Source organism: Platalea leucorodia (assembly GCF_965183815.1).
Source record: "Platalea leucorodia genome assembly, chromosome: 6".
Lineage (NCBI taxonomy): Eukaryota > Metazoa > Chordata > Aves > Pelecaniformes > Threskiornithidae > Platalea > Platalea leucorodia.
Window position 1 is genome coordinate 66,500,904 of NC_138828.1, and position 144,179 is coordinate 66,645,082.

The 144,179-nt window shown below is 40.2% G+C and overlaps 3 protein-coding genes across 10 annotated transcripts in view; 2 read left to right on the top strand and 1 right to left on the bottom strand.

Annotated features, from left to right (window-relative positions):
* Positions 1–1,396: 1,396 nt before the first annotated feature.
* Positions 1,397–58,627, top strand: CCDC149 (coiled-coil domain containing 149). 8 transcript variants are annotated; one of them, XR_014228617.1, is made up of 16 exons: positions 1,397–1,502; positions 10,923–11,084; positions 11,622–11,660; positions 21,919–22,026; positions 27,642–27,758; positions 29,199–29,371; positions 30,841–30,913; positions 32,255–32,339; positions 33,632–33,776; positions 40,105–40,181; positions 45,278–45,385; positions 49,685–50,278; positions 50,892–52,067; positions 52,927–52,997; positions 54,379–54,471; positions 56,754–58,627. XR_014228617.1 is itself a non-coding variant. In XM_082316019.1 (13 exons), the coding sequence occupies exons 1-12, from the start codon at positions 1,455–1,457 to the stop codon at positions 50,275–50,277; spliced, it is 1,728 nt and encodes a 575-aa protein (XP_082172145.1). In that variant the 5' UTR covers positions 1,397–1,454; the 3' UTR covers position 50,278; positions 50,892–54,334. The 8 variants fall into 8 exon arrangements, 5 of the variants coding, with proteins under 5 accessions (XP_082172145.1, XP_082172146.1, XP_082172148.1 ...); XR_014228615.1 differs by having other exon boundaries at positions 50,892–52,997; positions 56,750–58,627; XR_014228616.1 differs by having other exon boundaries at positions 50,892–52,997.
* SOD3 (superoxide dismutase 3) lies at positions 54,697–56,184 on the bottom strand. The gene is made up of 2 exons (XM_082316402.1): positions 56,050–56,184; positions 54,697–55,597 (listed from the first exon to the last, which is right to left on the bottom strand). The coding sequence occupies exon 2, from the start codon at positions 55,579–55,581 to the stop codon at positions 54,868–54,870; it is 714 nt and encodes a 237-aa protein (XP_082172528.1). The 5' UTR covers positions 55,582–55,597; positions 56,050–56,184; the 3' UTR covers positions 54,697–54,867.
* A 42,204-nt stretch (positions 58,628–100,831) lies between the features above and the next one.
* Positions 100,832–144,179, top strand: part of DHX15 (DEAH-box helicase 15) — a 52,252-nt gene continuing 8,904 nt past the window's right edge. The window contains exons 1-12 of the mRNA XM_082316292.1: positions 100,832–100,988; positions 107,129–107,477; positions 112,481–112,674; positions 113,805–113,964; positions 114,376–114,594; positions 129,125–129,292; positions 133,386–133,472; positions 135,077–135,226; positions 135,389–135,497; positions 136,603–136,794; positions 139,896–140,018; positions 142,313–142,503. Coding sequence (XP_082172418.1) covers positions 100,921–100,988; positions 107,129–107,477; positions 112,481–112,674; positions 113,805–113,964; positions 114,376–114,594; positions 129,125–129,292; positions 133,386–133,472; positions 135,077–135,226; positions 135,389–135,497; positions 136,603–136,794; positions 139,896–140,018; positions 142,313–142,503 — 2,010 coding nt within the window. The 5' untranslated portion in view covers positions 100,832–100,920. The remainder of the gene's footprint in view (positions 100,989–107,128; positions 107,478–112,480; positions 112,675–113,804; positions 113,965–114,375; positions 114,595–129,124; positions 129,293–133,385; positions 133,473–135,076; positions 135,227–135,388; positions 135,498–136,602; positions 136,795–139,895; positions 140,019–142,312; positions 142,504–144,179) is intronic.

The window sequence follows — 144,179 nt, forward strand, 5'->3', positions numbered from 1 at the left end:
CTGGAAGGGTGTGGAGCGCTGTGTGGGGAGCATGCCTGGGTTTCACTGCTGACGGAGAGGAGTCTGCACTAGCAGGGAGAAGAGGAGCCAGATCAAGTCCTGGGTCGTTACATTCCTTACACCTCTGTGAACTGAACTGAGTGACAACACAGATCTGTACCCAAAGTGGGCAGTGTTCCAGGATCACGTTTTGAGAAGATGGTTTTCTACCTCTTCGTCCTCCTGCTGTGTCTTACTTTACACATACAGTGCGAGTGTGTACCTAATTCGCGGGGGTTTTGTTACGTACAAATAATATCTATGGTGGATGAAAAATTGGATATGAGCCAACAACGTGTGCTCGCAGCCCAGAAAGCCAGTCGTATCCTGGGCTGCATCAAAAGAAGTGTGACCGGCAGGTGATTCTGCCCCTGTACTCCGCTCCGATGAGACCCCACCTGGAGTGCTGCATTCACCTCTGAGGCCCACCGCATAAGAAAGACATGGGCCTGATCGAGTAGGTCCAGAGAAGGGCCATGAAAATTATCAGTGGGCTGGAGCACCTCTCCTATGAGGACAGGCTGAGAGAGTTGGGGTTGTTCAGAAGGTGGCTCCAGGGAAACTTTATTGCAGCCTTTCAATATATAAAGGGGGCTTACAAGAAAGATGGAGACTTTTGACTGAGGCCTGTAGTAACAGGATGAAGGGCAACTGTTTTAAACTGGAAGAGGGTAGATTTAGATTGGACTTGAAATTTTTTATGATGAGGGTGGTGAGGCACTGGAACGGGTTGCCCAGAGAAGTTGTGGACACCCCATCCCTGGAAATGTTAAAGGTCAGGTTGGACGGGGCTTTGAGCAACCTGATCTAGCAGATGTCCCAGCCCACAGCAGGGGCTTGGACGAGATGATCTTGAAAGGTCCCTTACAATCCAAACCATTCTGGGATTCTGTATTAAAGTCTCTACTGCAGGACAGTATCCTGATGCCTGTCCCCTCATCGACCGCTCTGCGGGTTGTGTCTGGCTGTTCAGTGCCTGGGATGGCAGCACAGCGCTGCTGCCATTTAGGAGGAGGACCCTTCTCTGGGCAACGCACCCCAGGCGCTTCTGCAGGGCCCTGGGCGGGTGTCTGTGGCCTGACCCACGCTCTCCCCTGCGGACCGGCCCTCCTGCCCGGGCACCGCGGCCCTGCCCGACGCTCTCGGGGTACTTCTCCGTGTGGAGGCGGCCTGGCTGCCGGCAGCGCGCCGCGGGCAGGGCCGCGCTAGGCCGCGAGCGGTGAGGCGCCGCCGCAGGCCCGGCTCCGGCAGGCCCAGGCCCAGGCCCAGGCCCAGGCCCAGGCCCGCGCCCGGGGCGCCGCTGGGCGGCCCCGGCCGGCCGGCAAGAGGCGGCCGCAGGCCCCGCCTCTCCCCGCAGGCTCCTCGGTGAAGGCTGGGGCGGGCGGAGCCGCTCGCCGCCGCGGCCCGCCGGAGCCATGAGCTCCCACCGCAGCGAGAGCGACTGGCAGGGGCTGGTGAGCGAGGTGAGGCGGCGGGGCGGAGGCAGCCGCGGGCCGGGGCGCCCTGCCTCCCGCGGCGCGGCCTGGCCGCCGGGCACCGGCCCTTCTGGGGCCGCCGGGGGAGAGGGGCGGGCGGGCCGGCCCCGCCGCCGCCGCCGCGCCCGGCTGCTGCCCCGCTCCTCGGGGCAGTTCTGCCGGGGCGAGGGACACAGCCGGGGAGAGGGGACCCCGGCCCGGCCCGAGAGGGACCGCGACCCCGGCGGCTGGGGCGGCAGCAGGTGGAGCCGACGGGGGCGGGGGGCGTTGAACCGTAGCCTGGCGAGGCTGAGCCGCAGGGCCACGCCTGCCGTGTGGCACAGCCCTGCCACGAACCGCCCTGGGGCTGCCGGCCCCCACCCCTGCGCGGCTGCTGCACAGCGGGGCGAGCGCCCGCGAAGCTCTCGCGTGTGTGAGCTGCCGGAGAGCGGGGCCTGGGCGCTGCGCCGGCCCTCGGTTTGAGACCGCCAGCGACCCGGCTGTGGCGGTGGCCCGGGGGCTGAGGCCTCTCGGGGGAGCCCCGGCAGCAGCAGCGCAGCCCTGCCGCCGCAGCCGGGGGGCGGCGGGTCTGCTCCTCTGGCACACGCTTGGTTTTCTTACTTCACTTGAAGCACAGATGAAAGGGTTCTGAGACCCACGGTGTCATTTATAAAATGGGAGAAAAATCTGTACTACCACAGTAGCCATGAGCTTCAACAGGTGGAGGATTTTCAGAATACAAGAGTAGAAAATTTTATTATCTACTATGTCCACATTAAAAGATCCACAATGTTTACAGGTACACAGTTTCATGTAGGATAGGTTACCAAACTCAAAACAACTTTAGGTCAGTGTAATTTAAAGTAATGGCATCAAAGTCAAGTCTGTTTAATAGGCCGAACCATGAAGTTTGAAGTAGGTCGGCATGCTGATTTTTGCATTGCATTTTGCATCGCATTAATTTCGCATAACTTTAAAAATAGTATTTTTATGTTTACAGCTAGCAAACAAAACTTCCGTGCAAATGTCATGGGCCTAGATCACCCTGACTGAGGCTACTGTCCTCGAGTTCGACACACACAGGTGAATTCCTCTGATTTCAGGAGGGCTTTGCCTCTCTTATATTATGTGAGCATGGCTTAAGGCCCTGACCTGTCAAAAAGATGCATGTGTTCAGGGTCCTGAACCTGTCACTTCTCCCAGTGATTTCAGTGGGAGTTTGTGTGGGCCCAGATTTGTGCTAGTACAGCACGTCCGGGATTGGAGTCTACCTATGCAGGCAGTGCTTGCAAACACGCAAAATAATCCAGAAGAAAGTGAAAAGTGTATTTCTAGTAGTATCCTGATCATGCAGTGTTGCATCTGACATCTCGTTTCCCAAATGGAGTTTTATTTGGGGGCAGGGTGGTGTCACATGGCACGGAGGGGTATGATACAGAGACGATTCACAAGGCATGTTCAAAGGAGGTGTCCCTATTCTTGGCATTAAAAAGTCATTTAGAATTACTTGGGAACTATTTCACTTTTGATATAATTTAACCTAAAAACTCAATCATGAAATTGAACACTTATTTCTGGTTTAGGGGCTTCTTGATTGTAGTGAAGTTTAATGACTGTGCTAAGCTACATTCTTGCAAATACATAAGCATACATATAATTTCTTTTTTTCAGGAACAGTTAGAGGCCTAGTGATTTATATTCTGGTTTTCCTTCCTTTCTCTCTGTTCCCACAGCAGGCTTACAGCCTGTTTTTCTGCGTGAAGTCTGTAGCACATGCTGTCAGGGTACAGGCTTCCCTCTTTTGCCTTCCTCTTCCTTTGGCTGTTGTGATTAACTTCATGTGATTTACCCATTAACTCTGACATCCTAATGGGTCTGTGAGAAAGTGGCTCCAACTTCTGAAGTAACTTGTAACAAGTTTTTCCAGTTTACGATATCCCTCAGTGGTACAGAGCTTCTCCAGGCCTCTTAGCTTCAATGCTGGGTAATTTAAGTTTTGTTCCCTATGCATTTCGTAAACATTTTGAAGTGCTTTCAAAATATAAGATAACACAGGCAGAACACGTGGTAGCTCTAAACGAACACTCTCACATTGCTGATGCTGGACAGTTAAAACATAGAATGGGGTTCAAAATATTGGTATAAAAGACCAGAAGCTGATGGATTCACATCCGTGGTCATGTTCTTTTTCATTTGCACAAGCTCAGTCCTCCAAATTTGAAAGCTAGGAGTAATTGAAATACTTGTCAAACCAACTGTAATGTTTTTTAAAGCCTGGTATTGCAGGTATTAAGAAAAGTGGTAGGATGTATTTTTAGTCCTTATATATACATACACAAACACTTGTACACACTGCTGTAGATTTTTGTAGTTTGGCTTTTCATTCTTCATTAGATAAAAAGAATGCTTGTTTTTTTGGTGCATTCCAGTCTTTTTCTGTATTTACTCTTTTTTTTCCTTTTGACTTTTGTTCCATTTCAGTGCCTTTTGCTCTGTACCCTTTCACATATCTTTCTCTGCTTTTATTATGCTCATCACTGACTTCTTGCTTGTTCTTTTGCCTCCATGTTCATGTATTTTTCCACTTATTCTACAGCCACATGCATTTCAGGCCTAGTGTGCACCTGGTACGCTGAACAATCTTTGCACCACATGTACCTTGAACATTCTTTAAACTAACTCTGAATAGGATGACGTGGAAAGGAATACTGGGACAAAGCCAACTTAGCAAATATTGAAGGAGCGGAAAGAGTCATTATTTCCGTTGATAATCTCCCAAACTGAATGCAAAAGAACAAACTTCAGGAGTGAGAATCCACATAAATTTCACCTGTTCTTTAGCTAAGTTCAAGTATTGATAGTGGATGAATATATATAAAAGGTAAAGTACTCTCTTGGGTTACCACATAATTTTTTTCTTGGAGTCTGGGGTTTTGTCTACCATTTACCTCACTGAATGACCCGTGTTTAGGGTATTTAAAAGGCTGCATAAAGTTGTAGGATTAAGATTGGTTAATAACTGCTTGTTTGACGCAAATGAAACTGAGCCATATCAAGAACTTCTTACTGGATGGACTGAGATGGTGGCCCACGTCCTCCAGAAACAAGTGATCTTCATAAATCTCAGAATACTGTCTCAAGAGTGTGTCCCATTCCTTTGAACATGCCTTTGAATGTCTCTTATTTTAAAAAAAAGAAAAAACCTTGCTGGAAACAAAATGCCTCTCCCACCTGGAAGAGAATGAAAAGAGGAAAGTGTGACAATTATTAGTTGCTTTGCTGTATGCACTGCTAGAAAGCAATCACAGAAAGGTGGTTATACTGTACTCTTCGCTGAAGAGAATAGAATTCTTGGAAAATAATTTTGGTCACCAAAATCTTGGTTAGAGAGTTTTGTTTGTTTGCTTTTAGGTGTTTTTAAGTGTCCATAGTTATTTCTCAGTCTGACAGCCACGTTTATGGATATGCTAAGCTGTTGACTTGCACAAACTCCTGTGAGTCAACTCCTTAGCGGCTCAGTTTTCCTGTCTCTGTAAGGGAGATGAAACATAACTTAATCCCATGAATATGAATGAAAAACACGATATATGAACTTTGTTTGAGGGTAGTTGGGGGCTTCTTTTTGAAGGGTTGTAGAAGCTTCCAACTCTGTATGTTCTGCTGTGGAGAAGGGTGTGATTTCACTTTTTGCCTGAATTCCATGTAATCTGTCTTAGAATCATTTGATGTAAGGATGATGACAGAATCAGTGATGGAGAAACGAGTAGGTGGTAGCATGATCTTGGGGTGGTGGGATGAGTTAAACAGTACTGGGAGATCATGTGTGGTAGGGAAAAAGCACTTTTGCATAATCTGCAAGACCACCTCTGTCCTTGCTTTAGAGAGCTGACTTCTACGAGTTCGGTCTCCTTTCTGCTGAAGTCAGTGAGTGTGCTTCCATTCACTTCATTGAGAGTTGGCACTAGTCCTAATTTAATACTGCTTGGAGAACGTGTACTTTTGGCAGTGTTTTCCACTGGAAGCAAGAAAGGTTTCCTAGGAAACCCGTAAGACTAGAGTGGTTGTCCTCCGTCCTTTCTGCTTGTTTCTCCCTCGGATTTGCCAACTTCTAGAATTAAATCCAATGTCAAAATGCTTCTCTTTCCCTTGTCACCTCCCACACATTAGAGCATTTACTGTATGCTATTTACAGCTACTCATATGTGGCTGTGCCTCCTAAAATTAGTTGGAAGAGATTTAATCTCCATTTAATTTGTCATTCTCAAGAGGCTATTTCTTGATTATTAACTGTGTATGGTCTTCGGCACCACAGAGGGAAGTGATATGCTTGTGTTCTTGAGATCCCTTGCCTAGTAATTGCCAACTTAAAACTTGGAGAAAGTTTTCGAGAATTATTTATCAAACGCATAACTATTGAGCGGTAGTTCTAGTTGAAATAGCTGAATGTTCCAGACGTGAATTCTGAGTAAGAGTGAGAAACCTAACCTGCTTGTAATTGGCACAGCATACCTTTCCCATTGGTTGCACAATTTTTTTTATGTGGACAAGAGAGAAGAGGAAGGAAAATTAGTGAGATTTTAATGTTTATAATATCTCTCTAACTTTCTGTCACATTGCCTTTCCAAACAGAGTGAAATGTAATTCACCAAACCTATATGAGGGGACCCGGCAGGCTTTGGAGACACTAATTTCAGAGCTTTTCCAAACGCAGGCAAATGCCAGTGGCTATAGGGAAGAACAAAGTGGAGCGGATGCTCTGAGGTCCCTAGCTGATTGGTTTGGCATCGTAATGGCTTTGTCATTTGGAAAAGGAAGTGGAAACGCTAAAAGAGCTGGCACCGTGACTCCGAAATTCCCCAAAGCTCTCCAAAGTTCTTGGGACCTGTGGGAGAGGTGCTACGGAGACGTGCGTGCTGGGCTTTCAGGCAACAAAACAAGTGTTTGCTTCTCATGTTTCCCTGTTCCAGGTTGTACTAAGATACCCACAGGGATGCTGAGGACCAAACATGGAGAAATTAATAATGTAATCTGAAGCACAGCATACAAAACTTTCAAGGGCTGGATCACATCACAAAATAGTGTTATTTTGACTAATCAAATCAAATGATGGTGATTCCTAAATGACCAGTGAAGATGATGTGGTGTAATATTGTCGTCAAGACAAGACGTGGTGTTCTGGGGAGCTGCTTGTATCCCTTAGATCATCAGTGAATGATACCAGCCTGCTTTATGTTTCAGCAGTCAGGAGGCAGCTAGTGAAGCAAGCGCTGGGCAGCAGGAAAAGCAGAGTTGATATTGTGGGATAAAACCAAGGACACTGCATTGTCTCAGGTTTTATCAGAGATGAGGATATGAGATGAGATGGCAGGCAAACTGCCAGTAATTGTATATTTCTCTGGGTTTGACTGCTTGACTCTTCCAGATAAGTTGAACAGTTTAATCTGAAGTCAAGGGGAGGAACATTACTGAAACACAGTCAACAAATACCCCATATAGTGAGGCTGCAATGCATTTTGGGACTCTTCAGTTTGTCGTTTCCACAACAAAACTGCATCCAAGAAAGCAGTGAAGAGAAATTTGATAAAACTTCAGGCAGTTCAATAGCAGTTGGATCTCTTGTCCAAAAGATGGTGAGTAGAGTTCATGGTTTCTCTGAGAGCATGGTGGATGATAGGTTTCCAGGCCCACATACAATGTGGCGGCCTGTTGGCATTTGGGAGGATACTAGCTCCCGGAGTGTTGAGAGGACACACAATATGATCCACAGTGATTCCAAAGCACAGTTTGGAGATAGTATCTCTACTTTCACCCTCAGGAAATTAGATATTTTCCTTCTTGGCACTAATTGTCATTAAATACCCAAGTTTAGGCCAGTAATTTGTACAAATCTAAAAGAAATTCTTTTGTGATAGAAATTCAGTGTGTTTGTTGGTTTAAAAAAAAGAAAGTCTAAAACCTTGACAGTGTCCCAGCTTCATCAGATTATTAGACCATGTCTGCTTCGTCGTTAATGAGATCTATCCAGATTTGTCACTCAAAATAGCAATGGACAAATAGTAAGTGTTCGATGTAGAGGGTCACCTTGGAGCAGTTACACTCTCCTGTAATGTCAGTCTCTTTTTACTCAATTTCACTAAAGTAGTTATCTGGCTGTAAAGCAGTTCAGGCAGTAATGTAGGATGTCATATATATTCCTTTAATTATTATGATCTTCCTTGTAGCAATTATAATTTGCTTTATTGCAGATAACAGCGAATTGGTAGATAAAAGTCACTAGACAGATATGAAAAGTTGTACGTTGTAGCTTTTAGATTGAAAGTATAGCAGCTGGTTAACTTTGTTTTTTAAACTCAAAGATTATTTTGGAACATGAATTAAAAAGAAACAAAAGACAATAAGAATATTTTGTAGTAACTGTAGTGCATAACAGAATTCACTTGTTTGTCTCACTGATAGACAGTATGTGAGATGTAGGCTTTTGTTCAGTTGCAGAGGAAAAAATCTCTGTATGAATGCCAGAAGCATCTATTGAATGCTTTTTCTCAGACTGTATCAGAAAATTTTCCTTATTGCTTGCATTGCTCCAAAAAGACTGTTAAAATCCTGTGTTCCTTTTGACAGCATACCAATTTTGCTGCACTTATTTGTCCATATATGGGAAATTGTTGGTGGGACTCAGTTGTTTCCTTGAGTAGAAGCCATTTCTGGTGTACAGTTGTTAGGTCAGTTTATGGCCATTATTAGTACTTTTGTTTTTTTAATATTCAGAAGCATATATATTGAATAACCTCTTTGAGGTCTGTCTTTGTATAATTTGTTTTTCCTTCAGAAATGGTAATTGGAATTGGAAACATAGCTCTGTCGAATAATCAAATTCCACAGAAATGCTGTGGCTTTATTGTTTCTTGTATCATAAGCCCATGGAAACAAATTACCATACAATATTACTATTTTTGCCCCATTTATTTGGGAAAGTCAATATATGCAAAAGGCAAAAAATGGCTTCAAAAAAACCTTCTAGGTGGTCATTTTAATAGTAAAATCCAAACAGTGCATTGATGAGAGATGCCAAGCCCCTTCCTTCCGTATGGCACATCAGTATATAATTCATGAAGTTAAAATATACTTTAAACAAGGAGGAGATCATTATTCCTTTTCATTTAGACCCTGAACACAACTGTCCCCACAATCTGTGTATGGTTCATTATCCTCACCCTAATAGATAATGGAGAATTCCCTTGCCCCCGCCAGCGCTGTTGTGAAAGGTGAAGCCTGCGTCCTTTGTGGAGAGCTGTGACTCATGGCAGAAGCAAGATTTGTTTAGCGCTAGGTCTGCATTTCCTGCCCGATAAGTATTATTTTTTATAGTCTTATCCACATGCTCCAGTTAGCTTCCGACTCTCTCGTACGCGGTTTCATGTACCAGCACTTGCAGCAAGGCTGGGAGGCAGCGGCCGGTGGTGTGGGTGTCCTAAGGCGAGGTGTTTAGCTTTGCTCCCCTCCCACTCTGCACATTGTATAGGCTGCTCTGCTCCACCTAGGCACTGGCTGGGTGGGCCAGCTTCATTCTTCCTGGTGGTTACAGGAACAGCACAGGCTACTTGGTTCAGGGGTTTGGGCTGTTTGGTTTTCTAAAGTGGTTGTGAGGTTTGCTTTTACTCTTTTTTATTTGCAATTACTGTATCAGATTGTTAATATTTAAAAACAATTTAGTGAAGGCATATTTTAGAATTGACTAAGACGTGAGATGAAACTGGAAAAAAGAAGAGAGATTGTCAGAGGCAAATATTTCACTGTAAGGGAAGGCATTATTTTATCAAGTTTGAAGCAGGTTTACCATGTCCCTGTAATCACTTGCTGACAATATTAAAGTTTAGCTTGTGATACCTTTCAGTGCTTTATCAGGAGACTTGACTTTTGTGTAAGGTATCAGTAAGGACGTAAGTACATAGGTACAGTTGCCTTTGTAAAGTTGATGCCAAGGCATCATAATCCAGAAAACTTATGGCAGGATTTCAACTTCAGTGTTGCCAGAAATAAAATTAATCCAAGGTGGAAGTGTCCTTTTTGTGAGTTCAAATCCTTCTTGGAATTGCTTTTCACATTCCCTTCCCACTTTTTTGCAACTAAACATTTACCATTTTTGGAAAATGTTGGCTGTACTAATATATCAAACTCATTTTTCCCTTTCTCATTGACTTGAAATTGAGGTTAACAAAGTCAATTCCAAGCAAGTAGTACATACAAGTAATGATTTTTGTCCCAAAGAACAGCACTGACTTGAACAGTATGGAAGTGCTGATGCTCTTGCTTTGTACAAGAGCCCGTAATGACAAAGTATTCTTGTCAGAGTATATAATGAAACTATAAATTGTTTTCATGACTGCTGTGATATTTGGTCTCTTGCAGAGCACATTCAGAAAGTATTTAGTGCCACGTCTTAAGTGAGTAACATCAGAAATAGAAATACATGCTTTAGCATGAGCAGTGTCAAGTGATGGGTAAGAAGAATCTGCTGATTGAACATCACGTTAAGTGAAAAAAGTTGCCTGAAACTTCTGATAGGTAACACTTAGGCACCGCAGGAAAGGAGGACGTACACGTTACTCTCTCTTCCTCTCAGTGGGGAAAGGCAATGAAGCAGATCAGACTAATGCAGAACAGCTAAGATTTGCAAGTTCTGCTTTGCTTTGTGCGTGAGCCCTACACATAAGCGGCGGTGGCTGGAGGGGAAGGCTCACCTCTGCCTTCCCTCCCCATTCAGGTGCTTGCAATATTCCTGCATTATTTCCCATTCTTTTGACTCAACAAGCAAGTGCATATAGTATCACAGCTAAATTAGTTTCTTTTACCTGTGCCGATAGGGTATCGCACTGTAATTGTTTCAGACTCAAGGTAAATTTTGGTTGCCACTCATGCTACCCTTTTTGCCGTAACACGGCCCTCTTTCTCTGTCCAGGTAGGAGGCTGAGCCCAGAGGACATTGCTGGTAGCGGGGAGGAAGGAAGGGGGAATGAGGTGGGAAATGCTGGTTGCTAACTGAGAGCTGGGTATTGTGGACAGAAGTAGAAAAGGGAGTTGGCAACGGCTTCTTCATTCCAGCAGCCCTCCCAGGGCTGCGGGTCAAATTGTGAGGTTCTTCATACTATTGCATATGAGGGAAAAGAGGAGAAACTTGAATTGCTGAATTTTCTAATTCACAGTGGCCACGTGAGCATGTGGCCTTCCAAATGCATTTCAGGCTTCTGATACAACGTATTTCTTTCCCGTGGTTGTTATTAATAAGCTAAGACAACTTGTGGCAGACTTTGATCTCGCGCAGAGAGTCTTCCTCCACCTTTTCAGAGAAAAACTTGAGCCTCTTGAATCCAGTATGGGCTGGGGTAGAAATGGCTTGTTACAATTATGGTTTTTTTTTCTCTTCTGCAGTATCTGGTGTGTAAAAGGAAGCTTGAAAGTAAAAAGGAGGCATTGCTAATCCTTTCCAAAGAGCTGGACACCTGTCAACAAGAAAGAGACCAGTACAAGCTTATGGCCAACCAGTTGCGGGAACGACACCAGTCTCTGAAAAAGAAGTATCGGGAGCTGATTGTAGGTTGTTCTTTATGAATACTGTATAATTGGGGGGCAAGAATCGACCTCAAAAAAAGTCTAAAGGAGTCCAGAACGAGTGCTGTAAAAATGTTTAGGTACTTGTTTACAGTAGTCCTGCAGTTGTACAGCCCTGATCATATTATTACTCATTTGTTCCGCATTGACGGCGTAGTGCCTGTTACATAAGACACAGAAAGACAGTGCGTGCTTTGAGGAAATTAGTTTCAGTCATAATTCCATTTAAAAACTGACTGCAGTGTTATTATTTCACAGCAACTTAATGTACCGTTATGAAAAATAATGCAACATAAATTTGTAATGACCTGCTGTTCTAGAAATGTAAAGAAATCTTCAGCCTTTGACAATTTTTGAGATTAAATTAATATTACTGATATTAATCAAGATGCAGTATTTTAGAAAGAATTTTGATAACATTGTAGTTAAAATACGTGTTTTAAAATTTGATCCACAAAGTTAATATAGTTGCTGGCTTCACAGAGAAGTTGCCAATAAAGTATGTATGTTTATTTGTAGGATGGGGATCCATCTCTTCCACCTGAAAAGAGGAAACAGGTAGAATTGATTTTTCAGTTGACATTATTTATCTGCTACAATAGTACTTTGCAAAAGTGTGAAAATAGAACCTAAGAAATCTGGTAAAGAGCAAACATTTCTGTCTGTTGAAAAGATCAGTCTTTAAACTGTGGCTTCTTGTGCTTTTGTCTAAACATGTTTCACTCTGAAATATCTGAACTATCATTAATTAGAATATATGGCTATTGCTTTTATGTTCACCTGAGACTGAAATTGGTCAGTGGACGGAGACTTGAGATTGTTCTCTTTGTTGTTTATCCTTCTTGTATTGAGTCCTAAAATGGGTTTGTGACAGGACTTCTCATACTTAAAAGCAATTTGGGAATGCATTGTCTGCACATCCCATAGTTGTTAATTTGTTGTTGTGAGTACGGTTTTCCATTAGGTACTCTCCCAGGTCGCTTGGGCTCTATGAGTTATAAATGGTAAGAACAATGGTAATTGCATTTTATGGTTCCCTTGAAAAACTTTTTGCCTGCTCATTCCCCCCCGCCCCGAGATTCATGTAGTGTGTCTCTATTATGGAGTGTTGGCTGTCACATCTTAAAATTATCTTAATTTTTAGAGAAAAATGGCACCCAAACCACAATGTGTGAGCAGGGAGAGAAGAACCCAAAATAACAAAAATTGCTACTGTAATTGCTAGTCCTGAAAGTCTTTTAACTGTGTTTAAAACATGGTTATTGCATTCTCTTAATGGGTCAGAAGTTTTACTCATCATCCTTTCCCTGGGAGTTTGCATGTAGTTCTTGCTATTATCTTAAAATTTTAGGGGCTTAGGATTTTGATTGTTTTAAACTAAACTTTCAGAGGCAATATAATTAATCCTTCAGGCACTTAACAAATAGCTGCCAAGAAGTCAGTGGCTCGGTGTAGAATCATTTAACTTCCTCATTATTTAGCATAATTTATTTGAAATTCTGTTATTTCAACAGAGTTCTAGTAAAAGTTTATGACCAGATTTAGGTTTGTGCATTCTGACTACTAAAATTTGAGCTGAAGAATATACAATTAAAAGGAGAAAAAACAATGCAGTATATGGGTCATTACAGAGATAAATAGGAAGGGAGATTTGCCATCCCATGGGTGTTGTTCTAACTCCTCTTCCATCTTTCAAAGCAAATAAATCTGACACTTGTTTCTAAAATACTAGCAAAATTTAGTCTAAATTCAGAAGATGCAATTATATTAAGTTTTGGCAAATCTTACCATGGTGAGTGCCTGGAAAGCCATTTAATAATCTAGCTAGGAGTCCTTTTTTTTTCTGAGAAAGTTATGTATTCATGCTAGGTAACAGTGAAAGAAAGAAAATCTTGTTCTCAGATGGGGTCATTTATAGGTCTCCCGCAAGGACAATATATACCTTAGGTTGTACAGTAATAGGCTGTTAGTGCACTCCTTGAGTTTTCATTCTCCCGAGAAGTACGTCTGTAGCATACAAGGTGGATAATCTGGAGTAGTTAGGGCAACCTTTCTGAAGAAGAGTATAGTTTTGCTTTGAGAAATGCTTCAAGGAATAATGAAATAAAATTATGAATATTTTTCCTTTATTACTGTACATACATTTCTTAGCATTTTCTCATCTAAGAAAGAGAGATGTTGTCTGTGCTCTTTTGGACTTCTTCCATCCCCTTTTTGCCCAGAGGCCTAGTTGCCTGCTGGGAGAAGTCTGTGACCTCAGTCCCTTTATAAAAATAGAGACCCTGATCCTATAATGAATTTTGTGTGACACAAAAGTGCATGCTGTTCTTATGGTCAGAAATGAGATGAAAACAGGATATGCTGAACAATTTGCTACCTGTTATGTTTCTTTACCGCAACTGAGAAATTATTGTTGAAATTGCAATCTAGAACCTTACATGTAATAGGTGTGTTGGAATTGCTACTTTCTTCTCATTCATCTCTTCATTTTTCACCTTTATTATCAATTACACTTCGTGACTTCTTAAAATATCGTTTTCCACATCGTGCCTTCTCTCCCTGTTTTGCAACACAGAATTTTCATGGTTTGTATGGAAATACCATGTAACCAGGCAATTTCTATCAGCAAGCAGTTAACTCAGGACGTGTTTTTGTAAAATTGGTGTTACTTAAAGGTACCTTAACTTGCAGTGCTCTGCGGTGTTTTCCCACTCAAAGGTGCGTGTGCAGTGGTACGCATCTCTGACACAGTCCCAAGATTGTTCCATGTGTATCGCCTTCTGACAACCCACAAAAGCAGGAAATGAGAAACTGTGCTCCTGAAATCTCTTTTCCTGCAGTAGGTGTTTTAACCTTAGTGTTGGTATCACAGCCTGTGAGCTGTCAGTGCCTTCCTGGCCTCTCTTATCAAACATTCACAATTAAATGCTGCGGTTGAAGGTAGTTTTATAATGTCATGTGGTGTCAGGTGTAGGGTAATTTTTGGATATTAATGGAGGGGTGAAATGTTTCAGGAGGATAGGAATAATGAAGAGTTGATTTTGATGTTAAAATTCACCAGAGATGGTAAACAATAGACACTCCCCATTTTGAAAGGCATGTTACAATGTTGCTGTGTCTGCAGAGTCTCTGTTGTGTGTCCTGTATAAAGAGAAATTCTACCATTCTGCAGTGGTATACATTTATATGCATTTGCTGTGATACAGAACATTTCTATGACATTGGCAAACAAATACTGGATATCTGTTGGACAGTGTTGCCATGCTGGGAAACTTAAAGAAACAAACATTGATGGGATCTCTAACTTGATTTATACTGACTATTATTTTCATCTACACTGCTTAAATTTTCAGTATAACTTCAGTTAGGGAGAAGCTTTGTTGTTGAAATAACAGATCATGAATCCTTTGACCTTCTATATGAAATAGAAGTTCTTTTAATACAAATGAGATCCTTTGAATAAACAAAGGTGAAGTAAAATGCATAGTTAGGAAAATGACTGTGCTGGGCCACAGTCCTAAATATGCTTTGCTTAATTTGATCTCAGTGAGACCACTCAGTTGGAGCTAATGGGTTTGCTGTGGGACTGTGTGTCAAGAATAAAGCCGCAATGCATATGTTCACTGGCGAGGGCCTATATTTGTATTTTAAATGTATGAGGAATCAAATTAAATGGTGCTAAACATCACAGGATCACAGAATGGTTGAGGTGGGAAGGCAGCTCTTGAGATCAACTAGTCCAATCCCCCTGCTCAAGCAGGGCCACCTAGACCAGGTTGCCCAGGACCGTGTCCAGTCAGATTTTGAACATCTGCAAGGATGGAGACTCCACAGCCTCTCTGGGCAACCTGTTCCAGTGTTTGACCACTCTCACAGTAAAAAAAAGTTGGGTTTTTATTTTTTGTGTTCAGTTACCTGCAGGTATTAGGGTGACTGATGTCCTTCATGAAGATCATGGCCTGTGAACATGAAGCTTCTTCCAGTGTGTGAAGAAGGCCCCATCTACTACTTCTTCGTGATCAGGAGATCCATAGCAGATACCCAATACAAGAGCATCCGTGTTGGTCTGCCCACTAATCTTGACCCAAAAGCTCTCAACTGACTCCTGACCTGTCCCAAGGCAGGGCTCCATGCATTCACGTAAAGGGAAGCACCCCTTCCTCACCTTCCCAGCTGTCCTTCCTAACGAGCCTGTATCCCTCCACTGCAGGACTCCAGTCATGTGAGTTATCCCACCATTTCTGCATGATCCCAGTGATATTGTAGCCCTGTAACTGCACACAGACTTCAAACTTTTCTCTGTGCTGCGTGCATTAGAGTAGAGGCTTCTGAGGGGCATCCAAGTGTGCCGGTTCTGCAGTACAGGCTTGAGAGCTTTCCCCACAAGGCTGTTCTGCAGGCACTTCCTTCTTTACATGCCTATGCTCAAAGGGATTACACTTCAGCTCACTTGGTTGGTGAGTTGCTATGTCCCTTCTCTTACCATTGTCCCAGGCTCTTGGCTTGCCTACTCTATCCCAAACCTCCTTGTTCCCTCCTCCGTCATTTCTAGTTTAAAGCTCTCCTTATGAAGTTGGCCAGCCTATTGGCAAAGATACTTTTGCCTCATGTAGTCAAGTGCATCCTGTGTCTTCCAAGCAGCTGTTGAGTCTTAGGGAGGATCCCATGGTCATAAAACCCTCTTTGAGGTTCCTAATAATGAGCCTCATAATGTAATGATGGCATAGTCCTGGTATAGAGCCCAGCTTGATAGTTACTCTTTTTGCTAGGCAAAAAGTCTCATCAGAGAACCTGTGTGCATCTTTCCTGAAGGTCGTGGTCTTTAACTGTTATAGTTATCTGTAGGTGTCCCAAGGTGATTCATTCAAGCGAAGACTCTGACTGCTTCAGTGATCATTGACATCACAGCAGCATGTTACACACTCACCAAGACATTGGTCAGTCAGTTGACTTCTGCTAATGAGTAAGTTCATGAGCGTAGCGTTTTGGGGCAAGCAGAGCATCAGAAGGAACGGAGGTTCCAGACAGGAGTATGTTGTGGCATACCACAAATGGAGCCATTTTGATCTCTTCCGCTTCCAGCTTCTAGCTTAATGTACTCAGCTGTCACTGAGTTCAGTTTCAAAACAAACTTCAGGGATTACCTTATGACTGTTTTTGACATCATCAGAAAGAATGACTAGTGTGACTGTACTGTGACTATTTCTTGTTAACTAATGAATTTGGGAAGTTTTGCTAGTCTTGTGCTAAGGCGCAAAAGCTGCCTTCAGAGTCCTGTGAGATAAAATCTTCAAATAAAGTACACTACAGGGTAAGCAATCATTTTGTATTTATCTCGCAAGGGTGCTGTGAAGATTAATGATTTCCTCCTCTCTTCAGAGGGTCTGAAGATGAAAAGCATTATGCATGTGCCAAACTGACCTGTGCGCTTTGCTCTGGTTTGTAGGTGCATGTATTTGACTCCTATAGTGTAAGGCAGCAGATGGAAAACAGTGCGATCGTTTGCCCTGGCAACACATCAGAGAGCAACGTTCCCACGGATTTCAAAATGTGCCTGTGTGAGAGCATAGCCAGTGGAGAGATTTTGGTTTCTGCACACTGAATTTCGCTGTTCCATTGATAGCAGCAGGTGACAGTATGCAAAAGCTAGAACTTCTTAGCCACACTAGGAGTCATGCTTTGTGAAGTGACACTGTTGTCTCTTCAACATGTAGGTTCTGCAGTAAATATGAGGCTAGGGGAGATGAAATGTCGATTCTAATAGATGTGATGGTGCCTCTTTAAAATTTGGCGCACTGTTCAGACCTGATGTGTACAACATCCTCTCCTCTGGTTGCCGTGTCTCAACCTGGTGGAATAGAGAGACACTTTTCCACACCCCTGCACCTGAATACTCTTGATAAATATTCTGTTAATTAGTCACAATGCTCAAAATGTTTAAGGGATTTTGATTCTTTTTGTGCATTATCTCGAAGTTTAAGTTGTCCTTAAGATCTCAAAGCAGCTAAAATATTTCTGATAGAACAAGCCAATGAAACAATCTTTTCTTCTATCCTAGTATAGTAGTCTTTGTATAAGTACACATTAATCATTTCTCTTTGACTACATTCCTCTGCTGTCAACAAAAACTTGATGCCTGTATGAAGTATGGGGGGACCGAAGTAGCTTATTGAACCTTCACAGTGAAGGAATTTCTGCCAAGTAACTTCTCATGATACTGGTAGTTCATACTGATACCCTCGGTTGCTGCTTATGATGTACGTTAACAAGTTGCTTTGCAAAAATTGGCCTCTTAAAGGAGTCTGTAGTTGATGCTAACCTTATTTTGTTTGTTGGCCTTTGGCAAACTCTTTAGGTGCAGCTGGGTGGTGGCTGGTCCTGTGCAACACTGTGCTAAGCTAATACGCAGAAGCCTGGTTGAAAAGGAGGGAAAAAGTATTAATTTTATATGTCTACTGCTAAAATGGCTTTTTAGTTCAACTCTATAAAAATTCCAGTTGCTGAGTGTCTTGAAGGTATGTGAGCGTGAGTGAGTCTGTCTTGTTTTGCAGAGCCTTGTCAAGTTTTGACTGGTGTGTTTCTGTGGTGGGATTCCTGCCTGGTTCTCAGGGCGGCATATACTCAGAGGAAGAGAGGATTTTCTTCTCTTGTTTTTTGTCAAGTGACTGCTTGGCAAGGCTTTGATTTTTTGCTGTTGTTTTTCTGTTGGGAAATATGACCCATATGAAGTGTATTTTGCTTAGTATGCCCACAACCTATAATTTCAGAGTCTTCTCTATATGTTTTTTCAGCTTAAAGAGAAAAATACAATAATTTTTGCTTTTTATCGTAAGGAAGCTGGTGCTAGGGGAGGTCATCAGTTCTTCTACCTGGGAGTGGACAGTGGTAGCTGGTAAGCAAAGCAGGTTTTTCTGTATTAATTCAGCCATTGCAATCATATGAATGCATTGAAGGAGAAACTGCAATTAAATTTGCTATCAATCAGTCACACCCATCAAGTGTGCTTGATGTTTCATCAAACTTTTTTTCCTGTCAGCCCTATAATTCAGTGTTCTTTTTTTTTGAAGGTGTGGCTGAAAATAAAAGACTGTAAACTGCAGTATAGAAATGCTTGTTTGTACTTCAAAATATTTTTAAACTGTAAAGGTATGTTGGAAGTTTGTCCCTCTTCCCCCTTGCCAAATTACTTTTTCAGACAGTATCTAAAGGCAGAAAGTCCTTTTTTTTAAATTCTTTTTTTTTTTAAGTGTCGGATAAGATTTATGTGCAAGAGAATTGAGAGCTATATTAAAGACTGTGTTACTATCCATCATTTTTAAAGTGGTGTGAACAAAAATAACACTGTGTGTATGTGTGGCTAGATTTGCAATATTGTTAAGGGAGCCAAAATCAAATGTAGCGCATAATGCCAGGGATGACTATTTGGAGTTGCTTCCCCCCCGCCCCGCTGCCTTCTTGGGTCATTGGTCAGTAGCTAGCAAAGATCTGTTGCTGTCTGACAGGTATTCACTGGCTTATGTTAATAAACATTTATAGGTATTTTCATCTGTAGTTTCAGATGCTCATCTGTAGCTAAAAGTAAGGCTCTCTTCTGCCTTCTATCCCAAAAATGTTCTTGCAAATTTTAATAAAGTCTAAGTGGAAAAGGGTGAGGTCTGTGGTCCCATCCCACCGAATGTTTCACTCTCTGGTCTGTTCTGATTTATGGTGCTTTTTTTCCCCTATGTAATAGAGGTAGGCACCTCCCACTCAGCACTGTCACACCAGTCTTTCACCTTTCATCCTACCTTCTGGTGGGATCATTGTCAACAGTCGTGCTTGCTTTTGGTCAGAGGAAAAAGGAACGTGAGGACAGTTTCTTATGTCTATGGGGATTTGGGCTCCACTCAAATCATACACGCATGCTTCCCCATGACAGATGGACATAAAACAAATAGCTTGTCGTTCTGCAGAGGCTCAAGAATACCTACCCGAGACTGAATGCCACCAGAGGTGGACAGAGCTCCAGAAAGATTGTCTGATACTGGGCAGTCAATTAGAGACTTGAATGAAGCACTATCTGTTGTTTAGTATTACAAATAGTTGCATTGAGAGAGGGTAGGAGAAACAAACAGTTTCCACTGTTGGGGGCTGTTGCAGAGGCAAGACAAGATGAAGCAGCAGAAAGGTATAGACCTCTGCGACTTTCCTTTCTGTTACCCATGGCTCAGAAATCTCTCTCCCCCAGTACTTTGGAGTCAGTTTTCAATAGTGTGAGCGAAGGAAGTAAAGTCTCTGGCAGTTACAGGAGCCTTTTTAAGGCTTCACCTAGAATCAAAAGAAACTGTCGAAGAAATTGAGTCTAGAGAAGTTGAATTTGGCTAATTTTCAGAGAGTTGTTCTGTGTTGCATAGGTAAATGATATGAGCTTTGTTGTCTACTGAAGTAACCTGTCTTAAACTTCTAAGTGAATTCTGTGTTTATTCTATGAATATTGAAAAGAAGTTGCCAGGTGGAAAAATTAATCGCCTTTCTTCTTGCATAGATTTCTCCCCTTTCTTCAAAAAATACATGCTTACAGGTTCACGAAGCCACTCCTCCATTGTTAGTTTTATCATCTTCCAACCATATGGTATGTTTTCTTGTATATGCCAAAGAAATGGTACCAAGTCCAGGTGTCGTTCAATGTATCCTCTTGGCTGGCTCGCTCTAAGCCCAGTAGAGCACTTCTGAAAATCAAATCTTTCTCCTTCTATCCACATTTAACCAAGAGCTTTAATGAGGTCTTGCCAAAACCTTTAAAACTGGGAACAATTTAAATTATAGTTGTATGGAACCTCTAAGCCAGGGAAATGAATAATTGCTGGAGACTACTTCTATGACATAGCTTGGTTGTTTTAGTTTAACAGAAGTATAATAGAAGCTTTGCCTTAAGGAGCAAGTCTATACTTAGCTCATTGTAATGCTCTTAGCATGCTTAAATGAGGCTGTTTTATTTTGGTATCTAAAATTCTTTGTTTAAAGTTTCTTTCAAAATCCCTGTCTCGAGTATAAAGGTTTTTGTCACATTAAGTCATTTATATGACTGACAAATAAAATTCAGCATAGAATTGCAATCCCAGAGAAATGATTTTAAAGGAAATAAATCTGAGCAGGAAGATTTAGTATAGGCATCGTAATGCCTTTCCTGCAGTTACTGGGAGCCGGGTTTTGACTACAGACTGCTAGAATCCTGGTGTTGTGGCTGTAAACACTGATTAGTGATATTGAGTTCTTCCCAGGTGTTGAAATTACATGTGCTATTGCAGTGTTAGGAGTTGTTCAAATCCGTCATGAAAAAGGACTTTATAAATAGAAGTGTTTCGGAGAGGTTTGTGCAAATCATGCTCCTTTTAACTAACTCAGTCTGGTGGTTGGATGGCCTTTATTGAAAGTCAGCTTTCTTAAAAAAAGAAAAAACTTGCATCTGAGCAGTAGCCATAGATACTTCAGTTTAAATACAGTTTCCTGCAAACATGGGTTCTTTGTTTTCTTTCTTTTAAACAGCCATTAGGAAGTACCTCTCAGAACCATTGACTGAATGTGTTCTGAAGCTCCTTGATTCATTCAGTATATGAATGACTAATACACATTTGTTTAATGTGTAGGAAAAAAAAAATCATTCTACCAAAGCGTACTCAAGGAGCCTTTTGCATTGCTTGAATGGTTGCTGTCTTCAAAATAAAATTAGAGGCAGCTTAATTTTGGCCCTACAATTGGCTACTTATGATTTTTTTGCTATTATACTCTTTTCACAAATTATGCATTTGCAGTCTTCAGGTGTATCAGTAGTTTAAAAAATGCTTTCTTTTCTTCCAAAAATGTGGGAAACTTACATTACTTTCTTCTGAACCTTTGATCTCAGAGCACCAGAAGTGCAGAAGCTGCAGCAGTGAATCAAGCTTGTTGTTCATCAAGAAGGATGTATCAGTTTCTCAAGTTACTTTTCCTGTTTAAAAGGTTGAAGCTATTGCTGTTTTAGACCAATTGGAGTTCGGAGCCAGCTTCTTCATATAGTAGCATACAAAAGATTATAGTTTAATGGGCTAATCCTGCAAATGGTCAGATGCATGCATAGCTATATTCATGTTAATAGTTCTCTTAAATATAAAACAGGACAAGTGGAAATAGCAGTTGTTAGTAAACAAGGGGAAAGATCACAGGATGGCTATCAGGTGCCTTGCTGGTTTGATAGTGTATGAGGTTTAGAGCTAAAACTCAGAAAAACATCCTATGAGTCGTCAAGTGGTAGCGAGAATGACTGGGTAAAAGAGCAGGACTGAAAAAAAGAGAGATTGATCAAAATAGAGAAATGGGGCAGGGACTCTGGCTGGCATCCTCTTTACTGGCTAGGAATCTGCTCTAAACACTATTAGGGAATGTAATTATATCATAATTATTTCTCAGCTGTGCCTTTTGTCTAATTATATGCAAGTTTAAAACTATTATTTTGGCAACTTTGTATAAATATTGTCAAAGTACTCTGCATTTTGTTCTTCCCAGCAGCCAAGATATCAGAACTAGCGTAGATGTTTTCACTTTGTTTTGTTTTGGGTTTGTGTGCTGTTCTGGGCGTGTGTATGCACACATGCTGTATGTATTTCCTACTATTAAAGATAAAGGAACCTTGGTGACTTTTGTTGTTATCTCTCTAATGAAGCATGAAGTCTGGGTACCAACAACAATAAAAGTAAATATTGCTGGGAGATAAGGAGTAAGTCCAGGGTTTCTTTTCAATCACCACTTACACTTCTTTCCATAGGCACTGACTTCTGACTGCTGTTTGCTCCTTTTCTAGGCAAATCTTGCTCAACTACTGAGTGAGGCTCAAGATCGAAATAAACATCTTGGAGAAGAGATTAGGGAGCTTCAACAGAGACTGGGAGAAGTACAAGGGGACAATAAGGTATTATAAACTTTTGTTATCAGGAAATGGCATGGAATGTTTAAACTGGGCTGGAGTTTTGCATTTACTTCTCAAGAAAACAAATAAAACAATGGGTTGCAGAACTTCTAGAATACTTGGATTACAATAAATGCTCAAAACATTCATAAAAGAATTGTAAGCTTGTATAGGATACCAGTAAGTGCAGCTTATTATATTTTTTTAATGCTACTTTTGCTCTGTTGTCATTACTATGTATTTTGTACTTAGCCTTGTTTTAATGATCTCAGACTTACTTTCTCTCTCTCTCTCCCCCTTCTCTCTCTCCCCCTTCTCTCTCCCCCCCTTCTCTCTCCCCCCCTTCTCTCTTTCTCCCTTCTCTCTCCTTTCTCCGCTCTCTCCTTCTTTGTCTCTTTGTCTCTTTCTTTGTCTCTTTCTCTCTCTCTCTGTGGTATTTCCTCTTACAAATAAGTCCAGATAAGCATTTCTTCTTCATCATGTGATAATTTTCAATTTTTGCAATGAAAATGCAAAATTTTAGTAGATGATAAAACCAGGGGAGGCATAATTTTTCCCTTCAAAAATATGGAGCAGGTGATCACAGATATATATAGTGAGTTTTGTATTAAGCCCTCATCCTATTACCCTTACATAACTAATACATTTTATTGCTAAATTTAGCAAGTTATATGGAACATTGCTCAAAATCTGCCATTTGGTATTAATCAAACTCCTGTTGTCTCTGTTAATTGAAATATTTAAACTCAAGCCAAATGTGTGTAACATTCACAGCTGGAGCTGTATGCAGAAGTACATTCAGAGATCAAACTAGAGAGAGGTTGAATTTGAGAGTCGAGGTGGTTAACGAAGTAAAAAATGAAACAAGTAATGAATGATAACTTCCCTACCTCAACTACAGTTTTAAAGTTATGGGATTTAAAAATGTGAATAAAAATGATGCGGCTTTTAATTATTCAAGTGGCTTTTTTCTTTCCATTTAAGTTCATTTCATTTTACTTATTTTAAACATAAATATATTGAGATAATGCAGTTTTATTCATTGTTTATCACAAAGGACTTCCTTGAAGGTATGCAGGGAGCTGGGAAAGGGTCAAGTGAGACCTAAATTTGTAGTATGCATAGCATTCAGTGTAACTTGCTCAAGCCTTCAAAGACCAGCTTCCCCAGTGTTTCTCTTCATTTGCATGTTGTTGTTTGAACTATATGACAGCGTGGAAGGCAGTGCCTTGCAGTTCTCCAGTACCAATATTATGCCACACAGCCTTTCCCAAGCCAATCCTGAACAGATGCCAAGGGTTTGTTAGTACAAACAGAACACAAAGGTAGTTCAACTACAACATATTTAAATATCAAGGTTATGTACCTATTCCAATGCCTTGTAACAATATGATCTCAGTAACGCAGAGCTGCCTACTTTGTGCTTGAACTGGCTTTGTTTAGATTTGCCTTTGCGGGTTAACTTGATATTAGCTGGTCATCTTTGTGACATCTGCATTCTCGGCATGAATTTGAGTTCATGACCCTCATAAGGAATGGAAAAATACAAAAAGAGTTATTCTGCCCCTCTCCAAAAGGTGCAAAATGATGCATCACTAAATGAAGAGGGGGAGGAAAGAACTGCATCAGACGGGGATTAATTTAGAGTAGGATTTTCATTTTTGGAACACATTCTTTACTTTCCTAGTAAATGAGAAATAGAGCTTATTTTAGAGTCAGGTTGCTGTTTTTTGAAGTGCCTAAAAAAGCACCACCATCTCTCTGAGGGATTTAACGCTCTCCTCCTGTGTCAGATCTTGCTCCCTTCTAGCTTTGGTGATAAAATTCTAGGCTTGTTCCCGAAGCCATTCTGTTCTGCTCATCAGTTCTCCTGTACTGGCAGCTGGGTTACTTCAGGCGCTGGAGTCCAGATAATGCATGGTATATACAAAACCAAAGAACTATAATAATTTGCTTGTTCTTACATTTTTCCCCTGCATTCTTCTTTCTGCTTTTTCCAAAGTGAGGGAGGGCATCCTGCCCAGCTGGTCTACGTCAACCTTACTTCTGGCAAGAGATGAACAAACAGCTGCTTTTGCAGCAAGTGAAGCTGCTTATGGATGAACAATTCTGCCTGTGTCTGAGCAGGGGTGACTCATGCAGGCTTTGTCACTGAGTGGCAAGAGCTTTGTAGGACTAAAAAAGAAAAAAACTCTAAATATCACACATTAGCTCTATTGATAAGGAATTGTTTTGATAGCTTGACTTGTTTTTCACCGCTTTAATGTTTGCTACTAGCAGGATACAGTCACTTGAATTAGCAAGACCTTAAACTGGTGACATTTTACTTGTTGTTGAAACCGTGTTAAGTACGTCATCAGTTAGGCAATAACAAATTACTTGCATTTGGTTTAACTGGCCTAATTTTTTCCTTTAATTTCAGCTAGAATTCTGTTGGCACGAATAATAAAACTTCTTCAGGCAGTCTCTGGAAGGATTTGTTGCTGCAGTTTCAGAAATACAGCAATAGCTAGACTGCAGTGCTCCAGCAACAGATATCTAAGGCTATTTATTTTTGTGATTGATCACAATCTCTTATCAACTCTGACACATCAAAACTATTCTATGTTTATGATAGTTATTTGTAAATTTTTTTCCTTCCTAATGTTGTGGCAACAATGCTTGGAGAGCAATTACGGAAACTTAGAGGCGGATAGTTAGGAAATATAATTCTCTCCTGTAAAAGGGTGAAAATGGAAAGCATAAGAGAAACTGGAGGTTTCTGGAAGACTTGATGACTCAGTTGCCTTCACTTGAATTCCTGCCCACACAAAGAAATCGTTTTGTAAGCTGTCGAGGGCAGTGCTAAGCGAGAGGAAGATGCATGGAAAACAATGGCTGCGGTATTACTGACAGTTTGTTATTATAAGGCAGACAATCATTCATACAGCAACAGCACGAAATGTTAAATGTGGTGCATATGTTTTGGCAGAACTGGGACTTAAGGTAGCAAATTTGCATAGTTCTGGTCCACTTTTTGAGATTTTGTAGGCAACGTGATGAAGGCAGTTGCTGTCAGTGACTGTGGCTAAACACGATGGTTTCTGCCTTCCATGAGGAATTTACTGGCTGTGCTTGTTTCCCTTTTCCTTCTGCATGTTTTATCGATAATCAGGAATGTACAGCTTTGGCACAGGCATTGTCTGCGGACTCCTAGCCTGCACAGCAGCTATTGCTGTGAAGCCTGTTTGGGGCATTGTGGGGCTGCTACCGAGTTGCTACCTTATAAATAATTATTTTAGCTGACAGTGATTAAGAAAAAGCTGTGATATGAAAATAATAAAGACTAGTGGCTTGCAGCATTGGATTGTTTTGGTTAACAGTCTATGGGTTCTTGACAAACAGGAGCTGTCTCTGGTAAGGTGCCGTTAATTTCAGCCCACTCTGCCGTGGATGCTGTTCCCAGGGTCCTGAGGGGTAGTGTTAACCTATTCTCTAGCTGCAAAATGAAGTTGAGCGGCCCTTTCCTCAGTGATTTCTGAATGACAGAAATAAAAATACACCAGCCAGAGGGCAGATGTATAAAGTTTATAACAAAGCACTAATATATGAAATAAACCCTTAACCCTCTGGCATAACACTTAGTGTCTCTCTGGGTCATAGCATTTTCAGGGGAGAATTTTATAGCAGGTGGTGCTGCCTCATGAGACGTTCGCAATGCAGAATTAAAGGACTTGGCCTGTTCTGCCCTGTCAACTCTCTGATTGGCCAGCTGTCTGGAAGAAGCACTCTGTCATTTTACGGATTGGTATTTTACTTTATGTATGTTTATAATGCTGCGTTTACTGGGTGAATTTGGATTTCCGAAGCATTCTTTTCATAAGACTTCATACCTATTTTTTTCGCCTCAAAATTAATAGTAAATAAAGAGTTCTCCTTTTATTGGCAGACTGTTTTGACCTTGCAAGTAATAATTGCTTGCAGTTATAATTGCATCTTATGCCTCACCCCCTCCCGGGCTGGAGGAGAGTTGGTCATAGCGCATGAGTCACAGCTCTGATCCAGTTCCCAGCCTGGTACGCAGGAGTTCTGCTCTGCTGCAGGCATTGGAGGCATTGGTAAAGTGTGATTCCCCTTCCCGTTTCCAGTTTTTCTGAGCACAATTAAGTTCTCAAAATGTTATTACATTTTTTTCTTACTGCCTTTCTCACTAGCAAGAGATTCTAGAAATTAAATTAATCTAACTGAATTAAATCATGTTACCATACCTTTTGTTCATCAGCCTTTTAGCATTTAAAAAAAATAGTCCCATAGCTGTGAAGCTATTCCAGGATTTGCTAGTTGCCTTTTTGACTTATTTGTTTTGATAAAGAAATTAATAGGAATTATATCTCCTAGGATCCATTCAGCCTTACTAACTGTTCAGTGGTTTGTACTTTCCCTGTGGGAATAGGGAAATTTAGTCTGCCAAAACCAGTTACTTTTGGGGGCACAGCTTCCCCTGAACAGGTGAACTACTTATCAGAAGAAGTTGTACTAGCTTCAGTAACCTGCACTGAACTGGAGCTGAAATAAGTGGGGAGGATGATTTTGATAGTCTGTCTTGCATCAGCAGGATTTTAATTGGCACATTGCAGCTATGGTGACTGGCATCCCATAAATACCAAAGATAGATTTTAATGTACAATCTTCTACTTCAGAAGATTGATTTTTTCCTAACTCTGCAATATAATGATGTACATTAATTCCTTGGTGCAGTCAAAGATACGGGGAAAGTCAGGCTGCTTATTGTGGTGGATTTCTGTAGTCTCTGTGGAGCTCCTACAAATGAGACCACGGGGAGGCAACACTTTTGCCTAGTGGTGCTCAGTATAAACAACTGTAAATGCTGAATGCCTTATAGACTATTATTTTAGTACTCTATGATTCTTGAAATGTAGTTGCTTTTTGCTTTCGATATTGAACATAACTGTATTAAGTCAGACTGTTTTCAGCAGTCACAATGCTCATGAGTTCATTAGCTGTCTGAGCATTTTGGCCAAGTCTTTTTTGTTGTTGGCCCGTTTTTTTGTTTTTAACATGAATTAACTTTTGTGAGTAGATGAAAAAAATAATGCACAAGCAAATGTATTAGCAGCTGTTAATGCGAATTCTGCATTGATGTAGCGCAGTGGGATTTTAAGTCGTATCAGTAAAATGAAGCTGGGCAAGCCACTTCATGCCTTTTTATTCTTAACTAGGAAGAGTTCTCTGCTGCAGCAGATTTTAAGATTTATATGTGAAAGTGGCTTTCTGAGAATTCTCTAGTTTTAATCTGGCCGGCATTAGTTCCTGTCACTCCTAAAAAACATTGACCACGTGTCTGTGTTTACTTGGTCTTTCATCATTTGTATACTCTGGTGACTATTGTTAGAGGGTCTAATTCAGCTCCTGTTGATGCTTTGAGTGTTTGACTGGAATTTTTCGCTGAGAACAGGATTGAGCCTTCAACTCAGAAAATTCCCTCTGGTTTAAATAATACCAGCTGTTTGGCCTGGAAGAGATGAAATCTATGACAGCTTTACTCTTTCTAATGCAGATGTACTCTAATGCTACAGCCTCTGTTCTCTTGCTTACCGAATCTGTTTTTGTAAGCGCAGCTCCTTCGAATGACAATAGCAAAGCAAAGACTTGGAGATGATGAAGTTGGGGCTCGCCACTTTGCAGCACATGAACGGGAGGACCTTGTTCAACAACTGGAGAAGGCTCGAGAACAAGTAATAACTAAATGGGCTTATACTGTAATGTTTTACAGAGGTGGTGCAGTACCAAGCAAATAACTGCTTCTCTTGTGTTTGGAGGGCTGGTAGCTGATTAACGTTGCAAATAGTGGTGAAGGTGTTCATATTGAGCACTAACTTAAACATGCATATGTGGTTAGAGTGAGTTTCCTAATCTCAGGAATTCCTTCTCTAGATTCTCCTCTTTTTATAACGTGCAGCAACAACTTGTGACAGTTGAATATTGTCAATGAATGTCAATGAAAGAGTCTCCTTAGTGAAAGCTGTTATAAGTATTCAACACAATATGTGGTGGCTGATGCATCTCGTAAAGATATTCTCTGAATAAAATTTTCTGTAGAAGTGTTGTTAGTCTCCTCTTCCTCCTGCCTCCTAGCTATTTCTTCCCCTCTTTTGAAAAATTCTTGCATCAGGCATCTTTTTTGCACCTCAAGTCTGTATTAGTACTATGTACCATGCAGCATCCAATTCATCAGACTCTTTCCCTAATACCAATACATAGCTTTCTGGACAATTTTGGGGGTTTGTGTTCTCTGTTGTTCCCACACTCCTTCCTACCAATGACAGTTCCACGCTGAATGAGCCATTCTGTGATCCAAGAAGAGGTGCGTATTTCTTGTTTTTCAGTCCTCACTCAAGCGCAGCGCGGCTTTAGCTTACCAGAAGGACTGTTGGCTGCACTTGGTCTTCTTGCAGTGTGATTCTCTCTGGTATCTCTGTTCCCAAGCTTTCGCTCTCTCTGTCCATCACCTGGCCTCTTTTCACATGGTGTTCTGTTGTCCTTCCTGGCTTTTCAGTGTTTTCTGAGGTGCCAGTGGAGACTTCTCAACTCATTGCTGACTTTACTCACAGTCTTCCTCTCCTTGGAAGTTTGAAGCTCTTTGTCCTTGAGTATGTTTCATGCTGGACGCTTTCACCCTTTTGCTTAATAGCAAAGCTCACCCTGTCAACTCCATGCTGGCTTATTTTGTACTTTCCTCAGTTGTTCTTCCTATTCTTTGGAACTTCATTGCTCGAAGTCCCATAATTAGTATAAATTCCCCCTTACAGACTTTTTCTTCATCCTCCAAATTTGCCAAATTCTTATTCAGTTAAGTTCATTCCTGGAGTCCTAGAAATTGCATACTAAAACCAGCTTCATATGTTTGTAGCAGAATTATAGTATGGATTAAGGTTTCTTTTCTTGTTACATTTTAGTTTTTTTCTAGAACTTTTGTAAAACAAGTCTAACTGCTAAAGTTACTTAACTTCAAATTAATGAAATAATGCCAAAATAGAGTAAAAGTACCAGGGGTTATGAGCTTCAGAAAGACTTTTGACTGTCCAAAATCAATCCTGTTCAAACATGCAGTGCTTATTGCTGTTTTCAGTTTGTTTAAACTTCAAAATAGTCATACAGCTCTCCTTTCTTCTCAGATTGAGACTCTGAGATACGATCTTCAGGCTGCACTGGATGAGTTACAGGATGTGAAAGAGGAACGCTCTTTTTACCAAGATAAGTCTGACAGACTAAACCAAGAGCTTAACCATGTCTTAGGAGGGCATGCAAACCGTATCATCGACGTAGATGCTCTGTGTATGGAGAACAGGTGAGTGCATTGCAAACCTTAGTGTTTCCGTAGAACAAGCAGTATATTGCTTTAACAGGAGCATCAGGAAGTCAGTCACAACAAAACTTTAAAGAAAATATATCCAAGAATAAAAGTTAAGAGATTTTTGTAATCTGTCTTGTCTGTTTTGTTTGTATTGTAGCTAACCATCAAATAATATTGAGAAAGTCAGCTACAGGAAATTACCAATGTTTTATTTGGCTACAGAGATGTCAGTGATATTCCCAAATAGAGCTAAACACAGAAAAGGAAGAGAAGCACAGACCTTTTTATTCCCATCACTGGCACCAAAAGCAAGAATATTAAAAATCGGTGTCTTCAGAAACTCATAGTTAGCTGTAATGGGCTAATCCTGGATTGGGAACAGGGACTTTTTGTACCCTGAGCTTCAGACATAATTGTCACCACAGGGAGAGGTTGTCAACATGGAGTGATTTGCCAACAAAAGTTGCTAGTGAAATCACCCATGTAGATATTCTTGCCACTTCCTTGGGAAAAGAATGTGTTCTGTGGTCTCTGCTAAGGATGAGAGAGAGGAGTCACTGACAGAGCCATAGCAAGTACCTTCCTTAATGTCAACAATTACCTTAAAGCGAAAGAGATCTTGTAAGACACTATCTGTTTACAGAGACTTATGCTTCGGGCAAGAAAGCGTAATACCAAAGGCGTTACTTCTTCCCAGCAACTCCAGGGTTTTTTTCTGTTTTGCGTGGCCTACAGAGTTCTGTATCAACTTAAGACCCCTGCTGCCCTGACAGCGCTATGATTTTTTTCTCTAAAATAGTTAAATTGTCACAAACCCTAATACAGCTGCAGTTGCGCTACATGAAAGAGGATATTTTATAAACCCTTTATAAATGAAAAATATATTTTCCTATGTGGAAACAGCTGTCTAATCCAAGTGCATAAACTCTATTAGGAAGAACTGTACTGTTTCAGTTAACTGTATACCATTTTTCAACTATACTGTTAAATTTTCTACTTTGTGATTGCTAATGAGAAGTGCCATGTAAGTGATGGATATTGCAATGCAAAAATTCTGCATAGTTGAGTCTTGTGTTGACATATATACAAATCTTCATGCGTCCATCTCACAAACCTTCAACTACAGAGGACACGAATAAATGCTTCCTGACTATTTCCTCTAGACATAAAGATATCCTTTTAGCTTCCCTCCCCAAAAACCTGAGGACCTATATAAAATGGTTGTGCAGCATGCTTGACAAATCTAACACAAGGGCAGCCTCCTTTTCTGATGCAATTTGTTTCCCTACTTAAAGTTTTATGGGGTCAAGAGCAGTAAGATTTTGTTATTTTATCCCTCAAAAAACTGCAGAGGGAAAAGAACTCTCAGTAGTTCAAAGAGAGGACATGCAAAATAGTAAAGAGGAGCGCTTGAGGCATTACTTGAAGGTAACATGAAGTAAAGGATTACATTTCTTTTTCAGGTATCTTCAAGAGAGATTAAAACAACTTCAAGAGGAAGTCAACCTTCTTAAGTCTAATATTACTAAATATAAGGTAAGATCCTTGCAGATACATGCAGTGTATCATCTGAACTGTGCTTTGTTGTTTGTGGAGGTTATTGTTCATTCTTATGTTCATATGCATTTAAAGAACAAAACTGTGCCTTCAAAGAAAAATCCGCCATTAACATTCTGACAATATTAGTATGTATACATATTACATGCTCAGTCTTCCTTGTAGGCTTCTTAGCTGATGTAGTACAAAGGGATACCCATTAAGAGTATTTTGACAAATGAATTAAATACCTTTTTTTAAGTTCTGTGGGGGGACCTCCTCCTGCTGGGGAGGGTGATCAGCCTCCCAGCCTGCTGGTAGGTGAAACGTAGCAGGTCACGCAGTGTGTGGTGAATGGCTGCGACTCTGTTGCCATCACAAGCAGCTCTTGTCTCCCTCTACCCTAATGGCTGCCCTGTTTCTTCATGTGTCTTAATGATTGCTAAGTCTTCATTGTTCTTCCGTTCCTGGGTTAAGATATATGCTGTTTTGCATGAAACCTTGACGACTGAATCCTGAGGGCAAAATATTCTTGCTCTTCCCTGAAGTCAAGCACTCTGTTTTCTTCTGCAAGTGATTCTGGGGTGTGGAAGGGGAGGGCTGCTTGTCAGGGCATGAGAAGGGTGGTCTTAGGACTGTCAATAGGACTTCTTAACCATTTAGGTCACTGTGAAGCAGTCACAGCACTAATTGCTTTTTTGTGCATGGGCAAAGCTCTTCAAAGTACCAAGTTCATTTCTGCGTCCGTTCACACTTATGACTCGAGTCTCTCAGAGTGTCAGTTAGCTTATTGGTGAGAACTGAGCATCTTGGTGGTCTGGTGGGTTTCACAGAACTGTAATTGTTTTGGAAGAGCTGGACTTCTGTAGCAGGGTCATTCTGCTGATAATTCCTCAAAGTCAGTATTTGCTACTAAAAGGGCTTGTAGAAACTCTGATAGAGGAATTTGAGCTTTCCCTTTGAAGCCTATCCAAAGAAATGGTGGGGAAAGTCCAATTTTGTTCCCAACTGATATTCTCTACAGGATACTGCAGTATCTTCACTGGCACTCAGCAGATTATTAAAAAATAGGCAAGTCTTAAAAATGCATTGGGGGAGTGGGTGGGAGAGACTACAATAAAGTGATTGCAATGAGACAGAATGAGTCTTCATAACGTTGCAAAGACTGTTTTGGCTGGAGAATAATACTCTAGGAGAGTCACACTCCCATAGGTTACTATGGGTGTAAGCTCCAGGCCCTGCAGAGTTGTTCTGAGACCAAAATCCAAAAGATTCTTTACTCCTAATGAAAGGATTTGTTGGCTACTGTTTTTCTAAATAAGATATTTGTTGTTTCCTTAGAATGCACTAGAGAGACGAAAAAATTCAAAGACTCATAGTAGATCCAGTAGCAGTGCTCTGACTGGAGTCCTGTCTGCAAAGCAAGGTATTACGTAAATGCAGCATGGTGTTGCGTATCTCCTTTAATTCCTTCCATTTTACCTCTTAATTTCAGTAATCCTTTCCTCACCAACCAAACCAAAACCTTTCTTCTCTTTCCTGTTTATTATCATGTGCTAATTTTCATCCTTTTCTCAGTTGACTTGACAATATAAAATTTGCCTCTTGAGTACTGCTTCTCCTTTTGTTACTCTTTTGCCATTAATCTTCTCCCCCGTCAGTTTTAGCAATTTTTTTTTTAATCTCTAAACCCCTCTGCAACCTTGACCCTGACAAATCACTTCTTTATTCATCTCTCTGCTCTGCTAACAATGGCAATCACAATTCATATTCCAATGAAAAACAGACTGGGTGGTAGAGGAGGGGCCCCAAGTCAGGTTTTCTGCTCATAGTCTTGGAAGCTTTTACATTCAGATGTTTTGCAGGAAATCCTTTTGTCCCATATTTCTTCATGGGATTGCAAAATGCAGTAATTTCTTTTTCCCCCTTCAAACAAAATATCAAAATTAGGAAAGAAAGAAAATTCTTTCAGCCAAAGAGGATACCTGGCACCCTACTGTTTAGGTGTTGGTGTATTCATACGCACGCACAAGATCAGTAGCATTTGTCATGGTAGGTTGAAACTCGCTTCTCTGTTTTTGACTTCTCTTCTGTCCTCTTCTCCATGTACTTGTGTACATATATATATATAAAAATGTACTTGTGTACATATATATATATATATATAAAGAAGAGGCAGAGCCACATTTTAGTTACAGAAGTTAATGATACTAGTGAACTTCTTGATGTGGTTGAGAGGTACAGGCTCTAAGCTGCAGAGGAAGAGTTCATGGGTGACTGTATTTTCACATCAGTGTTAAATAACCTGAAGGATATCATAATTCTAGAAAGTAATATAAAAGCTTCCTTGTGGGTTTATATTTTAATGTAAGTGGGAGAGAAATGACTGATTTTTACCAATCTGTAGGCCTGTAGAAGAATGAGTTTGTTTCCTTCTGAACAAAAATAATTTTCCAAAAGCAGAATTAAGTTAACATAAGATGTGTCTGCCTATACTTGTTCTGGCATTTGCTGTGGAAGAACGATCGGTTTAGAAAGCCACCATCTTTATGCCAGCTAAAGATTGTATTTCTGGTCTTTTGGCTTTGTTTGTTAATTGAAGGAAAAAAATATGTATTCATTTAAGTAACGAGCGTAGTTCTTTAATGCTAAGTAAATGTTTGTGTCTCATCTCTGTGCCTGAGAAGCCAAAACTCATTTGTGTTTTTAACATTATAGTCCAAGAGTTGTTGTCGGAGGATCATGGATGTAGCCTACCAGCCACACCACAGTCCATTTCAGATCTCAAATCACTGGCCACTGCATTGCTGGAAACTATCCATGAAAAAAACATGGTCATACAACACCAAAGGCAAACCAACAAGTAGGTAGCATGACTTCTAAGTAAAATAGAACTTAACAAGCTATGGAAAAGTCACAGTTTTGGGGGAGTTTCAGGGAAATGGGAAGGAAGGTCCATTTTCACAGAAAAATCATTGTCGTTGTTAACTGGTGGGTTCTTTAGTTTTTAAGATCAGGTATGTGTTTAGAGAAAAATCACGTTTTTGCGGTAAAGTCTGGGGTTGACAGAGGCCTGTCTGCCTCTGCTAGGCAAGGATTGGTTTGCTGCTCAGGTTTAAGACAAACCATAACACAGGGGGGACTTCTGGCAGGTAGTCTGTAGGGAGGGCTAAAGAAAAGCTGCTGGGACGAAGGACATCCTTGAACTGGAGGAGAAGATATGTGATAATTGGTTGTTAATTTAGGAATTTGCTAATGAACACTGGTGGGAGTAGTAAAGGTTGCACCTAGGAAAGGGTCTGAAAAGATCTAGTGTAACATTTGTCACAGGCTAGTGGCCTATGTGTCATACAAATGATAGCTGTTGCTCCTATAGTTACTTTGCCAAAAGTTGTAGGAGGTAAACATAGTTGGATTGCTACTATATGATTTTTTTGAAAAATCTGAACTGAACTTTCAAGGAGAATTTGTTTACTCTTAGCTGTGCTACTCATCAGTAGAACTCTTTGTGTCTCGCACAGCTCCTATCATGGCAGAATATAATAATTTTTGACACATTTTCTGACATTCTGATATTATTGTCCGTATACAGTGTATGAAAATCAGAGCTAGGAAGTGTTCCTTGATTCTGTGCTCAGTTTCCCCCCCCCCCCCCCTTTTTTTTTTTTGTTAACACTGAGTCACTACTGGTAATCAGAGGTTTATTCAGGCTTCTCAAAAGCACATCAGGACCAGATGCCAGAAACAGGCAGACATCTTTCACGAAAGGAAGGAGTAGTACTGAAGTAAACTGTATTGCACTAGAATAGATGATTCATTTTGAAAATTGATAACTCTGGTACTAGGCAGGCTCCATTGCATAATTCTTAGTGATGTGGCAACAGAAGTGGAAGAGCAGTTTATAGCCACTCTTAATACTCTTGAGAAAGCATATGCCCAATCAGCTAAAGGAGACTAAAGCAGTGAAAATGTAGCCCAGATCTAGCTGAGGCAGCTCAGTCAATTCATGTCTGTAATGCAATGTCATGTAATGCAAGAGCAGTTCCTGCACTGAGCAGTGCTAGTGAAGGGTTAACACCTGCTTACTGCCCTCTTACTGCTAATGTAACGTCAGAAGGAAAACATCCAGAGAATAACTTTTGTTATTCCACGTATAACCAATCTTTGCCTTTTACATCCTGGTACTGTATCATTACCCGATGTTGGAGTTTGCATACCTTTGCCTATAACCATAGCAAACGTCTGTCTTAATTTTTTAACTCTCTTTGATCACATACAGTCTCTTGCATCTCTCAAATGTATCATTGCAATGATGGCTTTACTTTCTGATACCACTGTCTCTGCTTTCAGGTATTGAGTATGGGTTTTCTTGAGATAAACCTTCACAAGGAGATACGATTCTTTTATCTGCATGCCCAACTGGTCATATATGGCCACAGGAGTAGAGACTGGATGCGTGCACAAACTAGTAGTCTGTGCCCAATAGAAGATCAGATCTTAGAGGGAGGTGGCAGTCCACATCTCTCCCAGGTCAGGAGTGTGCTCAGAGCTGTAGTGTTGTGTTCAGTTCAGGATGCTTCAGGGAAAAAAAAAGGAAAGACAAATCCTAGGCAAGTTGAGTGAAGAGCCTCAGCAACACTCCTGTGTGGTATGCTCATTCTTCTTGTCACCTTTGGCTTTAGGTGGATTAAAGAAGCTTTTAAGGAGCTAGGAGGAATGGGAACAACTTCGAGTAGAAACACCTAAGAAACAAAAGGCTCAAAGTGTAAAAGGGAAATGCTCGTAGGACATCAGGGAAAAACATCCTTTATTTGAAGTGCATTAGCTAGTTGTTGGGGGCACTTATTTACCATGTAAAAAGTTACAAGTAAAGACTGCTGGCTTCTGAAAATGAGAAAGCAACTGCCCACCTGTCGGAGAAGGTTAGAGGTGAGAGTGAGGCCAGTGCTCAAGTCAAATGGACAGGTCCATAAACTGGTACTAGTAGAAGGTGCATTCTTTTGTTGAAAACATCTCTCCATTCAAAGTAGGAAGTTGAGAAGGATGTGGGCCTAGAGAGAATTGTAACAACAAAAGGTTTCACATAAATCAGAAGGTAGAAGTCTTCTCCTTCACCCCTCTGTCCTGTTTGCCTAGCTTTCCCCATGCAAAGAGCATGTTTGGAGGACACAGTTACTCTTTCAGATTGTTGTGTGAAGCAGGTGAGATTCTATTGTGTAAAGAACTTGAGATTTTGAGGTGGTTGTTTCATTCAGGGAAGAAGTTCTGCTTTTGATATTTTATAGATGATTGACCTATTAGTGATTCTATTATCCATAAATTAGACTTTTCAAACAGTATGAACTTATCTTCCTCCCAACAGTTAACCTGCTCTAAAGTCAAAGCCTCTTTTGTTGCTTGCGGATTGAGATATGGCTGTATAAGTTCACAATAGCAGAATGGTAGATTTGCTTTCTGATTAACTGAAGCAAAAACAAGACAGTGGATTTTTTTACATAGATTAGAATTTGGATGTGCTGTTGAAGTTGACTTTCTGCTGTTACACTGTTGTTAAAAACATCCGTTGCCACTTGCTCTTGGAACAGACACACTATTATTATTGCCGCTTTTCTAAATATGTGGCATGGGAAAAGGAGCTGTGGGAGTATGTGCCTAGGAACAAGTGGGCTAAATCCAGCCTTTAATTTTTTTAGCCCCACTTTTAAGAAAAAAAGAAGTTGTTTGGGAACAAAACAGGTAATTTTCCCCAGGTGACTGGTAGCTACTACTGCTAAGTTTAAGTAACGTCTTATGTTTTTCCTAACAAGCACATTAGCTTCATTTGAAAAAGCAATTGTAAATGAATTCTGTATGCAGTAATGTGTTGCAAGATTAAATAGTTACATAAATGCAAAAATAATCAGTCCTAACCCTGCCTAGCAAGTGGATAAAAATCTTTTTTTCTTCTACCAGCAATAAACCGTTTATTAGATATTCTTTTTAGTGCAATTTGTTCCTGAGATTGCCAGCACCCATGCAAGCCAGATCAGCATAGAAGCTGCTCTGCTGCTTAGAGACGTTGCACTAATTTTAACATTTCTAACTTGGGCAAGCTCGGTCATGACCAAAATTACAAAAAGGATTGTGTCAGTCTGTAACTGAGTAAATGTTTCCATGTGATGTATAGAACTAGATATGCAACTGTGACAGAGCCTATTTACAGACATTTGGGTGATTGCATCTGTATGAGGGTATATGCCTTCTGTGGCAAGATCTAAATTGAAGGTGAGGTGAACAGAGCTCCAGTGCTGTAAATCAGCACAGCTCCCTTCAGATTACGGCCATGTATGTTGGGAAGCATGGGAGAGCTAGAAGGGAGCTTCTAAATTTAGGTGGGAGCATTGCTGTTGCGTGAACAACAGATTTCTGTAAAACCTTATCCTGGAGGGAGGTTTAGACTAACTCCCTTGTTGCATTAGACACATGACCAGCGGACAACAGGAATGTTATCAGCACCTTTGTCCATGACATGATCCTTCTGTTTTAGTCAAAGGATCTGGTCCACTATGACTAGAGATAAAAAAATAGATTAGAGAATTTGATGTTACCAACCCATGCAGCCCCTTTAAAAATACCTGCTGTTCCAGGCCACGACAGCTCAGTCTTCCCACAGCACAGATGGAGTGGCAAATTACCTGGAGGTCACAGGGGAAAGGAAGGAATGGGATAAACCACACTGTGTTCAGGATTGCTTACACATTTATTTTTCAAAAAATGTTTCTGTAAGAACTGGCAGCTTTATGTAGGGTTCATTTCTCCCATACCTGTCTTCAGATAATGTGGTTTGGAGCAAACTAGAATCATACTCGTCACTGAATGTATTTCGCTCTCTTCCTGAATGAAAGGAGCAGGGTTAAGCATTGTCCTCTCTTTTTGCCAGCCATTGTTCAGAGCCGCAGAATGATCCCTCTGTGTGAGAACCCGCAACAAAGGTTAGAAAATAGCTCAGCGCCTCTGCTAAGAATACAGTAGGAATTATCAGGATATATTTGCTCCAAAACCTTTAGAAATAGTGTGGTACAGCTGATAAATGAATTATAAAATTTAAGAGAAGCAAGAGAAAAGTGACTTTGCTATTGTTTTCTGAATAAAAAGAGCACTAGCCATAACTGCACGTGATGCAGAGGGTTGAGTTTCCTTCTGGGATACAGCTAGCCAACAGGGAGGGCAATATCTTTCCCTGCTTTTCTGCCCTGGAACTACTGGTGAACTACTTAGGAAAATAATAAGGATTTTTTCTTTTCCTGGCAGAAGTGCTAAACTTGTGGCCCATTTGTGGTGACAGTCATTAGCCACATCAACTTTGTGTTGTCAGCTCCCTGGCTGAGCTAACATGATGTGGAATAAGTCTTGCATCATCTCTGTCTCTTCCCTGCCCCTCTAAGCCAGGGGAACCCCACGTCCTTCGGCTGACCTTTGGTGGGGCCTTGGGCAGGGAGATGGGAGCGGGCTCCCTGTGCCCAAGGCAGAGCTTCTTGGAAGTTGCTCTGGGCCTTTCTCCATCACCTTTGTACTGCAGAGCGCAGTTGCTGGATGTCGGGCCATGCACTGGGATATGAAAGTAGAGTTATTAAGGCTGAGTCTCTCATACCAGATGGAAGCATTCTGAAAACAAAATCTAGACTTGAACAGTTTTGATTGTAATTGGAGAAGACAGTAATAGATCCATCATAACCTTGGTAACCTATTTGATTACTGAGTTTCAGTGGGGAAATAAACATAACTGCTCCCAAATGTCTTCTCTCCTCTGCTTGTAAAGGTAATGGACTGTTTGCTTTTTAGTTGATATACACCCCTGTACCTTTCAGTGCTTTCTTTGATATTTATTATAATCTTTCTCTTTCACATTCTTTCTCTCATCTTGATATTTTTGTAATCTTTAAAATACTTGCAGGCTTTCATTGTGTCATGGCAGAGCCCTCACAGTAGAGATTTCAAAAATATTTAGTCCTTGTTAATCAATTTTTCTAGCCCCTTTGACATTTGCTGGGTTTGCTATTCTTCACGTCCTTCCCAGATATTGCCATCTTGTCAGTAATGACATTCCCAGTGTGCTCAGATGTCTGCAGCATAAAACCCTTGGTGGAGAGCACACAGTGCAGTATTACACAGCTCTGGTGAGCATGGGAAGATACTGTTGCCTTAGTGTGTTGTGATATGCTGCTTCTCAGCATTCAGTTCAAATTTAACTGGCTTATCCTGTTGCTGTAATTTGATGAGTAAAACTTGCTGTCCATTATCTCTGCTGTCATGTTTAGAATTGCTGCCTCGTCTAGGTTTCTCACTCTGTTGAGTATTGTTTGGGATTTATTTAAAGACTTTTAACTCTAGGAGACTTGCTGTGCCTGTGAGAGAAACACTTTCAAAAATTCATTGGAAAAAAGAGCTCTCTTTGCAAGATAGAAATCTCTCATTTGATCTTGGGAGAGAATTAAGACTAAAAGTTAAATCCTGCAGGAGAGCTAACTGCAAATAGTATTTGTGTAGGAGTCGGATACAAAAGAAGAGATGACCCAAGAAATGCAGTGAAAACTAAGAGTGGGTGATAAAAGCTTGAAGCTTTTCAGTGAAGTAGGAAACAGTAAAGTAGAAAACAGAGTTCAGCTCTAAAAGAAAAGACGTAGTGGAAAAGATATTCCTTGCTATTTTAAGCAATCTTAGTGCTAGAGATACCTCTGTGAATAAAGGTCTAGGCCAAAATTGTGTCTTAGAACTTCAAAATTAATCTAGATGTTGCCTCGAGTTTTCCATATTTTGTCTGCATAGCTTTTACCTTCTGGTTTTAGCTGTAGAGAAAGTAAAAGTAACTGGGAAGAGAGATTTGCAGGCAAGGAAACAGAAATATCGTGAGTTGCTATTCTTTGTCTTTACGGAAGGGCAAAGGTTGAATGTCCAGTACATCCTAGACTTTTTTTTTTTTTAAACCATGGGATAGATTAGACAACTATACTTAATTTTCTTTTAACTCTTGGGGTGGTTGTCCATTGCCATTAGTGAAAAGAGATGACTGCATACAGGTTTACTGCACTAGTTAAGTAACAAGTTAAAAATTCAACTGTAGTCATGTAAGCAATTGGGCTTTCTTAGTATAACAAGGAGTCTCATCTCAGCTGACTATCCCTGGCTTTTGTTTTTGTTTTCTTTTTCCTAAGAATTCTAGGTAATCGAGTGGCAGAACTGGAAAAGAAATTAAGAACTTTGGAAATTGCTGGCTTGTGGAGTCTTCCAGGTTAGTAAAAACTCAAGAGAACATCTTGCATTCTTTAGTTTCTGAGGGTATATTTGCATTTAAGAAAAGCTTGGCTGTAATTTTTTAAATGACAGTTATTTTGCGAATGTGCTGTTCAGCACATTTGCAAAATTAGAAACCTCTAATAAATGTTAAGTTGAAACCAAAAATCACTAGACTCTTTAAGTCAAATATGTATACTGAAAAAAAAAAAAAAGTTTTAAATACTGGAAATAACCAAATTGTCTCCACAGTCTGCAGGCAAAAAAAAAGAAACTATTTTATTTAAACAGTTGTATAAAATGATACACAGGATATTGGCCATTATGTTTTTCAACAAATTTTATTTATTAATTTTGTACTTCTTGTAACTTCCATGGATTTTATTGCTGTATTTTTAATGTTTTTCTGTAGAATCATAAACTCTGAGAAATTGGAAATGTAAATGATCTTAAATTTTCTAGTCCATCTCTCCAGAACGGGCTTATTCCCTGTAGCATCTTAAGTATTGTATTTGGTTTTGAATTACTCAAGTAATGGGAGATTAATCTGCTTCCTAATATGCCTTGCTGTTAGGAAAATGTGCAATATTTAATTTACATTTACTTTTTGCTTCTTTTCTTCCCATTACACCTAATTGTGTCTTCTTTAACCACTGTAAATTATGCTACTCTATTGTTGGTGTTTGCATCATTAGGCTTTGTTGTTTACAGCCTCCTATCAGTGCTACTGGGGGTGGGAGATAGCATGGTTTAGGTTTCTAGTTTTTTGACTCTGTGTTTTTTCCACCTCACCTTTCCATCTAGAAGAAAACATTTGACAAAGCTGAAGAGACCTTCTGAGAAACCTATGCTGTTCAACCATTTGGCCTGATGGGGTGTATTTCCACTTTAGCTTGCCCGTTCTAGGCATTCTCAATCACCTTTCTGGAACTGGCTCTCTTATTGACGCTTTCCAGAACTGAAGGTCCCAAATGTGTTTCCGTGGATTACTCTTCATTTAGTCACCTTAGTGCATTTATCCCTCCCCACATTCTCGAAAGGATGCAGGTGAAATATTTGTCCAAGACCCTCCTAATGAGGTTTTGTACATCAGTACAAACGTGTATCATAAACTCACCAGTTTAAGGTACCGTAGTTTTTTTTCAAAAACAGTGTTCCATGAAATTCATACACTAATAAATGCGGTGTTTCTAATCCTTGCAAAATGTATTAAAAGAATTGGACAGTGGGAACTTCTTGCACCATTGTTGGTCTATGTAGGTAAGACATCAAATTAATGTTTATACAATAACAACTGTCTCTTTCCTTCCTTTCTTTTGCTGCCTGAAGGCCTGAGCTACAATGTCTCAGTGGGATTTGGGAGTAGGTTCTGCTTGACCTATATTTTTAGTAACTGATTTCAGCAGTACATTAAATATTGTCACTGCATGTAAATAAATGGAAATGTTATCTGAACATTTTTATATCCGACAGATTAAGATGTTCAGTCAAGTGAGTTAGATGACCACAAGAGAAATAGAGACTGTTCTATAAGACAATTCCTTTAAATTGAGGAAAATAGTAAGAAAGGATGATCTTAAAGAGTTGTAAAGGAATATTACACTGGATTGTGAGTTCTGTTGAGCCCCAAGGTTTGTTGATTTGCTGCTTGCCTTCTAAATCAAGAGTGCACTTTTGTTTCCAAGTGCAGTCTAGTCCCAAGGTGGTCAGAAAGAGCCTTGCAACACCTGGTGGGTCACCAGTTTTCTCTTCAGAGCGTGGAAAGCTTCCGCTCCATAGAACAGCAGCGTGTAACAAATAGTGTGGGAACTACCACAGCGGACTCTGCAGCTGAATGTTATCTCGGGTGAGGGGCAGAGCATGGAGAGTATCTCATCCAGTCAGTCTTAAATCCAGAGAGAAAAAACTATTATTTGATTGTGAGTTGAACTTCTTGTCATTGGAAAAAATACGCAGATGAAAGCTGATGTTCATTCTAGCACTGAAAGAAACGCACATTATAAATTGCAGGTTTTTAATCTGAAGTTAATGTTCCTACTTAGGCATCATTGTCCATATAACATTTATAACATCCGCTGTCACTATGATATTAATATCTTCCAAATGGTGTTAATAAATGATGTTAGTAAGCTTTATTCTATTGAAGAAAGAGCTTGACCGCTTCTAATTTTTTGTTAGAAGGCATATTTGTCATTTGCTTTTTGAGCAATGCACGAATTAACTATGGGGAAGCTAAATCAAGAGGAAGTGCATATTTAGTTTTTGAAATGGTGAAACTGGTAGCATAGTTAATTCTCTGCAGAAGTTCTGCCTACCACAAACTTTAGCTTCCGCTGTCTGGAAAATGGGCTTTAATTAAATGAATCTCTTGCGAGGTTCATTGCTGAAAAGAAAGCAAGCTTGGGCATAGATTCGGCTCTGATTTTCTTTTTATGAGCCTACTTGGCTTGAGAAGGAAGCAGAGGACGTGATGTTCGCAGCGGCATTTAATTCTTTGCTTTGTCTTGGGTACATTGTGGTTCAAACATGCGTGCATAGTATGTTAAGTGCATTCAGTAATAGTACACAGCGAACACCACCTTGTTCCTCTCACAGTTTGATGTCACTAGACAGTCAGATAAGTAATTCTGTATTTTTTAAAAATCTATCATTTCCTGAAAATTCCCAATTTCCACTGGAAAAAAGCCCAAGAAAAGAGCCGACCATGACTCAGCCTTTTTCTGTCTGTGATGATAAGAAAGTTTCGGCGCTGCCTCTTGCTCTGCAGTAATCAGCGTGGAGCAGAGGCAAGGTGGAATTAATGGGCTCAGCAGCTGCTGGGTGGATGGCCAGTTACCGAGGGGCGGGGTGCAGCAGAGGTTGTAAGAGGATACCCAACCCTGGAGAAGAAAATGAAGAATTTACTACTACTGAAAACTTATTTGTCTGCTTATTTTGAGATCTGTATACTTTTCACTAAAGTCCTTGGAAAATTCATTAAGTAGAGGAACACAAAGCTATACAAGTTATGAAATTGAGCTTACACGGCAGCTAATTGAAATTCCCTGTGTGTAATCCAACTTCAGATCATGATTCACAGCATATAGTGCAGCAGTACCCCCATGTTCCTCCTCCGTGAATGGCTGTGAGTCACTGTTAATAAATAAATATGCATTTGACTCTTTGGGCCACATCCATCGCTTAGATGTGTGGATACCGAGCTTAGCTTTATTTTCTCTAACCAAGTTGGTTTTCAGAGAAAAATGTGAAAGTAAATGTGTTGACTGTGTAAATGCTGGCTGGAAGTCAAGAAGTTTCTTTTCTGAAGCTTGTCTTGCAATCTGCAGGGACTTTAGCTCAGGCTTTACTTTTTTTTATTCCAAAAAAAAAAAAAAAGAAAAAGACTTCGCTTTCTGCTTTTGTCTTAAATCTCCCCCCAGTTTTTTTTTTCATCATCTTTTTGAATTTTGCTTCCTCTTGGATTCTTTTGTATCTTTTTGGATATGTGGCTACTTTTGACTGTGTATGAATATCTATTGGATGTTTTCATACCACTAGTTCCCTGTATGATTTAGTTCTTCTTCCAACACAAAATTCCTTCACTGTTACAGGAAAGTGCATTCGTCTAGGGGCTTTTGCATTTTGAAATACCCATCGGATTTGTTTTGCCTTTTTTTTTTTTTTTTTTCCTTTTCTTTTTCATTTTAATTAATTTTGCCTTACACTGGGGGGGTTCTCCAGTTTGCTGTTAGTTAATATTATTTTTTATTAGTTGCTATGGTGAAGGCAGAATTCTGATGCATGCTTGACAGGGGGATCAAAGCTTGACAAGATCCATATTTCAAAAGCATTAATTGCATTCGTACTGCTGCAGTCAGTATATACCCCAACATGTTAAGGATATAAAAACATCATTAATACCTTCAAGGTATTTACAGCCAGGGCTTTCAAAAGTAGTTAGGGACTGGGGCAGTCCAGTTAGACTCCATGGGAACAGCTTGACTTTCATTATTTCTTAGTAGGCACCAGAACTTTCTCAGGGCTGGATTTATTCCGGGTATCTCCTGACCTGGTGCTCTTTTGAAAGTCTTTGTCTTGGATGGGTGATTAGATTTAGGATGTTGCCTTAAGGTGAAACGTACAAACAGATTTAGAGGGGAGAAGCGGTTGTTACATAAATGTCCGTTCTTATGGAGATAAATAGAGCAGTAGCTTGCTGCCTCCCCGGCCATTACTTTTTGGTGGCGGTTGTTCTGGAGGCCACACAAACACCACGCTTAGCTGATCTTGCACATTTCCTGCCATTTCCCCTCTCTGTTTAAGGTAGTGTCAGTCACTAAAAACATGAGCATGCTGAATAGTGGAGGGCTTCCTAAAGGATCTGCAGGTGTTGCTTTCTGTATTGCTAAAATATGTAAAGACTAGGCATCTACAGCAGAGTCCTCAGCTGAAGAGTTTCTTGCACTATTTTGTCTGCAAAAGAGCTGGAAAATTGCCCTTTTCCATTTGGCTTAAAACGAAAATGCTCAGAAATGTTTCTGGAATTTTCAGATTAAAATCCCTCCTAGTCCCCAGCAACGTATGCTTGTTTGCTCCCTCGGTTCTTAGTTATGCTAAGCTTTTAATATTTTTTAAGAGAGCATTGTAGGATGATATATGTGTGTCTGTAGTGTAAAACTACATACGTGATATGAGCAGGGTCATCACTGAGGCAGAGTAATAGAGAGTAAAGAGTCAGTGCTGAATGCTTGCTGGTAATAGCATGCAAATGATCCATTACTCTTTGTAAAACTTTTGGTATGATCTGATTATTAATATTCTGAATTGAATGCTAATTGGTAATACAGTTGGCTGCATACAGCACCTGGTCTTCTTTCAAAATCTGTGCTTTACTCAGTACCGCGGGTAAAAACATATGCTCTTTCTGTATTTGACTTGCATATTCCAGAGTACAGAGTATTTTTTTCCATGCTGTAGAAGGATCATTTGAGATGCTTTTCCTGTTCTGTATTTTTCAGTAACATTGCAAAAAAATTGTCGGATGTGTTTGAATATCATTAGTGCACAATGGATGTAATTGCTGAATTAATAGTTGTAACACTTTGATTGTTTCAGGTGGAAAGGATACCATAACATTCAGTGACCCAACCTTGCCCATTATACAGCGGTCCAGGTCACCGTTGTTAGCGTTTGCTGATAAGCCACAGAAAACTGAAGTACAAGGTGAGCACCTGGAACGTAAGGAACATGATGAGAGCCGAGCACTCATTTCTTTCCAAATAAAAAGTAATAAATTTTCATGCTGGGATAGCAGAAAGCAAAGTTTCAGTGGTCACAGAGATTGAATAAATCATCCACAAGTAAAATGGATAGATGGTCCCAGTACAAATAGCAAAGAAACGACTGAAAAATGGCTGTTGAATAGATTGCACAGGGCTAGGGATCAGGTCTTACACCTCAAAGAATTTTCCTGCCAGATAACTTGATACTGTGAGAAGTTATTCATGCCATCTATGTTACAGTTAACTGCCTCCTGCTCTTTTTCCCTCAGTTAAAATGCACAGTAGGAAAGCAGTCTGTGGAACTCGCTTAGCACTTTCCTGCATTATAGCTGATATCTAGATGAAAGGCTTCCTGATTGCGCCCGGTAAATTGAAATACCCGACTCGTTTTCCCAGAGAAATTGACTGCTTTTTTTTATAGTCTTGCATGTGTTTTGTTAAAAATCCTTCCCCAATAGCAAGCTTTAACATCTCTCCAAAGTCAAGCTTAACTTTATTTGACAGTAGCAGAAGATAGTGTTTTGCTGATAACCTTGATTTTTTTTTTTTCCCCCTAGCTTTTCATAATGGATGGGAGATGGATTATTATGCTTGCCTGTCGGCATTTGGATAAGCTCTTTAATGGGCATAACATTTTGGTATGCCCAGATATTACTCAGCTAACCATGAAGCATCATAAACAATTTATTTGTTAGTCCTGAAACTAAATAGATTGTGGCTTAATTTTGACTTTATTATCCATGTCATCATCTGATAAAACTTGACAGTCAGACTGATCATTTTTTATGATCTTGATCAGCTGATATTTTTGCTAAAAATAAGAGGTGAAACTGTAGTGAATAGTTTACTGGTGATCATAAATATTCATTTTTTGCCTGCTTAATCATTGATTTTTAATTAAATACTGAAAGTATTTACTTGGTGGCATTATGCACTTTCCTTTACGTATTTGTCCTAGGTGAGGTTGGTATTACGGTTTTGATTAAAGCTGCCCGTCAAATCTCATCAGACCCTGTTTCTGTTGCTTTGTAACACTGCCAAACTTTAGCTCTGGGCTGAAGCTTTCCATGCTGTGTTTTCTACTTCAGCTGATTTTTTTAATGTGAGCCAAATCACTTTTTTGTGTTAAATTCTGATGACCACGTGTTTTTTGTTTTTGTTTTCTTTGTCTGTTGTTTTTTTTTTTTTTTTAAACATGCAAGCATTTAGTATATCTATAATTGAAAGGAATTTGAAATCTGGGGAAAAGGTTTCCACCATGAGAAAACAGGCTGGAGTTGCCATCCCGTTCTAAACCATTCGCTTTCAAATCTCATTTGCTAAAAACAACGAAAAACAAGCCAATGATGCTGTTGAGCTTGCTTCGTGCAACCAACGCTGGTAAAACCCTGCATGCATCATTCCTTCAAGATAATGTACGGGTAGAGGGGAAAAAACGCTGGAGCAGGGAGGAAAGGAAGGCTGAGATCAGGACTCTCAAGTGATGGGAAGACTAGAGTAGATGGGGATTGACAGAGTCGAAGGAAGCCTGAGCAAGGGGGGACTTGCATCTGGCTGAGCAGAGGTCAGAGCACAGGAGCAAGGAATCAAAATGCTGACAGTGAAAGCAAGGTATGATAAAAAAGATTGAAAGGTGGATGAGAAATGGGCAGAGTGAGTGTGGGGACTGGATAAAGGGATATAGGGCAGGGGAAGAGAAGAGTAGAATAAAACATCCCTGGGGAGGAGAAGGCAGACGAGGATTAGGCCTGTGGCAGTCATGGGAAGAATCTGCTCCCAGCAGGTCGTCACCCTCTTTTCCCCTCCCCATCCTATAACTGTAAGAGAGCCAAGATCAATCACAGAAATCCTGTCATTGAACTGGAGTAGGTTAAGAAATTACTGTTCTGCCTGCACAGGCAGCTTGGTTTTTTCCTTTAAATGTGGCTCAGTATACCTGATAACCTGCAGTGAGAACTCAGACAAAACTCACCGCTCTGATAGTTTAAATAAACTGGACCAACTTTTCAATGACACAGATGAGCACGTATGTACTATCTTTTGTGCCACTCTGCATAGAGAATGACTGTCTATTGTTGAGTTTTAGGAGCTTGGTGCATATTGCAATTTTTCATCTGTACAGTATATCTCCAAAATCTGGGGGAGCTTGGCTGCTGGGAAGAATATAGGAATGTGTTCATCTGCCTTTGTTTACCAAGCAAGTATGCCCTTGGTTTAAAAGTATTCCACAAATAAAAACAAACCCACTTTTATTTTCCTATTAGTTGAATGATCAGTTGAGTGAAAACAGTTGATAAGCAGAATAGCAATGAAATTCTTACATATCTTTAAATACTAGGCCTGATGTCATGTCGGTCAGCTACGGTCCTTTAAATAGTACCATTGACATTTGGTGCCTGTTTGGCCCAGGAAACATTTTTAGCTTCTGCACTAACAAGCGTTCTTTATCAGAACTTTCTATAATACATCAAATGTTGCTCTAGCTAGGTCTACAGTTAACCAGAGGGCTTTTTCAGGCTTTTTTTATCTAATCTATCTGCTTACCCTGACTTCATCAAGGCCTGTTTTAGGTCTGCACTTGTTATCATAGTTTCAGTTAAGCTGGATGGTAGAAGTCTGTAGGATATACTGTGCGGTTCCTGTGTGAAAATGTATAATGCCATAGTACAATCATACGAATTAAAGACTGTCGTGTGCCACCAGATCTCAGTTTATCCAATGCACAGGATGGATAGTGTCGTGGGATAGATTGTACTTGAGCATCACAGCTGCTAAGGAACAGCTATTCAGGTTTTTTTCCTCTTCATTACTGAGTGCATTGTTCCTGCTGTATCGCCTGTGCGCTATTTCAAGCATTCCCTGAAGACAAAAGTACTGTTTTTCTATGAACTTTTCTCTGATGTTCTAGTGCTTTGAAACAATTTATCTTCAGAAAATTGCAGCGAGGTGATGGGATGGTGTTATTCCACTGTAGAGGGAGGAAAATGAGGCACGCAAAGAATAAGGTAGAGCCCCTGCTAATTTCGAGTGCCAATTTGAGGTAAATAAGTTTTGGCTCTTTTTGGAGCGCTTCGAGTATGCGTGTTCAGATATACAACATGAGCAGAGCAGTACTGCAAATCAAGCTCCTAGGTTTCCAGCTGAGCACACTGATAATGAGGATTAGATCCAGTGGGTGATCACCTTTTGAAAGTTAATTTATCCCTGCCTTTTCCACAGAGTTAAATTCCAGCTCTTCAGAGTAGCATTCCTAGCTTCCTTAATGGTAGTAAGAGTGTCTGTTCCCTTCATGCCAGCCCTTGTCTCACTCACTCAGCAGCTCCCAAATTATAAATGAGGCAGGTCTGGTGGAGACGGTAGGCACGTGTATTGTGCAGCTCTGGTCCCTCCCTGCAGCCAGGCTGTCCTGTGCCGTGCGTGAGGCAGGATTCCTGCGGGAGACATAGCGTAAATGCTCATAGACTAAAAGGTAATGCATATGCATGACAAGAGTCATTTTAAGCTGTCAATGCAGCCGTACTTCTGGCGTTTCCTAATTTTTCTTACTTGACTTCACAAGCTTATTTTCAATGAGGCTTTTTGTCCTCAACTGAGATGAGGACAAATTCTCTCTCTTTCACAAAGCTGTTTGTTTACGTATTGCCGTTTTCTTTATTCTGACACTTTGTTCAGTGTTCGCCTTTTGGTATAATGGTATATTTAAAATTCTTCCACTGCTGCTTTGTTTTATACTGTTACCCGAATTAGAATAATCTTTTATGTTAGGAGAAATGTTGCAGGACCAATAACGAAACTTCATTATTGGATGAAAGCCTGTGAAAAGCTCCAAATAAATGGAGCTTGTGTTAGCCCCCTGAAAGTGGTAGTGATGTGGGGATTAATGTTAAGCTGTGCTAAAAATTTCTGTAGTTGAGTGCCTTGCTTAGAGTTGATATTCCTTTGAAAAAGTGTGCCTGACCCTGCTGTTCTACAGTGTGGTATCGACTATGACTCTTTTGGAGTTGCCGGTGTTAGGGAAAGACAGGCTCCAAACCAGGGCCAGATCCAGCCAGAAACTTAGTGTTGATTGCTTATCATCTAAGAAACGGGCCTGGGATGGGATAGCGAATCACTCCGAGAAATTCCTTACTGAGGTAAACACCTCTGTGGCCTGGCACTGGTGGTTGCAGTCTTCAGGTCAGATATATAATAAATAACCTGTGACTGACTAGAGCATCCCCCTGTTCCATTTCTCTTTCAGCAGAACAGAAGGCAGAACGTGATGAAACTTGTGCTGTTGCGACTGAGTCCCTGGCTCCAGAGGGAACAAACTTAAATAACAGAAACCAAAATAAACATTTTTATCCTTCATTACCCCAGCTACCTTCCGAGGAAGAAGAAATAAACAAGCTCGGAAGTCAGATAATTAAACTGACAGAGCAGGCAGTTGCAGAACTGGAAGGGAAAAGAGCAGGCGCTTCCGCAGGGAAGCAGAACACGGTGGTTGGAGCAGAGCTTAATGGTTCGTCTGAGGGAGAGTTCCCACTTTCCAGCCCTGACCCATCTGACCCCACAGATCCCTCCAACTCAGAGAACGAACAAACAGCTGAAACTGAGGCCCTGAAAGACAATGATGAAACCTCAGAGAGCGATTGTGAAATTCCACATGAAAGAGGGGATCAAAATAGCAGCACCGTGGATGTGGTGCATACTGAGGACCCTGGAAGGCATAGAGGGCTCAGTGTTACAACTGCACACACAAATAACGGCTTTAAGGAGCTCCCTGAATCTGAAAACAAGAAAACATCTGATCCTGCTGAAAACTGTGAATATTTGGATAACAGTTTGGCATGAGGTATGAAATCCAGGCCCTTGAGCATCTCACTGTAATCCTTTTGCAGTGTCTGTGCTGCTGCAAATATAATTGGTGAAACAGTGCCGTAGGGTTGATTTTTACATTGAACTGTTAATATTTGTCTAATAAAGGTGTTGTTCTGTTAGTTTTGGGTACAGTGTACCAAAAATGTAAATTACCTAAGGGAAAGAATTAGCGATGAGGTTTAATCATGCTGTTTTTTTGTAATGATTTGAAGTTTCTACATAGACTGATGTAATTTACATTAGTGTAGCAAAGAGACCAATGATAATGATTTATCAGGTTATCACTAGGCTTCTGTAACGTGTATGGCCCTGGTGCTGGACTGTATTTTAATGGTTAGAAGTGTCTTCCAAGGATGAAAAATTTGGAGTGATAAATTGAGAAGCATCTTAAGGCTGCAAGCATTTGCTTGTTTCTCAGACTATGTTCTGTTTCTCTTTACGTACAGTGACTGTAAGTACATCCTTAGAACAAAATCACTATTCCCATATAGGAAGTTTCTGAAAACCATCCCTGCATGTATATGGTTCTCTCATTACAAATCTTTATATCTTCTCAGCTGTACAAAATTTTTCCTTCCCTCTCCCAGCTCATCTCATGAAAATGCAGGGAGTTATTTCACCAGATACTGAGAACCCAATTTAATGAAGCTCTGAAGGAAGCGTCATCGGAGAAGCCAGAAGTCTTTCTGTGAGAAACAGCAATGCTGTTCCAAAGCGAGGAGAACAGCAAGAGGAGAACCAGTGATGCCCTGTCCACCTACTTGGCACTCTCAGTTACTGGAATTGCATTCCTCACCTTACAGGAGCTGGAACAGCCCTCGGGCTGAGTAACGGGTGGTAGATTTCAGCCTACTCCATCTGTGCTGTCCTTTTTAAAGGAATCTGTGTCTATTTTATTTTCTTATGGTCTGGAATTAAGGATTACTCTTCCTTTCCTCCTCATTTCACCAGCCTGTGGTGTGGTAGAAGGTTTATTTGCATTGTTGCCACTTTCTTAAACTTCTTCGCTCGTTGATATTTAGTCATAGGAAAATATTCCTATAATAACTGGGGAAAAGGGAGGCTGCTGTGTCATTCCCTAGCTCGCTCCTGATGCTGGAGCTGTGCCACTCTGCTCCTAGGAAGGCAGCAACAAGGGAATATTTAACGTTGAAGTTAGCAGCTGTTGGAGAAGGGGAGTCACGTCCTTCCTCTCCTGTTTGTAGCATAAGGAATAGGCTCTGCAGCTGTGGAGCTTCTATGGGCCAGCAGCCGTCAAGGCAATTTTTCTGCTGGCTTGGGACCTAATTGTCTGTAAATGTTCATTTCTCACTCCTAGAACTTGAAACCAATCAGAGAGAATTAAACCAAATTTAATAAAATACTACTAATAAAAGGGAAAATCCCTCCCAGATTGAGTCCTTCTTTGACAAATAACTGCCAGCTGCAAATTTTTACAGCCCACTTGTCAGCTACTGAATAAACAGAGTTTATATTAGCAATACTGACAAACTCTTCTGTATATGGAAGATGAGCTAGCAGGTGCTGCCATAATCAAGGTGTCAGAGTCCATGAACAGTTTGTATTCAGCAGAAGAAAGGCTGTATGTAAATTATTACATATAAATATAAGGAATGATAGTGGGAAGGTGAAAAATGTGGCTTGTCTCTGTTCTCATGTGTTTTCCCTAGCAGGTGCATTTGTGTAACCCTTTCAGTGTCTGTCTGCAGGCAATAAAGCCCTACTCACAGTGCTCCTCAAATATGTTTCCTTTCTCTTTAAAGGTAATTTGACATGGCAGCATTTCACTGATAGTTAAGCAGCAGCCCTTAGGAACAAAAACCATCTGTATATTTAAGCATATTAGAGACGTGAAACAGTAAAAAGTTTTTCTGTCATTATCCTGATCAGCATTTAAGTTCCTCATCACCTGAAAAACCAAGAAGAGTTTAAGTATTTGAAGGATTGTTATGCTATTCCCATTACTTGTAACTGACTGCATTATTGACTCATTTATATGACAGTACTGACAAGTTGGAAGAGAAATAGCTGCAGAAACTGAAATCTCCAGGAGAATGTGGCAGGATTTTTTCCTTTAATGCTTGAATGTCACATGAAGTAGCATTTTATTCAAGATATTTCCATCCTTCACAGACTAATCCTGCACAGAGCTAAATATCAATGCAGTCAGAACTGAGGCAAGCGAATAAGAAGGTCAAGATTTCACGTAGCTGAGCTCAGAAATGTTGAGGGTGTTATATTGTTTCCCTGTCCTGTGTCTTCCCTGACCCACAGTTGTGTGAGTTAGCATTTTGCTCCTGGTCCCTTAACAGCCAATTAATGCTGTTAATCAATGAAGAACTTGATGCAAAAATTCAAGCAGGTAGCAGCAGTGCTGGACCAACAGCTTTGTAGTGCCTCATTCATTGATTCTTTTTAGTATGTTTTTGCTGTGAGAACATGGTGGTGTACAACCCAACAATTAGGACATCTTGGTAATTGTCCTCACACCATTCTCCCCCTTAGATACCATTTTTATATCTTTGCAATCATTACATTCCAGTGAGATATCTAGATCTCTGGAAACCTCATTTTTAGTGCTGTATCACTGCTGTAATACTGTCCCTCTCCTTTCTGCCCTAGTGAATGTGTATTCTAGCTACGTTTTTAGCCTCCCAGGAACACAAGACTTCAAAGCCAGGAGACTTGTAAAAGTAAGACATCTTTGCTGCACTATGTGATAACTAATTGAATATTCTTGTCAGTATCTTCCTTGGATATTGCTTTAATCGATACTGTTGTGCGATTAGAGCAATGATTTTTTTTTCACAGTAAATTAATTAGTGGGTTTTTTTGTGGAATCAACACTACTTTAGGTTTTTTCGTGGTGGTGGTGTTGTTTGGTTGTTTTTTTGTTTGTTTTACACTTGTGTTCGCTTCTCCTAGGACTTTAGAAATGCAGACATTGCATCCAGAGATATAAGCCTTTTTGGTGTTGGGCTCTGGGGAAGCAAACTGGGAAGGGAATGCTGTGGCAGGGGTATGGAGAAGATGCATTTTGCAAACTGATTTTAAGGAGGTTGTCTCATCTAAAAGTGAATTCATGCATTATCTGTGAGAAGGATTTCATTTGAAAGTACGATGTGGTTATTTGAAAAACAATGTTCACTGAATTTGTAAAATAAATATGTGAAAATGACAGATTAAGAGGTATCTTTTAGAATGCTGCTTCTTTTCTAAGTGAGGCTATTTTTAAGCATATGGGAATTTGTATAATAAAGACAGTGGAATTTCTTTAATCCATATGAGCTCAGGAATGTATTTCAAAATCTTAACTGAGATTAAGTTGAAAGTCTGCTGCAGTTCTAAAAGATAGGATTTTGTTTACCAGCTTGTTTTGTAGTTTTACTTTCTAAATTATGCAGTTTAATTTATTTGCAAACCTCTCTTTTGTTGCTGCCTGGATTAACTGCACAACATGGTTCAACTATATTAATACATTTTGTCATCTTTAATAAAAACATTTCCTGATATGCTTGTTCTACCTGCTTGTTTCCTTTTCTCAGCATCAGAGAAATGATAGCCATGAGGTAGTGTTTTGGTATTTTCGGTGAGTTGTGTTAAATTAAAAAAGTAAAGCTTTATTGAGTGAGAGTTTTAAGTCTGAAAATTATCTGACTTAAATCTTTTCGCTGTCACTTCTCCCGGTCTAAATTGATGGATTTACTTCCTACGTTTTTCTATGAATAATCACACTCGGTATTTTTTGGCTTCGAAAATAATATTTATCTCTGATCTGTTAACTTTATCATCATTGCCTTAGCAGCATTAAAACTCCTGTATACAACGTGGTTACTATCACACACAAACTAGAGGCTTTACGGAATTTTTGCTGGGGACTGATGGTAAACTGGAATATTTCTTTTAAGTCTGCTTTCAGATGTAAACAGTGTGATTTAGCTATAGCCATGTGGACAATTTAAAATAGTTAAGAAGCTTATACATATTTGAGAATAAAACCTAAAAATACAAATAGAATAACATAATGGATTGAAAGTTTAAAACAGAAATGTCTGTACTTTTCCGTATTTTTAGGGGAAGTCCATTATCCAGGTCTTGCAACACAACAGCCAACACTGTTGAAAGCATAGAGATCTTTTTGCCTTTCAGATTTGCAGCTAAATACAGGTGAGCATCTAATGAGAGGCATTTTCTTACTTACTAACTTTTTTTTTCCTTTGGTATCTAACTTACGATCCCTTAGGAGCCCCTTGCAGCGCACAGACTCTTTACAGACTATCGACCATATCCGCTGGCACTCTTACTTACATGCGTTCAACTCCCAAACTGCATAAAAGGGAATCTTTTCTCTTCAAGAAAATACATCACAGTGTTGAGTTGATGCTGTTTTTATTGATGGGCTTACAGAAAGGAGGCTCTACAAAGTGATACGCATTTCTTACAGGAGCAAGCAAATGGAAATGGGAATCCTTTAGCCATGTATCATAGTGGCCAGTGGCACAGCCTAAGGTACTTGTGCTGCCCAGGCTGCAGCCAGCTTGTTGGTCTTCACTTAAGCCTGGTCTATGTTCGTTTGTTGAGCCCTCTCTTCTTCTTGTCGGTAACCTCAGGCAGTTTCTCTTCCCACAAGTTCTTGTTGCATACCCCAATCACGCAGCAAGCCAGGCGTTTCCCAGCGTTTCCGTTTTCCAAACTGGCCTTGTTGTTGCCCTTGCCCATGTCGTCTTCCTGCTCATGGATCACAACGGATCTGCCCATGATGGAATACGGCCCGAACATAGTGGCAGAGAGATTTGTTTTGTATTTTCTGATTTTGCCTTCTTTGGGAAAAAAGTTGCCGAAATCCCCTGGGTGACGGGGGTGATTCACGCTGAAAGGGTTATAGTGTCCTCCTGTAGAATCGCAGCCGTTGCTGAGATCCCCAAGCTCGTGGATGTGTATAGCTCTACCGGATTGATTATTCTCCAACGGAAACCCATCCAAGTGAAAAACGGCTTCTAATCTTCCAGAGGAGTAACACTGTCTGAATAAGACTTGTCCAGTCACTTGTGGCTTGTCAGCATGTATTTTGGAGCTGGGCTTCATTTCACAAGCGGCGTACATCATCCCATCAGTCTCATTACCAGGCATCACTGGATAGAGCAAATTCTGCCAAAGGTCGTTCACTTTTTTCTGTATGTCATGAAACGACTTTTGGCTTAGATCAGTTTCTTTGTCTGTCATGACACCAGAGGCAGACAGGGCAAGCCCAGTGACCAGAGCAAGAAGCAGAAGCATCTTGGCAATTCAGAGCCTGCAAAAGGTACAAGAAACTACAAAGAATTAGAGGCGCTTTGCAGCAGTGTGGCTGGAGAGAAAGGCACGCAGCCTGTGGCGGGGCTGAGCAAACAGCTGGAGCACGGCCCCGCTGGACTGCTGCCTTCTCAATCTGCCTAATGGGATGAATTGAAACTAAATCAGAATACATACGCATCTTTAAACACATACAACTGACACCCAGGACTAAAAGAAATACTACTGATTTTAGATTTTACACTAGATCTTGATCTTAAAAACTGCCTCTGTTTCCCTGCAGGAAGCAAATAAGCCAAAGTGTTAGTAAATCTATCTTTTAGTTTGTATTGAGACTTTTCTCCTACTACAAATTCCAGCAAGACAGAGTGCCAGGAGGCTTTTTCTGTTCCATCTACTTAACCACTAGTTAGGCATTACAAACGAAAAGTAAAAATCCAACAAGTTGATTACCTGGCAGAGCTGCTGCAGAACCCCTCAGTAGTAGCTCTTTGCCTCTGCTCCCCTCAAACGAGATGCGATCAGGCAGAAAGCCAGAGCTGTTTGATGCTTATGGGAACTGCGTGTTTGTGTAAAAGTTAGGTAACGCTGGCTCAGGGGAGGCGTCACCGGGGGAGCCGTGGGAGGGGAAGGAGGGAGGGAGGGAGGGGGAAAAAGTTTTAGGCATTTTTCTTTTGGGCAGGGTGAACACTTTGTCCTTTCTTGGTTAGTTTGTTAGTCTGGCTCTCGGTCTTCACCGATGTTCCGAAAAAAAGGAAAAAAAGTTATCAAGCTTTTAAATTAATCTCCCTTTAGATGACTTCATGTGCTTATCTAAACCAAGTGACCTTCAACATGCAGCGAGGGGAGAGGAAGGAGCTTTATTAAGGCACAGTTGGGCGGTTCGCTCCCTTACGTGCTGGTTGTCGTGGAGCTGGTTTGCATTTTTATTTCTTCATTAGTCAAAATTGAAAGTGGTGCTTGAGCAACCCAAACTGTTCCACATGGGTGTATACCACGGTTTCTGTGGTTTTAAAGCCTGAATTCAAACTGTAGATGTTGAGGTACATTTCAGCGATGCTTCGCTGTGAAGTTTTAGGGCTAGTTAGTGTCTGCTGCTTTACTCGCCAAATTATCTGCTCCCCTGAAGCCATTTTTTCTTCTTTTTTTGGAGACAGCAGTGATTTCTTTCCGAAGAGAGAAGTAAGCAGCACCGAGGCAGTGGCAACATCAGACTGAGGCACAGAGAAGTTGTTTCCCAGAAGCTGGCTGAGCACAGAGAGTTCACATGTGTTTCATCGTCCCGTGAACTGAGAAATGCTCTGCTCTTGGGGGCATTGCCCTGCCTGCAGCGCTTCCCACCGCTGTAGCTGAAATGTGGATTCAGCCATCACAAGAGCAATTTAACAGGCTGAGATTTCTGTAGAGAGAAAAGAGTAGCTCTTACTACTGAGGAACAATTCTCAACGCAAGAAAATTATAAAGAAAATCTTTTTTCCCAGTTCATGTCTACTGCCAGCTGGGTAAGGAATGTGACTGTCAGCTTCTGGAATGGTAAAATTGTGTGTGTTAATCTTACTGCTATCATATTCTACATCAGATCTGAGACACTCAGTTATCTGAGAGCTGATTTGTTTTCTTTCTGTATGAGGGAGAGTAGAGCTAAAGGGGTGTCCACCACTTGGATCATTAGCCAGGGACTGGAAATACAGAGTTAACTTCTGCTTGGGATACTGGCATATTGACCATAGAATCATAAGGTTGGAAAAGACCCTTAAGATCATCGAGTCCAACCGTTAACCTGTCACTGCCAAGTCCACCACTAAACCATGTCCTCGAGCACCACATCTACCCATCTTTTAAATACCTCCAGGGATGGAGACTCAGCCACTTCCCTGGGCAGCCTGTGCCAGTGCCTGACTGCCCTTTGTTACTTTAGCCTTGGGCTTCAGTTCCTAATCTATGAATTAGGACAACTAGTACTGCTTTTCTTCAGGGTAGTCATGAGTTGTTCAGATTACTGTGCTCGTGGGACCCATGCAGCGTTCAGTGGAAGCTGAACTCTAAGACCGAGAGCCAGGATTGCCTGTCACCCCAAGCCTAACGCTACCTCCTTTGCAGCCTTCATTCACTGGCAGTCTCTGAGCTGGGGAAATGCATACTCGTGACACGATAATACTATGAAATGGCTCCGTTTTAAAGCATTTGAAAGAAGTAAAATGTTTTATAATCAGGTTTTATAAATACATGCCAAAAAAAGTTCAGCTAACAACTAGCCAAATGCAAAGGAGGATGGTTTCAGTTTGTAAAATGCAAGAAGCAACTGTCCAGTCTAGGTACTATCAGAAAAACTATTTCTTAGCATCATAAACCGTTTTTTAAGGGGACATGATGAATGGAAGGAAGAAAGGAGCACTGTTCATGGTTTACTCCTTGAGTCACAAAGTAGTGGACTGCCATTGAGTTTAACACTTCTGCAAGGAAATTTCCAAGCCAGCAGTCAGCGCTCCAAGAAAAGAATGTTAAAGCTTTGGTTGAATTATAAGGCATTTTGAAACAGGAACTAGGGTCAGAATTTTAGCTGGTTTAAATACAATAATGCTGCTGACTTCAGTGGCATTTGTGCTGTTTTACACCAGCTGGGATTCTGTCCCTGAAAAAAGCCACTCTGAAAAGCCCAAGGTGCTTGCTGCAAAGCTCTTTTTTGATGGACTGCACATGCGGGAACGAAGCAGAAATGCAGAAGGGTGTAAAGGAGATGATCAAAGGGAGAGAAAGGACTGCAGCAAAGCTAAATGATGTATTTGTAGTGCTCTGCACTTCAGAGAATGAAAAGGAAATACTGGCTGTGGGCTGCTGTCAGAAAGATGTATTTTAAAAAGGAGAAGGGCTGATAACTACAAGAAATGCAATTGCCAGGGTGATTTGGCATTCAGTCTGGGTCTGAAAGATGGAAGTTGCTAAGTACTAACCAGGTGTATCATTAAAGTCTATTGTTACCCACTGCCTATGTTTTAGTTTTCTGTTTAAAAAGAGGTGCTGAATAGTGGGCTAACAGCCTTTAAAGCAGAGAGCGGTTAACGGCAGGAAAGCCCACAGTGACCTGACCATGCACTTGTACTTGTGTTACAATGTTTAGAAAATAGTCATCTGCTTTTGTCCCAGTTGTACAGGATCTAGCGTATCCTGAATTTCATGCAATGTCCTAGGGTCTCCCGGGCTATACGAGACAGAGCCGTCAAAACAACTTCTGCAAGGCTCTCTAGACCACATACATAGAAAAACCAGGCTTAGCTTTACTCACAGGCTTTACAATGGACTTTATAAGTGGCTCTGCTCACAAGTTCTTAATCCATGCTATGACCTTCAGGGTTGGTTGGTTGGTGGGTTTGTTTTGTGGTGACATCGTCCCATTGCATCACCCTGCTGTTCAACTTCACATCATTGCGTTTGTCCAGCGTAGAGTTAAATGTGATGAAGAAACGCTGGAGAGGAAAGCATCCTTTTGTAGCAAGCAGTAGCCTTGTTTTGTGTCTCCAGCAGTTGGATCTGCTTTCAGTGATTTTATGGTAGACTGATTCTCCATAAAAATGACACCCAGAGAAGGCAGGTTTTACGTCTTCTGCAGGGGGTGATGGAGCTGACGGAGCTGACTGCTTTTCTCCATGTATGGCTGAGGCTGGAGCCGCTAAAAGAAGGGAGATGTTTGTAGCCTGAGGGAAGCGGAGTCAAGATCTTTGGGAACCTCATCTGCTCCTTCAGTTCAGGGCACGTGCTGCCATTTCTGAGTCATGGTCCCAGCCTGGGAGCCAGTTAGGCTGGTGGGTCATCAGGCAGCAGCAGGGACATCCCGCCTTTGTCGGTGTGCGGGAGTTACCTGCTTGCTGTATAGAGACTGCAGGGCACCGAAACTCCCACATGTTGAGTTTGGCATGGTATTGCGTGTGCTCCACGCAGCAATGGCCTGCGCGCACAGCACCAGCCTCGTCTGACGCCTGGTGTGTTCCCGTGCCTGCTTGTGGGTCTGCGGGTAAAGCCTGCGGTGTTGATTTTCATCTGCAGCGCTATGAGCAGTGCTGCCGAGTCAGGCAGGATTTAGAAAGCAGAAATGCTGTCAGGGTGTCCGCAAAGGTGCAATGACTTTGGCTGTTTACTGCCTGTCGTGCTGTCCAACACAGCCTGTTAATGTCTAGTGGAGCTCTGGTGCTCACGAGAGAGGGGCTTTGTCCCGGACTGAGCAGTTTTAGCCTGTGTGCTAAGCACAGGGCTGGCGCTGGACGGCAAGCAGCACCTCGTCCTGCAGAAATCACGCTGGAGGAACTCGTTTGCAATTGCTATAAGGAGAAAAAAAAGAAAAGAAAATGAAAAATCTTGCTGTAGCAAACGGAAAATTTGTCACTGGTCTAGGCTTACTTTTCCTGTTTATTCCTGTTCCTTGACTTGGTGTTTCTATTTAAAGAAATAAAGATATTTAGTGCCTGAGATAAGCATCCGTTTATAATATTCTTGCAAAAGAGCTATATGCATTTCCAACTTTTCAGGGTATTACCCATAAAAGAATCAAGTTAAATAAATATACAAAAGGGAAACAACACTGTTCTCTCTGGGGAATAATTTCTCTTGAAAATAGAAGATCATGCAACTGTCAAACTACTCTACATCAACCAATTTGAAAAATTCTTGAAATTCTTCCTCTTTAATAGCTTGAGAAGAAATCATTTTATGAGAGTGAGGGAGAGATGAACTGTAAGTAAGCTTTTTGAAAAAGCTGCATTTAGAAACTCATTCTAGGTCTGTCAACCTAATTTAACAGAATTTCATCTTCACATGTGGATGTAAAATATAAATATGTAATGTAAAAAGTAGGGATGGAACCTGGCTATCAGATAATTCAGGTTATTATTCGTGTTTGCATTAATTCCCTGATCCTTTATTAAATGTTTATCCTTTCTGCTGTGTAGCATTAATCTGAAGAGGGGGTTACTGTTTGAGAGGAGACAAGAAATAAACACAAGACTTTCCTCAAGTTCAGTGTCCAATGGCCATAAATGTAAATATCTTGATTTTTTTAATTTCAAAGTGCACATTGCACACATTGTGCCTATTTGCACAACTTCAACACTGTGTGTAGCTTCAAGTCAAAGCTTAGGAACCGCAGGGAGGCTGGGCCACTAGATGGGATATATGAGCAGTGGTTATATACAAATAACTAAATACAAAATGAGCCCTCTTTTTAGGACACTTGATAGTGGGTGTCTCAGCAGTCTAATGATCATCACGGATGAACCGAGCGTGATTTTCAGATATTTCTATCCTTCTAGTGTACTAAAGAGACACAACCGTTGATAACAGGTTAATCCCTGCCTTCTGCTTGTGCATGCTGCGGTGCTTCTCCTCTCACCGCTGGGGCGGGAGATGGGTTTGTGGGTACTGGCAGCTGCCAGGTGCTGCTTGAGAGCGGTAGACTTGAGGCCTCCTACTCAAGTAAGAGGCAGCAGGACCTTCCAGGTCCAAAAAGGGGAAGCTCGGTCCCTTCCTACAAGAACAAGCCCAGTTCTGGCCCAGGCTCGTCCCTGTCCTCGGGAGCGTGGCAGCAAGGTGCGAGAGGGCAGGTGAGAGCCACTGCAAGAAGCAGGGATGGAAGCAGGCAGGAAAGGAGGAATTACAGATACTTCTACAGGCAAAAAGTTTGAGTCCCAAAACTGGCCTGATCCTTCACACATTTCAGTTGAACTTCTGTTATGTTTATATGTGAAGGATTGATCCAGTTTCACCTAAGCAGCAGACAGTATTTCAAATAAGAGAGTTTAAACTCTTCTGATTTACATATTGCAATAAAGATACACTTTGCTTTATTTCAACAAAACATAAGTCAGTGTTCTCTTTAAATAACCTCCACAATTTCTTTGAAAGGCTATGGACTATCATGGATACCCAGTGCAGTTAAAGAGCAGGAGGAAAACAAACTGTGCAAAGAAATACAAGTTGTTTTAAAGAACGCTAGGAAAGTGGTGGTGTGTCCACCCATGACCCCTTGTGTTGTATCTATGCTAAGGTCTGAAAGGGATTTAGAGACACCATACCCAACCACACCAATGTAAATCATGACTTAAGCTTGTCTATCCTGTTCTTAAAACTCGTCATTGATGAAGAATCTACCATCACCCGTGGCCCGCCTATCCTTTCTCTCATAGGTTTTTCTGCTCTCTAGCCTGGTTCTCGCTGCACATTAGACCCATTGTTTTGGTTGTATCCACTACAGGCAGGGGGGACAGATGATTATTCTCTTTGCAACAGGCTCGTGCAAACTTGAGAGTTTAACTCTGTACCAGGGGCCCTTCCCTCTTTCAGCTAAACAGTGCCAATTCTTTTAAGCTTTCCTCCCAAATTTTGTAGGCTCCTATGCTGAGTAGATCGCCTTTTCCTATGGACTGTGCACCTCTTTCTGGAAGAGGAGTGCTCAACCATCTCAGCACATCAGCTGACCAGCATGGACTACTACTGCACTTGTCTTGCAGACTATATTACTCTCTGTATCATAATGTGATCTTTGCCTGATCCTTTCCTGCAGAACTGCTGTCTATGCGATTGTTTCCATTTTATATTTCTTTAGTTGGCTATTCCTGCCAAGTATGGGATTTTACCTTTGTCTTAATTGAGTTACCACCTTTTTTTTTATTTCCCCACCCCTTACTGTTTCTCCAGCTTGTCACGAACATTTTGAATTCTAATCCTTCCCCACAGTGTATTTACAGCCCTTCCAGCTTGGTGTCAGCTGTGAATTTAATCAGTTTACTTTTTGTTCCCTCATCCAAGTCATTAACAGAAGGGCTGTACAAAACCAAATCACAGGCAAACTTCTGCACCCGAGGCAGGCTGTCCTCCCTGTTGGGAACTGACTGGTTTCCAGACTCGGTGCCGATTTCCCTCCATCTCTGTACCTGCTTTATAGAAGCGCGATCAAGACCATTTTTTTCCCCAGCTTGCGTGTAAGAATGTCATGTGAGATAGTAGTTAAGATTTTTAGCAAAGTAACTAAAGTTAAGATAAACATCTACTTCTTCTCTATATGCAAGACTTGTTATTCTCTCATAGAAAGAAAATAAATAGTTCCTGATGTCTTTTATATATTTCCCTTTCTGGCTTTCAGGTGAATGCAAGAAGTTTGCCTCTTTCAGTGGCTTTTCTGTGGCTGTGACTCCTGGATGGAGCCTCACTTACCCTCCCTGAATCCTCAGACTTCATAGGAACCAAAATCATTTACTGGCCCTATCTATCTCAATGCATCTGCATTACCATTGTTCCCCTGGGAGAGGTGTTTGTAGAAAGCATCTTTGCTTGTAGAGAGCATCTTTGAAGTGCTGCCTGACACTAAGTGGTGCCTGAAACCTTAGGCATTCAAAAACTAATGAAAAGCCACCTTCTATGTGCACATTCCCACATTGCTATATCTCCCTTCTGCTAAAAGAGTCAATGGGACCCGTTGTATTTTAATGTTACATCAGCTATGGAAGCAAAGATGAAGTTAATTCATGCTAAGTAGACTAAATACATTTCCAAAGGTTCACATTTCCGACCCTCTTACTTCTTGCAAGCAGCGCCTGTTTGTAGAAGTCTCCCAGTTTGTCCATGTTCCCCACCACCTTCATTACAATTGCCAATACCGTAAGGCACACCTCACCAAAACCAGGAAAGCTATGCCCATTCCTAAGTTTGCAATTTAATGTACAATCATATGTGCATGTCAAGTTACTAAATAAAGTGAGAAATTATGAGGTTTTATTTACAAACTCGCTTGGTACGCCCATGCCACAGACAAGAAGCCTCCCCTTAGCACTTAAATTCTTGCCGACACCTGCAGGCACCAAAGGCTCTACTTTGCACAAGAGCAAGCTAGAGCTCAGCAGAAGCTGAGGGCAATCGTGTTTTACGAAGAGAAAAGCCCACCTGGCTTTGATAGCAGACAGCAGCTCCTGCTCTGATAAGAGCCCAACTGCAAACGCTGTATGTGGAGGTAGGTATCGTTGGCCAGCAGCTATGGAAGGCAACAGCCCTGGGCTTTTGCTCAAGTCAACCCTCAGCAGCATCTGGGAGGCTCCTGAGGAGGTTCCTCACCCTTGAGCACTGCAGGGCACAGGAGAGCAGGCTGAGTTCCCGGAGGCTTTCTCAAAGCAGGTATTTCACCACAGATGTTGTGGTATGCTACTATTTAAAAAAAAAAATAGTAAAAGAAGTATGGCTAACTGTTGGATACCCATCTTCTTTCTGTGGAGTAGTTCAGGGCCTGAACCTCTGGGTACTTTTCAAAGCAGTTTGTGGTAAAAAACCCTTGTATTTGTATCTTTCAGAACAGCAGAAAAAGGGAAAAAAAAAAAAACCAATATGCATTTTTTTTGTAGAGTAAAAATTGTTTTCATGGTAAAGCGGCTCCCCACCTTTTTAGCCATATTTATTCTAGTGGGTTGATTTTTGTAAGTGTAACCAAAACCCTGGGGGACTAATGAAGTTTAACAATGTGTGTTAATTATATCCACTTTTGGTGTCTCAGTGAAAACACGGGATCCTAAATCCTGTTTACAATCTGAAATCTCAGAGGTTCCAGCCCCTCATCTGACCTTAACATCTCTTAGTTTCATGCAGCTTTTGTAAGCCTGTGCACATATTTAAGTTCCCCCGTGGAGAATGGTTTTAGAGATCAGATGTTCAGGGATTAGGAACACAAGAGGTTTTTTTACCTTGTTTAAAATCATTTTGACATTTTAGTGTAAGTCATTAAGATTGTTTTCTTGAACTGCAAATGGGCCACAGTATGGGTGAACCATGTTTAGGAAAAATTAAATAAAAACATTTTAATCTCTAAATGACTCACCTTTAAGAATTATCACATAAATATTTTGCACACTCTGAAGCTTCCATCTGAGGTAAATATTTTCACCTGAATTCCTCCCCTAGGAAGACTAATTCCCAGCTAAGTAAATAATTAAAGTCGGGGGCCATCCTGAGGGAGAGCAAGGAGGAATGGTCACTTCTATCTGAAGATGCTCTTAGTATTGTTTATATTGGCATTTGCTTTCTTTTTTTTTTTTTTTTTTCTTTTTCTTTTTCTCCTTTTAACTGTGCAGTGGAACAAAGTTTCCCCAAATGGTGTCAGGTTTTAGGATCTCCACAGAGATGCAGCGTGGTTCTGTGGGTTCTGATTTCAGACCAGGTGAATCCCATTAGTTCCAACCCAGCAGCACAAAGGATTTGAGCATCTCTGAGCCGGGTGTTCGGCTCTAGAAAAACAGAGGATAGATAGGAGGCAAAACACATGAAGGGACTGTTTTTTTATCAGCTCCGATGTATGCGTTAATAAGCAAGTCTGAGGAATACCACCTGCTTACAAAAAGGTTTTCAACTCGCAGGGCATGGAGTTCTTGATAGTATTCCATTAGATATAATGAGGTATGCTGGTGCAGATTTCCCCCATGAAGTTAGTATGCATTTGTACAAAATAAGGCTCCTGCTGGGGCATTTTATGAATGTAGAATCTTTCAGTTCCAGTTAAATAGGATAACCAGCTGTTTTCCAGGGCACATGGAGAAATCCTTGGATTGGTTGTTGTTCCTTCTCCCGGCATTAGGATGCCTGCAAAAAAAGAATAAAAACACAGAAATATTTCACTGTGGCCTTCTTGAAGGGAAAGCAATCCTTTGAATGCATCAGAAATTGTTCTAATAGATGCAGGAAGAACCAAAGAGAAAAATCCATTTTCTTTGTCCTTTTATTTTGTTACAAACTTTTGTTCCATCTTCAGCCTCCAGGTTTCCCTCCCATGAGTTGTCATCTGTTTTGTCACTTGCAAGACTTTATTCCCCAAACCTGCAGATGTTATTAAAACTGAGGATTATAAGGTTATGTAGTATGTGGTAGAAGCCAGATACAGATTGGATGTTTTTATTAGAGGATTACTAAATTTTGTTAACAGGAGTGCGCCTGGGTAATTCCACTGGAAGCTCTGCTGTGCCCATTATGAAACATCTGATCCCGAAGCAGATACAGAGCTGCGCCTTAGCAAGGCCCAGTTCTCTAACCATGCTGAGGATAGGTCACGTTTGTGATGTGTAAAGCTGGATCATTGCAAACGATGTAGAATTGTTTCACTGGAAAAAGTGCAGTGGTCATGGCAGAAAGCATCTCGCCTACCATAAAATGCCAAATACCCCAATGTCTTGTTCACTTCTTGTTCACTTTTTCACTGCTGGCACACATTATAGGCAACAAAATAAAACCAGCATATGAGGTACATGCTTCAATGTTAGTTTTAAATACAGTGAAAATATCCAACACTTTTTGTAGCTTTTTATAACTTGCATATCCCCAGCACATGACGCTGGGCCCTTAAGCAAACTTGTTGCTCCTAAGGCATGAGATTATGATGACATATAACGAACTCTCTTAATGTCAATACGTTGGTGTGTTTGTGTGTGAGGGGCTGACTCAAGCTAGTGAACCTAAAGCAAGAAATCAGAGGAGAGCATCAACACTAAAAAAAGAAAAAACAAAAAAACATACCTGATCTTAGCATCACCATTTTCTCATGGTGATGAACTTGTCTAACTAAGGCCACCCAAGACCTACTGAGGAGGTAATTTCTACAGGCTCTTCATTTAAGAGGAGGGTGAGTCAAGGAATTTCCAGAAGCTTTTAGCATTTTGCGTAATGCCTTGTAGCCTGCTGTGGTGGGTTAACCCTGCTGGGCAGCTCAGACCTACCCAGCTGCTTGCTTCCCCCCTGCCCAACAGGACGGGAGAGAGAATTGGAAGGGCAAAAGCGAGAAAACCTGTGGGGAGAGAAAAAAAAAAAAAGCCAAAGAAAATGTGATGAAAAAACAATTGCTCCCCACCAGCAGACCAGTGCCCAGCAGTCCCTGAGTAACAGCAGCTTTGGAAAAGCTTTGGCCCCTTGGTTTATTGCTGAGCATGACGTCATAGGGTACAGGATATCCCTTTGGTCAGCTGGGGTCAGCTGTCCCAGCTGTGTCCCCTCCCAACCTCTTGCCCACCCCCAGCCTCCTCGCTGGTGGGGTGGTGTGAGGAACAGAGGCGGCCTTGACTCTGTGTAAGCACTGCTCAGCAATACCTAAAACATCCCTGCATTATCAACACTGGTTTGGTCACAAATCCAAACCACTGCACCATATGAGCTATGATGAAGAAAATTAACTCCATCCCAGCCAGACCCAGTACGCCTGCAAGGCTGGATGCTGGCATAGCCCTGTAGTGGAAGGGAAAAGAGAAAACAGATTTGTAAGTCACACCTAACGTGGTTTGCAATTCCAAGAGGAAAGTGAAAGGTATTGAATAAGGACTTTGTTTTGTACCTTCCAGGTACACCTTCCCTTCTGCTACAGGGCTGAATTGCCGCTGCTGTGATAATAAAGTCCATTTGATTTGTCTGAGCAGACTCCTAATCGCTTAATGAATCACTTTAAAAGTTATTTGGTAGAGTAGCAAATTATCAACTGGCTAGAGATCCAGCAAGCAGCAGCTGTTTCATACTAGAAACTTGACTGGGAGAACTGGCCCAAGAACACCTGTGTTCAGTGCCAGACCCATGATGTTTTCTAAGTTTTAAAGTTATTCCCCACGTGTATCCACAAGGAAAGGGAAAAATTGGGGTCTGTCTATAAAATTCTAAAGTGTAATTAGTGGCATAAATGAACAGTTGGCATTTATACTATATTTATGTATTTCCTAGCTGTGAATTAGTCATACAGATCCTGCTCCACTCTGAATCTGTTCATCAATTTGTGTTCTTGTGGTTATTCAGTTTATTAAAATCCAGTTGTATGTTTCTGCAGGAAGGATGAGTATCTTTTGCCTTGGTTATGGATATTTACTCATGTTTCTGACTAGATCTAAGATGGCACAGTAGGATTCTTATTTTTGTTTTTCATTTAATAGATAATTTGAATTTTAAGATTGCTCTCACAATATCCAGCAGGGTGGTGATTTTAAAATCAGCTTTGGGGGAGTTCAGCTAGAATTCCACTATGAAATTCAGACTTTAAAAAACATCACATCAGATGATAAGTCTCTTTATCAGGTAGAAGGGAGGATGCACACTGTATGTAATCGCATAGTTACACATGCCTCATTATAGCCATTTAGTCTTATTTTTCAGACAATAAAAGCGAATCTCTGTGTCCTGAACACTTCTGGTGTGGTGTGACTGCATAGTTTGCTAATTGCTGCATGTAGCTTCATCAAAGAATATTGTCGCATCACAACAAGAAATATGGTCCCAAGACTAAAGGCAGATTTGGATTCCAGATGCATTTTAGTCAGTGTCTTTCTCTTGACACGGAATAAGCCGGCTAACCTCCTCCCACCTCCAATTTGCCCTTCTTCAAAATGTTGATAACAATGACTCACTTCCTCATGGGGGTACTCTGAGGCTTAGATGGAGTCTGAGAAGTTGGTTTTGACCCTGAGAAAACTGATGTCAGAAATTGCAATACTGGAATACTAATCTTTCAAGGCTTGGGTAAATAATTGTCCGCAAATGAAAAGCTATTTTCTCTGCAAATTTGGCCCCCTCCATAATATTCCTTGAATTAGTAGACTCCAAACTTAATACAGACAACAGAGGAGACAGTGGACACTGCTTGCTTAAGTACACAACAGCCAGAGCCCAAATTATTAGTAAATACCAAGGCTTCATTTAGGTTGAATAACGCTGCAATCCAACAAATAAATGAGCCATCAAGTTTGAATTTATGTAGCATACGAAACACATTAAAGCCATCTGACCATGACAAAGGCCTTTTCTGCTGTGAATAATGAGGCCAACGCATTATAATATCCTTTAGATGAGACATTAAACCCAAGGTCCTTTCTGTTTGTCTCTGGTGGCTGTCCAGGTGGAAGTTAAAGACTCCATGGCATTTTGCTAAAACCATAGAAAATCTCCAGCCCTCAACGGTATTACTTTCCCTGTAAATAAATAAAATTAATTAAAAAAATTAGAATAGCCAAGGCTGTGTATGAGTTGAATATCATCAAGTAAAATGCCAGTTTTCCTGTCCATACGGACAGTGGGGAATGTTCTCTTGCTTTAGTGAGAGCAAGGTCAGTGTCCCTGGTACGAATGTAGGACTTGGAAAGTCCTTTAGCATCTTGAGACTGTAAAGCACAGAAAAATGCTTCATTCTCATCATTAACACATATTGTGGTAAAGAAGAACAAATCAAAATAATGATGTATGCATGCGTCTGTGCTTAGATAACTAGGCATGCACCTTTACACGTGTAATTTCCACAAAGAAATGGTTTGGAGACAAACAGAAAATAACTGCTCCAGGAAAAATTTCTTACCTTAGCCTGTTCACAAGTCCATCTCAATTTTCAGCTGCTTTTGTATAATCCTAATGATTTTGTATCACTTGAGATATTTTAGCTATACTTTCAGTTCGATATGAGCCTCAGTGAACATTTATCTACCAAGTGAAAGCCAGGCTCTTGTTCCCTGAGCCTGCATCTGAGTTGGGTAGTTTCATACCAAAGTTTCTTAGCATTGGACTCTCGTAAGGTAAAAGCACAAGAGGTGATGTGAAGGGTAAATTTCAGAGTTCTCTCATAGGTGTAAATCTATAATCTTATTATTATCACGCTGACTGAACTCACTTATTTGAATTTAAAGGAATTAAAGAGAGGATGAGAACCCCTTGAATGGACAGAAGAATCACACTAGAGCTGAACCCCCTTAGCAGCAGACATGATAAAGCCTTTCATGAAGAACTGACTGATGAATCTGGGCATCTTTCAATTTTCTGAATAATGAGCCAGTTCTTCCCTCTTGCCGAGAAACATATGGGATGTGAGGAAATCAGCTGGAAACCCAGCCATGTCTGTCCCATTCGCCATCCTCTCCCTGCTAGAGGCGGGGAAGTGGTGCCTTATGAGAAAAGATGGTTTGAGGGGAAACCTTGGTATTCGGTTAAAGCAAACTCAGTCTTTGTGAGTCTCATGCCCCTGATGGCTCTCCCCCTTTTATCAACAGGAATGCCACAGAAAGGTGCGATACTTGTCCAACAGAGATTAATGCTGGCTGGGCTAAGGAATCCGTTCTGCTTCCCTTTTTTAACATGTATCTGCTTGAAACTCCTGACCCAATGGAAATGTCCCACAGGCTATATCTTTCAGGTCCTTATATATGACAAAGGCACTTTCCAAAGGAGGAGAGGAGAGGGTGGTAAGAGGAGAGATGTAGATCTCTCCTAGGTGTAAATGCCTGTCTATCATCTGTGACACGTCTTAGTATTGATTTCATTGACTTTCATTTCATTTATCTCTGTATTAGGGATAGGAAGCTGTAGTAATGAGGACTGATAACACATGCTGGCTTTGATTTTTTTCAAAAGTAGTTGAAGACCACACTTTAAATGCATTTAATGACACTTAAAGATGTAGGTTCTTTGTGGGCTTTATTTTCAAAGTGTTAAGACCTTAGCAGTGTAGACCACCTCATGCAGGAAGGATGAACGTTACTGGAACAGCAGAGAGAGGCCATAACACAGGACCAGGTGGAATGGGCTCCAGCAGTCTCGCCCCCACACTGCAGAGCAGAGATGTCTAAGCTTTCCTTGGGCGTGAGTTTCAGAGTAAGATGTGAGCCGCATCCTGGGGGTGTCCCAGCTTGGTGCTGTGGATGGCAACTGCTAAAGGCTCTGCCCGTGGCACAAGGATGGCTGGCTCACCTCCAAACACCTGATGAGGTTGCTGCTTCCATACCGGTCTGACACACCGGGGATGTGAGTACCCTGTGACAGTACAGCCTGGTGTGATGCACATAGCCTGGCTTATGGCAGAAGGAACAGCCACAAAGTTGTGCAGCCAACCCTGTCCCTAATGGTCATCGCATGACTCCATTTCTCCCTGTGATATGAAAGCCTCAAAAGGTTAAAAAAAATTGTTCCAGATCTTCCTATCAATAAACATTATGTGTGCTATCCATGTTACTTGCCTAAATGGGAAGGACTACAAAGAAGATATTTAAATAGCAAATGGCTTTTTAAACCATGTCTTTTCTTTCATGGCAATAACTAAAGATGCTGTTCTAATCTAAGGGGCCAGATTCAGCCTGTGGTTTGTGACAGCCACTTTGCACCAGGTAACCACAAGCCTTGAAAGTAGCCTAAGTGGTCTTCAAGGCAACAAGTGGAGATTTCTTTGTTGTTGTTGGTCTCTCCTAGATGGACACAGAAAAGAATTTGTCCCTTCAAATTTAGCTTGCTAACATCTAAAAAAAGTATTTCAGCGATCTGAAAATTTTGGCTAGTTTTTCATACAATCTTGTTTGATATCACTGTGTATCCTTCCACAAATTACCTATGTAGCTTTATTCTATATCTTAAAATATTTTCAGCATGAGGTATTCAACTCAACAGGATTTTTTTAAAAGTTACTGATTCCTAACCTTCCTTTTTGCCTCTCTACCTGCTATCCAAAAAAATGGAGGCAGGGTGCTCACAACATAGGGTCTGTGATATATGACTGGATTGTTTGGACTCCATCCAGTGGAGGGTGGTGATAGACATCTGCCCAAAAAGCAATTAACTGCAATGTATTTGGAGAGACAAAATAATCCAATGGTGATTTACCATCTCCAGAAAGGGGTTGTGTTAGAAACAGGGTTGTTGTTTATTGTGGATTTTTTTTAGCTGTTTTAATCTCAATTTTCAAGAACTAAGAAAAAGGAAAAGTTGCTAAATATTTTACCATATAACACAGGCAACAATATGTAGAAGTAATTAGTAGGGACATTTGAAGGGAAAACAGGGTCGCACCATTAGCCCCTACTAAAATGCATCGGAGTTGATGAATTATTTTAATGGGACAGAATGACAAAAAAGGGACTGTTTCACCTAAGCAGGGACAGCTGGTCCCTATGACAAGGATACATTGCTGTCTTGTGGAGTCTGCCAGCCAGCAAGGCTGAAATAATAGCACTGAGAGAGGTGTGAACGCTCCTCGTTCACCTTAATTGAGAGCTAATATGAAGTCTAATTATGAACACTTTGTATTAACCGCTTCGTGTCTGAAGGCAGACGTCTGATCAACAGTCTGCCATCACGTCCAGAGAAAGCCTGCTTTGATTTTCTGGACCGTTACACATCCCGATGCCATGGTGCCAGCTGTGTCAAACCACATCCAACTAACAACTGTCCCTACAGTGGCTTTTGATCCTGTTTCTGTTCCTGGGCAATGGGAGCTTGGGACAAAATTTCCATCTAGGGACCAAACTGCATGTTTCTCAGAAGCAGAACTTCTCCCTCGCCGCAGCCCGCAGGGCCAGGCGGCAGCTCTCCAGACCTTTACGGGCTGTACCTGTACAGAAATCCCCCCTTGCACAGCAGCCCCGGCAGCCCGAGGAGCGGGGTTCGTCCCGCTGCCCATGGCTGCCCTCACGCCGCTGCCAGGGAGAGCCACCGGCATCATGGCACGGAGGTGCGGGCACGGACCGCACCAACCGAACCATCTGCCAGGATTGAAAGCACGACAGGTGGGATTAGAGGATTTAGGCAACTAATTGCAGAATTTACTGTCATACAAAGAGTTTGTGTGAGGGGGAGAGAGAGGAGGATTAACATAACTGCCAGAGATTTCTCCTGTTATTTGAAAGGTGGTTGTAAAATGACTATTTCATCTTGCATCTCACCTGCTTCTGAGAACAAAAGTGCTTAAATTTAAAAATGTCAACTAGATGGGGACTGGATGGCTCGGGGGACTGAGATTAAGGCTGCTGGGGCTTCATTTGTAAGTCATACAACCGAGGCTAGTGAAGGATGCAAGGCACCGACCATTTGCTGACTTTTGCGGACTGTTAAATCAGACTGGAAACCACAGTCCAGTTCCAAAAGAATTAAGGACCTGCTCCTACTTCCACTTAAAATAGTGGCCCAAGACTGAGGCTTAAGTACCATGTTGCAAATCCTCAGCGCTACTTTTAGCAACTGTCCTGGCAAGTGGCACGGTGAAGGCGAGCGGGCTCCGAAGAGCGAGCCCTTGGTGTTGCCTGCTGAACCAGGCTGAGCAGCACTGTCACAGTAGCGCTGGGCTCCTCCTCACGTTTGAAAGGAAAAGGTGGTGAGTATCTGCTATCTGCCATCAGCATTAAAAAAAAACCCCAAACCTACATGGGAGGGAGGGGAAAGAAAAGAAAGATGCAAAACAAGCTAAGAAAAAACAAAAGAACAAACATAAACAGAAAACCCATGCCAAAACCAAAGCTTTTGGCCCCCTGATCAAAACAACTTTGATCAATGCGTCTATTCTCAGAAGCACCTTATTTTAGAAAGCAGCTAGCTTTCGAACAAATAAAGAATTGCTCTGTGGTTTCTTTCCAAAGCTTAAATTCAGCTTTCTAGAGTAAGATGAAAAGCTAATTTTCTTGAAGTTTAACATATTTGTGTAAGCATGTCAGGTGAAATAAATGACATTGATATTCAGTGTGTATATAGGTGGCACCAGCTCCCAAAACTCTATCTCTTTTTCATCTTACTGGAACATTAACTTATGCTCCTGAGGGCTATGCAGCATGCAGAGTGAGAGTGCAAACTTAAGGATAATTTATCATAGCTCTCTCCTGTGTATCACTCTTTTTCCCTAAACTTTTCCATATCAGAATACTGAATAGAGGGAGTTTACTTTTGCCTTAGCTACCTCTAACGGCACCCATGCAGGGTCTTATTCAAAACAAATGTTTGCATCCTTCAGATTGACTTCTCAGCTGTGGTCTTGCATGTTCCCTTGGTAAGTAGATGAGTGGACATCCTACCATAATAACTGGGACAAATGAAGCTTAAGAATTGGTCTTCTGAATAACTATAGTAACAGTAAAATACATCAAGAGCTGTAGTAAGGGCAGAAGAAGGAGAAGGAAGAAAGGAATTTCATGGGAAAGCCTGTCATCCAGGCCAGCAGGAGCTGGTGACAGAGAGGATCAAGAAGCATCACTCTTTACGCCTTGCTTCAACCAACTGTGAGCAACAGCTCTGGAAAGGCTTGGACTCTCTTTTTATTATGCATTTATATACTGATCAGTGTGACAGAGGTGTTCTACTAAAGGTGCTATCTGAATAAGCACAACAACTAACAAGAGAATAGAAATGTAATTTTAATAACAATGCAGATTATGTAGCACTGGCACCCAGTTTCCCTTTTTCATATCGATATCGACAAATTACTCTGCATGAGTTACTTAAACTTGTAGGTGCTGATCTCTTCTCCCTGGTATCCAGTGACAGGACGCATGGGAATGGTTCAAAGCTGTGCCAGGGGAGGTGTAGACTGGACATTAGGATGTATCTCTTTACTGAGAGGGTGGTCAAGCACTGGAACAGGCTTCCTAGAGAGGTGGTTGATGCCCCAAGCCTGTCAGTGCTTAAGAAGCATTTGGACAATGCCTTTAACAATATGCTTTAACTTGGTCAGCCCTGAAGTGGTCAGGCAGTCAGACTAGATGATCATTGTAGGTCCCTTCCAACTGAAATAGTCTAGTCTATTCTATGCTATAATTTACCTTTCAAGTAGAGCTCAGTTTTTCAATTCACATTTTGTAGAATGGGAAATTGAGGCATACATATGTTATATGACTTTTTTCTTCCTGATCTACTGTGAGTTTAAAAAAAAAAAATATGCAAAGGCAGGAGTAGGAGTAGCTGCAGAACAAGTAGAAAGCAATGAGTGAGAGGATGCATGGCCCTTGAAGAGATGTGGTCCAGAGTGCAGCAATTCCCCTGAAGTATCAAGATCTAGAGTTATTGTTTATTTGTCTTTAGCTGTGGCTATATGAGAAAGAGGCAGAGCTTGGCATAGGAGCATGCCTTGCAAATTTGCTTCCAAGGCCTTTACTTCCATCCATCCAAGAGCCAAACCATAGAAAAATAGTGTTTAGAAAAAGCTAGCAGAAGGTGTGATCAGACTGGTTGCAAGTTTTGAAGAGAAATCTGACTGTCAAAGTAGGTGGTGCTAGACAGTCTTGAACCCATAGAAACATGCAACATCTGGGAAAAAATAAGTGCTACAAAGAAAAGTCTGTAAAACATAAACTCTGAAGGCACAAGGAGCTGAATGATTATGTGTGGATGGGGGGCACATACGAGTGCTAAGCAGCACTCTTCCACTCATAGTCATACCTGTAAGAAAAAAGCCATTTCACAAAAGCCGGCTAGTAAGGGGAATGAAACAGTAGGAAAACAAACTCTGCAAAGCCTGGAGAGTGTATGTTGCACAAAGACAACTGCACTGCCAGCTGTGTGAGATTGTATCAGATTATGTTGTGAATATGGTTCCAATGCTGCGTGATAAAATAAAATGTGGAAAATACAACCTCTATGGTTGTCTCAAGAAAAAAACTATTGATTGCAGAAGGCTTTGAGAGTATTCTCAGGAATGTTTGATGCTGTATTTGTATTTGTCCTGTGCAATTTCTCCTTACTCACATGCTACTGGCCACCATCAGCAGAGGATGCTGCCTACTTTGACTTGTAGTCTGGCTGAGTACAGCCCTTTCTGTGCACGAGCCTTCAAGAGGAGGTTTTCAGCCTTTAAGAAGAGGTGGTCATTGTGGAAGCCACAATGTAATGAGAATTTCCAAAAGTAACACCAGCTTTTGACACTGGTTGTTCTAGGCAACATATATATCATCCCTGTAATAACCTTGTTAGAGTTTTGTTGGAGTGGAATGGACTGATTGTTTCTAAACCCTTCAAGCAAGAAATGTTACATCTGCAATATAGGATACCTAGATACGAAAAAATCTAGATCATAGGGAAGGACCATGCTATGCAGGGATAAATGGACCTAAGGAGAGAAAAAATATCATCGGATGTTTAAAAAAAAAAATCAAAAATACCTGAATGAAAAATCTGTGAGGACAAATCCAGAAATTGTAAGACCGTGGTCTAAGGTTGGCATGGATTTGTTTCTTTGCACTGCTGACAAATACGTATTGGGTTTGGATTAATACTATCATTGGCCAGAGTTGCCTTGTTTATGAAGGCAGCTACAAAATTGGTAATCCCATGTGCATTGCCAGAAGCCACTTGTAGTAAGAAATACTGAGCTGTAACTTGAGAGTTATGTGTTTAAATATTTATCAGAAGAACATGATAACAAGCACTCTCCTCTGAGACCAGAATAGCCAATGGTTCAGTTGAAGATAACATTAACATGGTTAAAATAATGTTTTGAATAAAAAGGTAAGGAATGTTAACCCCCTGCATGCAGAGCTGTCACCTGCAGGAAGTGTTGTTCAACAGAAAGGTTATTACCAAGCAACCTGACTGTCTAAGCATGAGAATTAAAAATAGGGAGTTGTGCAGTCTTTTAAGCACTAGAAGCAAGCACACAGAAAACACAGAAATCACGAAACACAAGCTACAGTCTATGCTATGGCAGAACAATATGCATGTTAATATGAAGGGTAAATATAGGTAAAAAAAGCTTATTTTGTTTTTTTGAAGTTGTTTTTATGTTTTTTAAACCAGACCAGACTAAGAAAATGAAGAGGATATGCCTTCAGAGGAGGAAAGGGATTTGGATGCTGAATCCCAGAATCAGGCGGTCATGAAAGAGCCTGACATCTTTACAAGGATGGACTGAGAAGAACAATGCAAAGACTAGAACAAGTAAGATGTTTTACAGCTCTAGAAAGCTAAGCAAACCACCTCACAGACTGAGAATATAAGGTATGGTGTCTCACAGGCCATACTCTGTCCTTTCCCTTTGGAAGAGGGAGATACAAACATCTCTTCAGTGGTTTGTCCTGAACCATGGTCTTCCTGGTATAACACCTTGGCACAGACTAGCTGCTTGGAGTTAGTATTAGCAGCCTGACAGACTCAGAAATCCCTCTCCTTCTCACATAAGCTCCTTCCACTGTTATCTGCTGTCATTATAGCACAGACTCGTCACAGCTATAGCTGCTCCTCCAACAGGAGAGAGCTGTTGCAGAACAGGACCAACTACGATGCTAGTGACAAAAAGGTTGGCACTTTAAAGAAGCAGGGTCCAGCCAATTCATTTCTGCTTCTCTTTCACACAAATGCAGCACTTAAAAAAAAAAAAAAAGCCCAAAACAAAAACAAAATGAAAAAAGAAATGGCATCATTGTCATCATCTGCTTCACTAAAGTTGACTCCTGTTGCCTGTGTCCGTTCTCGAATAGTTAGCATCAGCCATGGCTAAACGTATCCATTGTACCTTAGACTTGTGACCCCTTTAAGAAGGACACCATTCAAAGTTCTTCCTCCTCTTTCACATTGAAACCCTTGAGTAGGAGGCACAAGGTTAGTAAAAATAATCACAAAACCAGGAAACCAGCTGCCAAGTGTTAACCACTTTTCTATCCTACCTAAAGAGCACTCACTGAGTCCCCTTGGTTTAAAGTCTCCTTTCTTGTTTGTAGGTGTTTGGGAAGAGAAAATGTTTCCATCTACTTGATTACAGTGAATGAAGGCAGTGAAGTACCAGCCAGTGCAAATTCCTAACACGTTCACCACAAAGAAATGTATCCAAATGCATCCACTTCAGCCCGCTAACACAGCTCTAATGTGCCATAGTGTTAAAAAAAAAAAAAAAAGATTGACATTGTGTAGTGTGAAAACTGTATTTTGTAGTTGCAGCTCACGTACCAAGTTTATGATAATAGGAATGCACAAATATTGGTGCATTTATGTGTATGAAGCAGGCTTATGAGGCAGGAGTGTGGAGAAGGGAAGGATTCTAAAAAATCCATCAGGGTGTGCTGGTTTTGGCTGGGGTAGAGTTAAATTTCTTCATAGTAGCTAGTATGGGGCTATGTTTTGGATTTGTGCTGGAAACAGTGCTGATAATACAGAGATGTTTTCATTACTGCTGAGCAGTGCTTACACAGAGTCAGGGCCTTTTCTGCTTCTCACACCGCCCCACCGAGCGGGTCTGGGGGTGCACAAGAAGTTGAGAGGGGACACGGCCAGGACAGGTGACCCCAACTGACCAAAGGGAATATCCACACCATATGATGTCATGTGCAGAAATAAAACTGGGGGAGAGGCTGGTGAGGGGGCCGCTGCTCAGGGGCTGGCTGGGCATCGGTCAGTTGGTGGTGAGCAATTGTTTTAATTTGCATCAGTTGTCTTCCTTGGGTTTTATTTTCCTCTCTCTTTGTTATTTTTTCCCCTCTTTTCCTTACTTTCAAAAAATTATTATTATGATCTCTTTTTCATTATTAAACTGTTTTTATCTCAATCCACGAGTTTCTTTCTCACTTTTACCCTTCCAATTCTCCCTCGATCCCCTGCGGGGGAGTGAGTGAGCAGCTGTGTGGTGCTTAGTCGCTGGCCAAGGTTAAACCACGACACAGGGACAATGGTTTTCATTATCATTTCATTTGTCATAAACAAAGGATATTTATTTATATCCTAGGACCTGGATAGTTTAGATCCTACATGCTGAATTAATTACTTAAGCATGCGGTAACCATCGGTACATAAAAAAGTTCTTGATTTCCAAGGTAAAACTGGCATCAGCAAGCAAGGGGAGCCTAAGAAAGAAACAGCCCTCACACCATGTTCTCACCCAAATTTTTAGTGGTTTCTTCAGCCTTGCTGTCTGGCTTATCAGGAATCATTACGTTGGCCAAACTAAGAAAGAACCAGGCGTGTGACATCTCTCTCTCTGTCCAGAGAACAGGGGTGGTAAAAGACACAACAGCCACTCAGCTCCATGGTTGCTCTGAGCCAGCAGATGAGGCTATTGCCATTCTACCGAGAATCTATTAGAGTTGTTGGCTTGCTAGGTCAATCAATATTATCGTTAAGATGGGAATTACATAGGAATTATAACAGGAATATTCATGGATGCATTTTTTCCCTTCTTTGTTCCCCACTATACTTCCTACAGCATCAATACCCTGTTAACAAGGATGAGGTTGGGGCTTTTATAGATTGCTATCGAGAAGAGCATTCTTAATGCCATGAAGATTTGCCAGAATAATAACCAGCAACCTTAGAAAGTACAACTCAAGTATTGGAATCTGAATGTATTCATCAGTATGCTGTCTTGTGCTAATGGTAACAAGTGACTTATATACCTATGTATACAGAGCTTGATTTGAGAACTGTCTTGGGACGAGTTAAGTTCACATCAGTTACTGCTTAAAGTAAAAGTGGTCAATATATTATCAAGATGTAACAAAGATAGCATCACAGTGATATACACGTACATGTTTAAAGCATCCTTGCTATAGATGCTCCTCTTTTCTAGGCATTTGACCTCCAGGGTGACAACAATCCACAGCATCTGAAATCTGACTTAGATTTTCTAAGTGCAGGCGGCAGTTCAAAACTCCATAGAGACTGCTGAGATGAAGATGGAGTACTGGATACTATGGCCAGCTGGCTCCAGAGGCAGTTTCTACACAAAGGAGGAGGTCAAGTGCAATCTTTTCTCCCTTCAAAGCAAAGTAGGTTTGTCTCTGAGGCTTCCAGCCTCTATGGCTATCATCATATTGTCAGCATTTTACCCATGCCTGTGTATAGCATGAAATCTTGTAGGTATCAGCTAAGTCACTTCCTGACTGGAAGCTCCATAAAGATGTGCAAGGAGACAGCATGAAATTCAATGGTGAGCTGACCAAAAAGACAGTCACTGATTCCTTCTTATGTCCAAGGGTTCTGATCCTCCAGTCCTGCTCGGTTTTTCTGTGGTAACTAAAAGATTATCACCCCATGATAATAATGCAATGCATTCTGAAATAACTTATCATTTTGCATGGCTATGACAGAATAAGTAGCGCATTTGCTCCTTAGCTCCCATAGCTAGAGCTCAGTATGAAACAGTAATCTACAGCATGAACTAAAGCAGTAGTTTATGGACTGATGTATTAACTTCAGCACCACTGCATGCACCTAAGGGAGAGAAGAGTTGTACCAGACGTTTTTCACAGCCCACAGAGTGCAGTTGATACTCATTCACTCCCTTTGGTTCACTGACATCTTGAGAGAGGACAGAAGCACAATTACCATGTGTCACTGGAACAGGACTGCAAGGCAGTCCCTCCAGAACGTCCTCCAGAGGGACACCATAGTTGGGTCTTGGTAACATCCTTGCTTTTTCAGTGTTTCAGAAACTTGCCTCTGTGCCTCCGTTTTCCTTCTGCAGGACTTCCACCCGCAGGTCAGCCTGGATACTGCAGCTGAAGGGTGACCTGCACTGTGTAGCAAAACCAGCTGGAAGAGCAGGTAGGTCCCACATTTCCAGCAGAAGGCAGGAAGAACTCTGGTTTTACTTTGGCAAGATCCCTCAAAGTCAGGGACAGCTAGAAGGAGGGCCCATATCTGAGACACAGTCATTTCAGCATATGAGAGAAGTGCAGCTACCGGCTCTGTATTCCACACAAGGGGATTCATCTTCCCATGGGCATAACGTGAAGTACTCATGGTTATTTTAGCCAGGTGGGTTTCAGAAGACAGCGAAAACCCTGAGAAGCTCACCATTTGCAGATATGGAAACAGTTTCTATAACTGACAATGTGCTTTGACCATTTCTTATTAATGTCTATCGATAATCTCCTTCAGACATCAAATGAACTGGATTAAGACAGAGACTGTGTAGACAAAGAGCATCATTTGTGCTAACATTCACACTGTGCTCACTCTTAGGCTTCAGAGAAGCTTACTTATTAATTTGAACAGGGTAGGAGAGGCTCTCTTTGCTGACCTACACTGTATAAAATAAAATATAGTTGCTAAAGTGGGATGGCTGACTTTGCTATAAAGGTCCAAGTTTCTCTTCTCCCTTGTTTGATAAATGAGTGTCATCAGAATTACTGTGCTCTCCTGAAGCAATTAGTCATTATTGGATGATCAAAAGTATTTATCAAAACTTCAGGTGTGGTGCGATTGATCTTCATTTGGGTTGGAAGGGTTTCCTTGCTGGATTTTGGAGAAGGAATCCATCAGTGGCGCAGCCATCAAACAGAAGGCAGCAGGTATATCCTTGTCAGAGAGACAGATGACTATGCAGGAATTCAAAAAGGAGCCAAGTACTGCAGCTCAGTAGCAGAGGTGGCTACTGTCACCTGGCAAAGCTGTTGGGGTTTTGAGTAGGGGATGGAAAGAACAGTTAACCAACCCACCTACAAGAACACCATAGCCTACCTTAAAATGTGCACAGAGGAATTTTAATTAAAGGATTTATACAGCTGTGGAATCCTGAAATCCTCTGAGTAATGTGCAATGGACTGAGACCTCCCTGGCAATGGCTCTTCAGTATTTGCAACATTAAAGACCTACAGAGGAGCTATTCCAACATGATGTGTTTGATCCACCTTATTCAGAAATCTTCACTTCAACACGCATAACCTGGATCAAAGTAACCTAAAACGTCATTGTAGCTGTTACAACATTGTGTTCTTGAGCAATAGATATGTCTGAGAAGACATCTCGATGGCAGGTCTTGATCTTGTAAAATGCTTTTAATGCTAGTTGAAAGGTTATCAGGTCTCAGAGTACTTATCTTTAAGGTTTCCTGGTGATCTAAATGGTTTGCAACTATGGACATGGTGCAGAAACTCTCTTTGTATGCTAACCACTGCTTCCATATGTGAAAGAGGTTAATGTTTGCTCAGGAAAAGCAGCCTTGCTCCTTGAGACACCAGTTTCCTCTTGCTATGCAATAATTCAAATACAAATAAATTAAACCCCCAGCTGGACTGGAAATACAAAACTATCAGTGGGAATTGCATTTGCAGTTGCCTTCCTTCCTGGGGCAAGTATTGCAGCAACAAAACATTATACACCAACTCATTTTGACCATTCAATGAGCACACACATTTTTTCTTCTAATCAGTCAGTTTCTTTTCTTTCCTTTTTTTTTTTTTTTTCCCCTACTCACTATTTATTTAAGCTAAAAGAGGCCAATTTTTGACTGTTCTTATAAAAACAGGTATAAATTCAGACTAATCTAGTGAATACAGTTGGGTTACTCTGCATTAACAGTGGTATAAATAACAGCAGAACTTGGCACAGTGTTTCCAAATTAATAAACCTAAATGTTTTTCAACTAATAAAATGGCTTGAATATGATCAAACAGATTTTGCTTTTAATCTGTGAAAGAAAAATGTGCTTGCTTGACCTGTAAAGCAAGTTATGCCAAATTTGATCACGAAACAGTATTTATGACTAATTTTAATGCACTGAAAACAACTGAAGTGGGAAATGCTGATACACTAGTGTAACTATGGCTGTGGAAATGGAACTAATGTAATAACTAAAACGAATTGGTGTAATGAAAGAATAAGCCCAAGGAGGTTCGTAATGCCTTAAAATGGTGTGATTTTGAGCTAATGTGTATGGAGGGGGTGAAAAACAAAAATCAGCAGCTACAGCACGTGGCAGGAGTCTTTGCTGACATTTGCAGGGCATTGTGTTGTGCCAGCACTGTTGTAAGAAGTGTCTGAGAGCAAGAACGTTGCACAGTAAGGAACTCTGGAGCACGGTGAGAAAGAATTACATGTGTGTGGACATAAACGTGGTCAAACCCAGCATATTTCTATTGAAATTGGCATAACAGCTGATGTAAAAAATAGGCTCAGAACCTTTTCTTGGTGACATACTATCCCTTCCCATTCACTATACTTGAAAAAGAAAAAATTCAGTTGAGGACGTACATTTTTGCCAGACAGCACATATGATGGAGTGCTGACTCTGCATATCTCTGAAAATGGAAGTAATTGTACCGCAACGTAAAACTTGATAAATGCAGAGAGAAATTATTTCCACTGAGTAGTGTTTTGTTCTGTTTTTAAAGGATCCTTTTAATGTTGTTAATAGATCTTCTTAAAAATAAATTATTTAAGGAGGCTTATCTTTAAAATAGTACTAGAATTATGACTAGAAAACATATGAATCATTGCTGTTCTCTAGCACAATTAATTTTCATTGCTATGTTTGTGACCTACTTACACAGACCGCAAACACTAATCTCGCTGGATAATTAAAAGAGTGTAAATATCATTTGTCCAGTCCCCGATGATTTGTTTTGGAAATCCAATGAGCTCTCTACAGTAAACTTGCAGATAAGAATTTCTCAGTTACGTATAGACTTTAATTATCACATACCACTAATGATTCTTAATACTCGGTTTCAAATTTTGCACTTATGTTAAATACAGTTTGTATTATTCTGTAATTAAATATTTTCACCCATAAGTTTATTTCTCTAACTGTAGCATTCTGATGCAACAGGATGTGGATACATTGTACAAAACAGGCAAATATATTTGTCTTATATTTAGTCTTGCATAATATATTTGTAATAATTTTTGTTGGTGTAAATAAGATTTTCTTTAAAATTTACTACCGGCCTTCTAAATACAGGTGTATAGTTCAGGACTGGACCAAAGAAATCAGTTTTCACAACCAAGGAAATATTTGGCTAAAAGCGATCCTGATTCAGTGATAAAATAAATTTAGCAATTAGAAATCTTACATATTAGTTGCATGTATAATAAATTACATTGAGAGTCATAACAAATGGCAAGTGCTAATACAAATAGACTGAGCGTTACAAGCACAGCAAATTGGTAAGAGAAGCAAAAGGCAAGGAAAAAATCCATGAGAGTGAATGATAATTTTATACAGTATAGTAAGAATGACAGAAATCCCAGAAACGCTATGAGCTTATAAATAGCTAAAGATAGTAAATTTGTTAATAATTATGAGGAAGGAGAATGCATTATTTAATTTTGGGGGCCTTCTGTTGGAAAGAAACTGGATGACATATTGTATAGCATGAAACGCTTTCAAATCTACCAGGAAACTGTGAATAGTGTAACCATACTTACTTGGTATGTCTGTGTTAAATGGATAGATAAATACATCTTCTGTCCTTAAAAATACCTTTTAAAAGTATTCCAAAGACAGACCTTGAGTCCTGCTGTGTGTTGGTTATTAAATCATTTAAATACAAAATAATTCAATCTTTGTTAAATATATTATAAATAGTTCCAAAGATCAAAGCTCCATGCTAGTAGTGCTAAAATTGTGGGAAAAACAGTAAATTACAAGTAATACAAAGTTAGGGGTGAAGCATGCAATGGCCTTCAATGTAAGAACTCAGCAGGGGGTGTTAAGACAGTTGTTTATTTGGTACCTTACGGTGCTGTTACCAGGACATACGGTGTTTCATCCTTAACTCTTTGTTTCCTTCATCTCCTTATAATTACACTCCAGGTACCAAGCAATCACCATGTCAGTAACTGTGCTGGTTTTGGCCAGGGTAGAGTTAATTTTCTTTATAGTAGCTAGTATGGGGCTATGTTTTGGATTTGTGCTGGAAATGGTGTTGATAACACAGGGATGTTTTCGTTACTGCTGAGCAGCGCTTACACAGAGTCCAGGCCTTTTCTGCTCCTCACCCCCCCCCACCAGCGAGGAGGCTGGGGGTGCACAAGAAGCTGGGACGTCTGGGACAGCTGACCCCAGCTGACCAAAGGGCTATTCCATACCATGTGACGTCATGCTCGGCATATAAAGCTGGGGGAAGAAGGAGGAAGGGAGGGATGTTCGGAGTGATGGTGTTTGTCTTCCCATGTAACCGTTACGCGTGATGGAGCCCTGCTTTCCTGGAGATGGCTGAACACCTGCCTGCCGATGGGAAGCAGGGAATGAATTCCTTGTTTTGTTTAGCTTCCGTGTGTGGCTTTTGCTTTACCTGTTAACCTGTCCTTATCTCAACCCATGAGTTTTCTCACTTTTACTCTTCTGATTCTCTCCCACATCCCACTGGGGGGGAGTGAGCAAGCGGCTGTGTGGTGCTTAGTCGCTGGCTGGGGTTAAACCACGACAGTAACTTAAATAACTTTACCACACATGAGTGTTTTTTCTTTGAATATCTGGAATCCAGATGTGCTTTCAGTGTGAAATAAGACACTATTTAACTCCACCTGCTTAACACATGGGTGTCAAGACCTACCTTATCATCTAGTACAATTGAAAAACATGCAAACCTTCAGTAGAGAAACTGCTGAAAGCTGCTACTTGCATCTCCTTCTCTATCATGTACCATTTGCTCCCCCAATTCATGCCAATTTTCTGGTCCTCCCTACTCTCTTTACTCATGGACTAACTACCAGTGTTTGGAAACAAAGCTAGCCAGCCAGGTCTGGGGACACGTGCTGAGGTAGGTTTGACATTTTGGACACTGAACTTTCCACCTATAGGTCACCGGCTAAAACCAGTTCAACAACTGAACAATGATTAAAATTTCATCTCTAAGAGCTTCTGTGCGAAGGGACCAGTCATTACACTGAACACACTGGAAGCATATTAAACTAAGAATTGGAAAAGGAGTTGCTTCAGCTCCAGGTGGTGTGTTTACACTAGGAATTAATGTGGAAGAGCTGTTACTTCTTTAAGCTTGTACCTTACCTTGTTCTGGAGTAACGTTTGTGTGTACACAAGCCATTAGACCCATCTGCGGAAACCTGTATCTGAAAAATTTCTGCCCCTAAATTGTGTTATTATTATACTATGGAATAATTTGCAGGTTCATCAAAGAGGCTGCAAATTGCATGAGCGCTGGAGGCCGAATGAGTTATCCCTAGGAGATATGTCCTTCTCAGACTGGGGTGGGGTAATATAGGCATAGCGGTATCTGTGGAAAGCTTTTCTTGTAGATAAACACAGTATTTAATTCAAAAAAGCTATTATCTAATACTTCTAATTGGTACTAATTTCTTTTTTAAACTGATGTTTGTAATTATTATATATGCAAAACAGTCTATTTGCATAACATACACACAGAGCTACACAAAACACAGCAGCCTGAGGTTTTACATCTTCTTTCCCTGACCCACTTTGTCATCTTTGATGTTTCCTTCGTCTCTTTTTGCCCTTCTCCATTCTCTTTTTTCCCTTGATAGAAAAATCCTTCTCCCTTATCATTCTTTCCTTACATTTTCCTTTTTCTTTCTTTGATTTTCTTATTCCTTTTTTTGATCTACACCTACCTCCATATTTCTTAATTTTTCCAAAGTCCATCCTCTTCCATGAGGTAAAGATCTCCAGCAGTTGTCTTAGAATTCTGGCTGGCCTATCTACTAGTTGACATTTGCTTTCACAGAGAGACTGGGTGAAATTCCTCCTGTATCTGATCCCACAGAAGAGTGTTTCTCCTGCAATGGCTGTACACCAGTTGCCAGATGCTCAGCAGTATGATAAGGAACTACATTTTAGAAGTAAATGTAATACGTCTTGCCATAGTAGGCTCTTCAGGCCCTAGGTTTTTCTTTAGTAAGACTGCTGGTAATAGTATATTAACCTAGAAACTATTAATAACAATTGCAGATCAAAATATGGTAAGTGACTACGTTTCATCCTGTCTCCACAGTGCATCACCCTCAGGGTTCCTCATCTCCAGGACATCTGTTCCCAGCCACCCCACTGCTATAAATCTCCCTGTCATCCTTGGCTTTCTGTCCATCACTAGAGGTGATGTTTAGGCTCATTTGCACTGCCCTGTCATGTTCAAACCATCAGGAGCTACTGCTCCACGTCCTCCGTCTGCCTCTTGGTCCTTCACCCCAAGTGTCAAGCTGGCCACACCCTGTGACACTGCAGAACCCAGCCTCTTCCCAGTCCCATCTTCCCTCCTCCTTTCCCTCCTTTGAAGGCAATAGCGCTCCTACTGCCTAAATGCACAAGTCCACATCAGTACAGTGCTGCAATGAGCCAGTAAAATGTTATCAAAAACCTGTGAACTCTTCATTGTACTTGATCGGTGATGAAAGTCACAGCATAGTTATGTGAATTACTAGTTTCTTGCATGACTGTCTTGATCTAACTTTTACAGGGGTGGTTTACTAAGCACCAGAATTTCCTCCCTCTCTACAGGAAAAACTTACACTGGCTTTCTAATAAGAGCAAACAGACAGACCCTGCAAAGATATTGACATTCTTCCACACCCTAAGCTGAAGAGAATGCTATTTGGTCACCACTTGCTGTTGTCATAGCTCTAGCAAGAGTAAAGATGCAGACACTGAGTTGAGACAATAACAGCTAACGTGGAAATTACCATCAGAGACTGTTCTGAGAGTGAAAATTGACTGCAAGTGACACAGAAATCTGAAAAGGGGTTGCATGCAATGAGATTATTCTTCAGCTGTGACATGTGGCATGCTTAAAATGGAGGGGGGGGGAGATTTCTATTTTTGTGCAATTTTCTCCTGCATTCAAAGAATTATTTTAGCAATTGAAAAATATTTCTTTACCACCTAGATGACTCAAAACTTGGTAAACAGGTTTTCTTTGAACTTCCTAATTAAATTAGTTTTGGGTAGAATGCAAGCACAATAAATTCCAGCTCTAAAGGTCACATTTTGGAAACATTATAAGCCACTTAACAACAGAAGCTTAGAAGGAGAATGCTTTCTCAGCCTTTATGATTGCCTTGCAAGGCTGTAATAGCACTGGGACAGCAGTATTATTGTAATTAAATATCCTTTGCAACAGCCTAGAGAAGCGGAAACACTCTGGTCATCTAAGATGTGTAGTAGAGCAACACCCTTGGGACTGAGATGTGCATAAGGATTAACTCTTTCTTAGGCACTGTAATGTGACAGCATCAGCTCCCACATATATAGCTCAGCCAATAAGCTTGTATTGATACAGTGATTGAATTTATATATTTTATTGGCCAAAACTTTTGTACTTATGGAAGAGGGAGTTCTTAAAGCTGTCCGTTGTGGGATTCAGGAGATTTAGCTTTAGCCATTTGAGTCTGTTCCCCTCCTCACCCTTCTGTGGTTACACTTTGAAGGGCAGAGAGAGTAGGACAGGATGTGAGTCTGTGCCACAGTCAAAACAGCAGATAGATTTCTAGTTACAATACATGTGGGATGGAGGGGCGGCAGAGGCACACGGAGGCCTCCCACTGGACATGAGCAGCCTCCTAGGCAGAACGGAGAAGTTGGAAGACCAGGAACATCCAAAACTGTCCCAGCTGAATCCTCCTGAGCCTGTCTGTCAGGGTCTCACCACCGCAGCTATTTCACGTTAGAGAAAACAGCTGCTCAGCTACTGCTCTCTGTCTTATTATCTACCAGTTCTTAAGCATGAATTTGAGAGCAATAGGTACACATCCATGTGCAATATGAGCTTCTGTGCTCTCCAAGAATTCTTCAGTGACAAAAGGTGAGGACAAACTTTGGGAACTGCTCACTCAGATAAGTGACATTTTATTATTTATGGGAATAAACTTGTATACAGTCACACAATCATTATAATTAAAAATATAGAAATAACATGGTTTCTACAGTGTAAAAAAAAAACAGCTAAGTGATAAATGACGGGAGTAAACAAGACACTTTTCTGCCCTTCAGGTTCACCTGGACGTCATGGCTGATTCAAGACTTGTGTACCACCTATGATGCACCTGACTGCATCCAGGACAGTTTTTGCATACCTTTGTCAGACAGCCACCTTTTTGGCTGATAGTGAGTTTGGTTCTTAACCAAAACTGGAAAAAACTGCATAGCTTGCACACCAAACTATGAAAGTAAAAGGTATGAGAATACTACGCTCTCTGTAGAGAGAACATAGAAACTCATTTAGAAAAGTGGCTTTCGTATTTCCTTGAGATATGCAAGTTCATTCTACATATCTCTATCCCACAGCAGCTTGAATCTTCTAGGAATATTTGCTTCTGTGGTATCTCCCTTCTTGACCAACACTGGAGGTTTTCACTGTTGCGAGCAGAAGTTTTAAGAACCTGAGCTGATAAGTGAGGCTGAGAGGTCTGGCTGAGAGCTGCAACAGCCATCCTCTCTGGTTTGGGCATGGATGGCATTGTACAATTCATACTGTCCAGTGAGTAGTACTTGTACTGACTTGCTGCATTGCATTTCATGGCTTGTATTATACTCTGGTCCCAAATATAAAGTACAAAGAGTGGGATTATACTAATGTAGTAAGTTTGTTTCTACATGTTTTAAAAATTAGCATTTGTTGGATTGTTTACGGCTTACTTGTGCATTTAATGTATTGAACAGTCACATGCGATTTAAGTTGCAAACTCCAATACGGTACTTCTACATGCTATGGAAATGCTGAAAATTTCCTCATGCCCTTCCCCCACTACATATTCGTACTTCTTATGTCTGCCAGATGGTGTGGAGCAAATTATTCTAGCACTCAGACCGTGTGAATTTTAAGCAGATGAATATAACAGTCTGCACAGCACTTTGCCTTCTTTTATCATTGACTGTGTTGCTGGCCTGTTTGATCATACCCCAGAACAAACAAATCTCATTAATCAGTGTTTTCCTTTTTTTTTTCCTTTGCTGCTTTTTCTTTTCCACTCACTTTTGGAGAATTTCTTTGGGAAGCCTTGTTTTTAGAGGGAGGTATATTTTTTCAGTCTGTTTGGTGCTTTTATTTAAAAGTGGTGTTAGCTTTAAGAAAAAGTGCCAGCCTGATAAAACCGAGAAATAGTGCAGTTCACTTATAAATGAAACTTGGCCTGGACATCTATGATGTAAGTTATCCACTAGTAATCCACAGCAAATTACATCTCTGTAGTTGAAAGGGTAATGTGATTTAAAATCCATGTACCTTACATTACTAGGACTCTTACTGAAACTGTCATTGAAGATTCTGAATTATGCAATTCGAATATAGTTACTTCACCTCAAATGTCAGCGACATCAGCCAAGCAATAATTTGATGATGTCGCTTAATTCACTCTGCCATGACTGAACTGGTCTTGAAGCACTCCTGACTTTTTGTTTTACTTTCAGTTCACAGAGTCATAAAAATATTGGTCAGAAGAGACCTTTGGAGATCGTCTGGTCTAACCTCCTGTGTGACTTGGGACTCTTGCCAGTGCTAGATCAGGTCAGCCATGGCTTTATACATGTGAGTCTTGAATAGCCCCAAGGATGGAGATTTCACTATCTCCCTGGGGAAGCCCCGATATGAACCTGCTCCAGTGCTGCGCTGTCCTCCTAGCGAGTCCAAACCTCCCTGACATTTGTGCCCATTACCCCTTGTTACTTTGTCTGGTACTGTGGAGAAGAGTTTTGCTTCGTCACCTGTGTGACTCCCCTTCAAGCACTGTAGGCTGCTGACAGATTGCTGCTTAGCTCTTCTTTGCCAGACTGAACAAGCCCAGCTCCCTCATTGCTCACTGATGGCCAATGACCAGCCACTCTTCCTTGATGCCCCAACTGTCTTGGTGGCCCTCAGGTGGACCCTCTCCAGTTTCTCCACATCCCCTTCAAAGCTGGACACAGACTCCGGATACGCCCTGTCCAGTGCACCTCACCAACAGTGGCTGAATGAATCACCCTCTTCACAGCTGACGTACGAAAACGGGTACTATTTAATACTGTTGGCTACTGCGTTCTTGCAGTAGTTTTCCTATATTAGGACTTTGAACCATAAAGACCTATGGTTCTTAGAGAACTATTGTGGAATACACAACTTTTGGTACAGTCTTGGCTTTGCTTGTTGACTGTACTGGGGCTGCTTACAGGTTTCAGGAAGATCATTTCTGTAGGAAGTTTATCTGGTAGCATGAGTACATTGTCTCTACTCCTCCTTCAGACTAAGAAGAGAAGGTAACAAAGTCAATTTGCAGGCCAAGGCACCCTCACTTGAGCACATTTCAAATAAATATCGAGGAAAAAATAGTCTTTTGCTCTGTTGTTTTCCCTAATAAGCTCTTTGATGGGGATGGGAAAGTGCTGGAGGTTTGTGGAATCTGGGGGGGACAGCAGGTTGCAATGCTAGTTTCAAGAGCTAAATTTAATCATGTGGCAATTTTTTGCCACATAATAATATGTACATATTTCTGTCAGTGAAGATCTACGCAGAAATACAGAATCCACACTGGGAGGGAGTCTTAATGTTGAAAGTACAAGAACACTGTAATAAGTGATAAAGAAACCCTTACTTATCTCCTCTTCAAAATTAGAAGCCCTTGTTAATATTCCAGCACAGACCTGGTTTAGTAGCTGCTGGCAATAGCAGCAGATCTATATGAATCGAAATAAAAGCTGACGGAAGAAATAAAAAATACAGTGCAGCAGCCCAGTGCTGATAACCATGTACGGTACATACCACATTGAGAAATGGGCAGGAAGGAAGAGGCACTAAAAGTAGCGTGAGTGCAGACTGGGAGGTATTGCATCACAGGTGTCTTGAAAGAAAATACGATGAAACTCAGAAAGCTGCATTCACTGAACAACAGCAAGGTCAGAATTTAGGCTAATGCTTATTCTGATCTTGACTCAGTGTCGGGTTATTAGATTTATGTGGTATTTAACACTAGGAATTCTTCTCTTCCTGTTCCCTCTTTGTTTCTTATTCTCACCTGCCTCAATGACAAAGTCACAGTTGCATTCTAGGGAGCATCTGGGCTCATCTCCTGGGAGATCTGTGACATTGTACCTAGAACATATGGCCACTTTGCGCTTTCCCTGACCAAAGTTTCACCTGCAGCCTTCTCTCTTAACTTGTTCTATATTATTCTTTTTCCTCCAATGAAATATTAGCTCTGCTTCTCTCTCCTTTGTGGTCTAGAGTTGATAACTTGCAAATTATTTTTAATTGAAAGTAAATGTTGGTGTGTGGGAGTTCATACACAGCCTATGCAAGCCTGTGCATGCGTGCAGCACGGAGGAAGACTGCTGAGGACAGGCAGGGCTGTGTAGCCACAAGCTGTATGTATTTTAGAACATTAGGATAAAGGGGGAACAATGGGTGAGGAAGAGATCTGAAGTTTGCAATTTCATACCAATGTGCTGGTGAAGAGACACAAGCTTGCACATTAAATGTTTGATGGGGGCTTTGAGCCAAAAGAAGGTGATACCCTTTCTTTTCCTTAAGTGATTTCCCTTTCAGTCTTACTTCCTGGGACTCTTCCATCTTCACTTTAAAACATTATTCCTTTAGAAAGTCTGAGAAGAGGCTCTGTTCAGAAGGCTGAATTTTTCTTCATCTTTCTTCTGTTTCTGCTTCTCTTTCTCTTGTAACTGTCAGCTCTTATACTCTTCTGTCCCTTTAGCACTACTGTTTTTCCCCTTGGCATTCTCATCTTTTATACACCCTGCTCTTCTTCCTTCCTCCCAGGGGAACACAATGTTGGTGCTGAGATAAACCTAAAGCAGCAGTATTCCTCCAGGGAACATCCAGATGATAGGCATGAGCAGAACTGGATGATTTTGTGAATGCAAGAGTGCACAGGACAAACCACATCTCAAAAACTTCATGCTGAAATAAATTAGCATTTTTCCTACTGACCCTATGAAACAGCACAATTTTCAGATCAAATCAGATGTTTTTGAAAGCACTGACACCAATCTCAATCTTAACTCTCGTGGAGTTAGTACAGAAAAGTGATTTGTTGTTATGATATGACAAAGCAGATTATGAATATGTCTCTTAGCTATTTCTCAGTGTTAACTACTGAGAACATTTTGCTTCAATAGTATTAATCACCATGGTATTAGCCAGGGGTGGCATTTGCTCTCAATCAGAATGGAGATGGGAGATGCTGTGGTTACAAATAAAGCTACCATAGACCACCTGCAGAATCTGTATGGGTTATTGTTCAGCGGTATTCTTAAAGCACAAAGCAGCAAACCTCTCGTAGATCCGTCCCGGGGATTACAAGACATTGTTACCCTCAGCTTCCTAGCAATGTCCCTCTGCTGGACTGTTAATACTTTCCTGCCACCCTAATCTTCCAAGAAAGCAATTTATGTAAGTGCTCCCTAACTCATTTCTGTCCAGATGAGAAAGGTTAACTTAAACCAGTTCAAAAATCAGCTCTTTGTTAACGCGGCTTATTTGACAAAAGTAGATGAGAAAGCTTAGAAAAACTACACCTATGGGAGAACTTTAGAGTTAAAGGATGTGTCGGAGGGATATTAGAGCTTTCTGTTGTATGAATGTCTATCAATAGACAGGCAACAGAGATGCTCAAGTCTTGTTCTGGTTATTTTAGATTTATTTTTATGTGTCCAAATAGACTATTAATACTGTTAAATACTGTTAAAAAGATGAGCACGTAGGAGTCTCATTTGATTTAACATCCTCCACAAGGTCCACAGTGTTTCAGCTACGTCTTGGAGGACTTGAAATGTTTTTTCCTGCTTTACTGTTCCTTCAGATCAACATGCTTCACTGTAGGATACTGCATGCTCTTCATAGAATATGAAAGCTTTTCAGAGAATATTGACCATATTGACCCATGACCCTCCCACACCGGGTGCTAAGCAGCGCTGCCTTGTTTTAAACGAAAGAAAATTCTCTAGCTTTCTCCACTATAAAATTGCTCCAATGTATTAATTAATTTCCACTAGAATCTATGGAAAAATAAAGCTCATGCCAAATATCTGAATATTTCTGCAAAAAATGCTGAATAAGTATTTTTCTAAGAACAGCTAATATTACTCATGTAAATGTATCCAAATCAATCAGGATGTCACTTTAATGTAGGATCAGTCATCTGGTATGGAAAAATGCATATTAAAAATAGCTTTTACAAGAAAATACACAATTATTTTGTCCTGATTCTCCAAAGAGATATTCAAGTACTGAACTTTGAGCAGCGTCAGGCTGTTACGTCATGGATTTTTTTTCAGGTGATCTGGCAGCTGACACTGTGTCCTGTCTCCAGTTGCTTGTCTGTGTCCCCGTGCTACTCCATCTGTTGTCCCTGTTGGGAAACCAAACAGGCTAAGACACTGCTTTTATGCTGTTGTTGCTAGGCTATGTTTTTAGCCGTATCAGTTTCACAGCCTGATGCACTGCATGACTATCCAAACAACCATGCCATAGCTAGGAGGAGGGTACTTCAGAGATGGGTCTGAGCAGTCAGGATTGGGAAGGTCAGGGATTGCAGGGATTGCTGCAGCACAGTCTTGAAAAACCTCATTTACTCCCGTGGAACTACTTGCTGCATGTTAAATGTAACTTAAGACTGGGCTGTGTGTTATATTTCATGTACCATTGCATAGACTGAAGGTACTTCAAAAAAGTTAAAATTGCAGAAGGAAGCACCTCTTTACCTGTCATAGCCTTAACTTTGCCTCCCTTCTTATTATAGTAGTATTACAGTAATAGTACAGTACTGCTATAATAGTAGTATTACACATTCATATAGTACATGAAAATACTATACACAATGCTATACAATACTATATGCAATATAGTAGTATTACACATTCATAGAAGACAAAAAGAAGTTTGAACCAGCATTGCTTTATTTAGGCCATGTAGGCTGCATAACACCTAACAAGCACAGATGAGTCCCAGCCATTCTCTTTTCTGGAGGCATCTCCTACAAGGAGACGTTCACTGACATGATGCAAGATGGGGCCCAAGAAAATGAATCCGGAAAGCAAGCTGCTGCCTTCAGAACAAGTTATCTGCTTTGCAGTCCAGGTCCAAAGAGTCTGAGCAAGACTATGGCAGCAGCACGCTCCTTGCTATCCTCCTTCCCAGTACTTTCCAGATCTGGGCAGAAAGCAAGCACTAACAAATCCAACCTGCACATGTATAGATCCTATGTGCCTAGGACAGGCCCAGTGATAAGACAAGAAAGAGGCCATACATATGGCTCACCTTTGCAAAGGCGTAGAAGACAAGGCCACCACTACCCTAAACACAAAAACGAGCCTCAGGGCACATGAGACAGCTCTTTATATTAACCTAGATATGGCTAGGTTTAAAAAATTTAAAAAATGCTGCAAGTATAGCGCTCTCCTTGTTTTCAGTTGAGACACAAGTTGCTCTATCTCTACAAAGAAGGTCACCCACCAGAATATTGTATCGCTGCTTTTGTTTTTACAAGAAGGAGCAGCTCTAGGAACACCCTCTCCTTTCCCTGTGGGAACAGTCTTGCTCATTAGAGAGAAGGATATCATTACAGGGTGTGCAATGTAATATAATAGTGCATTAATCCCCACCCCCCCAAAAAAACCCCAAAACTTCTCTCAGCTCCTTTAGGACTCTTATACTGGTTTTCAGGTTATACTAAGGTTGTTACTCACAGCTGTGAGCTGGGGATAGAATGACACACACTAACAAATAACCTCACTTCTACAAGGCCAGGGCTTTATGGTAATAAGTTGTCAAGAGGGAGGTTACACAGCTGCAGCAGTTTAAATCTGCTTTCAGTGTTTTCATTGGCTGCTGTGGATTTTTCTGCAAGTGATATTTTAACACAGTTGGGAGAAAAAGATTTTATCTTCTGGGGAGAGAATAAGGAAGACTATTTGTTAAAAAATTTGGCTCAGCTGGGCAAGGTATGATTGTTAATGTTTATGGTTTGTAACAAATTATTTCTAGGATATGATGGATGTTTAGTCTGTATTATTTTCTACTACTATTACTTTGTTAAGAGGTTTGAGAGTAAGAACTTATTATGAAGATAAGGATTAGCATTTACCACTTTAGATGTTAGTAGTCCATGAAGTAGAGGTTATTAGATCACCTATTTCACTGCTCACTAGCTTTTTTGTAATCTTAGCTTATTGAAACTGTGTATGCTCTAGATAGCAGAAACTAAGCAAATAAATTTCCTAATACTTAAGCAGATACTCAGAGTGAAGATGTACCACTGGTAGATCCAGCATGCCTAATCTTAAGCATGAATATGAATGTTTTACAGATTGTATTAAAGAGACGACTTTAGGAAAAAAGTGTTAAGGAGCTAATGCAATAGTGAATAAGAGATGATTGTACTCAATACAAAAGGAATGAAAAATATATACCAATGTAGTACATTTTCCCCTTCTGCTCGTGTGAAAAATTTGCAAAGAAAATGCAATAAAGAATCAGACCTTTGCAAAACAAGTGCCAACCAAAAAACTTTTATTTGCTCTTCTTCCAATATTCTACCACAAGATCAAATAAGCTTGAAATTGTGGTTTTCCCTGACTTTAAACAGTTCCCCATGAAATAGTTGCTACTTGCTAAAAGCACCTTATATTTAGGGAGCTTCTCCTAAGATTTCAGACTTGGCCTAGAAACCAGACAGGTTGTAAGGAGCTTAAAAGATAAACTGCCTTCACATACAACATATTAGCCTGTAGCTTCAGATGTTTCCAAACATGGAAGGTATTAAAACAATGCCACTTTAACCACAAAGATCTAGAAGTTACCAGAACAATGTCTAAATTCAGTGTATAATAACTGTAAATTAGATGTATAACCTAATTTACCCAGGGGTAATATTTTGTATTTACACTGTTTCTTCAACTTATATTCAAAGTGCATAATGAATACTTGCTCATGCAGGGTTTCTCAGAGGGTGCTACAGGTGACCATAAGGCCTTAGCAGGTGACTGAGGAGCTTAGAATAGCAGCTGGTTGTCTACAACAATGTATTTCCTTCTAGAGAATGGGATTTGTTTTAAAAAGTGATTTGTCACTCTGGTTAATGTTCTAGTAGATACAACAACTGCAATCTCACTCTCCTCCTCTCCCTCTCCCTCTCTTTTCCTTCTTTACGAAACTTTACCGAAGCAAATCAGACCGTTCTGACCTGCAGACCCAGTTACAATGGTGTGTTCTACATGGAATAACGTTTAATAACCATTCACGAAATTCAGATAGTGCCTGTATGGCTGATAAAGTTTCCTGTCATGGCAATACTGCCGTTGCCATGCTGGCTTCCTACAGCGTACTTCCCAGAGCAATTCAAAGTGTTGATTTATATATATTTGAAGTGTTGCAAAGTTTAGTTTCTGTAATTACAGAGAAGCTGCCTCTTTTCTTCTCTGCAGAAATTGAGATCAGTTCATGTATTCATCTTCATATTTTTAAATTTGAAAAATGTGGAAGTCTGACATTTTTAAACACACTCTGATTGTGGGTTCTTGTCTCAAGTATTCTTTCTCTGATGATATGACAGAACATGAGGATAAAATCCATTTATTTACATGAGCTTGGTGGGGGAGGACAGAATGAGAGCTTTTATGTGATGAGCATTTGCATTTAAGGCTCCTGCATAATTTTTGAAGGGTATTACCCATTTATGTATATATATACGCACACATATATTCTTTAAAAACAATGATTGCAATTCTAATTATCAGAAATACTTCCAGTTCTAATATTTTTAAATTAGTTTGCAGGAATTGATCTAATATCATGTTTTGTATATTTATAAAAAATAGGGGTTAGATTTCTTTTTAAAAAGCAAACTATTAAAAAAAATAGATTGGAAGCACAAGTGTGGCCATAGCATTGGGAGCATATAGACTGTAGCTTAGGGTCTACCACAAGCCAGCCAGCCATAAAAGAAATATGTACTACAGAGGTTTTAGAGCTCTAACACACAAGCTTTAGCAGTTTTAACTTCCCCTAGCTGTCTGTCTTACAGCTCTGCTCATTATTATGCCTTCCATTGTAGCAGCGGTTTGTGGTTTCACTTCACCATCCCCTGTTTTAGCTTAAGCTATTGAAGAAGGTGTGTTTCAACTAAGATGCTAGACTGGATAGGTCTCATTTTTCTGTCCTTTATAGACTTGGTAATCTCTAGCAGAGGGGTAAAGAAATTAGCTACAGGCAATAATATCCTAAACTGTGGCACTAGACTTCTACCCTGGATCAGGAGGTTTCTGACAGAGGTCTTTGAATTATAGCTTGTCTGAAACCCATGTCTATTCTTTTGGGGAGAAGGCAATGCACAATCATTTAAAAAAAAAAAAAAAACATTAGAGCTGTTATTCTCCTAAGCCATTGTTTCAGTTTTAAATGTTAATGCTGCTTTCAACCCAAATAGCATAGTAAGTATTATGCCCATACCAAAAGCAAAGAAATATTCACTGAAAATTGGCTAAGAGGATTTTGATACCAGTGAGTATACTTTTTAAAACTAGGGTAAGAAATAGAGAGTAGAAGAGTAGATAGTTAAATGGCAACTCATATAAACGTCTCCTGTTTCAGTAATCTAAGATTTTCATTTTTATATATGGATATAAAAGACTTGGGGGGGGAGGGGGAATATAAAAACCTCTTATTTAACAAATGCCTTTGAAAAGGCAGAAAATATGCTTAAATATGCCCTATTTTACACATTCCTTTTATCCTTTAGGCTTTTGACGTAGTGCTTATCACTTTGTCATTATGTCAATTTGAGCTTACCAATCTTTTTTTTTCTTGTCTCATATTTAGGCTGTAATTCTGCGAACACTTACCTACATGCTTAGTTTTGCTACTCTTAGTAATCCCTTTGAAGTTAAAAGGATTATTTGCATTAGTAAAATAAGGCATGTGTGTGCTTGCAGGATGAAGGCCTTACATTGTAAACCCTTTGGGATGGGACCAGATTGTTTATTATGCAGTCGTATAGCTCAAAGCACGGTTGGGTGGAGGATGAGTTCAGGAGTTTGCAAAGCATTGTTAAGAAAGTGAAACAGTATGTGGGATATCAGTCTGGGGCATAGCACTCAAGTAGCTGCTCACCCCAACTAACACACAATCTTCTTCCCTTCTTTTTTGCATTTGCTGCTGAGGTATAGCCTAAGATCTCATGCCTGCTGAGATACCTGCTCCTTTTTTCCTACCTCCTAAAGCAGAAAATTCCCTGGTGTTGGCCATGTGGTAACCTGGAGCAAGACCATAAGCAGCTTTATGCTGCTGTGCATAGGGAGAAGCAATCAAGATCTGGAATGTATAGCTGCAGAGCCCTCCAGGCTCCTGTTGTTGGACAGTTGCTGCCTTCTGAGAACCGCACAGCAGTAGCTGCTCATTCCAACTAATGCATGTAATGCTTTTATCTTCTTCCCCGGTTTTCCCACTTTCCAGGGAGACCTAGCCGCTATTTTTTTTCTCCCTTCTCTGAGAAGCTAAATGTGTGCTATTCAAACAGTCTATTTCAATATTCATTTGCTTTTGTTTAAGACAGCCATGACTTAAAATTCACTTGGGGAGATGTGTAGAAAGCCTTCCTTGAGTACGCTACCACACCATCAGAAAAAATAAGCTTGATATTTGGGACACAGAGAGACACCCTGTAGCACTTACCCTCTGGTATCCTTCTGACATAGATATTCCAGTGTTTTTGTAATATAACTTGAAAAATGACTTCCAGTTTCATATGGAAAGCTCAAAATCCAGTTTTCCAGGAATATTTATTTCAGTTGATAACTCCAAGCAGACAAATGTTATTTTTATTACACTATTGTTTAGAACGCTGCAGTTGAGCTGTGGGCACCATTTTGTTATATTATCTAAAATTAGGGACAGGAATGTTCTTCTACTAAAGAACATACTCTAAGGACTTGGCTACATGAAATATTTTAGCAGTTATACTGATGTAATCCCAGAAAATCTTTGGAACATAAAGCTATGGACAAACACCCACTTGCTGAGCTGGCTGTGCCTGCGGAACAGGTCACTGCTGCTAGATGATCTTTCCTGACCACTTTTGTATTTGTTAGCTGAGCCGTTTATGTAAATGCTCCCTTGCTCTCACAGTCAGACAGAGTTAACAAAAATTTATTATTTAAAACATCTGAACTAACCCAATTCCTTTGACCAAAACGCTTAGGGAGTGAGTGCTCATGCAAGTAGCTGAGCAAAGGTTGTGGTAGTCTCTGGCAGAAGGGCTGTGAAGAATGATGGGGAGCAAGCCTCGCAAAGCGTATGCTTTTCAACAAATGTACCTAGATGAAGAGAGATACTAGTATGATGGTAGCGCTTTAAATTTCTATCTTAAAACTACTTGTTGATGGCATGAATTAAATTACTACAGTGGTGCTGAAGGAGCATGAAATAGACTGGGAACAGAGAGGGGAGGAACAGAGAACAGAATGTCCATTGGTTGATGCTCTCCAAATAGCGGCCAGAAGCATCAAGAACAGGGCCTCTTGCCCTTCCAGCAGCTCTTAGAGACTGGCTTTTATGAGCTGTGCTGAAGTATCAAGTGACTGCACTGGAAGGCGAGGCAGCTGCTGAGACTTAGTGCTGGGAGGGGGCAGCAAAGGCTGAAGGAAGTTGATGTGAGAGCAGAGGCTGGTCAGTTGAGCACTAAGTGTGCTTCTGATCTGAAGACATGGTCATTACAGGCATCTCATTGCCTGACTTCATCTTCTGCCCAGGCTCACCTGTGCTTTCAGTTAGAGGACAAGTTCTGTTTGTGTGGATGGTTAACCCAGTTCTTAAAAGGTGATGGGGAAAGTGGGAGATGGGGAACACAGCTCAGGGGCACAAGAAACAACTCTTGAGGACCAACTCTTCTGGATCAGGCTTAAGCCTGCAGATTTCTGCTGGCAGTTATGCAGGTTGGAAGTGTGAAAAATAACTAATTACAGCTGTAACTCTTCAAGCAGAACCTAACTGTAGTTAGCAAATAGTGCTTGAAATAATGTGTTCTGTTTCACTTCAGGAATTGCGTTACGAAACGCTGTTGTAGCCGTATTCATGCTTAGAAGCCTTTGATGTAGTAGAACTGAACAGGTCTGCTGGTGTTTGTGTTATGAACATGGGCTTCCCTCGTACTGGTCATCCCACGTTGGCACAGTAGGCAAACTACAAGAGAAAGCAGCAAAAAACTAACTAACAACTGTGTTTCAGGCTCTTTGAAAGACAGTTATATTTTTTTCCTCATGAAATACACTGCCATGAACACTTACTGTTGACATCTGAGCAGTTCAAGGCTGTATGTGCTTTTACAGCACGTAGCTCTTAACGTCCCTGGTTTTCCAGTATTTCTGCTGCTACAGATGACTTGTGAAGACTGCCCTTTTCCGCACGCAAGACCAACATACCCAGGGAAGCCTGTGACCGCCTAAAATAGGGGCTTGCCCAGGCAGCCACCCTGCTGCAAGCTCCCGCTCCAGCGCACGCGTGCCTGGGTGAACAGACAGGGCGGTGGGAAGCGGCTTTTCTCGCAGGGCATCAATGGCGGCGGCGGCCAGCCCGCTGGGCCCTCACCGGCCGCGGAAGGCCCCGGCCCCGGTCCCGCCGGCATCATGGCGGGCCCCGCGCGACCGCTGGAGCGCGCGGGGCAGGGCCGACCGTTGAGCGCGCGCTCAGGGAACGCTATGGCCGGCGGGCCCGCCCGCGCGCGCGCGCTCCGCCTTCTTCCCTCCCACCCGCAACCTCGCCGCGCGCGCTAGCGTCTCGCGCACCCCGGCGCTTCCTTCCGGCCGCCATTTTAGTGTCTGTGCCTGGCCTCGCGGCGCCGCCGCCGCTGCTGCCTGAGGAGCGGAGAGCGCGCCCCGCCGCACCCAGCCCCGGCCGGCCGCCGACCCGCCGCCCCATCCAGCGGCCGCTCGCCGCCCCGCCCGCCGCCGCCATGTCCAAGCGCCACCGCCTAGACCTGGGGGACGATTACAGCTCCAGCAAGAAACGCACCACCGACGGGTAAGGGGCGGCGCGGCGCGGCCCGGGCCGGCGAGCGCGGCCTGCGGCGCGTGGGGGATCCCAGCGGCTCCCGCGCAATCCGCTCCCCATCCTCGGCTCTGGCCGCTCCTCGCGGGGCTGGGCCTCCCCGGGAAGCCGGGCGGCCGCCATGCGGCGGGGAGGGAGGGGGTTGCAGCGGCTGAAGCCGCGCGGCGAAGCCCCGGCGGCGCCGCCTCGGCTGGGCAGGCCCAGGAGCCTCGGTGGCTCCCTGGAGCGCTAGGCCTAGGCCCGGGACCGGCCTTTCTGCCGGGGCCGGGCCCCTCGGTGGGGGCGGAGGAGGCGGATGGCGGCAGCGCGGTGGTGGGGAGCGGAGAGCCTCGTGTGGCGGTGTCGGGAGGGGGAAGGGGAGGAAGCCGCCGGACCAGCCGCTGGGGCGAGCTGGGCTGGGCTGGGCTCCCGTCGCGGCGGAGTCGGGGGCGGCGCGCTGCTCGGCCCACTCCCCCGCGCCCGGCTTTGTCTGCGGCTCTTTTCGTTCTTCATCTCGTTTCGTCTCCCCCCCCTCGTTTTTTATTTCTTTCTTCCCCTCTGTGGCCTGAGAGGTCTGGCAAATGTGGTCCTAGAGGTCAGCATGAGGTTTGTTCCGTCTGTATAATTAGCGCCTAGCCTGGTAGGAACGTTGCTCCCTTTGTTAACGTTTTTCACTCAGTAACCGGCAGGAATATGCTTGACTTTAAGAAAGAATCGATGGTGAGGCGGGTTTTGGGGTAGGGGTCAGGAGAAGGATTATGGTTTTTTCCTTAGATTTGCAAAGGTTAAAGTTTTAGGACTGTACTCCACAAGCTTTAGCAGATTTTCATTAAGGGTAATGAAATTGCAGGAACACAGACAATACACTCCTGCTGTCCTTTTATACACAGTTGTTTTAGAGCCTTCTCTACATAATCTCTTACCCTCTAATTTGGGGGGGGGGGGACGACGACGCGGGCGGATGGGCGGCTCTTTAAATATCTGAAGTCTAAAGGAACACAAATAAATACTACTTCCATCTAGTTTATCCTTCTTGATGGATCACAAAAGACTTCCGTGAATTAATCCATTTCTAACATCCAACAGCATTGTTTTGGACCAGAGTATTTATCTCAGAAAAATGCTTAATCTTGTTCTCAAAGCTTGCAATAACTAAAAGTCTACCATAGCAGTTAGTGTTCACTGATAGTCTTTGTAAAACTTGCCTTTTTTTTTTTTTTAAAGCTGAGCTTGTATAGGTTCAGTTTTTAGCCCCTAGCGTTTGATGCATTTTTCTCTGCTGAACAAAAGTGAATGTTTATTATTGAACATCTATTTCCTGTATGTAGGATCACTGTAGTCTTATTTTTTAAAATAAATGTATTGAGCTATTTATATCCTTTAGTACATTTTCGGATGATTTGCCAGAAGTTGTAATAGCTCTTCTGTGTATACAGAAAAGTTGTATGCATGCAGCTTTTTTGTACAAGAGATTTTTGTAAAATTTTCAAACAGTTATGCCAAAACTTGGCATTATTTAAATGTGGTACAGCTGTTACGGTTGGTTGTAAAGATAATCACAGGGCAGTATTTCCTTGTTTGTATGTTGGTGGGTTTTATAGTTCTGGTATGGTTTTATTTGGCATTGTTTTAACAGATTATCTGCTGTCGTCCTGAAGTCGTAGTCTTGCTGTTTTGTATATATTGTAATGAGTTCCCACCAGTGGTAAAACTTTTTAACCAGAAGTCTTTGACCTTTATGGCACCTGAAAACTATACAAGTGCTGGTCTTGTGACCCTTCTTTGTCCTCTCCTCCTCTGCCAATAAAAGCATTAAATGGCATAGGACTGAGAACAAGTCACTATAAGCGTAATTACTGAGCGCGATTATTTTTAATATTACTTAAAACCTTTAATTCATGGAGCACAAGCTGTGTAACTAATGTTACATTGTCTTGATTTATTTTAGGGTAGTTTGGTGTTACAGCTTATGGAAGGCTGTAAGGAAGATGCACAGAGAGATTCTTGTTAATAGCATGTATGTACATGTCATCATCTGTGCCGAGAGGGCCTTTATGCAATTTAGTTGGTTTTGGAGCTGGATTAAGTTGAATTAGCTCCTTGGATAGTTACCACTTCACATGCAGAATAGTAGTTTATCTTGCATTCAAACTGGACCACCTGACTAAATACGAAAGTTGTATCAAGTTACCCTGCGTTTTTTTAGTTCCTTTTCAGTTGAGGCCTGTGTTGGTGTGTGTGGCTCTACATGGCAACGATGCCAGGCCAAGAGGCTTGTAACTGTTGGTGTAACCTTAAGCACCGGCACGACATCTGTTTTCTTCCAGTCTTGAAATATTATCTATGAAGTAAAAAACTTTTTGGAAGAATGGGAATTGTATGGAAGGTTTTTGGTTACAGTGTTTGTGTGAATTGCATACATACTACTTAAAATCTGGTAATTTTTTTCTAAACATACTTCAGTTTTTGTGTAACATCACAGTTAATCTGTGACTGGGATGTATTATTCAGACTAATTGTACTTTGGTTTTTTTATGTATAGAACGGAAATCCTCTAGCTGCATTGGCTGTTTTGTATCCACTATTGCCATGTCTAGTAATGGAGAAATAACCCTGATGTTCTATTAGATCTGCTTAGACTTTCACTGTGATGGTCAGTGGTTTTACCTTGTGCCCTTTGTTTCCTTTTTCATTTTTTTATGCTTTTCATCCTCTGACTTAGTGATTGCTACAGTGTTTCTGTTGTATCCATGTGTGTATATATTATATATGTGTGGACATAAGGAAGAGAAAGCAGATAGCAAACCAGACTACTTCACCTGAAAAACAAAGCAAAAAAAACCCAACCCCCTTCTGATTACAGAGGCTGTTGTGGGATTCAGGCACAAGACAAATGTGATTAAATTATGATACTTTGATCTCAAACCCAGAAATGAACAATAAATCTTCTCTGTGCAATAATGAAGAGTAACTTAAATGTGACAATTTATAAATGAAGAACTGCCAAGTTGCATTTTTAGAAAGTTTAGTAAATTCATATGGCAGCATAACTGTCATTCCTCTTTTCTTTTGTTGACCAAAGGAGTCTGGATGTGTCTGCTAAGTTTCAGTAATAACATGAGACTGGGAAGCATTGGGGTGGTGGTGGGGAAGTGCTGCTATAAAATGATAAAGCATTAGAGAGTAAGTTTGAGGGCATCTTATATGTTGTGTTTTTTCTATGCTGAGAGCTGGTTGCCCCCACTTCTCTCTCTCTTTTTTAAAACAAGAAAGAGACACAACTCTCTTGATTAACTTGTAAGTAGTTTTTTTTAACTTCTGAAATGTAGATAGCACTTGATAGGTTTGTTTTCTTATTTGTACGATTAAATAGCTGTAAGACTTAAGTGAAGAAACTGAGAAATGGGGGATTAACACGACTTTCTATTCTGGATCGTATTTGTAGCCCATTTAATCCACTGTCTTGTTCTTGAGGTTGTATTTTCATCTATGCTTTAAGCCCACACAAATTGCTACCAACACAGCAGAAGACAGTGCTGCCCTCTCCCTTGTGCGACGAGTGTTTGGGAGACTAGATCAGAGAACTGATCTGAGTTACAATTAACATTGGTGGAGGGGGTCTAGGGAGGGCTTGTTCTTCACAAGGCCGTTGAAATGCTTATACCAACACATGGGAAGGGTTGGCAACAGTGTGGGTCTGTTCATTTTAGCAGTAGTGCTGGTTTATGTGAGGCTGAAGCTTACCTGGAAGTACACTTGATGGTCGATGATGTAGAAGCTTCTGACATACTGTTTAAGTAAATGGTTGTGGAATAGTTTGTTTTGTTGGTGTCGTTTTTTATACTTTGACTAGATACCAGTGAAGAATAAAAATCCTTCAGAAGCGTGCACACACACAAAACACCCCAAACCCACAAACAAACAAAAAAACCCCATTAGTAGTGTGTCTTATTCTTCCCTTCAGTGAAGTGTGTGCTGTTACCAGGTTGTTGCATTTCACCCTGTCTTTACCGTTCTTAAATTGCTTTTATACTTTTATTTTCTTATTAATGATGTTACTGTCTGATGATGCACTTGTTTATCCCAATACCTGCAGATATTTAAAAATCTGATTGTGAATAGCTCATTAACTGCAAGTCCAGCGCTTCATTCCTGTCTGATACATGCTATCAGACTCTTCCACCATTAAATGTAGCATAATGGCGCCTAGTTCCTTCAGTTTGTAACAGAGGGTAACTTTTCCATACCAGAGAATATGAACCTATTGGGTTCTGCAATATTTGCCTGCTATTTTACAGTAAGAAGAGATTTCCAGCTTGTACAGTATTTGACCATGTTAGAAGTAATGTTGAAGCTATGGTATCTCAGATTCAAGCAAATGATCTAAAGGGGCCTTAATGTCCAGACAATTCAGTGTCCAAAGTTTTAGGAAAATCTATATAAGTGAGTTAGGTAAGTGACAGTAAACCATATGTTTTGTAATCCTTCTTTATTTTCAATGGGTCTGTGTTAAAAGAAGACTTCTTAAAAAAAAAAAAAAAAAAAGACTTATTGTGACAACCTCTGAAGCCATAATATGTTGAAATATTGAGGGGAAGACAGTACAGCCTGCATAGATTACATTCATTTATACAAGAACTAGAGTGGTGGTTGCTTCTAATGTTCAGCACACTTTGAATTAAAATTTATGGAATCAGTACTAATATAGTCTTGATTACTTCATCTTCCCTGTAGGTGGGAATTTGCTTGTTACTTCACCAGTTACATTTGAATGCCAGCTGTGTGTTTAAAAAAAAAAAAAAAAAAAAAAAGCTGTGGAGAGGAGTGTTGGCCAACAGTTTTCTTAAGAAATACTCACTACTCTTTCTTTCAGGGATGCCTGAGTGCTGGTAAAGAAGAGGGGGAGGTTTTTTTTCCCCTTAATGACTATTCCTAAAGATGTTTATATGTGCATTTACTATAAAACTGGTATTGATGTAGCTTGTTACTTTGCCTTTTTTATGGGATTCCAGTTAACATAATGCACAAAAGAAGCTGGAGCTGAGGATATCCTCAGTTTTGCAGGCAAAGATGCCACTAATCTTTTGACTTACACTAGTTTAAAATGTGATGGGGCGTTTTTGTAAAGTGGGGCTTATTTCAAAGTGCTGAATTAGGGTAAGTTTGGATTTTTATTAAAAGCATGGAGCTATAGTTTTTTGTGTCAAACTGGGGATTTCTTTGCAAGTGTTTCTGTGTTCATGGGGAGAGTGAGATTATGTGCAAGAACAAGTACATGGATTTTCAAAATCAGAAACTGCCACTTAGACTGAGGCCAGAGATTGAAACTCAAGTGGATAACTGGTGAAAATAATACTGTTTTTCTTTTGGAACAAATGGGAATACGTAAATGCTTGGTTGTTTTAAGTGTGTGGTAGGAGGCAACACTGGAGAAGGTGTTACAACTTGGTAGTCTTAGTTTAACAGTTGAACTTGGTGATCTTAAGGATCGTTTCCAACCTAAATGATTCTATCATTCTATGAACTGTAGTGGCTGGTTTTAAGTTTAAGTTTCAGACTTAACCTGTATATCAAAGTTGATTGAGTCACAATTGTATGGAAGACTTTGAACAAAAAACACTACAAAGTAATTGTGGGATGTTAAAATCAACCTTTTCTTCCAGGGCTTGCTTATCTTGAGTTAGTTTTTGTGGGTTAGCATAATTTCCTTGCTAGGTAGGCAAGAAGACTATTTAGTGTTCTCTTATTTTTCTGCAGCAGCAGCAAGTAGGGATGGGAAGAATTGTAAGAAAAGTCTAGAATGTACAGCTGATTCTTCATAACCATTAAATTAAGAGGGTTAAGATTATGCTCTCCATGTGATGACTTTTTTCAGTATTGCCTGGAGTGAGAGGAACTGTGGTAGTGCTTATATACTATGAATGTAATGATGTGTATTTAATATTCAGTATGCATCATATGCTGTTACTGTTTGATGCTTATCCTTCCAGGTAGCTGTCTGCAAGGCTTTTTGAAAGATTTGGTTTATATCCACTTTGTACTAGACCTTTAAAGTTGCTTTGTATTTAAATTCCTACTCTGCATTTAAATATTCAAGTATCTCATTTTCTGCTGTGTCTCTTAACTCATTTTAGGAAAGATCGTGACCGGGACAGGGACCGTGATGACCGTTCTAAAGATCGCGACAGGGATCGTGACAGAGATAGAGATCGTGACAGAGAAAGGGACAAGGAAAAAGATTTGCGACCTACATCTAATTCTACGTATTATGCGGCTGCTGGGTTACCAACTATAAAACCAGCAATGATTCCACACAGTATTAACCCTTTCACAAATCTACCACATACACCACGATATTATGACATCCTGAAAAAAAGGTTACAACTTCCTGTCTGGGAATATAAAGAAAGATTTACGGATATTTTGATTAGGCATCAGTCATTTGTGCTGGTTGGAGAGACTGGGTCTGGTAAAACAACACAGGTGAGTTCTTATCTATATGATACTGCAGTTTTTAAAGGTTGAGACTGTTGCTCTGTGTGTGGATGAAACTTCCTTTGGTTTCTTGACATTCACTGTGTAAGAACACCTCACAAATAGTGAGCAAAACTAATTTGATGAATGTTTTATTTGTTTAATGAATATGAAAGTGAGAAGGATCTCTTAGCATCTTCCCCCTTCACAATCCAGTCCTCTTCTCTAGTCCCTACTTCTGTTAGGCTTTATGATTGGTAGTTATCTTTTTGGTAAAGGAAGATAAAAGATTTTAATGACTAGGCCGAAGTGTACTAATCCACAAACTGAGGTGATGGTTCCAAATTTACATCTGTAGGTTATTTAGCTGTTTGTGTAGGTAGCAGCTGGAAGGTAGGAGAAAAAAATTACAGAAATAAGGACTTGTTAGTGTTTTCTGAAACTTACTGCTATAAATATGAACTCAAAGGGAATTGAAATGTTAGATACAATTCTGACGTGATTTGATTGGATCATGTGTTTTGGTGATATTCAAACTTAAGAGGAAGTGACTCGTGTTTCCTTGGTACTGAAACTTCTCAGGTCATATAGCTTTCCAGTGCTGCAGTTAAAGTCACGGGGTTTTTTGTAGATTCATGGCTTTAAAAATCTTCCTCAGCACTGAAAATAGTCATAACAGATCTGCAGAGCCTCCTTAACCCTTAAGAAGAATTTTGGGGACAAGTAAACAGGTGAAGGGTCTAGAGCACAAGTCTCATGAGGAGTGGCTGAGGGAGCTGGGGTTGTTTAGTCTGGAGAAGAGGAGGCTGAGGGGAGACCTTATCGCTCCCTACAACTACCTGAAAGGAGGCTGTAGCGAGGTGGGGGTTGGTCTCTTCTCCCTAGTAACAAGCGATAGGATGAGAGGAAACGGCCTCAAGTTGTGCCAGGGGAGGTTTAGATTAGATATTAGGAAAAATTTCTTCGCTGAAAGGGTAGTCAGGCATTGGAACAGGCTGCCCAGGGAAGTGGTTGAGTCCCCATCCCTGGAGGTATTTAAAAGAAGGGTGGACGTGGTGCTTGAGGACATGGTTTAATGGTGGACTTGGCAGTGCTAGGTTAACAGGTGGACTTGATGATCTTAAAGGTCTTTTCCAATGCAAATGATTCTGTGATATAAGGAACACCACTGTGCATTTATAGCAGGACAAATTTGCTCAAAACCGTAACCTGTCCTCTGGTTTGCTGCTTAAAATCTGTCTGGAAAAGTGATGTGAAAAAGTTCTTTGTTCTGTTAACTGATAAATCCCTTTTATCTAGGCAGAAAATAAAAACTGAAGGATATTTTAGTCTTTATAAAATGGATTATAGCTAACTTACAGAAAGTCTTACAGAAATAAATTTTTAGTCATAAAATAAAATTCGGATGTCTAGAAAATGTGAAGGACATAGTAGAACACTGAATACCTTTTATAGCTGTACCTGAAATATTTGAAGTTATATGCCCCTCTCGCTGCAAATTTTAGGAGCCAGTGTCTTGTTTGGAAGGAACCTTATTGCATTATCCATATTACTTTTTTAACATGTGTAAGCTGAGACCAGGGTTTCATAGAATTCTTCAGGAAAGTTTGATTTTATAGTTACTTGGAAGAGAGAGTATTCTGAACATTCATGTAAAAAAATTTGGTAGTTATCTATATGAAAACGAGATTTCTCATTGCATGATCTGAGAATTAGAAGATCTAAAGGGTGTGTGTTCTTAATATCTATGACTTAAACTTCAAATACATCTTACTATCATATCATTCTCTAGGCATAAAGCTTTCCCTGAATTGTTGTACTTCTTTACCCCTTATTTTCTGGAAGGGCTTAAGAAACCTAAGGCATCTTTCCTAAAACATGGGATTTAAGCTACCAAAAGCACATAAGCTGTCTTGGAAGCTTCATTGCTTCCTCTGAATTTTCTCACTTTATGAGAACGCAGATACATTTTGGAACAATTCAGAGTGTCTCTGTAGGAACATATAATTGAAAATGATCCTGCTGCGACTTAATGAAAACCTTGTTTTGCATGTGATAATATCAAATCCGTTTTGTGGTCGAGTGCTGTCTTAAAACCAGTTGGGGGGTGGTTGTTTTTCTCCTCCTCGCATTCATTGATCGGAGCAAGATAAATAGTTGTGGTTAAGAAACCGTCTAATGCTCAAACTGAAGATGTACATGAACTATTCATGCTTGCTTTTATTGGTATAAGGTTGGCATTATTTGAAATATAAAGTGAATTGTTCTTCCAGAATTATTATCTTCCCTTTCTTGGTGATAGTAGAAGGCTGTGTAGTAGTAGATAATCTTTTTGAGAGTGAGCTGCTGCCTGTCAGGTCCCTTCCCTGATTATTATGTGCATGTTTTCCATTTAGTCTTGTAGAGCGTCCAGGTTTGGAAATGCTTGGCTTTGACAATGGAAACAACAGGAGGTAAAACTTGTCTGGAAGTCTTGTTCCACATAGACTTAAAAAAACCGCAAAGCACTGAAGAAGTATATTGGAAGCCAAGACCATTAATTTTCAAGTCTTCGGTGTTTGCAATGGCTTGATTTGTAATTTAAACTTAACCTTCTAAGTTAACTGTTTTCTTTAAATGCTCCCAGAATATCCTTAGTGGTGGAACAGGTGTGCTGAATTTCTTTTAGAAAAAGGTTAAGTACTTGCTATAATTGCAACGTGTGCTCCCTTTTAAATGTGGAATCATATGTGGTGCTGTATAATAATTTAAATTTCTTACGTAGATGGAATAGTAGAGTAGCATCTGCTTTCACTTGAGAGCCTTAACTGTAAAGGGTAGGATGTTTGTTGACATAAGGGATGCCACTTTGTCAGCAAGTTTTCTTGGGAGGTGAAGTTCAGAAGCAAGGTGATTCTGAGTTTAGCATGATCTCCTGCTGTCCTTGGAGTCCACAAGAGAATTGATATGGGTAAAAGTCTGACACCTCTTCAACTAATGAAAATTCTGAGAATTCTACCATATAATGGACAAAACTTCAGTAAATTGAAGTGGCTCAGAAAAGCCAGAAGGACAGTGCTATTCACTCTCCTATCCTGCATCCCTTCAAAAACACGACTGTCCTTTGACTTTGGAATAGTCTTTAGCAGCCCTTAGTGCATTTATCTTTGATCTTAGAGGCCGCTGTACATGTAGTCCCTACCTCCTCATGTTTATGGCATTTATATTTGAAAATCTCTCTTCATTGAGAAAGTTCTTGAGGTTAAGGGGGGTGCTAACTAAAGCTATTCCTCATGCTTTGATATTGATAAAAGGGCTTTTTTTAAGGAACGTCAAGGGTTTTAGTGATTTGTAGGTTTTTTGTGTCAATGGAGTTGAGTTAACTTTATGTTAGGTTTTACAAGAACCAGATGGTAAGAAGTGTTCAGTATGTTCCCAGTCATGATTGAAGTAGAAAATGCAGTAGGGCACAGTCCTTTTTCCTGGTGTTTGTATTTCTTTTAAAGCTGGACATGAAAAGCATTCTGGTGGTCATCTAAATCAGCTTAACACATTGAAGTCTATCTATGTAGCCCTTTTCTTTCATTTGACACCAATGCTGTAGGTTTTGCTGTTTATTGGAAAACCAGTTGTAAATTGGTTTTTTTTTTAATGCTACTGCGGTCCAACAGACCTGCTGTTTTAAAGCTTATTTCAGGACTTGCTCTGTTTAAAGTCAAGAAGCTTCACCTAATATGCTTAGAGTTGAGTTTTTATTAGTGACTTGGGAAGCAAATTCCTTTCTCCATGTTGCACGTTAGGGGAGTGTGTATGTGTTACAGGATAAGGTTTCAGGTTCATGCTATCAGTGTTCAAGAACTGCTATTATTTTTAGTTTTGAATAGGATTTCCAGAAATTTGAGTTCTTTCCTTCACTGTAGTCTCCTGTCATATTTTGATAGTCTTTGATTTCTTTTTTTTTTTTTGTATTTATAATGGAAGTATGTTCCCCCATTTTAAAAAAAAAAAATGTTTTTCGTTACAGTCTACACTTGTCTGCTTGTGGGTTTGTTTTAGTGTTCAGTTATGTCCATTTTGCTGTGGAAATACAGTATTCTAGAAGAAAAATTTTCCTTGTTTAAATTGTACTGCTTTTCATGTTATTCTGCACTGGTGCAATGTATAAATGTTTTTTTTCCTCTGTAAGCATGAGCTTTTAAGGGTACTTCGAAAAACAATTATTGAGGAGGAGTGGATTTTATTTGATCTGTAGACTTGGAACTAGTTGTGCCTGGATATGTCTCCTCATAAAATGTCACACTGAGAACATGTTAAGAATATTGCATCTTCATCAAACTGTTACTGACCGTAGAAATTCTTCTGAATAAAGCTTCTTATTTTGGGTGATTCTTACTGTTTCCATATTCCTAACAGGAGCAGAAGACTGCTGACTGACAAATAAAATGAGTGCTAACATAGGAAGGAAAACATAGGGGTTTCATATCTAGTTGATAAAATTTCAAAAGAACAATAATTAACCAAATGTACATAACTAATTATTTGTTAATTTTATTTGTTGTGATTCCTGGCTAAGACAATTTTTTTTAATATTGTGAAAATATTTATTTTTGCTTAATGTATTAATAAGCATTACTTCTTAAAGCCGCAAAGTATAATTTGCTTACTGTAGAACTTAAAACAACAAACTGTGCTACGGATCTCAAAATTCTGAGTGTTAAACTTTAATTTTGGTTGCTTTGGAGCATGTTGGCTGCTGCTAAATGTCTGTGTAAGGTACTGATCTAATAGTGCTTAAAGGGACTGTGAACCTATGTATTTCCTTGATATTAGGTACAGACTTAATGTGAGTGTGCTTTATTTAGTGGCATTGGGTCCAACTAACTAGTCTATCTGCTCTCATGCTTTGGATATTTTTGTGCATGTAGTTGGCATCTCGGTAGAATTATAACTAACTTTATTTGATACAATACAAAGGTTACAGATTACATCTGGCCATTTGAAATGTGTTTGAAACTGAATTTTATTCTTGACAGATCCCTCAATGGTGTGTTGACTACATGCGCTCACTACCTGGACCAAAGAGGGGAGTAGCATGTACTCAGCCTAGGAGAGTAGCTGCAATGAGTGTGGCACAGCGGGTTGCTGATGAGATGGATGTCATGCTGGGCCAGGAGGTTGGTTACTCTATTCGATTTGAAGACTGCAGTAGTGCAAAAACCATTTTGAAGTAAGTATGGCAACTGTCAGGTAAAGGTATAACACAGCCTACTCAGAGGGGGGGGCAATCACAGGCTAGTAAAGGGTGTGAGGAAAGTTATAAAAGGAGGGGAATGAATCTATGGACAGGCACTTTCTGTGTCTGAGTGGAGAATAGAGACAGGAGCTGAGAGAAACCTGGGGTGTGGGGCTTGAGCAGAATTGAAAGTGAGCTCCTAAAGAAACCACTGCACCCTGTGGAAATTAATTTTAAGTGATCCATAAAGAAGAGGGTGATCTGAAGAAGTATTTTTACGATTAAGGTGCTATTCAGAATAAAGCTCTTCAGCGTCCAGTTTCTCTTTGTGTTATGCATTCAGCTGACCTTTGTCTGTGATATCTTCCTACTCGGGGTAATCCTGGTGAAGTTCAGTAGCTTACTTCAGTAAGGAGAACTACCAGAGTTTCAAAACTGGCCTATACCTGGCTCTAGGACACATAATGCATAGTGTTTTCGTTGTCAGCTGTTCTAGATTCCTGTACTGTGTGGGTGGAACCAGGCCCATTTAATACATCATTTGGAGATGACATTCAGAATGCTTGGTTAAAAAGGATTCCACATAGTGTGATTCAAGGAATAGTGCTTTTCTGTCAAAAAGATATCTTCTCTTTTGCTCATACAAGTAGTTGAAGGCTGAGAATAAAGTTAATATGTAAAAAGAAATTTAAGTGAGATGGAAAAGCAAAAAGTGAACAGATGATCTGCAAACAGAAAAGGGGAGAAACAATTGTAGAAATAATATTTCTAGGATTTCAGAGGGTTTTTTTTCCCCTTTCTTTTCTGTCTCTGATTGTAGACCTGGAAGTCTGCCAGTAATAGTCCACAAACTAGTTACAAATGTTGCTAAACCTTGTTTCCCCTTCCCTTTTCTAAGCTTCCCTCCTTACTCCCAGATTTCACTTATACTCTGCAGTAATTTCTATTTGAAAACTTAAAATGAGCTTGTTACCTTGTTGGAAATTGTTTACTGATGTTTCTATTTAAAAAAAAACTTGATTAAAAGTTTTGTTGAAGCAACCTAGTAAATGATATGGAAGAGAATTCTGTATCAGACTTAGTAAATAAAATTTTGTGTTTAAATTGGTTTTGTTTGTGTTCAGGTATATGACTGATGGTATGTTACTTCGTGAAGCAATGAATGATCCCTTGCTGGAGCGCTATGGTGTTATAATTCTTGATGAGGCCCATGAGAGAACACTGGCTACTGATATTTTGATGGGAGTTTTGAAGGAAGTTGTAAGACAGAGATCTGATTTGAAGGTCAGTAATGACAAAGCCCAGCAGCATCTCCTTTCTAGTTGCAGGCATACCAAATAAGGTATCTGCGTGCTTACTATTAGCTGATTTTTGTTATCAACTAAAGTAAATGAACTGTTTTTTGATCTAATGATAATTTGTATTGGAAAGATAACCCTAGGAAATTCTTAATGCAGTTTGTATTGAGGAAAATACTAGAAACAACATAACTGTAGCTTAACGTTTCCGTATTTGACTAGGAATTTTTTTGGACCTTTGTAATAAGGGTGCTGTATTCAGGTGATAAAAGCAAGCTTAAATGACAGTCAACAGTTTAGTTCCTTACTATTACATATCTATGCATAACATTTAACAAATTCTTGTTAACCTTTGGAGTAACTTTTTTTTTTTTTTTTTTGTCCTCCAAACTTACAGGTCATAGTTATGAGTGCTACTTTAGATGCTGGCAAGTTTCAGATCTATTTTGATAACTGTCCTCTTCTAACTATCCCGGGTCGCACCCATCCTGTGGAGATATTCTATACTCCAGAACCAGAAAGGGACTACCTTGAGGCTGCCATTCGAACAGTGATCCAAATTCACATGTGTGAAGAAGAGGAAGGAGATCTCTTACTCTTTCTTACTGGACAGGAGGTACTTTCTTCCCCCCCCCCCCCCCCCCCCCCCCCCCTTTTTTTTATCCATTGTTCCATACAGAAACTGGTTTAAGTGGCTTGTGTAGACTGAAATACTTAGTTTCCTTTTCTAGTTTATCATTTGAATGACCTGAGATTCTCTACCTGCCATATGTCTGAGGTCCTTAATCATTGTATATTATCTGTAATATGCCTGTGCTATGCAAGCCCTCTGTAAAATGACAATTCTCATCTTACTCATGTACTTCTAGAATAGAAACCTAAAGTATGAACCCTAGGTTTGTACTAATGTGAACTCAAAAGTTCTGGATACCTGGTAGTGTCCATGTTTTGACTGAAAATGCAGTTCTGTGCACTTCTGGATGTGTATTGTATAACTTTTCTGAAGAATAAGAATATCTGAAGTACATCGAGGTGCTGGAGTGTGTCCAAAGAAGGGCGATGAAGCTGGTGAAGGGTCTAGAGCACAAGTCTTCCGAGGAGTGGCTGAGGGAGCTGGGGTTGTTTAGTCTGGAGAAGAGGAGGCTGAGGGGAGACCTTATTGCTCCCTACAACTACCTGAAAGGAGGCTGTAGTGAGGTGGGGGTTGGTCTCTTCTCCCTAGTAACAAGCGATAGGACGAGAGGAAACAGCCTCAACCTGCGCCAGGGGAAGTTTAGGTTGGATATTAGGAAGAAACTTCTTCACTGAACGGGTAGTCAGGCACTGGAACAGGCTGCCCAGGGAAGCGGTTGAGTCTCCGTCCCTGGAGGTATTTAAGAGACATGTAGACAAGGTGCTTGAGGACATGGTTTAGTGGTGGACTTGGCAGTACTAGGTTAACGGTTGGACTGGATGATCTTAAGGGTCTTTTCCAACCTTAACGATTCTATGATTCTATTCTATGATTCTAAGAATAATGCTTTGGTTCTCCTACTTCGTTATCAGTAGTAGTTTTAATTAAAATGTTTGGGTTTTGTTTTTATGAAGAAGTTTGAGTATCAGGTTGTAGTCTTTCTGTACCACAAATACTTGGAGTTATGTCTCAGAAATGAAGTCGGTGCCTTCCAAGAGAGGATCGTACAAAACCGTGTAAGGTAGACTGCATCAGGAAACGAGGATTTTCTGGAAATCTTAAATCCTTAGGTTGAAATAAACTGGGAAGTCTTTTTAGTCCTAATGTGTTGCTTTGAAGCTCCTTTCAGTTTCCCTATTAGTAGACTGAGATGGAGAAGAGGTAAAAAAACCCCATAGGCATTGTGAAAGTTGACTTGACTGGATCAACCTAAAATTAATATTTTTAGTAGGAGGAGAAATGCAGCTAGCAAAAATGTTTTCCTGACTCATTCTTCTTGCAGTCACTCCTCTTGAAGAAATATCCTTCAAAGGATGCGGAACAATTCAGTGTCTTTAATCTAAGCATACACAGTCTTAACTATGCCAAGGGGGGGGAAAAGGTTACAAATAATTTGTGATGTTAAAGGTACACTTCTTGAGTAGATTTGCCAGTCATAAAGATGTGTTGTCTCTTAGATGAGTTTTAAAAGACATTTGATTAAAATGCCTTTTGGCACGTCGTCTTGTCCCTTAGAAAACCAAAACGATGACTGTCCCTGTATAAGCAGATACTCTGGCCTTTACGTTTGTCCTCCTTTGTTTGGAGTATTGCTGCAAGTTACAGTACAGGTAGGGAAAATACTTCCAAGGACTGTGGCTTTGAAACCTGCCTATTTGGTTTTAGTTAAAAGTTCTAGTTCAGCCAGTCTGGCAGGTAAATGTGACAATTGGTGAAACACTGTTGCAAGTGGGTGAATGAACCCCTGGCAGCAGAAAGGAACACTGCTGTCCGGCTGTTCCAGCAGATTTTGTTTTCTTACCAGGATGCTAAATCAGGCTGGTCTTTAACCTTTCATGAAGAACAAATACTTGCCCTTTTAAGTATCAATTAAAAATTACGTCCTTACTACATCAGTTGCTAGGTATTGTTCTAAATAATTTGTTATAACAATTATGGGAGTTGGGGGCGGGGCGAGAGGGACTGCCTTCAGATGTTACTGACTCTGAGCACCACTCATGTTTGGCAAATGGCTCTAGACCAGCTGGTTTAGTACCAGCCAGTGCTACAGAGATACTCTGTTCTATTGTATGAACAAGTTATTTGATTTCCACTTAGTTAATTTACAGGACATAATGTATTATAAACAAATTTTCAATAAAACCATGCACATAATGTTCATATGTACAGATATAATTATGCATAAATATATGTAACAATATCCCTGTATTGCCTTACTGAATCACTTAAAACTTGCATTGGTAAGCCACCATCCTCTGTTTTTTGTCTAGAGTTCTTCAGTCCACGTATCCATGGATGATACTGTTCGGAGTCACCGGAGTAGCTCTGCCTGGAGCTAGTCTGAATTTAGCTAGTTAGCATGAAGTTGAAGTCTGGTTTAGCTTCTCTAGGGGAGCTTTGAGGTGTTATATCCGTTTTGATTCATGATGTTTTGGGGCCTCTGTTGAGGCCAATCGTTGAGCCTCATAATGCAGTCTACGTGTGTACTACTGTTGAACGTAAAGTGATAGGATTTACTGTAATCTCAAGAACTGGAAAGCGTGCTCTAGGTACCTCTACCACGATGTGGTTTGGGCTCTGTAGGCTTAGGAGCTTGGGTCTTGCCATTGATTTTTGCTGGCTCAGGGCAGAAATCCTTTGTAGTTCTTTTGCATTCTGGAAAACAATATGAACAGGGTGCAGGACGATTTGATTTTCTTGTCAGAAAGATGTGTTTACAAAGCCAAATGAAGCTACATAAAGGGAAGATGTTTTAGGTGAAACCGTGCAAGTATGAACTGTTCTGGGTTTAAGAGGCTTCAGATGAGGAGTAATTGCAGTGGTCTAAGGCAGAATGAGGGTCCTTCCTAGGTACTGCCTTCACTTCCCACTGAACTTGGAGTAGTTTTATATGGCAATAAGATGGATAGCAGTTAATTAGTACAGATTAGTTAAGACACAAAGTTGATGATGGAACCTGGAGATACTAGGGAAGATTCTGTGTTGTCGGGCCCAAAAATAAAAAAGAAGCTTAAATACATTTGGAAACCAAAGGAATCTTAATTGTATAAGCCTGTTACTGGATGAAGATAAAATTGTTGTTAATGGTGCAGAAATAAGCGTTCAATAAAAACTTCCTTCCCAAGTCCTGAAAGGAGCAGAAGTATATGATAATGTTGCATGAACTGCTTTTCAGTCCTTTAGTAACAAAAGAGGATGTTTTAAAAACAATATTTATTAGGAATCAACATTTTGAAACAGGACTTGTATCCCACAGTCCCTGTAAGGAGGAGAGCTCATCTGTTGATATCAAAAATAAACAAAAACCCCACCCTGGTATATCAGGGAGGTTCCAGAAGATGGAAATAATGTTCATGTTTCGTGCCAGTATTCAAAAAAGGGATGACCTGAGATAACGTGGATAACTGTAAGCCAGGTTGCCTGTCGTCAGTCACAGGCAAAATTGGAAACTCTGACAGGGAATTCTGTTCACAAGGGAATAGTATAATTACATTTCAGTCAACGTGCCTTTCTTAGACAATAGGTTTTGTCAAACTTGTTCTCAGTCATTGAGATTACAAATTTGGTAGTCTAGTTGTGAAGATAACACATTTGTTAAACTTGACTTTAAATGTCTCAAGACTGGCTCACCTGCAGATCTCAGAGATAGCTGGTTTATTGTTTATTGGAGTTCTGCTAAAATGGTATTAGATTTCATACTCCATTAAGATCAGTAATCTGAGAGTAGGTGTAAAATCCTTACAGATTAAACTTGTGGGATGAGGGAGGCAGAAATAATGACATAGAAACTGTACAGATCTGTCTGCATATCTTAGTAACCTAGGCACTTACAAATGCAAAGTGTGCTCTCTGCCATCCCAGTACCCTTCTCTCCATAAAGCCAAATGGATCGTTACACATTTTGGAGGAAGAATCCAGGCTGTACCTGGAGATTTGAACTACAGATCAGGAGTGTTGTTCTTGATTGTAGATAAATATACTGAAAAATATTGCTGTGAAGTTCTGGTGTCAGTGTTCCAGAAAGGTTTAAAATGTGATGTTAGTAAAACTGATGTTGCTGCAGGCCATCTGACCAGGAAGACCGAGCAGATGAGGCCCTTTATAGACAGATAGAAGCAGCCTCATGTTCACAAGCCCTGGTCCTCATGGGGGACTTAAGCCACCCTGATATCTGTTGGAGGGACAACACAACAGGGCATAAGCAATCCATGAGGTTCCTGGAACGAGTTGATGATAGCTTCCTTCTCCAAGTGACAGAGAAGCCAACGAGGAGAGGTGCTCTGCTGGACCTTGTTCTCACCAGCAAGGAGGGGCTGGTGGGGAATGTGAAGCTCAAAGGCAGCCTTGACTGCAGTGACCATGAAATGGTGGAGTTTAAGATCCTTAGAGCACCAAAGAGAGTGCACAGCGAGCTCACTACCCTGGATTTCAGGAGAGCAGACTTTGGTCTCTTCAGGGGTCTGCTTGGTAGAGTACCATGGGATAAAGCCCTGGAGGGAAGAGCGGCCCAAGAAAGCTGGTTAACATTCAAGGATCACCTCCTTTAAGCTCAGGAGTGATGCATCCCAACAAAGAGGAAGTCAGGCAAAAATGTCAGGAGGCCTGCATGGATGAACAAGGGGCTCCTGGACAAACTCAAACACAGAAAGGAGGCCTACAGAGGGTGGAAGCAAGGACAGGTAGCCTGGGAGGAATACAGAGAAATTGTCTGAGCAGCCAGGGATCAGGTGAGGAAAGCTAAAGCCCTGATAGAACTAAATCTGACCAGGGATGTCAAGGGCAACAAGAAAAGCTTCTATATAGGTATGTCGGTGATAAAAGGAAGACTAGGGAAAATGTGGTCCCTCTCCGGAGGGAAACAGGAGACCTGGTTACCCAGGATATGGAGAAGGTTGAGGTACTCAATGACTTTTTTTTGCCTCAGTCTTCACCAGCAAGTGCTCAAGCCACGCTGCCCAAGTCGCAGAAGGCAAAGGCAGGGACTGGCAGAATGAAGAACTGTCCACTGTAGGAGAAGATCAAGTTCAAGACTATCCGAGGAACCTGAAGGTGCACAAGTCCACAGGTCCTGAGGGAACTGGCAGATGAAGTTGCTGAGCCACTGTCCATCATATTTGAGAAGTTGTGGCAGTCTGGTGAAGTTCCCGCTGACTGGGAAGGGGGAAGCATAACTCTCATTTTTAAAAAGGGAAAAAGGAAGATGCAGGGAACTACAGGCCAGTCAGTATCACCTCTCTGCCCATTGAGGTCATGGAGCAGATCCTCCTGGAAACTATGCTAAGTCACGAGGAGGTGGTTGGTGATAGCAGGCATGGCTTCACTAAGGGCAAATTGTGCCTGACAAATTTGATGGCCTTTTATGATGGGGTTATAGCATTGGTGGATAAGGGAAGAGCAATGGACATCATCTACCTGGACTTGTGCAAAGCGTTTGACACTGTCCCTCGTGACATCCTTGTCTCTAAATTGGAGAGACATGGATTTGACAGATGGACCACTCAGTGGATAAGGAATTGGCTGGATGGTCGCACTCAAAGAGTTGTGGTCAATGGCTCGACGTCCAAATAGAGACCTGTGACATGTGGCATTCCTCAGGGGTCAGTAGTGGGACTGGCGCTGTTTAACATCTTTGTTGGTGACATGGACAGTGGCATTGAGTGCACCCTCAGCAAGCTTGCAGATGACACCAAGCTGTGTGGTGCGGTGGACACACTGGAGGAAAGGGATGCCACCCAGAGGGACCTTGACAGGCTGGAGAGGTGGGCCCCTGCAAACCTCATGAAGTTCAACAAGGCCAAGTGCAAGGTCCTGCACATGGGCTGGGGCAATCCCAAGCACAAATACAGACTGGGTGGAGAAAGGATTGAGAGCAGCCCTGAGGAGAAGGACTTGGGGGTGTTGGTTGATGAGAAGCTCAGCATGACCCGGCAATGTGCACTTGCAGCCCAGAAAGCCAATCGTATCCTGGGCCACATCAAAATAAGTGTGGCCAGCAGGTTGAGGGAAGTGATTCTCTCCCCCTCTACTCCACTCTCGTGAAACCGCACCTGGAGTACTGCGTTCAGCTCTGGAGCCCCCAACGTAAGGACATGGACCTGTTGGAGCAGGTCCAGAGGAGGGCCACGAAGATGATCAGAGGGATGGAGCACCTCTCCTATGAAGACAGGCTGAGAGCGTTGGGGTTGTTCAGCCTGGAGAAGAGAAGGCTCCAGGGAAACCTTATAGCAGCCTTCCAGTACCTGAAGGGGGTCTACAAGAGAGCTGGAGAGGGACTTTTTACAAGGGCATGTAGTGACAGAACAAGGGGTAATGGCTTTAAACTGAAGGAGGGTAGATTGAGCTTAGATACAAGGCAGAAGTTCTTCACTGTGAGGGTGGTGAGGCACTGGAGCAGGTTGCCCAGAGAAGCTGTGAATGCCCCATCCCTGGAAGTGCTCAAGGCCAGGTTGGATGGGGCTTTGAGCAACCTGGTCTAGTGGAAGGTGCCCGTGGCAGGGGGGTTGGAACTAGATGATCTTGAAGGTCGCGTCCAACCCAACCCATTCTATGATTCTATGAAAAGAGTTGCAAAATATTTTTGAGGTTTTGGTAGAACGTGTTGAAAATGGGGATTTATTTAAAAGGTACACTTTCTTCATCGCAGTGAGGCTGGTGAAGCGCTGGAACCGTGAAGAAAGTAGCGGAGACTTTCTTATGAGGAAATTGAAGTTAAAATTGACAACATTTTTAGTCTCAGTGGTAGTGATAGGGTGAGGTTAAGACAGTAAGTGTACTGGGCTTCAGTGAACACAGGTTGTGTCCTGTTTAGCCTCGCATAGAAAGTATTGAGGAGTTGGGGAGCATAAACTGAAAGAAGAGTAATAATATTAATTGTGTTCAAGTGGTAAAGGGAAGAAGCTTTTTTGCTTTTCATTCACTTTAGATCATGTCAATATTAAATATTTCAAATAGACCAGGTCAAAAAGATCCTGAATATAGGAATCATGCTGAGACAAGTTCAGTTTTGACTTGACAGAGCAGTTCTCAGTTATGGTCAAGTGTTGACTTGTTCCATGGACAACTTTTTTTGTCTAAGTACATAATTTTACAAAGTTTTGTTTCTCTGAATTTGTATTCAGAGCGTCTCCTGAAATGGTGCAGCTCTTAGGGCTGTTTTTTTTTTTTTCTGTTGTTTCCTTGCTTTAGCTTGTAGCAGTTTGCTTCAATTCCTGGAGGAAGAAAGGGAAATTAGTGAAGTTCCATGCAGCTTTAAGGACAAAAATAAAATTTCTAGGTGGTTTGTGTCATCAAAGCCAGGTGTGGCTGGCAGTACCCTGTCTGTGATAGGAACTCAAAAGAGAAGGGGGAGGGTTAAGGTGTCTACCAAATATTTCTGGTTTGGGAAATCCTTTTTATTTTTGCATTTAGTTTTTTTCCCCGCATACTCATTTTACACAAGGTAAAATTGCATTATACTTTCTTGGCATTAGTTGCCTCCAGGGTTTAACAGTTATGTCTGCTTGACTCATTTATCCAAGGTGAACCTAAATCTAACTTTGTATAGTGTAGCAGCTGATGTAGATAAGACTGTCACCTCCTATTTAAAAGAGTTTAAAGTATGTTCTAACTGGAGCAGTCTTGAAGTTTTGCTCACCTCTTGAGATTCTTTATAACTGCTCCAAATACAGGGTCAACTGAAGAAAGGGTTTCTGAAATAGTGTTCCCAAGGACTATGTTTACAAAATTATTGAATTCTGTTTTGCGTGCCAAGTGCTCAAATTGTTCCATTAAATGTGCTTAAAATGACATCACTAGTCAACATCTTTTTGTAGAAACAGTTTTTCTAAAGATAATGGGGATACAGTTTGGATCTTGAGATTGAGTGGAGCCTGACCAGCAAGTTAAATGGGTGTTTACAGTTTGGCCTGTGAGCCAGAATGGCTGCCAGCACTTGAAGTACTTTGGTGGCTCAGGGTAACTTGCGGTCAGTCATTTGGTAACTGCTCTTTAGCATCAGTGTAATTTCAAGCCTTATCCATGGCAGCACAGATGGGTCCTGCACACAAACAAAAGGGGAGGGAATTCAGGTTACTGGATTGTTAGCTTCGCAGGAGCAGTTTAACTCAGTAACTTCATTGCTGCTAGTCTTCCTGGGTTTCTTTTTATGTTTGGGTTTTTTTGACTACCATTCAATGGAACTTCTTTATGTAAGAATCTTGACAGTGTTTGTTCAGCACAAACTTGCTTCTTAAAGATGTGGTGCGCTAACTCAATAATATATGCAACTGCTCCTATAATTCTTTTCCGTTTCTATTCTTGCTAATAGTAACCTTTCAGTATGAGCACCTCACTTTTTACTGTAGAAATACCATCAGGGAATGAAAAGAAAGTGAATTTCTACTGAGCATTCAGTTTGAATAGTATAATAAAGACTTTATTTTCAACAGCAGATAAGGAAGAAAAAAATGTGCTGTGCATGATAAGAAGCAAAATTGGTCTCTTCTGTGGTTAATTTTGTACAGCTCCTTTTAGATGAACTAATGATATGTTGAAATCCTTAGTTTTTGATGCAGAGCTAGGGAATATTAAGTACTGGAGTAGTGAGATGATAAACTTAAGCAGTAGAGATGTGGTGTTGGAGGCAGCTGGGGAGGTATTGGTGTGTGGTTCGTTTATTTCTGAGTCTTTGCTGCGTGTTCTAACCCAGAGCCTGAGGAACCAACATGTTTCTAAATTAAACTGGCACAGACCATCTTTAAAAGTCATACCTAGAAGATTTTCTGTGATAAGGCTTTAAAAAGTGGGTATTACTAAATATTACTTAGGAATACTAAGTCCTGTTCACATTTTCAGTTTTTTTAGTATTTACTAACCCAAATCAAAGAGAAGGGGGATGGGGTGGGTGGGATTTAAGCACTAGGCCTGTAAATGGTACTCTTGAAGTTAAGCTATAGGAAAACTATCAGTTCTGTCCTTCCTAGTTTCAAATGCTGACAGCTTTTCATCATGTCTTCCCAGTTAATTTCTGTCAGGTTAAAGAAATGGCCTTCTTCAGGAGACCTGCCTTTTGTCCCCTTCCCATGCTGTCCTTTGAAGAAAGTGGAAGGTTTTATATTTACTTTCTGCAAGAAGGGATAAAAAGGAAACTTTAGCACTGTTATGGTGATAGAAGAAAAAAAGGATTTAGTTTTACAAACGAGGGGTAGGAATTCAGCTCTACCCTCTGTGTCTTGTTCTAGCTGAAGTAGTTTTTCTGCATGTTCTGGAGTGAGGGATGCAAGCAGTACTGGGCAGTACGAGAGAGACATGGAAGACAAAGGGACAGACTGTGAAGCATCTTGAGCATTAAAGAAACTAAGCTGCAGCTAGTCCTTTCTGTGGTTAGTTTAACTGTTGCAAAGGGTTAAGACTGTTGACCCGAGAGCAGCATTCAATACTTGTTGTACAAAGAGTAAATGCAGCTATGTCTGTTTCCACGGTTACAATTGTCTGGGACAATTCTGATGACTAGATGTTGTGAAGTATTGATATGTTCAGCGTATGTGGTACTTGCAGCTTGAGATAAATAAGCATCTTAACTAGCATGTAACCTGTCCTTTCTTTGTGGTCTGTTTGCTATTTACCAGCAATTTTAGCTGTGAAACATCTCCAGGTGATGTTGAATATGTTTATCTCATGGAATGGTTGAAAGTGCTTTGAAGTACTTAATATTGACCACAACCTGAAGCATTAAATAGACCTCCTTTATGCCTGAAAAGCACCTATAGCTCTTTAGTTTTCCTTGTTGAAACTGTAAGATGTGTAATCTCTTTCAAAGTGTGTGCAGATTGTGTACTGTTACTATAGTATTTAATGCTGTTCATGGGTGAGTGTGTGTGACTCAGGACTGCTGTTTTGGCTTTTGAGTACTTGTATGTATAGTTATACACGCTCAGATGAAGTCGTCTCGCCGTGTTTCACTGGAGCTGGAGCAAAAGTTCTGCTCCGTCAGCTTGAGTCATTTAATATAACGAGCTATATCACTTGGAGATGTATTGATCTGCCACGAGAAGGGAAAAATAAAGCACCGTGCTTTTAATTTCTTGGGAGTTTGATATGAATAGTAGGCGTTGCTGTCCCCATCCAGAGGATGCCAAAATCGAATATAAGCAGCAGTACTGGCATTCTCAGAATTCAGGACTCCTTTTGTCAACAGGCTTCAAACTCAGAATTTCCCTCTGGTCTGGTGGATCTTTGCATTTCTAGCTGCACAGAAACACAGCTTCAGTGAGAGGAATAAAAATCACTGCATCCAAGGGTTTTTTCTAGGCACTAGTCATCAGCCTGCCTTTTCTTTGGAAAAGTGGGTTAAGATGGAGTAAAAATCCTGTCAGATTCAGGAGGCATAAGTAACCTACTTACTGTTATATAAAAATATAGATGGCCGCACTACTGGTTATAGTAAATCAGAGGGAAACTGTGCACCCTGTTGTTGCTTTGTTTTCTAAACAAGAGATGCTGTTAAGCGTTGGTTCCCATGCAGACTTGGGTCTTGCTGAAATTTGTGGCACAATGGAAGTTCCCGTTGAAATCCTAGAGCTTTTTGGTGTCTCAGAATTGCTTTCTGATACTTAAACTCCTGAAATTTGCCTAATTTGACAGTTATTCTAAATATTGCCTGTTGTATACCAGTTGTTTGAAAACAAAGCAGCCTGCTCAGGATTGTGTGGGGAATCAGCCTTAATCATGCCAATTTCTTGGAAGGAATACCATTTAAATTAGCTTAAATTTGACTTAATATTAATAATCTTGTTTATTTTCCTGGTTACTGCATTTTTTTTTCTTTTGTAAACTATTTAGCTGTAGATACAAAATACATATTGTTGACTCTTACTTGGATGTTTAGATGACTTTGTTTTTCCTGGTTGAAAAATATTCACCACCCCATTACCTCCTGATCACTAGTATGTCCATAAAAAGAAATATCTTCTCTTTGCTGACTCTTGTCTGTCTTTGGAGCTTTTCCAAGAATTGCTGTTGAGGGTGTAGAAGAATGTTGAGGACTCCATGTTGATATTCACAGTGTACTACTATGGAGTTCTTAACTGCTACTCGATTCTAGTTTCCATAGTGTTGCAGCGGAACTGTAGATATTATACATATGTTGTTAATTCATTTTGATTGGATCAAGGAAGAAGACTGTCTGGGACAATTCTGATGACTAGATGTTGTGAAGTATTGATATGTTCAGCGTATGTGGTACTTGCAGCTTGAGATAAATAAGCATCTTAACTAGCATGTAACCTGTCCTTTCTTTGTGGTCTGTTTGCTATTTACCTTTTGATAGTCAGCTCTTTTTTAAAAACAAGTGCACTGACAGACAATTCCATTGACTACAATTCTACTGAGAACCGTTTCTCAAACAATACTCCAAAGAGGAACTAGGATCAAGTTCAATCTAGTAACTTCAGCATTGCCCAAGGCTCACACTTTTTTCATGTTAGGCTTACTTTCTTTGATTAATTCTGAAGCAAGTCTTTGTGCTGATGCACTGGGCAGTCATGGGTGTAACTGTGACTCCTCTGATCCTGTGTCTGTTCCTGCTTGCAGTACCCTGGTATCTGCTCTCTCAGGTAGTCAGTGTGATAGTCAGGGCTCTGAGGAGTTTTTCAAGCATAATCTAAATGCAAGGCAAGTTGCACTCTGCCCTCCTCCTTTCCCCTCCAAGAACGAAAAACCTCCTCTTACATGTGAGTTGAGGAGTAATCCCTCTTCAAGATGTTTTGTAATGGATTTGGAGTAGATAGTGTGCAAATATTTAAATGTGTGTGGTGGTGTTTTTTGGGTTTTGGTTTTGGTTTTTTTTTTTTTTTTTTGTTTTGGGTTTTGTTTTTTTTTTTTTTTTAAAAAGCCTTTCATGCTTGATTAAGTCAGGACTATTGAATTAGACTTGCTGAATCTTCAGAGGATTAAAGTTAGGGTTGTGCCTTCAACTGTAGCTCTCGTACCTCCAGCCTTTTCATGTGATACAAATGAATCTTTAACACTTAAATGAATCCTTAATACTTTCAAACTATTCTTACTACACATATGCCTTCTGGATTTTGTACTTTGGGAGACCAGATTTAGTCGTCTGCTGGAATTGGAGGGTGACTGTGGATACAGCTGAAGTACAGATATACTTTTCTGCCAGTGTGGTAAATAAAAGAAAACCACCCTCTTTTTTTTTTTCTTTTTTCTTTTTTTTTTTTTTTTTTTTGGTGACTTGCATCCTTCTTTCAGCAGTTTATGATGAGAGGTCTTCAGTCACCTCTGCAAATCTTCAGAGTAATGGTTATATATGCACTTGTCATCTCTATGTTGAAGTATCTTAGCGAGTCCTGATTAGGGATTCTTTGAAACTACATCGGGAAACTGTAGGGAGAAACAACGCTTTTATTCTGAAAGATGATAGGTGGCTGTGAACACATGTGGCCTGAAGAGTGTAGTGCTTTCATTTTTCACTGCTTGCTTGTATTTTACTATCTCTTAAGTATAAAACTGTCCTGGAGTCTCTAGTCATTACTGTTGAAGATTAAGCATCCTGTCCAGCATCAGAGCTTTCCCAGTTACACAGTGTAATCTGCTCAAATTCCATGAAACAGTGTAGTGACCTTCAGATCAGGAGCTAAGGTCTGTGCTGTATTTTTGTTTTAGCATTTGGCTCGTGCCCTTTTTTTTTTTTTAATGATACAATCTAATTTTGTATTAAATATTTAACAGGCCCAAGTATCGGCTTGTCAAGACTCTGTGTGCAAATTTGAGAAGGAGGGTCACTGCCTAGTTAGTCAACTCTTTACTTTTAACATGATGTCTTTTTAGATGAGCATCATTATTAAAGTATTAATTTACTGAGGTACTGTGTATGATCTGTCAATTAAGTTAGGTTTTTCGTTTTCACTGGGAGGCTATTACTGAACTTAAAAAAGGGGTTTATTGACAGAACACCAGATACTGACATCTGTGTAAAGAAACTCATTCTCTGTTAGTAAACCAGTAGGGGGCATTCCAGCTCAGTTTCTTGTATGCCTCCTAGGTTTTATGAAGGGTGTATTGGATTTGTTGGCAAAGTGCAGCTTTATTTAAAAGGTTTTTTGTAAATATCTGCAGTTCGTTCAAATTGGCAAGATAATAGTAAGCCTAATGCTTTCTGGCATTAAAGGGGTCTTTGACATCAAAGAGGAAGAGCCTTCATTTTGCTGTGCTTATATTAATTATATATGCTGATCAATACAGAACATGAGTATTGTATTGTCTGTGCTGCTTTAAAACATACTCGAATACAGTTGTGCTGAAAAGTTACAAGTCTAAGAACAAATGAAAAGGACACAGGTTTGCTCCAGGATCTATCGGAATTTACGATTTCTAAAAAGGAGACTGCTTTTGCTTTTCTAATTATAGTTTAGAGCAGTAATTTTACAGTTAACCTGTTCTGTATGTTTGCTTAAGGGTTTTAAGCATCACTTCAGCTTCAGGCTGGCAAATTATTTGTTATAAGGGAGGTCTGGCCTCTTTTCTCAGAGTATGTTGTAGCCATTTTTTGCTTTTGCCTACTGTTGCTTCTTGTCATGATGACTTCATTGTCCCATCAGTCGTTCAGCTGGAATATCAATAGTTGGTAAGCGTGCCTTTTAGTTATACCAGTGGAGGCTCTGTTATAATTATTAAGTTGAAGTTAATGAGTTGTGTTATTCATTGTCCTAAATTTCTGTGCACTTTCACCTAGCTGACTTAAATGTAGCTGTTTTAAAATGAAATGGAATTACAAATGATTGGACTGTGGTGAACTTTTTTGTATGGTAAGCTAGTCAGAAAATAGGCTAGCAAATACTATAGAAAATACTAAGGTAAAAAAAGCATGAAAAATCTTTATCATCTTCAGAGTATTGCACTGACTTTTCTTAAGCTTAAATGGGATTTCAGTTAATTTTAAAGTAAAATCTGAAACACTGGATTGAGAGGTTTGGTTTTGAGCATCCATGTTTATACTGTAAAGGTATTTGTTCTCATTAGGTACAATGAAGCAAATCTTCCATATAATTGCATTAGTGATACGTGACATTAAAGCTTAATTGGCTTATTTTAAATATCTTGCACATCAATTTCTTTTAGATTGTGAAAATTGAAAAGGTCATGAGTGCAGTTTAATATTCCAGGGTGAGAGATTTCAATTTTAGTACAATATGTAGAGAATTAATTAGGAAACATGACTAAAAGAAAAAGGATGTTGAATGCAAATTAGGCTGTTCATTAGTGTATAGAAGCTGAAGCGTCTTGAAGTATTGTGGAAATTTGATTGCAAATTCAGTAAGCACCTTGTTTTGTGGTTTTGGTTTTTTTTAATTATTATTTTTTAAAGTAGAAGTTATTGTAATTGTTCTTCAGGGTGTAGACTTAATTGTCATAAGGTACTCTAAAATAAAATATGCTGCCTTTTTCCTGGAGTTCTCTTTTAAGCGGTATTTTTGTTTTGCAGGAGATAGATGAAGCCTGCAAGAGGATAAAACGTGAAATTGATGACTTAGGCCCTGAAGTTGGTGACATCAAAATCATTCCATTGTATTCCACCCTTCCTCCACAACAACAGCAAAGGATTTTTGAACCTCCCCCACCAAAAAAACAAAATGGAGCAATAGGAAGAAAGGTAAATAGTATGCTGTTCAGTAACTAGCTACTCACAGTTGTGTGGTCAATTAAATGAGTTTCAGCTGTTTTTAAGTGTATTTGGACAGCAACAAGTAGAAGGTTTTTTTTTTGATGAACCCTTAATAATCCAATATTTTATCACATTAAAATTTTTAGTTGTCCTGGAGTTTTTTTTTCCTCAGTGCAATTCAAAATTCTGGCTTCCGTCTATAAGGCGGGAATGTTTGACTGGCATTCATTTAAGTTTCTTATGAGAAATGTGATAAGTCAGGTTAAATACTGAATTTGACAACCACATGATTTACGTGGAGGGATGGGATTTTTTTTCCCTAAGTAATTAATCTGAGACATGCTTTTTTTGGAAACAAAATGGACTGTCTCTTCAAGGGGACATTACCAGGCAGGTTTTGTCTGTTTCTCAAGGTTTATGAGAAGGTGCAAGTTAAAACAAGTACATTGAAGTTAGAGGTTCATGTTTTCTGTAGTAGTAAGCAAGGAATTGAGGTTCTTTCATTGGGCAAAATGGATTAAGAAACTGAAAAACTTGAAATGGCACTAGTGAATGTTCTTTGTAAAATTAGTAGTTCAATGCCTGAATGCTCACATAAACCGCATTAGAACCTACGTGGTTATTTCTCTAAAATTGAACGTTTGGAAGAAGTTTTAATAGAGCTTCCTCAAGTTAAACTAATGCTATATGAAACTGTAGTGATCACAAAGTTAAGATTTTGAAGGTCAAAGCTGAGTCATACTATCTGCTCTAGGCAGGGTTTGTTCCTTGATTATTTGCTTTTTTTGTGCAGTGCAATGCATGTAGAATACTAGTGACAACTTTCTAGTGTTCTGGAAGAATAAATCACTTAATAAATTTAGTGAAATGATCTTCTCTTTCCTATTGAAGTTGATTGCAGAAAGCATTGCATCTGAAATCATGAAACTAATGCTGCAACAAGATTGTATTAGCAAATGACTTCAATGAATGAAATTGCTTTTCAGTGATGAACAAGTGATAGCTGTGTATTTCACTAAATTTTCATTCATGTTTAAAACTGCTCTTCAAAATAGGCAGTTTCTGGTTTTCTTGACAAGAGGATAACAGATGCAGTGTGTAACTTTCATTATGTTGAACTGACAAACCTAGTACCAGGTTTGGAGGAAGACACTCTGTAGCAGCAATTTTACTACAAGAAAAACTGCCACGCTGGAAAGATATCAACTGTAGGCAAAAGCGGGCACAAAATACGTAAGCAACAGATTCAGACCTATAAAGCTGTTATGTTGTTTTTTTTTTTTTTTAAAAAAAAAAAAAAGACCACTTTTCCTCTTTACCTGCTTTGGCTGAAATGTTCTGGTTTCTGTGTTTTGGTTTTTATCTCCAAAACAAATTAGCAATGAGTGAAAGTGTATCTGTGTGTGTAAATGTCTCTAAATGTTGTTTTAGTTTCAGGTAGTCTTGGTGATCCAGATATGTAAAGTAGGAACATGTGTTGCTGGGCCTCTGCTGTCTTAGAAAATGGCTGCTTTCACACAGTCTCCTGCGGGAGTTGAACCTAGTTTTTAGAACTGCTGAAGAGAGAGAGCTAGCAGGAGGTCTGAATCATTTCAAAGGCCATAAAAATCATTTCAATGGTCATAAAAACTAAGTGAAGTGCTTTCAGTATCTGAATAAGTATCTCCTGAGCTTTAACTTTGTGAAAGGAAAGTAAGATATTGGAAGTTGTGTGGCATCTTGCAGTAGTAGTGGTGGTAACAGCTAGTACTGATATAGCTTGATAACTTAGCACTTTTTTTGTCCTCTTAGATGTGCTAGGCAAGATCAGCTATTATTGCAAGAAAGCTTAAGATTAAAGATAAAAAAATGCTTTTAATAGTTACAGTTAATCAGAGTATTTCGTTTATACTGTGGAGGACGAAGACTTAACAACGAGCCTTTCTACTCCCCTTTCCTGTCTTATCCCTTCTTTCCAAACTGCCTTCTATTTTCTGTTTCAGGATTCTTGAGCATTATTAGTTAATACATATGCAATATAGATATATTTTTATATATAGATAATATGTATATTTTAATATTCAAAATAATTTGTTTAAATTAATCTTTAAAACTCTTTGGTGTATCAAACTGCTAATCTGATATTTAAAAACATTTTTGACATAACCATTTCAGTAATTGCAAAACTGCAGTTAAAGCTAATTAGGCATAATTCATTATTTTATGTAGTTTAGCGCAAATTTCATTTGTTTGATTTCCAAGTAACTTTGTACTTTGATTTAGGCTTGAAAGATGTGGCGTAATTTCCTCAAGTTTTTTATGAAGTTTCTTGTGTTTTTACATTCGTTAATTATGCATTTTAACCAACGTGGCATTAACAAATGAGATCTGTACATACAACAGAATCCACTGTGTAAATAACTGTGTGTTCCTTCCATCTTTGGAAGGTTCTGTACGATTCAAGTACAAGTTAAGTAAATTCAAGTACAACTTAAATTGCTGGACCGTTGTGGACTAAGCATACTAACAGTGTTGAGTTATTGGTGTTGAAGTGTCTTAATAGAAATTGGTGATTAAAAGCAAGACCAAAACCTTTTGATGCTGCTCTGTAATTGGTACTTGAAGATTCTGGGTATGGATGCTTCTATAGGTTAGTAGATCTAGAAAAAAATGAGGCTTTTTAGATAAAGTATACTCTGAAACAGCAAGCGTAATGTGGATTGACTAGCCTTTTAACATGGGAGTGCTAGTTTAATTTGCATATTTAATGACTTGAAGCAAATTTCTTATGAAAATGTATTGTGCTTTTGTGTCAGCACCTAATTGCATTGATGTTTGTGGCTTTTATCTCTGACTAATCTGTGCAGGTTACCTGTGAATGAAAGGTGTACGGGGTTTGGTTTGGGTTTTTTTTGAGGAGTTCTAAGTAGCACGTCGTTTCAGGGTGGAACACCATAATTCTGAATTAATTACAATTTTATTTTTTTTTTTTTCCCCCCACCAAAGTATTGCTTTCAATATATAGTAGTATTTGGGCAAGCTTAGACTTTAAGTCTACTTGAGACAAGCTGAGAGTAATAAGTAACGTACTGGCAAAGTGATAAGCCAGGAGGAAGAGAAATCAGCAGGATTATCAATCTAGTCCAGCCACTGGCTTCATTGTAATTCTGAACAAATTGTTAGGGGTCTCAAATTCTCTATTGCTAAACTTAAAACAATGATGACAGAATGCTCTGAAATTAAGATGTGAAAGGTGAGTAGTTTTGATGAAGCGGTGAACGGGTTTGGGGTCTTTTCTGAGGTAGCTGATTAAACTTGCTAATAATGTGATTTAATGTGGTCACTATTGGGATGAGAGCTAATGATATCTATAGACTGTTACAGGACATCTCTGGGCATAAAGCTTGAATGATGGCAAATCAAGCCTCAGAACTCTGATGTCGCCTTGTTTCAATTTTTGCATGAGACTTAACCTTCAGAAAGTTCATAGAAATTTAAGAATGTAACCTTAAAAATATGTAAAGATGTTTGAATATCTGGTAATTTAAAAAGACAAAGTTGAAATTAATTATCTGTTGTTTGGGATTTTAGCTGGAATGTATTGATAACTGCTTTATTCCAAAGTAAAAGAACATACTGTGCTGGTACAGTTATATAACCTTTGAGTTAATATTATTTAACCAGTTTGCCCTGTTTAGGCTTTCTAAAAAAAGTTAAAAAGCTGAAATTAACAGTGATGTTAAAGGGATCCAGTGTAACTTGTCATTTTGTACCATAGATGTGAGGAAAAATTTTAAATAGCGGTTTTGTAATTAAAATGTTTTCTCTTCTCTTTCTTTTTCTCAAAACTAACATTTATGATATTGTTAATAGAGACATAGGGGAGCAGAAACAGTGGACAAAAATTTCTCTGATTTCAGTAGAAGTTCATCTGGTTGATTTCAGATCATCCTGTAAAAGTGTTGGAGCATAGCTCTAGTAGTTATTGATGAAGTGAAGGGAAGTTTGCTGAAAATTCTTGGTGCAGAGACAGAATCAGAGAATTCAGGAATCAGAATCTTCAGGACAAAGTAGTTACATTTACTATTTTATTTTTTGACAGGTGGTTGTGTCCACTAATATTGCTGAGACATCATTAACAATAGATGGTGTTGTGTTTGTGATTGATCCTGGCTTTGCAAAACAGAAGGTAAATACTACTTCATTTTGTCTGTCTTATAGTAGGAAAGATACTGGAATCTGGTTTTCTCAGGTAACTCTTCCCTTTGTAAACACTGATAGGTCTTTTCCTGATTGAAATCTTGACCTTGGTTGTTTGGGGTTTTTTTTTTTGTTTTTAACTTACGGTAGGTTTGCCCCTAGTCTGCAAACTTTAGGTGTCTAGAGCAGTCCAAAACAGTGCAGAAGAATTTTATTTTCAAAAAATTGAAATGTGAGGATTTTGAGTGTTAGGCCTGGAATATGAATTCCCTAAATACTTTAGGAAAGGTGGATTTCTGCTATGTCTATACTTAAGAATGCTCAAGTAAAACCAAGAAATCATATGAAAGTAAATAAGAAGAGGTGGCTTCTAGCACCTTTTTTTTTTTAAGTCATGTTAACGTAGAAAACTCTAGCACTAAAATGAGAAGAGAGAAATGATGCCTAGGGTGGTACTGTTTCTTGTCAGTATTTATCATGTACTGCTGCAGCCCTGAAGATTGTCATCGAGGTTGTATTGTGCTTTTTGGAACATCATGGGATGTTCAGAGGAACTGAAATAGCTTGTCTACAGTCAACCCAATAACTGAAGAAAGAATAAAATACAAATCTCTTGTTCCTCATTTATTTTTTTCAGTAACTATAACTGTCTTTATAACTTGGTTTCTTAGACTTTTCCTTTAATACTTATACACGTTGTCAGCCTTTTAAACTTCTACGAAATGAGATACAGCAGTCAATGCATCTTCATACACAAGTTCACAAGTTTCAGTCACTATTTAGGCTGTTTTTTTTTTTTTCACAAGTAGTTCTTATACTGGAAGAATACCTTATGTAATAAGAAATAAAGGTTTTGTACATGTTTTATACTTATTCACACCAGGGGGGGTGTTAAAACACGGACCAAAGAACATCTTCAACTGAAACTACTATCTGACTACTGCTTTTTTTTTTTTACAGTATGTTCTTTTCAATGAGCCCTAATGAGTTGGCAAGGCTGCTGTTTATGTATGACTGCAATGGAAATTTTACAGTAAATTCCAGCACATATTTTGTACTGTGACAGTCTGCGCGTACCCTTGAAATCCAGTCTTGCTTTGTCATCGTTCTGATTTTTACAGTTGCGTTCAACCTTCATGTTAGCTTTTTCTGACCTCTAGAACATGATTATTCAACCTTATAATTGTATCAAGGCAACTTTTTTTTCATGGAGTTATTTGAGCATCAAGAGTGTGTTTAGCACTCCATAGAACAAATTGGACACATTCCTTCTGCCATGAAAATCTTATCTAAAAATACACACATTTAAAGGAGGACAAGGGAGCCTGGCAGGAGTTGTTGTTAACAAATGAATAAAAAGTAAATGCTGTTCTCTAGGCAGTTATATCTGAAGCTTTCTGTCACTGATCCAAGGCTTTTGTAGCCAATTTTTTTTTCTCTTTTCAGTTACATGCAACTTGTGATTTCCTAGTCAGAAGCTGTGTTTGAAAATAAGTTTAAAGCAGTCTGTATTTTTTTTTTTTTAAAGTGTCTTATCCACGAGCAGTATTCATTCTTTTCCTTCTTTCCTCCTGTGATTCCACTTTCAAATAGGTATACAACCCTCGTATCAGAGTGGAGTCTCTCTTGGTGACTGCGATTAGTAAAGCTTCCGCTCAGCAGCGAGCTGGCCGTGCTGGTCGTACTAGACCCGGCAAGTGCTTCAGGCTTTATACAGAGAAGGCTTACAAAACTGAAATGCAGGTAAGATTACTTTTTTTAGATTGCGTGTATAAGAACATCTAATCGATACAGATAGTCGACTGCTATGCTACCAAACAAAATCAGAATTTGAATGCTTGTGTAGTTTAAAGTGTTTGGAAGAATAAGTGTTCTGAATTTTCTTTTTTTTCCCCTCTCCCCCAGGACAACACATACCCTGAAATTTTGAGGTCTAACTTAGGATCTGTAGTATTGCAGCTCAAGAAGCTTGGTATAGATGATTTGGTGCACTTTGATTTTATGGATCCTCCAGGTATCTATTTCTGTTTTATCTTGTCTACTGTAAGTGTTATGTTTTGACTTCTGAAATCTTTATTTTAGTGAATATTTTATATAACAACAACATGGGATAAATTCTTTTGGTTTTTTTTCACTGTTTTTATTGTAATCTGTAAGGAGTATCTTTTATCCTGAAATTAGTGCTTGCTAGTGCTTATTAGTCTTACCAAAGCAAGCTTTTTATGTTTCTGTCTGCATAACAGCTTTTAATGGAACCGAGGAGTCTACTGAATGCCCCTTACCTGCAGAGGATAAGACAAAACTGTGGGCATTAGAAAAATACATTACTTGATGAGGTTTTTACTTATCACCTCGATTACACATTCTAATTGTGCATCAGTTAACAACTGTATGTAAAAAAAATTGGCTAGCGTTTTTAAAGCTGAATACATGTTTTTGGCTCAAACTGTAAAGTTAATGTGCGCCTTCCTTCTAACAGTGTTAAATGTTCATATATACTTTAAAAATAACTGGATTATTTTGCTAATTAAAAACATAGGTCAGCCATATATAAATACATCAAAGTTGGTTACTTTTTCCCCCCTAAAAAAATTAAAATTTATAATCTGTAAGCTTTTAAATAGCTCTACAGAACAATTGCATTCTTCATGCTATGCATCATGTATGATAGCTTAGCAGGAAGGCTTTTGGATTTCCCTCTGTTTTTCTTCATAGGTGTGATACACACTCACTATGAGGAATGCAGGATTAAGAGGACGTTCTTATAGGCTCAGATTTGTGAAAGACTATAGATATCTAAAGCTGACATGGCTGAGATTTTAGGACTGTATCAATCTATTCTATATGGAACAAGGGAGAACGCATCGATGTGTTGGGGGGGGGGAGTAATATTACTATGATACTGAATATTTCACAATGGCACTGCTGTCTGAATTTTAAAAAGCAATAATCTTCACATATTCAAAGCTTTTGATCCAGTTAAGAGCTCTTCTAAATAAGTGATGCCTCCCCCGCCCATTCATTTATATCTGGCTTATAATACTCTGTGCTTCCTCATTTTTTGCTTATTCAGAGCAGTTTGATTAATGTGCCTACCTAAATATTTTTTTTTCTTTCAGCTCCTGAAACTCTGATGAGAGCCTTAGAGCTTTTGAATTATCTGGCTGCTTTAAATGATGATGGAGACTTGACTGAGTTGGGATCTATGATGGCTGAGTTTCCATTGGACCCACAGCTGGCTAAAATGGTTATTGCAAGTTGTGACTACAACTGTTCTAATGAGGTCCTATCTATTACTGCCATGTTGTCAGGTAATAGCAGGGAAAGAGATACTAAACAAAATGCAGATCTTCAGTTTGGGGAAAATTTGAGTTTTCCACATCAAAAACATAAACAATATAAATATATTTCCAAAAAAATTAGAATTGTTTTTTTAGAACTTCATATAGGGGTTTAATCAATCATTATGGGTTTACGTAGAGACCTTGAAGCTAATGAATAGAAATGTTAAGAAATTAACATGCATAAAATGGTCAAACAGTTTGCTTCTAACTTTAGTTAAAAGTATATATATATTTGAGTTGATAGAGAGGGGAAAAAATCAGGCTAGTGGAACAGAATTTTCGTTTTAGTCTCGTAGTCAGGACCAGAAGTGTCAACTCAACCACTCTGTTTTTAAGGCAGTGAAATCTATTTTGTATTGTGCATTCTTCTGCACTTTGATAAATCCCAGTATTTCCAAAAGGATTACAGTGTAATTTATATTAAACCATAAGCTTGTACATGAAATGATGATACATTTTTCAGTCATTAAGTGGCAAAGCTGAAGAACAGTCATTACTTTTAAAGGGAAGAAAGAAACTTCGGGGGAGGATGTATATTTATAAGAATTAATTTGTGTGCACAGCTGTACTTCGCTGCTGTGCTATGTGAATAGCAGTGTGTCAGAGCAGAGCTGCTTGTTGAGAGAGCTTGATGAGAAAAAAAATGTTATCAAGCAAGCCCTGTATTTCATTTCCCAGTTATGTAGAACTGACTTCATTTTATAGTTAGTCGTCATAGGACAAGCAGCAAGATTTAATCTGTTATGAAAATGGGGATGTTCTTACTCATAACTACTCTTTTGTCTTTTGGGCGTGCTATTTTACCAGGCTCTTTTCAATGCAGGTGTACTGGTTACATGCTTAACTTGGTTGAATAGAGAGAAAAAAAAAGTTTTGGCTAAGTGTAAAATCTGTTGCTTCAGTTTAGTCTTACAGTATATTTATATGAAAGTGTGTTTTTTTTTTTTTTTTTTAAGAACAAGCTAAAATGTTTGTTGCAGAGTTATGATTGTTCAGACTCAGAGCAGATGGGCAGGGCAGAATTGTAATAATTTTTTTTTAATTAAATGGTAGGCTTAATTGCGGAGGTGGTGGTAGGTTGGTGCCTGTCTTTCTCTTCCCTTCCCCCCTCTCCCCTCAATCTCTACTACAGAACAGTAAGTCTAGTATTTTTGTCTGTGGTCTTGAACTGATTTGCCTTACTCCTTTTTCTATTTACCTTTTCCCAGGCCATGATACTTTTTTTGTTTTAAGGCACAATTAATATCAAGATAAATAAGTTTAAAAAAAAAACAGTATTGAAGCTGGTTAATATATGGGTTGTAAACTAAAATTCTGCTCTTAAAAACAAACAAACAAACAAAAAAACCAAAACCAAACATAGTCTAGTCCTAGTATTTATAAGGACCATTTTGCAAAGTAAACACTTTTTTTTAAACCAGTGGCATGACTGTATGTTTTGGTGCCTTAAGTCCACATAAAGATTGTCTGGCTCTGGATAGCAATCCATGTATTAATAGTTTGAACTGAATGGAAAACTAGATACCAGAAAAGAGCAGAGAATAGCATTGAATAAATGAGCAGGTTAAATGATTGTACTTCATTTTGTAAGAGCTGTGGTGTCTTGCTGTGGGATAGAAAGTGCTATTACCTATTCAAAACAGTGAGTTAAGCCAGTGATAGAATAATTTGGAATTTTGTTTTATTAGTCTGAGTTTGAAATTAAAATACACTTTATATTATCTCTGTTTTCAAATGCAGGACCCAAATTACAGGGTGTTTATTTTGCACCTGCATTCCTATTTTCTTTAATGCATTGGTCTTTCTGATTTGTTACCACATAATTCACTGTTGCAGTGTGTATTTTTTTTTTTCTCAAGTTCCATCCAGTATTCAACATATTTTTGAAATGTAGTGTTTTGGGGCTTTTATGGGAATTTAAGAATAAAATAAAGTAAAACCACAGAACACCCCAGAAAAAGGCCCTCATCTGTTAGAGACAGATGAGATGCAAATAGGTGTTCTCATAAGATTGGTTGGCTTCAGTTATGAGAAGGCTAATGTAGTCCCAAGCAAATGGAAAAAGATAAAGTATTTGTAGCATCTTGCTTAGCATTAATTTTATTGAAATTTAACCTCTTAAAAATTACATCTACTTAAAACCAAACTGATTTTTTTTCCTTCTGTAGATCTCTGTAAAGTGAAGATCTCTTAAAACTACTTTCAACACTTTGTGAATTAGTATTGATATTACATACCTATAAGAATGTTGACAGACTGTGAATTAAGTTGGCTGCAATACTATTTGTGGTCTTTGTTAGTCTGTATTTGGAAAGGGAATGTTAAAACATGATTTTTAGATTCAAGTCAGACTGAGTCAGATTTATGTAAGAGAATATAATGATAAAGCTCATCACATTGCGATTTTTAAATTTTTTTTTTTATTTCAAGTAGTGCCAAAGGACGGTTTAACCTTCCACCACTACCGCTACCATCACAACCTTTAGACTTATTAATACCTTCATTCACATGTTTCTGTATACCAGTGCTGATAACAATACCATCTGGGGAAGAGGACTTGACTTTACTAGTGTGTTCTGTCTAGTAGCAGACTTGTGATAACTCATGTTTGTTTAGACTGTGCTAGTGCGATACAGTTTCAGAACTACAGTCTTCACTCTGTCCATAGAGGCTTTCTGAGAAAGCAAGTTTGCAATTAAAGTGTTTTGTTACATGGGGTACTAGCTCCTGGTAGAGCTATCAGCACTGGGTCTTGAATTAAGATCTGTTTAGCCTTCCAGTATGCATCGGCAATCTTGATGGCCTTCAGACTAGAGTTTTTGATGCCTACTTATAGTTCTATTAAAATAATCAGGTACTCTGTAGCTTTGAAACCCTCTTGTCTTACAGATGTGGTTAGGTGTTGATGTACCAAATCAAGGTAGTAAACAGTCCAAGATGCAGTTGGAGGCCATCCTGCCCTGCCCTATGCTCTGTGAACTGACCTAGCTAGGCCTTGTTCCTCTATCTGTGAATGCGTGACTCATCGATATGGGCGTTTGTGTTGGGCCCATACCAACCTTGTTTAGTCCCACAGTGTTTTGTTCGCCCCACGGAAGCAAAGAAAGCAGCAGATGAAGCCAAGATGAGGTTTGCCCACATAGATGGAGATCATTTGACGTTGCTGAATGTCTACCATGCTTTCAAACAAAGTAAGTGTGCACCTGTTTTAGCAAAATTATTTGTAATACTTCGTGCTGCCAGCTTTTGTTCCTGGGTTCCAAGGACAGTTGAAAGGCTTGGGCTTGGTTTTTGAGACATTCTGTTGTAATCTTAAATATACATGTATTATTTTAAGTATGTAAAAGAGCTATTTAAGTGCTACTTTCCTTTGGGGGGAAACAAAACCAAAAAAAATAGCCAAGAGATTATGTAATAAACTGATGAGTATGGAGACAAGCCAGGCTTTTAAATCAATGCTGGGTAACCTTGGACAGAAGGAAGTAAGCATTCCTCTAATTAAGAAATATTGGAAGTTTGTTATCTGACATTAATTATAAAAAAATCTGCATAATTGCTTAGTAATTTTTCAGGGAGAGCAGTGCAGAAAATACTCTGAATTTGGAGAGAGATATGTTCCTAGAACCAAAACCTTTTTAATCCTAACTTTTTAATGTAGTTAGGAATTCTGTAATAAGGCCTTGGGATGGATTGAGAGGCAACGGGGTGATGCATAAACAGGAATTAATGTAGAGCCATACAATAAATTTATTTCATTTACCTCATTTCTGTGTATGGATTTTAGGGAAAATGTATGGTCCACCTCAGCATAGCTGAAGTATATTTTAGCAGCTTGAAAAAGATGGGAATGAACAGGTGAAGCTAGGAGTTCTCTTGAAAAGTGACTACCTAAGTGGCACACTTTTTTAACAGTGACTTATCCTGGTGGTAAGTAAAAAGATTATTCTTACCCACCAACCAGGTTAAATTAGATGCTCCAGTTGCATTTTCCTGTAAGCAAACAAAAAAGCAACAGTCTTTTACCTGGAGTGAAAAACAACCCTCACAACTCAGTACCTCTTCCTGTTGCAGCTTTGATCTAGAAATTTTGCTTTGAAACATTCTAACACTATCATTATGCAGCGATCCAAAATAAGGGTATCTTCAGAGTAAAAGTCCAAACAAGTATTCAAAACTGTTTAAAACAATAGCTGGGAAACTTCTACTAAATGCTTGTGAATTGGAGACATCTGTTGCTTGTTTTTTTATTAGCTCTTTAGTTAGCAGGATCCAGTATGTCTTGCAGATGTTTTGTGTGTGTGTTTCTGGAAGCCCCTGCTTTCATGCTGAGGTTACTGAGGGGTGGAATTATTTGGGGGATAATCTTTTGTTCACTTTCACTGTGAAATTGAGTAGGATTTCTGGGATTCAGGATCAGAAGACAAAATGCTGCTGCTGTTTGTATCTAGAACCATATAAAACAGTTATGGGTCATCTAAAATGCACAGTTTAAATGGCACAGAAGGTAACATGCTATGGTGCTTCAATTATGACTCTGCTCTATGGTGTACAAGAGCTTCAGCATTCATACTTCATTTTAAATACATTCTGTAAGATGAAGCGCAGAGACAACTTAAACTTTCCTCAATTCATGTAACCTTCTTCTCAGTGCAAATTAAGAATAGTCTCTCTCTGTACACAGCGTGCTTTAAGTTTTAGATTTTATTAAGGCTGGCTTTGGATTATTAAACTGATACATTAGAAGAGAATCACTTGAAAAGTAACAGAATTGGTAGGGAGAACTGGGTTTCTTGATGTTAGACATGCAGGTTTTTATCCTGACAGAATGGCTTAGGTTTGCTGTCTTAACAGATTTCTTATTACAGAACTATCAGCAGTAGAAACAGTAACTTAAAAGTACAGGGTTCTGTTACTGATGCTGCATTTTACCAGTCACCTACATTTACTTAAACTGCTGTGAGGTGCATCACATTTAGTATTAGATAAGTCTGTTAGTATAGCTCTTAGCTGTTACTTGAATACTTAATTTAAGGAGGGTTTGGTTTCTCAAATACAATATAATTATGTACAATCTGGTGTGTTCGTTGCACACTACAGTTAAAAGATTGTGCAGTGTTCCTTATGTTCAGTTATGTTTTACACTGCAGGTTTGGAAGATGATTTTTCTAGTTGCAGGATGTGATTTTTGAAATGTGCAAAACTTACTGGTGTGGTGTTTCAGCAAAGCATTGGTGATGTTGGTGATGGGGGAAAAAAGCTAATTTTCTTTTGTCCTGACCACATGCTTCCTGAATAGAAAACAGTTTGGGCAAGTTATCTAATGCAGGAGATCAACTGAATAAACTAGGAGCTGTTGTCATTTATAAAAGTTTATAGACACTTTTTTCTGATTCATCTGACTGATCAATGGGTTAGTTGCTGTTTTGTTTACTTGTTCTAATTGGATGAAATACTCATTTTTGATTCATGTTTTTTAATGTTGCAGATCATGAGTCGGTTCAGTGGTGTTATGACAACTTCATTAACTACAGGTCCCTGATGTCTGCAGACAATGTACGCCAACAGCTGTCACGAATCATGGATAGATTTAATTTGCCTCGTAGAAGCACAGACTTTACCAGCCGAGACTATTACATCAACATAAGAAAGGCATTAGTTACTGGGTATTTCATGCAGGTATGTGTGCATTCTTGTAGGGAACATACTTCAGTGTTTACATGGCTTTTAATGTTATTATGGCTATTATACTTTAGCAAAACTTTATGAATGTTACTTAAATTATATATGGCTAACTATATTACCACTTAGTCTTTGTCAGGTTGCTTGGTTATTACTCAAGTAGTGCATTCTTTAGTCAAATCTTATTTGGAAGAGAAGTTGTAGACAATCTTACTAGTATCAAAATACTGTTTCTGGCATGACCGGTCAGGAATTGACCACTAACTTCTGAATAGCTGAGGAAGTAACTTCATAAAACGTTTCAAAGTAACTGCGGAATATGTAGTTTTTAAATTAGTTGTAATCTGATACAAACAAGGGAAGTATAATTGTGTATAAATATTAATTATATATAATCCTTATAGAAGGAGAGTATTTTCTTTCTCATACTTTTCCATATCTATATTTGACTTTTAAATTACCTGAGTCACAAGTACTGGAGTATTGGAGCAGGTGTGTAATCTTGATGTACGCTATGCTGTTTGTAACTCATTTGCCTCTTGAACCACGATGGTATGGAAGCCAGTCTGCACTGCTGCCTTCTGGATGCTTTGCATTTCATGTTAAGCATGCTTGCAAGCTAGAATGCAGGCTGCGTTGTTTGGGGTGTTTTTGTGTGGTTTGATTTTGGTGGGGGGTGGGGGTTGGGTGTTGTTTTTGGTTTTTTTTTTTTATAGTCCTGTTTTTTCTCTTCAGCACTCATCCTTGGGGCTGGAAGAGTCCCTTTGCTGGCTCTTGCAGACCCAGGGGTACAGAACCTTTAATGGGACTGAGTCTTCATCCTCGAGACGTTGACCAGTGCCCATGGCATTTCCTGATTTTTGACTTGAGCTGTGCTCTATTGGTATTTGAGCACAAAAGCTTGCCAGTTGAAAAGGGAACTATAGGTTAGCGCTGTGCAGCTTAGAATGGCAAGCAGCTTGACAGGCGCGTAGTTACCACATCCTGACTGGGGTGCAGACTTGGGTACCATGTATGTTTAACGCCTCCCTGCACCCTGGAAACGGCACCTTCCCCAGGGCTAAGCCAGCCAGCCAGTCTGTAGCAGAAACATGTTTCTGGGTTTTCAAAATACAGGAATATCAATTTCAGCAACTGCATTTCAGTGTAATACAAATGGGAGGGTAAGGCTGCTGGCTGCTTTTAAATATTAAAATGGTTCTAAAGACTGACTTGCTGTAACCCTTCAGACAGCAGGCTAGTCACTGTGTTCGCTCCTTGCTTTTGGGACATGTTTTCTTCATCGTTCTTGGGGGGTGCTTTAGTGCACGTTCCCACCTACACCTTTAATTCTGTAAATGTCCTTGTTGGGCCCCAACTGGTTGAGGCAGTTCTGATTGCCACAGTTGCACTTTTGTTTGGCAGAGTACCCCATGGCTTCCTCTGTTTGCTTGGATGTATAGGAGGTCACGTCCTTGGAAGTTTGTGCGCTGTCGGTTTTGTTTTATGTTACTCAGAGTAAAACTCTTCCTATAATAGATGTTTTCCTGCCATGGATGTGGAACTGTGCTGTTGGCGTAGGTAGCTTTTTGGTCTCTAACGCTCAGGAGTTAAAAGATCTGATTTTATATTTTTGCTGTGAATAGAGTAGTAGGCTCACATAGGTGAAAATGAAATCCTTTCCAGAAGTCTCC

Bases quoted from the DNA above. Each gene is read 5' to 3' on its own strand.
- CCDC149 (XM_082316019.1), top strand. From the start codon at position 1,455: ATGAGCTCCCACCGCAGCGAGAGCGACTGGCAGGGGCTGGTGAGCGAG. The intron at 22,027-27,641 runs GTATTATAAACT...TTGTAAGCGCAG, and splicing joins AAGTACAAGGGGACAATAAG to CTCCTTCGAATGACAATAGC. The intron at 40,182-45,277 runs GTTAGTAAAAAC...TGATTGTTTCAG, and splicing joins TGGCTTGTGGAGTCTTCCAG to GTGGAAAGGATACCATAACA.
- SOD3 (XM_082316402.1), bottom strand. From the start codon at position 55,581: ATGCTTCTGCTTCTTGCTCTGGTCACTGGGCTTGCCCTGTCTGCCTCT.